The sequence below is a fragment of the Cynocephalus volans genome, chromosome 2 (assembly GCF_027409185.1).
Source record: "Cynocephalus volans isolate mCynVol1 chromosome 2, mCynVol1.pri, whole genome shotgun sequence".
Classification (NCBI taxonomy): Eukaryota; Metazoa; Chordata; class Mammalia; order Dermoptera; family Cynocephalidae; genus Cynocephalus; species Cynocephalus volans.
The window spans coordinates 206,325,101-206,469,279 of NC_084461.1; the positions used below are offsets into that span (position 1 = coordinate 206,325,101).

A 144,179-nucleotide genomic window follows, 5' to 3' on the forward strand; every position below is an offset into this window, starting at 1 on the left:
ATTAGGTCAGGAAACACCGTGAATAAGACAAGAAGGGCCCCTTCGCTCAGGGAGCCGGTAATATCAGAGGGAATTTAGGTACAGAAGGAAAGTACCTCAACACAATGAAAGCCATAGAAGACAAACCCACAAACAGTATTGTCCTAAAAAGCTGATAGCTTTTGCCTTAAGAACAGGAAGAAGACAAGGATGCCCACTTTCCCCACTGCTATTTAACACATTGTTGGAAGTACTAGCCAGAACAGTCAGTCAAGAGAAAGCAATTAAGGGCACCCAGATTGGAAAAGACAAATACAAACTGTCCCTGTTTGCAGATGACGTGGTCATATACAAAGAAAAATCTAAAGATTCTAACAAAAAACAAACAAACAAAAAAACCTCTCTGAGTTGGTAAATGATTTCAGATAAGTTGCAGGATACAAAATCAACACTCAGAAATCAGTAGCATTTTTAAACTCCAGTAATGAACTAGCAGAAAAAGAAATCAAGAAAGCAAGCCTATTTACAATAGTCACCAAAATAAATAAATACATAAAATACCTAGGAATAAATTTAACCAAGGATGTGAAAGATTTCTACTGGTAGAGGTGTCTGTGAGAACCCCAAATCACTGCTGAAAGAAATTAAAGAGGGCACCACATGATGGAAAGTCATTCCATGCTCTTGGACTGGAAGAATTAACTTTGTGAAATTGTCCATCCTACCCAAACCAATAGACAGGTTAGTGTAATCCCCATCAAAATACCAATGGCATTCTTCACGGAAATAGAAAAACTAAACCTAATACACATGGAACAACAAAAGACCACATAACCAAAGCTATCCTGAACAATAAGCAAGCAAGCAAGCAAACAAACAAACAATTAAATAGAGAGGTCTGCATAATACTACTTGACTTCAAATTACACAAAGCTACAGTACCCCAAACAGCACGGCAGTGACATAGAAACAGACAGTCATACAGATTGCACAGAATAGAGAACCCAGAAATCCACCCACGTGCTCACAGCCAACTGACCTGGGACAAAGGCAACAAGAACATACAATGGGGAAAAGAATTCTTCTTTAATAAACGGAGCAGGGAAAACTGGACATCCATATTTAAAAGAATAAAACTAGACCCATACCTCTCACTATACACCAAAATCAACTCCAAATAAATTAAAGATTTAAATAAGAACTGTAACTAAAAAACTCCTAAAAGAAAACATAGGGTAAACATTTCAGGATGTAGGACTGGGCAAAGACTTTAGACTATGACCCCAAAAGCACAGGCACCAAAATAAACAAATGGGATGATATCAAACTAAAAACCTTTTGCACAGCAAAAGAAACAATTAACAGAGCGAAAAGACAAGCTACCGAGTGGGAGAAACATTCACAGACTATGCATCTAGCAAGGGACTAATATACAAAATATACAAGGAACTCAAACAACTCAACAGTAAAAAACAAGTATCCTGATTCCTAAGAATGGGCAAAGGAGCTCAATAGGCATTTCTCAAAGGAGAAATATACAAATGGCCAACATGCGAAAAGATTGTTCACCATCAATAAGCAGCAGGAAAATGCAAATCAAAACGACGGTGACATATCATCTCACCCCAGTTAAACTGGCCATTCTTGAAAGGACAGAGAATAACAAATGCTGGTGAGTTTGCAGAGAAATAGGAACACTCCTATGCTGTTGGTAGGACTGTCAATTCGTGAGGCCGTTATAGGATACAGAATGTAGGTTCCTCAAATGACTTCAGATGGAACTGCCATATGTCCCAACCATCCTGCTGTTGGGTATGTACCCAGACAAATGGAAATCATCATGTCAAAGCGATACCTGCACTACCGTGACCTTTGCAGCTCCATTTACAATAGCCAGGATCCAATGTAAATGTCCATGAAGGGATGACTGGGTACGGAGAATGTGGTATATATACTCGAAGGAATACTGCTCTGCCATAAAAAAGAATGAAACTCAGCCATTTCTAGTGACATGGATGAACTTAGAGAAAATGATATCAAGCAAAATAAGCCAGGCACAGAAAGAGAAATACCGCATGTCCTCACTCGTAAGTGAGAGCTAAAGGAAATAAAGAAATAAATTGAAAAAGGAAGAAAGAAAGAGATACAACAATCACAATAACTCGCTGAACTTGCAAAAGGAGAGAACAGAACTGAGGTCACCAGAGCTGGAAAAGAGGGAGCGGGAGGCAGTGGGCGAGAAATTGGGAAAAGCCAGGAAAGAATGGTCACATTTTGTAATGTTGAATATGCTAATTATCCTAATTTGAACATTACATATTTAACAAAGATATTGATAGTCAGTGTCACACATCAAAGATACATACAATCAATTACATTTCAATAAATGAAGAAGGAGAAAATTCTGGAGAGGTCTGTGTTCTCTCTAATATGCATATTTTATGCGATATAAGTTATTAAGTTTACTCCCAAAATGACTTTCCTGAAATTTAGTTAGTCCCTCATTTATTAGCTAGAGAGGAGTAAAAGTGAAGGAGGAGCCGGCGCTGAGGCAGGCACAGAGGTCACCGTCGTGTGGGAGAGCGCTTTGGCCTGCAGCAGCTTGCAGCCCGGTGCTTCAGTGCTTCGCAGTCTTCGCTTTAGAACATTGTCTTCCGGGAAGGAGGACCAAGGGTGTGCTGGGTGTGGTTCTGCCTGCAACCCTGAATGGCCAAGTTCAGCTGAGCTGTTTGGCCTATGCTATCTGGAAGCTCAGCGACCACCTTTCAGAAGAAATTACAGTAGGCAGCACCGCTGTAATTCTCTGTGATTCTTTGTCTTCGTTCTGCGTCATCTGTGCCGGATACAGGATAATTTCCCTCCTCAGTCCTAAGCATCACATCCAGACAACGAAGCCCCCAGAACGAGTGAGACATCTCCGCCTTGCTCCACTCGTAAGGAATCCTGGCCTTCAGGACGACTGGACCCGATCACTCACACCACCTGCCCTGACACCATCATGGGGAAGTGGCGGGGGTTGGGGGGTTGGATTGCCTGTTTGGTTTGGGCAAAAGAGGACCTCTCCTCGGAGGTGAAAATTAGGTAAATCTCACACTAACCACCTGCTTGGGAGATTTGGGGTTCAGAAAGGAGAGGAAAAGAACAGGTTTGCCTAACTGGGCCCACCACGTGCATCACTCTGCCTCCCACTCTCAGTGATAGCTCATGTTGGGTCGTGTCCTGAAGATGTTGGGAGCTGAGCAGAGGACACAGGCTAGGTGGCTCTTGTCCACAAAACTACAACTGCAACTCTCTGACCTTTATAATGTCTATGCAATCAGTCAATGTCCTGTGAAGTGAAACCACTAAAACCTGTGCCTCCTCGGGTGAGGACACACCCAGGGGCTCGGCACCAGTCCCTCTCCCCCTGGTCACACCACCCATGTGGAGCCACCTTCTGCTCCCATCTCAGTACAGCTGGTCCCCAGGTCGCCTCCAGTCACTACTGAGAGTCTCCCCCTTGGGGTCCTGCTCACATAGGTGGTACCTCACTGGTGGTACCTTAGTCATCCTCCTCTTCTGTGTCCTTGGAGCTGGGATCAGAGATACCGTGATACTGAGTCAGCTGTGACTCTGCCCCTTAAGGACCCAAACCCAACTACTGACAGCTCTGATTGGGCCACTTCATATTTCAAATAATACCTTCTTGTTAGTTTCCTATTCCCTTTCCCAGCTCACTTATCACCTATGGCTGATGACCTCAAATATTCCTCTAGTATACATTGTCATATAGAAGACGTGAACCATTGGGGGGAAAAAAACAGAGTTAGCAAAATAAAAGTTGCGATCCCTCTTGGGAACCACTCCAGGATCTGAGAAAAGAAATCCCTGAGCTTCAACAGACTTTTATCTTCATACACAACACTTTAAAATCGAGATGTTAGGTTAATCTCCTTGGGCATTTCAGTGAGCAAATTACACAAGAGTCACAGGATAATTATTTAGAAGTTTAACAATGACACTCATACACGATGGATGGGACGTGTGTCAAATCTTTTATTCAACTGATAAGTTAATGAAGCCTGATAAGAGTGAAACCTGGTCAAAAAGCACTTTACACACATGGTATCTACACTCCAAGAGGAAAGGAGCTTTGAAGCAAATTTCCTGTGTTGGAGATAAGCTGGCTTATATCCTGCAGGGAAATAAAGCCAGAAACTTTATATTTATCTTACCTCTGACAGAAATCTACAAACGGAAAAGCTTTCATTTATGAGAAATTTCTAACAACTGACATGCAGATTTTGGAAGTTCTCCATCTGATACTTCCTACCCACTCTTTCCTAAAGGGGGATCTATTTTCCCTCTTTCAGGTGTCTCATGCTCTCCTCATGTCATACTCTTTCACCGAGAGCTTCAGCCCACCTTCCCTGCCAGCCCCAGCAACCTCTGCAGATCATAATCCACCAGCCAGAGGCTCCTCGACTGACAAAGTTCATCTTTTTAGATGCCTAAGACACTGGTCCTACCAAACTACTTCTCATTTCTGAATCTCATCCTTCAGTTCCAGGGAGCCCCTTGACCTGGATCAGGGTGTCCATCTCTGTTCGTCCTTCTACATCTGCTGTGTGAACTTCTCTTATCCTCACCTTGACTTATTCCCTCAGCTCCACACTGTGCGGATCTTCTCCTCCTGTACGGTCTCTGGACCTTTGTTCCTTCCCAGTCCTCAGCTTGCAGCATTGGACTCTCTTGTCTCCCTGCCTCCAGTGGTGAAGGTGAGGAAGGAAGCCACCTTTGTACCCTAATCTATTAGGTTTGCTCATCAAGTTAGCTCCTCAACCGAGGATGAGACACTCCAGATCAGCTGGTCAAACCCACTGGCAATCAATGCACCCAACAGAAGACAGATGCTCAGTAAGTATTTGCACATGCAGACCTGCTTCTCACTGGGCACGTGTACTGGCCTCAGGATGGGGCTGAACTGGGAGAGGGTCTCCTGTGGGCCTGCTCCTCTCTGTGCCCTCAGCCTGAGAGCTGACAGGTGCACCCGCAATGGAGAGCACCCGTGGGCAGGGAGGGGACCACGGACAGCTTTATCCTGTGTGTGAGGGACGGCTCAGCCTGGGCCAATCCAGTCCTTTAAGTTCATAGGGAAGGGAGCAAAGTTTCTACTAAGAACCACTGCATCAGCAAAGAGGAAGTGATCCTGAGTAAGCACAGGTTATAAGCACATTTGTTAAAGTTAGTTTCTACTTTATAATGAATAAAAACACATAAAATGTCTGCTGTATGCTTAGATCACACAAAAAAATCTGAAAACTGACTACTAAAAGCATACATGATGTAAAAACACATTGTGATTTCAAAATCAAAATGGACCATAAATTTTCTTTCAGATGAACTTATAATCCGAATGTATTTAGGTGACTACTTTATATATACACTAATTTATTACAAAATCTGGCATTCAAATTCTCACAGTCATGGGACGACATTGTAACGTATTCATTAACGGAGATTTCAAACTGACAAGTGGCTCTTCCTGTCTAAGTCCATGTGACTCCACACACACAATAATCAACAGTCTGGTATACACACTTTCAGAAATGTTCTAGTTATACAGAAGTCTTGGTTTCTTTTTGTGGTTTTGGTAAATAGGATCATCTTTTCATAAAGCTTAATTTTTCGGACAGAAAAATATGCATTGCATGTCCTTTCAGGACAAGGAATCTTTATTTTTTGGTTTGTCTGTTTATATTAAACAGAAAAAAAGCACTCACTCTTCAGTATAAAACTTTTGTTTTCCTTAAACCACCATTCGGAGTGGTTGATCCTGACAGGTCAGGATGATGTGGGATCTGGGCAATGGATAGAAGAGTGGGGAGGCAGGGCAGCCCCAGAGGATGTCTGGTCACCAGGTCACAGGATGGTGTGTCTGAGCCTGGACACCAGGGGGTGTGCGGTAGCCATTCCTGAGGAGTCTGGAGGTGATCAGAGTTGAAACCAGCCTCCTGGCCCTGCCTGGTGCCATCTGCTCAGGGTTCACTGCTGTGACCTCCCCACCTCCTGGGCCCACATGGCCCTATCCATGCCCAAGCCCCAACATCCTCAGACACAGGGGCCTGACTCAGGGCTCAGTGTGGTGTCAAAGAGCTGGGGGGAGGGAGGGTCTCATTTGCATGAACGGACCCTCCCCCTGTCAGAGTATGAAGAGGGGAAGCGACAGATGTGGGGAAGCTCTGCTTCAGCTGCGGGGCCACAGAGACAGGACTCGGGGACAATCTCCACCATGGCCTGGTCCCCTCTCCTTTTCACCCTCCTTGCTCACTGCACAGGTGACTATCTACTGGGCCAGGGAAAGGACCTTGGGAAGACCATGGGGCCCTGCTGTCTCCTCTTGTCTCTAGACCAGAATCACCATGTCTGTGTCTCTCCCACTTCCAGGGTCCTGGGCCCAGTCTGTGCTGACTCAGCCACCCTCAGCGTCTGGGGACCTGGGCCAGAGGGTCACCATCTCCTGCACCGGCAGCAGCTGCAACATTGGTATCTTTGGTGTGCACTGGTACCAGCAGCTCTCAGGAAAGGCCCCCAAACCCCTCATCTATGAAGACAGCACACGGTCCTCGGGGATCCCTGATCGCTTCTCTGACTCCCGGTCTGGCAGTTCGGCCTCCCTGACCATCACTGGGCTCCAGCCTGACGACGAGGCTTATTATTACTGTCAGTCCTATGACAGCAGCCTTGGTGCTCACACAGTGCTCCAGGCCAGCGGGGAAGTGAGACAAGAACCTGCCATCTGCCCAGAGATGGGGCTTCCCGGTGTGGCCGCCGCCAACGGCTAAGCCAGCTGCTTCCTTACTTTGTTTCTTTTGCCTAAAACTGGGGTGTGAGGCCTACTTAAGATAACTCTGTCTAGAGACAGTGTTCTCCTCTTGAATTCTGCCCCCCTAACCTGCCTTTGGTAGCAACATATGGTCTGATTTCTGAAACCGAGAAGAAATCTCTGCACACCCGGCACAGTCTGCCCTGGAAACAGAGTCCATGCGAGATGCATTACTTTGCTTTGGCTTCTATAGCAAAAGACTGGGGACTTCACCACTCATGACCAGCAATTTATTTTCTTACAGTTCTGGGGGCTGGAAGTCCCAGGTCAAGGTGCCTGCAGATTTATTTTCTCCTGAGGCCTCTCTCCTTAGTCTGCAGATGGCCACCTCCTCTTAGTTCTTTCATGGCCTTTTCTCTGTGTGGGCACAGCTTAGTTTTTCTCACCCTTTTTATAGGGACGCCAGTCCTATTGCACTAGGGCCCCACCCTAATGATGTCATTACTCTTGATTAGTGTCTTCTAGGTCCTCTCTCCACATATAATCACACAGGGATCAGGGGTTTGACATATGAAATTGCAGGGGGCACAATTCAGTCTATGACAAGGGAGAAGAGTGTGGCTGTGTCTGACCCAGGAAAGTCAACATCACACAGGTCATCTGTCCACACCATTTACTGAACATCTACTATATGCCAGGTTTGAGATGGGGTCATTAGGTCAGGAAACAGTGTAAACAACATGGGAAGGGTCCAAGCCCCTAGGGAGCTGGTTAAGTCAGGGCAAAGTGTGAGGACCAAAAAGTAAAGATATGAGTTGGAACAAGAATTGTGTGAGGAAAATAAAGAAAGTTGAGATTAGCAAGGTGTGGGAGGAGCCTTAGAGATGCTGGCAAGGAAGATATAGAGTCTGAAGAAGTTTATGAAATCCAGCTGCTACATAGTCCTGCATGAGGAACAGAGCATGAGGTGTAGAATAGTCCTGTTCTGCATGTTTCAGAGTAGCCAGTACTGAGGAATGGGGTGTGGTGAAGAGAGAAACTGAGGCTGGGCTCTTAGACACTGTATTGGTGTGAGTGAGCTGCAGCCAACATAGAGACCATGATCAACTACACCCTGCTGATGCAGAATTATTTGTAACACACATTTTCAAGAAATAAGATGAGCTCCTGACAAATGATATTGTTTGTCAGGAGTTCTAGAAATACACACCTCTGAATTACTCTCAACAAATTCGATGAAAATTTCACCTGTGCCTCTGAAAAATTCCAAATATTGTTAGAAGAATAAAACTTAAGGAATGAATTCAGTCCCCTCACACTCAATGGTGTCCACATGTTAGAAAACTGTGTCTTTGGGGGATCCATTCAAGATGGTGGAATAGATGGTCTGCAGTGTCACTCTGTCCCACAAATCAACCAAATTTACAACTATAAAAATGTAACATCAGCCAAGCTGGGGCTGCTGGAGCTCAGGGGAAGAGGAGGAGAGACCTACAGAGTTCATGAAGGTGGGAGAAGCTACGATGAGAGAAAGAAAAAGCTGCTCTGAGCATTTCGGGCCACGGCTTCTTTAAGGCTGGAGCTGCTGAGCACATGGAGCATGAGCCAGCAGAAGCTGCAGCTGTGCCCTTCAGATAGAGTAAATTGGAGGCAGTGGGAGAGAAGAAGGCCTTGGTGGCCCCCAGGACAGCAAGACCACTAACAGGATTCCGTGGACCCACGCAGGAGCGAGGAGCCAGAACAACTGAAAAAAGTGAGCTGTTTAGATGCTGTAGAGTCATTGCAAGGGACCAGTGCAGGATCCATCCCATGGGAAGTGTTTGGAGCATGGCGGTGGGGGAGTCGTGCCCACCAGGGGAACACTGGGAAACAGCAAAGACCGCAGATCTGACCCCCAATCAGTGCAGGACCACTCAGAGGAGACTGGTCGGGAATGCAGAATTGCATGGGGTGCAGTTTGATGAAAAACCTCAGGCCCAGATCAGAGATTCTACAGAACACAGATCCACCAGGTCTCTGGAGAGCTGGAAGTACCTATAAGGTCAACTGTTAAACCCTGAGCAGCACAAAAAGCCTTCCCTAGGGAAACAGCAGCAAAGTAGCAATTTAAACAACCACACAGCTCAAGTACTGGTTCCCACAGGAAGTTCCCCCATGTTAGAATGAAAGGATAAAAAATTAGTTCCAGCCCAGGCACACCACCAGCACCTCAGAGCCCACCCAGGGACCTGGGGCAAGGAGAAGGGGAACAGACCTCTCTCCCACAACCAGGCACAAAATGCCAGCACCCCGGGGCCCACCTGGGGTCCCAAGGCATGGAGAGGGGACTGGACCTCTCTCCCACAACCAGGGACACCATGCCAGCAACTTGTGGCCCGCCCAGGGACCCAGGACATGGAGAAAGGGACCGGACTACCCTCCCACAACCAGGGCACACTGAACAAGTGCCTCGGGGCCCACCCAGGGACCCGGGGTATGGAGTTGTGAACCGGACCACCTTCCTACAACCAGGCACAACATGCCAGCACCTTGGAGTCCCCCAGGGACCCAGGGCATGGAGAAGGGGAATGGACCTCTCTCCTGCAACCAGGTACAACATGCCAGCACCTCAAAGTCCACCCAGAGACCCAGGGCATGGAGAAGGGGAATGGACCCCTCTCCCACAACCAGGCACACTGCACCAGTACCTCAGGGCCTGCCTGGGGTCCTGAGGCATGGAGAAGGGGACTGGACCTCTCTCCCATAACCAGACACACCAAGCCAGTGTGTCAGGGCCTGCCCACGGACCCAGGGCATGGAGAGGGGGACTAGACCAGCCTCCCACAATCAGACACACCACACCAGCACCTTGGGGCCCGCCTAGGGACGTGAGACATGGAGAAGGGGACCAGATCTCTCTCCCATAACCAGGCACGACATATCAGTGCCTCAGGCCCTACCCATGGACCCAGGGCATGGATAGGGGGACCGGACCAGCCTCCCACAACCAGGCACACCACGCCAGTGCCTCAGAGCCCACCCAGTACCCAGGGTATGGAGAAGGAAACCAGACTTCTCTCCTACAATCAGGCACACCACGCCAGTGCCTCAGGTCCTGCCAGGGGACCTGAGGCATGGAGAAGGGGTCTGGACCTCCAGGCAAACCAAGCCAGCGCCTTGGGTCTCACCCAGTGACCCAAGGCATGGAGCCAGGAACTGGACCCTCCTCCCACAACAAGGCACACCATGCCAGCAACTCAGGGCTCACCCGGGGACCCGAGGCAAGGGGAAGGGGACTGGACCTCTCTTCCACAACCAGGCACACCAAGCCAGTGCCTCTGGTCCTGCCCAGTGACCTGAGGTATGGAGCCAGGGACTGGACCATCCTCCCACACCATGCACAAAATGCCAGCACCTCGGGGCCCACCTGGGTACCTGAGGCATTGAGAAGGGGATTGGACCCTCCTCCCACAACCAGGCACATGGTGCCAGCACCTCGGGGCCCACCCAGAGACCTGGGGCATGGAGAAAGTGACCTGACCCGTCTCTCACAACCAGGCACATGGCTCCAGCACCGTGCGGCCTGCCCAGGTACCAGAGGCATGTAGAAGGGGACCAAACAACCCACAACCGGGCATGCCGCCAGTGCCAAGGAGCATACCAGAAACAGCACCTCCATGAGGGTGGCCCACCACAGCCACCACAATAACCATGGCTGCTGCGAAAGTGGCTAGATGCCACAGCCACCACGCAGATGGTCGGCCAACCGCTGCAGTGCATTCACACAAGAAGAGATACCAGCAGAGACAAAGAAAAGAAAAGGATGTCTCTTTCCACAAAACCCATTTCAGACTGACAGAAGAAGCATCTGCTCTGTGATAATACTGGGGGACCTGATCACACCCCTCAGCATTGGACAGATCATCTAGGCAACAAGTTAACAGAGTAACCACTATTCTTTCAGAAAGAGAGAAGAAATCTAGGGCAATAGGTGGTGGGGGGGGGAGGGAATGGGAGAATGGGAGAGGTGGGACAAGGGGCATAAAAAATAATTACGATTTGTAACAATATATATGCTTGTAATATTGACTTAATCAACATATCTCAATGTTCAACCCCCAATATGTGTATAATGGATTTTGATTCAATAAATAAATTTTTAAAAATTAATTTGATAAAATAATAATGACAGTATCCTACCAAATAACAAAAGACATTAAATGCAAAATTATTCTGTGAATTTATACAAGGTGCTCTTGTAGTGGACATATCCTGGCAAAACTTAAAGAAAATTATCTTTATCATTAAGACCTAGGTCATTTTCAAGCCAAGGGGGGTTATCACTGTAATAAATAGAATCTCAATAAAAGGATCCCCATGTTAAAAAAAAAAAAAAAGAAAACATTGTCTTCGGAAAAGCACAGTATCCCATCGTTTCCACCAGATCAATTAATACAATCCACAGGGAGTAGGATTCTGGCACTGGGTTGTGTTTCAATGTTTGCAGAAGTTTAGTTTATGGAACAAAACATTATAACACCTACTTTGCAATATCTTCCATTTTCCATTTGAGAAAAAGGAGCCAACAGCACTGGACAGGCCAAGGAGACTGAGACTTGGCTTCAGACTGGACCAAGGCCTTAGAGCAGGGGGTCTGTGGTCCTGCTGGGCAGAGTCAAGGCTGCTAGGTCAACTCATCCCTCTTTCAGTTGTCCCTGTGGGTAATGTGAAGATTGTGTGGGGAATCAGGTGTTAGAAAGTGCTTGTTATGCCACAGGACAGAGTACAGTAGAAGAAAAAAAACAGTTATTAGAAATCAAAATGTGATGGAATGCACCTAAAGAAGAATAAATGCCATACTGCAGGGATTGGGAGGAAGGAAGGACTCACTGCATTGGTTTACATTATTGCTGGAAAAGCCACGAGAAGCTCCTTCCCAACAGACGGCAAGAACGCATGGGACTTCATGAGCCAAGAGTAGGGTGCTGCAGATACCATTGCCATATGGTGGTCCAACACAGCCACCACCACAGCCACTGCCACTGCAAGGGTGGCTAACAGCCACAGTAGCAGCCAATGCCACTGCAGCATCCATCACCACTGTGCAGGTGGCCCATCAACCACTTGGCTGCGTTAGCAGGGGGAAAGTCATCATCGGAGTCTGGGGAAAGAGGGGAGTGACTGCAAACCTGCAACTCAGTGGCCAAACCCACAGGGGGAATTGTGCTGCTACACACAGTAGGACACCTGGGGGAGGAGGTATGTGCACAACCCACACAACTGCTTTGATCCAGGGCGAGACACATACATGGAACCCACCAAGAGTGTAGAAATCCACAATACCCAAATAGAGTAAGGAAGAAAATTCCCATCCCCCAACTGGGGGAAGCAAGTACCCAAGAGATATCTCTGCCTGTAGGAAAGCGGAAATAAAATCTACCCAGAGTCACCCATTCAACCTGATGAGCTCAAGTGTACCCCAGTGCACCCATCAGGGAAATGGGATACTAGCTGGTGTGCCAAAAAGCCCACCCAGGGATACACACCTAAGCCAAAGAGTCGCAGGGCATCCAGGTGCTTCTCCCAAGAATTTGAGAGCTTGCCTGCATACTCAACCAACCAACACAGTGTCAGTAACCTCACCAAAGAATCACCAAGTGCCCCAGTGCCACATCCATGGAGGCAGTAACATGCGACTCCAGCAGTGAAGATGAGCAAAGCACCTACACAGAGACCACACTACAGCATCGACCTGGAATCGATTGAAAACACCACACTCAATGGTCAATATGAAACACATCTACAGGAGGCAGTCTGTCTCCTCAAAGCCCACTGTAAACTAATAGAAGGAGCAACTGCTCTACCAAATAACCAGACATCAATATGCAAATATTAGAAATAAGAAAAAAACGAAAAATGACACCACCAAAGTAATACAATAATTCTCAAGAACCAGAGTGCATATAGCAGGAAACCCTTGAAAGGAATGAAAAGGAATATTGAGCAACGATCTTAAGGAGACTCAATGAGATACAAAAAGACTCAGACAACAAAACAAAATGAGAAGTATACAGGATATTGAGGAGTAAGTTTACATGAGATTGGTAGCATAAAAAATAATGTAGCAGAACTCCTGGGACTGAAGGATTCATTGAACAAAACAAAATAGAGCTTAAGCAGCAAGTTGGAGCATGCCCTGGTACGTAGGCAGGAGCCAAGGGCAAGATTCCCCCACCTGATAGAAGGCCAGAGGATGTGCAGGGAACAAGGCAGGAGCTATGGGCAGCCTCCCCTCCTCCACTGAAGGTAGGAGCATGCCACAAACACCACTTCTGTGTGGGTGAATCACTACAGCCACTGCTTCAGCCACTGCCACTACAAGAGTGGCTCACCACCACAGTACAAGACACAGCCACCATGCAGGCAGCCTGCTGCCCACTTGACTGCATTGACACCAGCAGAGCCATCAGCACAGCCAAGAAAAAAAGAGGAAGTCTTTCTCCTAAACTCCCAGAGCAGAATAATAGAAAAGGCAACTGCTCTACCAGATAATCATACATCGACACAGAGATACTAGAGATATGAGAAAAGAAGACACAGATTTTCTAACATTTTCATTCCAGAAAGATCCTCTCTGAGATACATTATAGTCACACCAGCTAGGCTGAAATACAAAGAGAGAATCCTAAAAGCAGCTAAAGAAAAATGTCAAGTCACTTATAAGGGAGCCCCCATCAGACTCACAGCAGAGTTCTCCAGAGAAATCCTACAGGCAAGATGAAAATGGGTTGATGTATTTAAAACACTTACAGAGAAAACTGCCAGGCAAAAATACTATGCTCAGAAAGACTATCCTTCAGAAATGAGGGAGAAATACTGTATTTTGCAGACAGAGAAAAACTATGGGAGTTCACGACCACAGGACCATCCCTACAAGAAATCCTACAGGGAGTCCAGCATCTGGATTCTGAAAAATGATAATCAATATCATTAACACACAAGAAAGAGCAAAAGTCACTAGTAGAACAAAAGTGCAAACCACAAAGAGAAAGAAACTCCATCTTACCACCTCCAAAATCCAACAAACACTAAATACAAACAATAAATGGGTAAGAAAGGAACAAAAGATATTTAAAGCATCTGAACAAAAATTGATAAAATGCCAGGGTAAGAAAATAATTTTCACAACAACCCTAAATGTGAAAGGATTAGATTCTCCACTCAAAAGACGCAGACTGACTGTTTAGATTAAAAAGCTAGATGTGACTGTATGCTGTCTTTAAGAGACTCATCTCCACTGTAAAGACACACACAGACTAACACAAAATTGATGGAAAAAGATATACCACAGAAATGGACAGCAAAAGCGGGTAGGAATAGCTATTCTGATTTTGGATAAAATGGACTATAGTTTGAAAACCATAAACATAGACCAAGAATGCCATTATATAATGATAAAGGGATTTATCCAGCAAAAGACATAACAAACATAAATATATATGCATCCAACGCCAGAGCACCCCGATATATAGAGCAAATACTATTAGACATAAAGAAAGAGATAGACCCCAATATGATAATACTGAAGGAACTAACACCCTTCTCTGAGCACTGGGCAGATCGTCCATGCAACAAATCTACAGACAAACACAGCATTTACATTACACTTCAGACCAATTGGACCTGGCAGATATTTACAGAGCATTTTATTCAATAACTGTAGAATATACATTCTTCTCATCAGCACATGATACATTCTCCAGTATAGATCATATGTTGGATCTCAAATCAAGTCTCAACAAATTTAAAATTATGGAAATCATTTAAAGTATATTTTCTGACCACAATGGATTAAAATGACAAATTAATAACAAGTGACACTCTGGAAATTATACAAACATGTCGAAATTAAACAATATGCTCCTAAATGACCTATGGGTCTAAGAAGAAATTAAATTGGACATCAAGAAATTTCTTGAACCTATCAAAAATAAAAGCACATCATACCAAAATCTCTGGGATATTGCAAAAGCAGTACCAAGAGGGTAGTTTATTAAGATAAATGTGTCTGTTTTTAAGCCAGTACCGTGCTGTTTTGGTTACAATAGATCTGTAATATAACTGAAGTCAGGTATTGTTATGCCTCCAACTTTATTTTTCTTTGCTCAGGATTGCCTTGGCTCTTCGGGGTCTTTTGTTATTCCACATGAGTGTTGGGGATGCTTTTTCTGTTTCTGTGAAGAATGTCATTGGTATTTTGATGGGAATTGCACTGAATCTGTAGATTTCTTTGGATAGAATGGATATTTTCATGATGTGAATTCTTCCCGTCCAACAGCATGGTACGTCATCCCATCTTTTCATGTCCTCTTTAATTTCTTTCGATTGTGTTCTGTAGTTTCTCATTGTGGAAGATCTTTCACCTCTTCGATTAAATTGATTCCTGGGTATGTTATTTTTTTGATGACTAATGTATATGGGCTTCCTTTCTTGATTTCTTTCCCGCTAGTTTGTTACTGGAGTCTAAACATGCTATTGATTAGTGGGTGTTGATTTTGTACCCTGCAACATTATTGAAAGTGTTAATCAGCTCTGAGAGTTTTCTGGTAGCGTCTTTAGGTTTTTCTCTGTACAAGATCATGTCATCTGCAAACACGGGCAGTTTGACTTCATCTTTTCCAATCTGGATGCCCTTTATTTCTTTCTCTTGACTGGTTCCAATATTATGGTAAATAGAAGTGGTGAGAGTGGGCATCCTTGTCTTGTTCCTGTTCCTAAGGATGATATTGGTGATTGGTTTGTTGAAAATGGCTTTTATTGTGTTAAGATATTTTCCTTCTATACGTAATTTGCTGAGAGTCTTTATCATGAAATGATGTAGAATTTTGTCAAATGCTTTTTCTGCATCTATTGAGATAATCATCTGGTTTTGTCCTCAGTTTCACTGATTTGGCATATCACACTTACTGACTTGCATATGTTGAACCAACTTTACATCCCTGGGATGAATTCCACTTGATCATGGTGTCTAGTTTTTTTGATGTGTTGTTATAGCCTGGTTGCTAATATCTTATTGAGGATTTTTGCATCTATGTTCATCAAGGATATTGGTCTGTAATTTTCTTTTTTTGCTGTTTCTATTTCTGATTTTAGTAATAGGATGATGCTGGCCTCATAGAATGAGTTTGGGAGAATGGCTTCTGTTTGAATTTTTTGCAGAAGTTTGAAGAGAAGTCGTATTAATTCTTCGTTAAAGGTTTGATAGAATTCAGCTGTAAAGTCATCCAGTCCAACCAGTTCCATCTGTGCAGTATTGCTCAAACTGAGAAATGAGGCTTCAGGCAACCAGCAGAATTTTAAAAAACAGAGGAAGATATTATTTCTAATGGTGAAATACTAGAATCATTTTTATTTTGTTCTGGTACTACACATGATGGCTGCTGACGTAGTTATAGGGAAAGATTTTAACCATGGAATTTCTATCAAATTAATAATAGAGTAATAAAATATAAAAAAATATTTTAAAAATGAAAATTTATATTTTAGCGGTATTGGTTAGAGTCACCATTATTACCTAGAAGACAACAGAGTGTACGAAACATTTTTTGAATTATTAAGAAAACCATCGAGTTCAAAATAAGTGAAATAAAATATATTGCTTCTTTGTTTTATGCCAAATTTCATTGCCACTTTACTTATATTACTCAAAACTGGAAATCAACCAAATATCCATGAGGAGGTGAGTGGATAAAAAATTCTGGTATATCTGTACAATACTCTGAGCCGTATAAGGAAATGAACAACATATTGAGAAATATAAAGAAGTAAAATAACTATACACATGAAGTGGATGAATGTAAAAATCATAATGCTCTGTGGGGGGAAAAAAGAGTGCATGCTTTATAATTACAATTTATATGAAATTCTAAAAATTTCAATCAATAAAATCCGAAGTCTTACCCTATACTTTATAACAAAAGACTAAATATTTCCTTCATAATATCTTGAAAAAATACCCTTTCCCACCACTTCCATTCCACATTATCCCGAAGGTCCTAGGCATTCCAATAAGGGAAGAAAAAGCAGGAAAAGCATAATACTTGGAATAGAAGAAATAAACCTTTTTTTCCCTACAGACAATTTGATTGTTTACATAAATATACTAATGAATATATAAAATCTATGAATGACAACAAATATGTTATATATAAGTTAATGTATATAAATTAATGATTTTAGTATATATACACATATCAATTAAAATAAAGTGCTTGGAAATTTAAATTTTATTTTAGTTTTTATTTTAAAGATGACGGGTAAGGGGATCTTAACCCTTGACTTGGTGGTGTCAGCACCACACCCTCCCAAGTGAGCCATGGGCTGCTCTTGGAAATTTAAATTTAATGACCAGAATTTAATCTATGATACTACAGAAAACCAAATACCGGAGAATAAATTGAACAAAAATTTGCAAGGTGTACTGACACTAGAGTTGCCAAATGGAGATGGATTGGTAAGCTTTTTCAATAATGGAGCAATATATTTACATGGACACACATGAAATTCAGCCTCTACTTCCCATCATATAAAAAAATCAATAAACGGAAATGAAGTAATATCTTAAAGCATTTAAAACAACAACAGCAACAGAAAAGTATATATTTATGGCTCTAAGGTTTTTTCCCCTATTACATACACGTGGGGAACAATGTTGGTTTTCAGTGATTGTGTAAATGCGCGATGGTTAGATCAGGATAGTCAGCTTATTCCTCATTACAATGCGCAATCGTACTTTGTGTCCTTGACCAATACCTCATTAGCCCCCCGCCCTCTAACCCTCTGCTCCCCTTTTCCACCTCTAGTAACCATGTTTCTTTTCTCTCTTTCTAAGAGTTCAATGTGTTACTGTGATTGTTGTTTCTTTCTTTCTCTCTGTCTCTCTTTGTTTATTTGTTTGTTTACAGATTAAGCTCCTGGTTATGAGTGAGAACATGTGGTATTTCTCTCTCTGGACTTGGGCTGTTTCACTTAGGATAGTCTTCTCCAGGCTCATCCATGTTGCTGCAGATGGTAGAATTTCATTCTTATTCATGGCTGAGTAGTATTTCATTGCGTATAAGGACCACATTTCCTGATCCAGTCATCCGTCAATGGACATTTAGGTTGGCTCCATCACTGGCTATTGTAAATAGAGCTGCAATAAACATGGAGTCCAGGTACCCCTTTGACATGATGATTTCCAGTCCTCTGGATATAACCCCAGTGGTGGGATTGCTGAATCATGTGGTAGTTCTGTCTGTAGTTGTTTGAGGAGCATCCATACTGTTCTCTGTAATGGTTGTACTAATTTACAGTCTCACCAACAGTGCAGAAGGCTTCCTCTTTCTCTGCATCCTCAACAAAATTTGTTATTCTGTCTTTTTTTCTAACAGGCAGTCTCACTGGGGTGAGGTGATATCTCAAAGTGGTTTTGATTTGCCTTTCCCTGATGATTTGTGATGTTGAGCATTTTTTTACATACCTGTTGGCCATTTGTATGTCTTCCTTTGGTAAGTGTCTATTCAGCTCCTTTGCCCATTTTTTGATTGGATTATTTCTTTTCAGGCATATAAACGGACATGTGGACCAATGGAACAGAAACAGAGAACCCAGAAATCAATCCACATATTTACAAACAACTGATCTTCGACAAGGGCACCAAGAACGTACACTGGGGAGAAGACTGCTTCTTCAATACATGGTGCTGGCAAAACTGGATATCCACACATAGAAGAATGATACTTGATCCGTACCTCTCACCATACACTAAAATCAACTCAAAATGGATTAAAGACAAATAAGACCTGAAACTTTAAAACTCCTAGAAGAAAACATTGGGGAAACACTGCAGGATTTAGGACTCTGTGAAGACTTTATGAATAACCCCCCTCAAGCACAGACAACAAAAGAAAAAATAATCAAATGGGATTACATCAAACTAAAAGTTTTTGCACAGCAAAGGAAACACAGCATGAAAAGACAACCTACAGAATCGGAGAAAATATTTTCAAACTACGCATCTGACAAGAGATTAATATCCAGAATATACAAAGAGCTCAAACAACTTTACAGCAAAAAACTACAAATGTATTGTTTCTTACATAATTTAAAAAATAGTTCAGAATGTTTATTATATTGTCTCATTTAAAATTATAAACTTCAAATGTAGGAAAATGATTACACAATTTAACAAGTAATATGAAAGAAAATTTCACCAAATGAAATCCTTTCTTTCATGAAGACAGTAAGTAAAATTTTCAGCAATGAGTAGATAGGGTATATAAGCAGGTTTTATTATTCTTATTATTTTTTATTTATATGTGTTTTCCCTTGAGAAGGTGCATGTGGGGTGGGGGGAGGTGTAAGCACAGGAGGCGGCGCAGACCCCTTAGATGTCAGCAGGAGGAATTGGTAAATGGCATATGCCAGTCACTCATCATCATGCAGGGTGACTGTGCCTTCCCTGTGTCAGGCTCTGGACCAGCAGTGATGAGCCCCGTGGGCTCCTTCTAGGGTTTTGCATGAAGTCTGTGCTCATGCAGCCATTGCCAGTATCTGGGAATGAAGGTCACTTCCTCCTGCATGGGAAAGAGCATCAGAGTTGGGTGGACAATGTGGCCAGAAACCATCAACTCCCAAGAGAAGCCCCAAATGGTGACGTCTGATGGTCCCCATCCCTCAGGTTGCCAACCGGTTTTCTTGCTCCAGTTCTGGTCTCTTAGGCTCCGGTAAAACTCTGGGCTTTTTATCTGGGGATGAGGGTGATAATTACCATTTAGGGTGTGAGAGGAACCTGGTGCTGACCCAGGGCACCTCCACCACAGGGAAATGAGGCACAAGCCTCCTGTCTGATACCCCAGCCTGGCCTGTAAACCCACTGTCACCTTGTCTGATCAACACCAGACTTGAGGGAAATTCTTGGAGTCAATTCTGCCTTCAGGACCAAGGCTCTGAAGACTCCCTGGATCTGTGACCTTTCATCCAGTTTAATCTTTGTACTAAGCTATTTGGATAAAACATCCCCAGTCCAGTTGTTGCCGACAGGCAGGCAGCTCAGGAGAAAAATGCTCTAGTTCATCTCAGACTTATGGGCATATGGCCTTGATGTGTGTTTGTGTCCATATCTCAGGGCAGGTTTGGGGTTAGGAGTGAGAGCAGTCACCATATGGTCCAGGAAAAAGGTGCTGAGGTTGGTGAAGCCAAAGTGGGAACTCATGAACATCCCTGCTCTTGTCTCTACCTAAGACACCACTTGAGTGTGAAGATTTCTGTGACTGTCCACAGATGGAGAAGAAATATTTCCTAGAAAGGATGATTGGGATTCTTCAAATGCACCAGGCAGAAAGAAGGTGAAGATTTTAGAAGTTAGTGCACAAGAGCTAACTTCCTCAGATATTGTAGCTTTGTTTCTGACCATTTTTGCTGTTGTTGTTTGTGGGAGTTTTATCCTTTTCTTTTCTTTTCTTTTCTTTTTTCTTCAATGTGACATAGGCTGAAAAAAGAAAATCCACTTGTTCATATCAAAGGATGCTGAAATAGCATCGATTGAAACTTGATGTCTTTTAAAATTAGAGGAAGAGGATGAAAATTATTGACAGTAGGTCCTTGTGAGTACAGATGCGGAATCCAACCCACATGACACAGAAATCTGGGAGATAATTTGAACATCTGAAAGGCTAAGATGAAGGTAATTTCTGCACTTTCTTGGTGCTGAAAAAGTAGAGTCCTGTCAGACACTCAACTAAAACTCCTGCAGGTGTCACAGCACAGGGAGAGGAAAAATGTGTTAGATACATATATATATAATGATTTGATGTCTATCAGACATCACAAACACCAACACTGTAATGGACTGAATGTTTGTGTCCTCTTAAAATTCACAACAGTGCGGCTGTATTTGCAGATGGGACCTTTAAGGAGTTAATAATGTTTACATGAGATGATAGGGGTGGGACCCAAATCCAGTAGGATTAACCTCCCCATAAGAGACACACAGGGCTTTCTCTCTCTCTCTCTCTCCCCTTCCCCCCTCTCCCCCACACTGTCTCTCTCTTCCCAACCCCAAACCACACATGTCAGGACACAGGGAGAGGGCAGCCCTCTGCAAGGTAGGAAGAGAGCCCTCACTAGAAACCAAACCATGCCAGAGTCTTGATCCTGTCCTTCCTAGCACCCAGAACGTTGAGAAAAATGTTTTTGCTCTTTAAGCCACCCAGCCTATGGCATTTTGTTAGGACATCCCCAACAGAGTAAGACAAACACTAATAATGTTTTGGGGGGAGTTGATATCTTTGTAAGAATAGAACATCTGAGGATCACAAGTATTAAGGAGGGCAGAATTGTGTAAACTTTTGTAAGGTTATTGAATTATGGAAAAATTAAAATATTAATTTAATGTAGGCAATAAGAAGTCAAGGTAGCAATGCTGCAATTCTAGAGTTGCTACTAAAATATTAGAATGTAAAAGTATTTAGCTACAAACTATGAAATGGAAATGGAAATATTTGATCCATGAAAAAAAGGGCAACAAAGGAGAAATAGAGGGGAAAAAAGCCAAGATGATATAAAGATTAAGGTAGATATAAATTCAATATCAGTAATTACATTAACTGCAAATGAACTTAAGACTCCAGTTAAAGACATGGGTGGATATGTAGATAAAAAGAGACAAATTTAAAGATATGGATATGCTAAATTTAAAAAAAAAATACATATATATATATATATATATACTGTGCATACATTTAACAGCAGAAAGCTGTTGTGGCTATATTTATATTAAGATAAAATACATTGAGGAAGTACATTTAAAGAAGTTTTACTAGAAGAAAAGTGGGGGACATGTCATACTGATAAAATAATCTACTAAACAAAAACACATTTAAAAAACTAAAGGTAAAAACATAGCTTTAAAGTATATGAAGCTTTTATTAGGAGTGGCCAAAGGACAAAAAATCAATCCACAATTATATTTGCAGATGTTAACATGACACTTGTAGCAAATCAGTAGATAAGCAGGAAAAAAAATACTACACAGAGAACAGCAAGATTGAACAAGGTGATTAACCAAATAAAACTTATGTGGAGCCCCAATTAGAAGAGTAGTTGATTAATGAATATGTATCCCTAAATGATTAAACACATGAACAAATGAGTGATCTCTTTATTTTTTTCAACTTGTTTTTTATGATTACTTTTCTTCATTCTGCAGCAGAGGCCAATCCCTGTGTCTGTTCTCAGTCCTGTCCTCACACTGTCCACACTTTCCTTCAGGACTGATGTGCATCACGCAGGGACACTGCTATCACCTTGGCGCTAATGCCTGACATGACGGGCCCTGACATCCCATGTTACTGTATTCATCTGATCCCATAAATTTCACAATAACAAATAGAACACCAAGCCCCATTAATACCCCTCCCCCCACCATATCTTCCATGATAGTAAATAATGATAAAACCCACCTGGTCCACTCGACTACAACCCTCGGCCTCATTGCCATCCCCCCTCGCCCTCCGTCCAGGGACACAGTCACCCTGTGTTCTCTTCCTCCTGAGCATCTCTCATCCGTTCCTCCTCCAGATCCCTGTAGGATCAGCCCTCAACAGCTCGGCTGCCTTTAGACACCTTGTTGGTCCTGACACCAGTGGTGTCTTTCTAAAATGTGTGTCATCAGTCATGTCTCCTGTTTACATCTCTAGCAACTCCAGATGATGCAATCAAGCTCCTCAGTATGACACACAGGGAGCTCTACAGTCCAGATTCACATTTCCTTACCTACTTTGCAAATTCCATTTTTGACACCTCGTAAACATGCCATGCAATTTAATAAGTTTGATTATTTCCCAAAATTCTGTTTGTCTTCCAGGACTATGGTAAGATTTATTTGTCCTGATTCAGGACCCCCCTCTCCACTGAGACCCAGAACACAGTCGTCTCCTCCCTGGACCCTGTGGAATGTGCTGCTCAGGCCTTTGCTCCCAGAGACCTCTGCATTCTCACCTCACTACAACCTCTTTTTCTTTCATGGTGGTCATATTTCCCACATCTGCTTTTCCTAGTTATCCTCTTCCCAGAAAAGGCTATTTTTTAATATCAGTAACTCGGGACAGAGCAGGGGCATGGGCCTGGGTGTCTGTGGCCTGACAGTGATCCGGCTCTCAGGTGACTCCACGGACTTGATTTCCACTGAGACACTAAAGTCTGTCCGGTGGGCAGCAGGGAGCTCTGTGGTCTGTCTCAGGGTTTGCACAGTGGATGCCCACAGCTGTGCCATCCCCCACATTTCCGAGAGGTAGGGTAGTGGAGCCTGTGCTCATTGATGCACACACAGCAGCTGTGTCCTCTCTGGGTGTGGTTCCAGCATCTTCCTCCTCCCAGGCCCTGCCTCCACTAAAACCCCTGGACTCCCCCAGTATATAGCATTTTCAGACATACCTTCCAAAATAAAAGGTACATTATTATATCTCACAATTCTCACTCCCCAGATGGAATCACAACACTTGGGTTGGCCTATTCTGCTTTTGGAAGCACTTGTTCCACAGTTGGGAAAACCGTTCTGACACAATTTCAGGTGATAACAGCAAGATAGTAGACAGAAGGGTCACAGGGCAGGGAAGTGTCCAGCATGCTCTGCATGAGGTAATCGTTCCTGCCACTGGAGCCATCTGACCGTGGGTTAGGAGAACTACCTGCCATGAAAGAAAAATACTAATAAAAACACCATGTGGAGTGTTTGGCAAGCACTAACGAAATAAGCATGATGTAGATACAGGGTGAGCAGTAGGGAACTAAACACTATTCAAAAGTCAATTTTGAAATGCTACTGGGCCGCAAAAGAAACCCAAAATTTTAAGAAGCGACAGTGAAAAGACCACGTGGCTAGATATACACAATATTCACTGGGTTTCTTGGGAGCCTAAGTTAAGACACCAGGAGGGTCCAAGATCCCAGCTCTTCTACTCAGCAGATGGCCGCTGAGTGTGAATTGGATCAAGAAGAAAGGGAGGCAGTGATGCACTCAAGCCTCTCCATCCCAGATTCCTTCACCAGCTTCCAGTGTGGTGTCTCCCAGGTGCTAAATGTGACCTTCTGAAAGATTCACGAACTCCAGACATGAGAAGAGGTGGGAGGAGAAAGACCTGCAGGAGGGCATCCTTCCAACAGTGATTTCCCTCCAGGACACTAGAGGGCGCTGTAGGCAGAGCCCTGGGGAAGCAAGGACAGCTGTGAAAAAGACCCCCAGGCCCTGGGTTCCGTGAACATGTGGTTACTGAAGTGTAAGAACTCTTTAGCTGTGACCTGGCCAAGGTGCTGAGTCCTTGGAGAGGAGCTTATTTGCATGAAAGCCTCATGCCCACAGGGTGTCAGGAGTTATAATGAGAGCTGTTGGGGAGACTCTGGGGTGAGCAGTCTTGTAAGCACAGCCCTGGGCTGTCTGCACCATGGCCTGGGCTCTTCTGCTCACACTTCTGGCTCACTGCGCAGGTCAGGGGGACTTTCTGGGCTGGTTTGTGGGAGGAGAGTCAACACTGAACTTTCATGTCCCCTGTCTTCCCTCCTGACCATTTGGTGTCTCACCTGCTCTCAGGAGCCACATCCCAGGCTGTGGTGACTCAGGAAACTTCACTGTCCACAACTCCTGGACACATTCACCTGTGGCTCCAGTGCTGGTGCTGTCACCACCAGTAACTATGCAAACCGGGTCCAGCAGAAGCCCAACCAGGTACTCCGGGGTCTAATAGGTAACACCAGCAAACGGCTGCCAGGGGTCCCTGCCCGATTCTCAGGCTCCCTCATTGGAGGCAAGGCTGCCCTCACCATCACAGGGGCCCAGCCCGAGGACGAAGCCAAGTATTACTGTGCTCTGTGGTTCAGCGACCACTTCCACAGTGACAGATGCAGATGGGGAAGTGAGACACAAACAACCCAGCTCAGCCTCACCCCTTGCTCCTAATATCTCCCATCTTCTTACACAGAGGCTGCTTCGAGCCGGTGTGGAGTGAAGAAGCTCATTCTCCATGGCCCCAGAGGGGAGGTCAAGTCCATTGTTCTAAGCTCAGGTTTTTTAAAATTTATCTTTTATATTAAAAATGTAGTGTTTCAGGAAGTAGGATTTGGCATAGACTTTATGAATATGACCCCAAAAGCACAGGCAAACAAAAGGAAAAACAAATGGGATTATATCAAACTAAAAAGCTTCTGCACACCAAAAGAAAGAATTAACAGAGTGAAAAGACAACCAACAGAGTGGGAGAAAATATTTGCGAAGTATATACCTGGCAAAGGATTAATATCCAGAATATGCAAGGAATTCAAACAACTTAACAGCAAAATCAAGTAACCCAAATAAAAAATGGGCAAAGGAGCTGAACAGGCATTTCTCAAAGGAAGATATACGAATGGCCAACAGACACAGGAAAAAATGTTCAACATCACTCAGCATCAGAGAAATGCAAATCGAAACCACTCTGAGATATCATCTCACTCCGGATCAGATGGCTAATATCCAAAAGACTGAGAATAATAAATGCTGACGAGGATGTGGAGAAAAGGGAATCCTCCTACACCGTTGGTGGGACTGCAAAATGGTGCAGCCTTTATAGAAAATGGTGTGAGGGTTCCTCAAACAATTACAGATAGATCTGCCATATGATCCAGCTATCCTATTGCTGGGAATATACCCAAAAGAATGGAAATCATCAAGTCGAAAGGATACCTGCACTCCCATGTTTATTGCAGTGCTATTTACAATAGCCAAGACTTGGAACCAGCCTAAATGCCCATCATCGGATGAGTGGGTGTGGAAACTGTGGAATATCTACACAATCTAATTCTTTTCTTGTAGAAAAGAATGAAATACTACCATTTGCAGCAATGTGGATGGACTTAGAGAAAATTATATTAAGTGAAATAAAGTTTTGTGCCCACCAGGCACAAAAAGAGAAATACCGCATGTTCACATTTATATGCGGGAGATAATAAAAATAAATAAATAAATATACAAACAAGTAATGGGGAGGGGGAGGGAGGAGAGAAGACACAACAATCACAATAATTCCTTGAACTTGTTAAGGTAGTGGACAAATATGCTGTTGATGGGGAGGGAGACAGGGGAGAGGGAGGTGGGAAGAGGAGGAATGGGTATAGTGACACGAAAATCAACTACATTGTATATTGGCAAATTAAAATAATAAATAAACGCTTGCCAGTTTAATAAATAAATAAATAAATAAATAAAAATGTGATTTTAAAGCCAGTGCAATGATATATCAGGTGCTGCACAGGTAATGAACAGAAGTGACAACAGAACACAGACACACACACACACACTTGCACACACACTCACTTCTGAATTTAGGTCAGCCAGCATTTATTTACTATACAAAAGTTTGATATGATAGTGATGCAATACACCTATGATTTTATCTGTAAATATAAACATAGCAGCAAAATAAATAAATTACATATTACAAATTACATATCTCTCTCATGGACCTTTCAGAGGAGTCTAGAGCAAAATTAAACACAAAAACAATCCAAAAGAACAGGATTGACTCCAGAAATATAGATGCTAAATGTAAATTTCTATGTACATGTAGGATTATTTATACTAATGGAAATGTAGAAAATATTCAAAAAAATTTTGAGAGGTACTGAAATAAGCACTTAAAACTGTGAAATAAGACAACAAACAGTATTAGAAAAAAGAATAACTGTAAAATGGAGATAGAAAAACACTTTAAACAATTGAAAAAGGTAAACAGTGCCTCTTCATTTCTTCTTGACTTAGCAGAGTGGACATTCTGAAATCCTGTCACCTGCCACGGAGGACGGTCGTGAGTGGTGAGCCAGTTCTCACTGACAGCACCCCATAAGAGCAGGGTGTAAATGATTAAAACATGGGCCCTTGTCAAAGTTTTAATAAGCACTAACTAGGGCCTCAGATTCCTGCCTCAGCCAGTATATTCTAGTGATTATGCCTCAAGAACCCTTTGTGGGGCACACAGTTATGTGCTACCAAGATCTCCCTTAAAAGGAGCACTTTTTTATGCCTGCATTTGGAGCACTCAGTAGAAAACGCCAAGCAGTCAGCAGCATGAGGGTTGGACTCAGCCACAAAGAGTGGCCTCCAATATGATGTGACCATCCCAGAGCAGCCCACATGCAATGGTAGAGGCGAGGGTAGAGCAGTCAGAGCAGCTGAAAGTACAGCAAAGGCACCAGCCCCAAGGTGACACTCTGCAGGGTGAGTATCCTGTGTGAGAATGTGTATATACTATAACCCATGACTAGCATCCTGAATTGAAAATTTATATGGATCTTGATACTACAGAGTACAAGTAGGAGAAACCCTTGTTTCCATCATCCCTAGTTTTCCTCATGGGGAATGTGTATGTTCATTCTCTACAACTCTGGGCTTTGTGAATTTGAAGGGCCTGAATCATTTACGTGAATATGTCCAAGAGAAGACACAACAAAACACCCAAGGAACCCCAAGTTCAGATCCACTGAGTCACTTAAACACCGTCATTTCAAGAGACCAGCATGTGAAGAAAGACGTCATCAAATTTGCAGGAACAGTCGACACTAATCACCAGGATGAAGTGGGTCTGCTCTTACACAATGAGGACGGGACATGTCACGGTACACATGAATGAGATCTGCTGACATGTCCCCCTCACCCATCCTGATGAGTGGTTGCTGCAGCAGCACAGCCCTGAGAATGATTTGGTGACTCAGCTCAGAAACCTGAGGGATGAGGTTCTGATAAATCCCAGCAGGTTAAGCCACCTGGGCTGGACCAGGTACTCATCAAAAGTGAGAGTTCCTTAGTCCATCCAGGACGCTATAACAAAATACCAAAAACTGGTTGGCTTGTGAACAACTGAAATGTATTTCTCACATTTATGAAGGTTGGGAAGTCCAATATCAAAGTCTAATGAGGACCCAATTCTTCATCCATAGCCAGCTGTCTTCTTGCTGTTTCCTCACAGAGTGGAAGAGGGGAGAGAGCTTTCTGGAATCTCTTTTATAAGGGCACTGATTCGACTTATGAAGGCTCTGCCCTCATGTCCCAGTCACCACCCCAATACCCTACCTTCTAATATCATCACACTGGGACTTCAACACATGAATTCTTACTGGTCCATGAAATTTCTGTCTATAGAAAGGGGAATCCAGAATAGATGGTGGAGGAGGACGATTAGCATCAGTCACAGCTTGAGATCAGCTATAGCAGCAGGGCCTCTGGTTCATTTCACTGGTGACTTCTCTAAATTCCCCCTCCAGGAAAAGAGGCCTAAAAGATTCCTGGAGAAACCGCTCCTGGGGAGTATTCCATGAAGCACGTGAATCTAAACAGTACAAATCGCAGACTTTAGAGAATGTGATCGTGTCCAGCCATGATGTCCCTCTTTAGAACTGAACATATCTTCCCAAATGGCTGGATGTCCTCAGAGATCCTTTATGGATCTTTCCCTTGGGTAAGGGATCACTCAAGATTACTAACTCTTCCAGGGACAGCCTGCATTCAGTGACTGAGCTGTGCACTGCTGTGAAGCTTTGGCCTCTAAGTGGCCACCAGCCCTAGAGCTCACCATAGAAGTAGCTGAGTTTATTACAGTTGCATTACCCTTAGGTAGAGTTTTTAAGTTTCCAACCATGGGAATATTGTTAGACAAGGAGTAAACAGCAAGACCAGAAATAATGAACTTTCTGATATCAGACCTGAAAGTGCAGAAGTGGGAGGGTCTCGACCACCACCCAACACACACTAGAAGAACTTTGTCTCCAGGTTCAGTGTCTGTGAGAGAGTTATGCCTACCAGATTCCTGTATTGTAGGTCAACATCAAAACCCTACCCAGTAACACTTGTGCTCAGCTCTCAAGAGTTAATAACCACAGAAAATTAAAAGCTTTGATCTTTTGTGTGGCAGAGGCAGAAAAAAGTGGATCTTGCAGGAAAAAATAGTCTTTGAATAGCAAATCAAGAGAAGATGATTAAAAATACTTCATTCAGGTCTAAGGCATACCTGCACTCCCGTGTTTTTGCAGCTCTATTTACAATAGCTGGGCGATGGAACCAACCTAAATGTCTATCAGTGAATGACTGGATAAGGAAATTGTGGTATATATACGCAATGAAATACTACTCAGCCATAAAAAAGAATGAAATTCTACCATTTGCAACAACGTGGATGACCCTGGAGAAAATTATCCTAAATGAAACAGCCCAGGTACAGAAAGAGAAATACCACATGTTCTCTCTCATAACTGGGAGCTGAATCCATAAATAAACAAATTAATAAAGACAGACAGAGAGAAAGAAAGAAACAACAATCACAGTAATACATTGAACTTTTATAAAACTAGAGGTGGAAAAGGGGAGGGGAGGGGGAAAGAGAGGGGGCTAATGAGGAATCGGTCAATGGACACAAAGAATGATTGTGTATTGGAATGATGAATAAGCTAACTACCCTGATCTCACCACCACACATTCTACACAATTATTGAAAATAAACATCGTACCCCACATGTATGTATAATAAAAAAAAGTATATATATATTGCATTCAAAGCCCATAGATATAACAGCTCTTTTAATTATGCCATGAAAATATGAAAAGAACACATTTCTTTACTATTTCTGATTTCATACACCCCATCTTCAGTCCCCAAAGCAGCAGGTATAACTAGACTTCTCATGGGAATGCTCTTCTGTTGTATCCTCTATCCAAGGGTTTTTATCTCCATGGAGAGTCTCTCGTCACCACTCCTGGAGTCACATCTCCTATGGCAAATCCAATCTTTAGTGATGCAAACATCAGCAAGAACATCATTAAAGAGAGGGCTCACACAGGCCTCCCTGGTGCAGTTGAGGCCACACTGGCTCACATAGCAACACCTGCTCTCTTAACTGGCTTCTCAGAACTCCCCTGGGCCATGTCCTTCAACAAGGCATTGCTCACATCTGCAAAACTTGAAATCAGAGAGAGGACCCTCTTTCAATTCCTCACTTCCCCATATCCACTGGATCATTACAGCTGTCGCTGCAACTGCATCAACCTGAAATTCCAGCTGTAATGGGCACATCGAGTTAAATGAATTCAATGAGCAGATCCCATGCCAGGCTCAGAGCTGCTGCCCAGACACTGTTCTGTGAGGATGGGAGTGTTTTCTCTGCGTTGTAAACACAGGGCTGTTGGACACTTAAAATGTGTCTAGGGTGATGAGCGACTGAATTTTTAATTTTATTTCAGTTAACTTAAATACAAAGAGACACATGTGGCTAAAGACCACCACACTGGAGAATGCAGCTCTGGAGATATAAAGATGGGGAAGATGGAACTTCCCTCACCGGTTTTTCCTTGGAGAGTAGTTTACTGGTCTGCTGTTATCTTTAATCACATAGTATTTCCTGAGAACATGCACAAGCACCAGGTGCTTTGTGAGGCCCCAGAGATCCTAAAACAATAGGGCCAACATCCATGTCCATGGGATTCCCAGCAGGGCCACTTGTAAACAGGAGAACCTAGAATTGGGGAGGCTGTCCAGACTAAAGTCAGCAAGACAGCTCCATTTTTCTTATCACCTATTTTTTCTCACCAACTAAGTGACTGAAGAATACATGCAAATTTTTCTTACTCTTGAGATGACCTGCAATTTCAGAAATGAAAACACTGACAATCAAGTGATTCTGTGTATTGTTCTCACAAGTCTTTTGTTTCTTGGTTACTTTAGAAAAACAGATGGGAAATTGTAGCAAAGTTGAAGCCACCAAAGCAAGTGCAGAGGACACCTGGGAAAACTGCATGAACTTTTCTGGAGGATGTGCCTGTCAAGTCGATGTTGGTTGACAATTACAAAATTCCTAATGCCGAAGGAATATTGGTGCTGAGGACTGGCCCCTCCCATACAGATTACAAGTTGAGGCTGTCACTGTAAAAGCCCTCCTGAGTCAGGTGTCCGTTGGTAAGAGACTCACAATTGACACTCCCATCCCCACCATGATGCACTGTGTCGTCTATACAGAACATTGTCAGATTTTCACTCACGAATTAATTTGAAAATAAAATACAAGGGTACTTGAAGAGTTTGGGAAAAAATAGAATTGAAAGATAATATAAATCTTTTCAAGAAATTTTCAAAGTACCCTCGTAAACCAAAAAAGCTTCAGGTCTATCTCAGACAAAGACAGGCAGCGTTACGTTGGCATTGGAAGGTCCTCTTCCTCCAACAGACCCTCAAGGAGCCAGGAGGACACAGAGTCACTGTCAGTGCACTGGTGGAGTTGCTCATGAATTACTCAGGGAATTTGCTCGATGTGGATGCAGGTCTAGAGTAGATGGATGTGGCTGGTTCACCAGCTTGGACTGAGCTGCTGCTGGGCCATCCTGCTGGGTGGAGGAAGCCCGGAAAAGGAGAGGAGGAGGAAAGGAGTGAGACACAGAGCACTCAAGTGTGGAGCTAAATGCCACCTAAACCAATATGAAATGCTGGTTTAGGTGGCATTTACAAATACACTAAACTCTACGCTACTATTAAGTGACAGACCCCATCTCTCCTCCTGCCCGTATTGAGCTCCAGCTAAATTGCCACTATCTTCTTGCCATCACCGAAGACCATTTCAGCCTCCACGCGCCCACACATGCTGCTGGTACGTTTCTCCTCTGTTGTATTAGGTTTGCAATTGATTAAAAGCAAAGTTACATTGGGGGACTGGATTTAATTCCAGGAAAAATATACTATTTTGTTTACTCACTAATCCTTTGTCAGAAAAATAATGAATGATAGACAGAAGTGGAAGAAGTTATTTTACATGGTGCCTTGATCTTCTCAGAATCAGTGGCTGAGCAGAGGGACATTGGTTTTCTAAGTGCTTCTCACACCGGTATCTGTGCCAACATCTAGAATAATACACACTGAAGAAGACCTGGGCTGTGTGACCACAGAGGCTACTTTATAATGACAGACAGTGGTTGGGACTTCTGTGTGCTCAGGAACTTGCAGGTACACACGTGAATGCTGAAACACCTTTGCACTGTGACTAACGACCCACTGCTGAGTGATGAATGCCGCAAAGTAGTTCAGAGCTTCCACATGGGCCGCACCCCTGCATTCACACTTAGGCTCTCTCAAGAGCTTAGGTCATTCATGTCCTTTCTGAGTAGTGGGGATAGAAGACAAACCCCTAGGTATGGCTGTGCCAAGTGGTGAATGAGTCAGTGTGTGTTAAGCACACAGTGGTGATGGGGTTTTCTTTTAGACAGTTGACACTAGCAGTTCTGTGTAAGTGGGAACACTCTCACCCCTGCACACTCCCACACACACTCACAATCACACCAAACAATGCCCCCGTGGACACCTCTAAAGTCCCACGCACACAAACCCACACCGCCTATAGGGAACACAGCTGCACTGGGGCTACAGGGTATGGCCATAGTTCTTTCCCTGGAAAAATAATCCCTTACACCACACCCCAATCCTAATTGCCAGCAGGAAGCTGGAATCAGGGGGATCTCCAGAGTAAAGCCAGCAGGAGAATTCCATCTTTCTTTTCATCTAGGTCTTTCCTCAGCAGGCAACTGTTCCAGAACACAAATTATTTCTCCTTGTTGTTGAGGACACCCACAATTATAAAAAAGAAATCACCATTAAGATCATAATATACCGTGTAGTTCTTCTCAAGCCTTTTGTTCTCTTGGTGAACTTAGAATACCAGATGGAAAACAGTGGTCAATTCAAAAGCCCCCAAAACAAGCATCTAGAACACCTGTGGGGAAGGCATAAGGTTTTACTGGAGGATCCACCTTTCAAGTTCACCTTGGTGGGTATTACAACATTTTTTATCTAAGGTGAAATTGATGCTGAGGAAAACTTCCCTTCCGTGCAGCTCAGAACTTCATGTCACCTCATGAATTATGTATCTTAGTCAGTTCAGGCTGCTATAACAAAATACCATAGATGGGGTGATTTAAATTGCAGATTTTTATTTTTCACGGTTCTGGAGGCTGGGACATTCATGATCCAGGTGCTACAACAATGAAAATAAATGAAATAAACTCTAATGTATATTGCTAAGTAAAATAGTTCAGTAGGAAGAAGCTACATACTCTATGATTAAAACAACATGACATTCTGGAAAAAGGTAAACTTAGAGACAGTAGAAAGATCAGTAGTTTTCAGGAATTCCAGAGAAAGTGGAAAAGGATTAATAGGTGAAGCAAAAGAGATTATTAACAGTGAAACTATTCTGTATGTGATTTTAAAGTTGAATATTAAACAGCACACATTTGTCAAAGAAATAAACCAGAAAAGTACAACAACAAAAAACACAAAATGTAAATTAGGGGATTTAACTAATAATTTATAAATATTAGATAATTAATTGTAACAAATGCACCACATTAATGTAAGACAGTAATAATGGGGGATCTGTGATGAGGGAAAAGGGCACATGATAAATTTATTATCTGTCAATTTAATTTAAACCTTACCTAACAGAAAGACAAATACATGGTCTCACTCACGTAAAATATTTTTTTAAGAAAAACTGGTTCTCCTAGAAGTAGAGAGTAGAATAATGGTTACCAGAGGCCAGGAAGAGAAGGGGGCATGGGTGAGAAGAAGAGTGGCTTAACGGGTACAAAGTTAGAGGTAGACAGCAAGAATACGCTCTGCTGTTCTAGGCTGACTAGGGTTAATAATATTATATTGTATGTTTCCAAGTAGCTAGAAAAGAAGATCCTGACCATAATCACCACAAAGAAGAGTTCAATGTTTATGTGATGGATTGATTACTGACTGACTCCGTCAGTTAAATGTTCTCACATGAATAAAGCATAACATGGCTCAGCATGTCCAGAGATTTCTCTTACATATGAAACATTGAAAAACTACAATCATTATTCTCGAATCACTTTAAGCATTGAATTGCCACCTACTTCCAACTGAGACATTTGCAGGTGCACCCCGAGGGCTTTCAGGATGCCCTTTCTTCTGACTCACTGCTGAGTTTGGCCTGTATATATCCTTGAAGAAGGAAAAACTCTTTTCTTTGAATTATTCAAGTAAGAAGACCCTGGAAAACCCACTCACATGAAAGCTGTTGGCATCTTGCTGGCAGGAGACCAGAGGAAGATTGGTAAGAAAGCATTCTGGGTTTAAACCTCTGATCCGTTGTTTACAGGCTTCCAGGCAGAGCCACCTGAGTCAGAGCTGGGCTTGAGGAAGGTCATGGAGGTCAGTGAGCACTTAATACACCTGTCAGACAGATTGTGTGGGCAGTGACTTTATACGGATGGGTGATATAAAGGCAGCAGAGGAGAAAGACTGAGAACATGGGGACTGGTGCTGAGGGCCTGGGTTCAAATCCCACTTAGAGCCGTGTGACTTTGGGAAGGTCATGCAATCCCTCTGTCCCCAATTCTCTGTACTTTGTTCAAATCTTAATGGAGAGAACTTATTAGTATTATGCTATGAGACTAAAAATAATTGAATATAGTTAATGCTATAAGAAAAATAACTAGCTTATTAGAAATGATCATTAGCTTTCAATTATTAAATGTCTCGAAGATTAACACACTTGCTAGTAGTTGACTATAGGAAGGGGACTTGGCTCTGCCAAGAATTAACTTCCCTTCAACTGACCAAGTCTGGGTGACCAGTAAATGCTGATTAACTGATAAGTGACCAACTGGGCAGGTGTTTTGGTGGCTTAATGAATTAGGTTCATAAACCCCACTCTCTCACTTAATTTGAATGTGAGCCACTGTCCGTGCAGCCTGGACCATGTCCTGATATAAATGGACACTGGCTGCAGTAGCTGAGTGTGCACCTTCCCTGCTCATTCCTTCCTCATAAAAGTTGTGTCTACAAACTCCTCATCCCTCCCTAGACCCTGCAGTGGCAGGAGGCCAAGTCCCATCTCCTCTTAGAAGGTCCCCTCAATAGCTGCAGCCTGTGGCCCCCAATCACAGGATTCTCCTTGAGGATCACCCAAGCCCTGATTCCCTCTGTCACCAAATGTCCATCCTACTACCATGACAGCATGGTCCCTTCTCACTGCTCTCCCAGGCTGCACTCCAATAGCAGCGATCCTGTCCTCATCAACCCTATGGAATTCCCACCATAACACCCCTGTTTTCCATTTTTAAAAATCTCTGAATCAACATTGCTAATGTATCATATTGTATTTTGTCAACAATATTCAGAAGAGTTTGGCTTTTAATTCCCCTTTCCTGTAATGTCTCTTGCTGGATTTGGTATCGCGATTATTTTTATCAAACGAAAGCCAAGTGGGTATGTTCCCTCTGTATCTATTCTTTGGAAATATACATACAAGATAGGCATTATGTCTGTTTAAAATATTTGATGGAATCAGAGGGAAATAATAGCTATGGAAGTTTGTATTATGAAAAAGGATTACTTGTATTTCTTATATTTAGGTGATGGTTGTATTACATATTGCATTGTGCATATATATTAAATGTGAAGCTTGTTTTCATCTTATAAATATAAGCACCTGTGTTGCCATCATCCAGATGCAGAATTCTGAAACACCCTGGAAGGCTCTCTTTGGCCATTTCCTTGTCAGTAGCCACCAAGAGGTACCCGTTACTCTGACCATGATCAATGTATTTTAGATTAAGCTATTTTTCAACATCACATAAATGGAAACATACAGCGTAAATGGAAACATACAGCAGATACTCTTTTGTGTCTGGCTGAAAAACATGCGCTTATTATGTGAATTTTACCTATTTTGCTCTGTGAAGAAGAGTTTGTTATTTTCACTGCTGTGTCAGTGTGTGACATTGTAAGAACATGGCACAGTAAGTTTACACCCTGTACATTTCACGTTCACTCTGTTGTTTCCCATGATGGCTGCTCAGAATGACACTGCTGCGAATGATGCTGTGCAGGCCTCCAGGTGAACATAGCATTTCTGTTTCAATTATGTATCTTGCATATAGGTGGCAGGAGTGGAGTTGTTGGGTCATAGGTATAGGTAACTGGGACACACACTGTCAAACCATTTACCAAGTGGCTGAAACAACGTACATTCCCATAGAAACGTGACTGGTCTCCACGTTCTCACCAGCCCATGGTACTGTTAACCCTGATATTGCATCCATTCTGGGGCGAAGAAGGGACATGTTATAGATTTCTTACACATTTCTCTATCCCTCCTGATGATGAGCATATTTCATAGGCTTGATCGTACTGAGCATGTTGAGGTGTCCATGAGTTTGGTATACAAAAGTGGGAGCAACATGGGTTATTTCGGTCTTTCAGAAAGTCCACACCCTCTGAGTTCTCACAAGACTATTTAAAGAGTTTTGTTCAAAGGAGAATACAATAGGTAAAATAACAGAAGCGTATGGCACAGTGCAGAGGTATGTGCAAGGACAATCTGCCTAGAATACAGAAAAAGAGAAAAAGACAAATAGAATATATACTCAAAAATGGACAAAGAACACAAGAGAAGCAATTGCTACAAAATGTAAGATGCGAGGAGGTGAAAGTTATCTGCATGTTCCAGCCCACCCGAGGTGGGGAGAAGGGAGTGGAATTGCCCAGGAGACTCCATGGTGGGAGCCCTGCGTGTCTGTGTGGAAGGAGCTGCCCAGGCAGAGCCAACAGCAAGGAAAAGGGCTCGGGGTGGCTGCGAGATGAGAGGCACCAAGGAGCAGCAAGAAGCCCCTTTGCTGGAACAGGAGAGGGTGTTGAGAGGATCAGAGAGCTGGCAGGGGCGGGGAGCATGGAGAAGATGTGGGTTCTTGTGGGCCCCGTGAGCACTGCAGGCTCACTTCTGAGAGAAGCATGAAGCCATTGAGGGTTGAGCAGAAAACTGATTTTGCAAATTTAAAAAAAGGGAAATAAAGTGTCAGTGAGGATGTGGAGAATCACACACTCTCACGGACAGCTGAGTGTATGAGCAAGTTCAGCCATTGTGAGAAAGTCCCTCAGCATGCAGAAAAATGAAGCGAGTGTGCACCCTACGTGCAGGAAATCCACTCTTGAACAGGGAACATGAGAATGTGTGAGAATGAGCTCACTGGGAGCAAAGTCTCGGCAGCAAGCTAGGTGCCTCACACAAGGGGAATTTATAGCTGAGGTGTAGTAGACCGAATGCTGAGCAGTTGTTAGTAATAAAAAGATTTCACATACAAACATGAATACAACTGAAAGTATATTATGAGTTTAAAAAGTGAAAAAGAAAAAAAGAGAAAGAAACCAGAATGAGAACTAAAGGAAGAAAAGGTAGTTATTTAATTTAAAAACACAAAAACACCCAATGAATTCTTTAAAGGTATACAGGGAGTATTCAGAAGGTAAACTGGAACCACATTATTTACACTTCAGTTAGTGCCTCAGGGATAGACGAAAACATTATTGGAAATGTTCATAAATGGGAAAAAATAAGAAACAAGAGCAGAGATGCTTTTCTGATGAGTGGCTGATGATGCATGTTAAGAAAATAAGTGTGATTAAACTATGTGCATTTGGATCTCATAAAAAACCGAAAAAGCATTTTTCATCTGGGGAGTTGTAATAGTTGATCTAATAAAACCTTATGAAACATGCTGTTCTGGTGAAGATGAAAAGTGAGCTGCTGTGGCCTCTTTGTAGTGAGAGGGACATCTCTTAACCCAGCACCCGTACTGTCTAGAATCCCCAGCTGCCCTGGGTCCCTCTCTGACATAACAAGCAACTTCAGAAAAAAGGATCAAGACAACCAGTGGCCTCGAGCTGAAATGGCCCGGCATGTCAGAGAGGCAGCTAGGGTTTGGGGTCTGAGGACAGTGTGAGACAATCCTGAGATGGTTCCTCCCAGCTGGGAAACCCTCAGGGCCTCCAGGAGATTCAACCATCAGTGTGTCTGGACCATGTTTGTGCAGCCATGTCAACCTGTCAGGACCCAAGGGTCATCGGGAGCCAGGCCACCTCCACCCCCAGGTCAGCTCACTTCTTCTTTCTTCTTTTAACCTGTGAGTGCCCAGGACAGGTAGGCCCAGGAAAGGCAGATAGCAAGGTCTTGTTTGAATGCAGCGATTCTGCCCCCATGAAGGTTTGGGAGATATAAGGAGACAGGGGATCTCAGTTTCTAAATCAGAGCTTTAGGAAGCAGAGTCTGAGTCTGCACCATGACCTGGGCTCCTCTCCTCCTCACCCTTCCTGCTCACTACACAGGTGAGGCTGGAACTTACCTGGGGTTGGGGGAGATCCACACCCAGCTCTGCTCCACGCTCCCCACACTCTTGCTCAGTGTGCTCTGGTCCAGCTCTCACATCCTCTCCACCCTCTTCACAGTGTCTGTGGCCCAAGCAGGGCTGACTCAGCTGCCCTCAATGTCCAAGACCTTGGGACAGATGGTCACACTGACCTGCACTGGGAACAGCACCAGTGTTGGCAACCAAGGCTGACATTATACAGTCTTCATATATATGTATATATATCCTTGTATGTATACACTGTAAGTATTTTCTGTCTTTCTGTGGTTAATCTGCACATAACTTTCTTAAAGGGGACTTTTGCATTCAGACATTTTCATTATTTATGTATACCAAGTTATCATTTTTAAATCTTTTTTTTCCTTTCATGAATCTTTTTAATGTACCTGCTTGCTAAGAAAGACATGAAATCCATCATTCAATCATTAAAATAATCATCTAATTGACTCTAGACATGTAGACTGAATCACAAACAATAAATACCACATAACAATACAAGAATATGCTTTGATAAATTTTGACTCAAGTCACTTCATCAAAAGTATATTTTTATGACACTCCCCACTAGTCTGGTTTGGTTTTATTCTTCTTGAGATCAGTTCCTGTTTCTTTCTGCGTATAGGGCTGCCTTTGAAAGTAAGGGTTCCCCCCCTCAGCTAAGCTGCACAATAGTTAAGTGATCCTCTTTATCCTGTCCATTTCAAGTGTTTGTGGATTTTAACACTTACTTTTCATAAAGTTTGCTAGTTCAAATTATTGCCAAAGTACAGTGATTGTTTGTCCTGCCACACGGTTTTCCTAAGTCATACCTTTTGTAATCAACGTAATTTTTCAATATTTTCCCTAAATATTAAAAGACACTAGCCCTATTTATTTTCATCCTAAAGAACTTACTGGAAAACACCAGCACTAACGCCCTCCACTTTGTATGTAGTGTGCACTTGGGGATGTAAATTACTTATCCCAAAGTATTTTAATTAAAACTCTTAAACCAAACTTGCAAAAAAAAAAAAAAAGACACTAGCCTTTGGGGGCGAGGTACCATTACTTAAAGTTGAGTTTTAGGAAATTTATAGAAACCTTAACTCTATTAGAAAGTAGAAAATATGTTTGCACAATAATAAAACAATGTCTACACACTTAAAGGAAACTCTTATGATTCACCAGCAGTTATTTTTTCACCATGAATCATTTCTTTTTTTAAAAAAATTGAAATGTTTATTGAAATAATTTTAGAGTCATATGAGTTTTTAAAAAAATAATACAGAGAGATCCAATGTATAAAAACACACAAAAAATTAGTATAAGTAAAACATTAAATCTGAATAAGATTGGCGGATTGTATTAAGGTCAATATCTGGGTTGTGATGTTGTACAATAGTTTTACAGCATTAGTTTTAAATCACCGAATTGATTGAAAATTAAATCCTCGAGAAGAATAACAGTCTTTAGCATATTTTAAGAAATATAATTTATGCTTTCTTTTAGCGAGGTCACTATTAGGCTTCCTGGCTGGCTTTAAAGCAGCACAGCCACGTTAACCAACTTTTCACACTCTTCCCCCTCCCCTTTCCCTTTTCTGCTCTGGGAACTGGTCAGTGACATTCCTCTCCTGGGAAGAAGACATGACCATTATCATCAAAGGAACGTCTTATGGGCTGTGGGAGCAGGCTTGGGCTGAAACAGTTTGCACTGATACAGGGCGACACTAATTAGAAGCCTATGCCCTAACCGACCAGGTGTTAGTGGACCACAACGGCTGTGTCACCTTGCATGCCACTGATTTCGAGCCCATTACTCTGCCAGGACCCTCAAAAGCTTAGAAGCCTCCTGCTTTCCTTTGTTCAGGGGAGCTGATCTAACCTGGTCTCCCCTCCACGCTGTGTGGAATAAAGCTTTTTGGCTGAAACGGCGCCTTGCTCGGGTCTCTCTCTCTCCCTTTGCTCCATCTCACAGAACCTAAGAGTAACCCAAGTAGGGAGGCATATGGGTGAAATTATTACTCAACTTACGTAAGTAATAGTTTGTCCTGAAATAACTGTTAGCAAGACTAACTGGGGTATGTAATGACAGGAGATACGATTTATGCGTATACTCATACATATATATTATGAAATACCTATTTATTTATATTATATATATTTATTATTGAGAGTCTGGGAAGAACTTAGTTTTTAACTGGAACTTTTCATTACTGGAGATTTAGCTTTTTTTCGAACTGGCTGTCATGAAAAACCTAATTTATGCTTTCGTGCACTTTCTGTTAACGACTATTCAGTCACGACAGGAATCAGGACATTTGTTTTCTCCAGTAAACTGCTCTTAAGCCTACCTGGCTCTTCTGTCACAACTTCAACAGAGGAGATGGAAGACGTTATTATGGGGACGTTTTAAAACTTTAGACGTTTCGAAACCTGGATAATTACTCATTAGATGCACCATATGTTTTAATTTTTATTTTTTTTAATTTTAATTTTTAATTTTATTTTCTTTTGTCAATATACACTGTGGTTGATTATTGTGGCCCATAACCGAAACCTCCCTCCCTCCTCCATCTCCCCCCTCCCTCGCAACAACGTCATATCTGTTTGCTTGTCCTATCAACTTCAAGGAATTGTAAGTGTTGTGTCTCCCCCCACCCTCAGTTTGTGTATTTATTTATTTATTTTTAGTTAAAATAAGTGAACATGGTATTTCTCTTTCTGTGCCTGACTCGTTTCACTTAACATAATTCTCTCTAGGTCCATCCATGTCATTGCAAATGGCAGTATTTCATTCTTTTTTACAGCAGAGTAGTATTCCATTGTGCAGATGTACCACATTTTCCATATCCACTCATCTGATGATGGACATTTGGGCTCGTTCCAACTCTTAGCTTGTAAAGAGTGCTGCAATGAACATTCGGGAACAGGTATACCTTCGACTTGATGATTTCCATTTCTCTGGGTATATTTCCAGCAGTGGGATAGCTGGGTCATATGGCAGATCTATCTGCAATTGTTTGAAGAACCTCCATACCATTTTCCATAGAGGCTGCACCATTTTGCAGTCCCACCAACAATGTATGAGAGTTCCTTTTTCTCCACAACCTCTCCAGCATTTATCATTCACAGTCTTTTGGATATTAGCCATCCTAACTGGGGTGAGATGGTATCTCAGTGTGGTTTTGATTTGCATTTCCCAAATGCTGGGTGATGTTGAGCATTTTTTCATGTGTCTGTTGTCCATTTGTATATCTTCCTTTGAGAAATGCCTAACCTAACCCTAACTCTTGGAGTTAATAAGTGATTTCAGCAAAGTAGCAGGATACAAAATCAACACACAAAAATCAGTAGCATTTCTTTTCTCCAATAGTGAACATGCAGAACGAGAAATCAAGAAAGCCTGCCCATTTACAATAGCCACCAAAAACATAAAATACTTAGGAATTGAGTTAACCAAAGATGTGAAAAATCTCTATAATGAAAACTACAAACCACTGCTGAGAGAATTTAAAGAGGACACAAGAAGATGGAAAGATATCCCATGCTCTTGGATTGGAAGAATCAACATTGTGAAAATATCCATACTACCCAAAGTGATCTACAAATTCAATGCAATCCCCATCAAAATTCCAATGACATTCTTCTCAGAAATGGAAAACACTATCCAGACATTTCTATGGAATAACAGAAGACCATGCATAGCCATAGCAATTCTGAGCAAAAAATAAAAAATAAAATAAAATAAATAAAGCTGGAGGCATAACACTACCTGACTTTAAACTATACTACAAAGCTATAATAACCAAAACAGCATGGTACTGGCCTAAAAACAGACACACTGATCAATGGAATAGTATAGAGAATCCAAAAATCAACCCACACACCTACAGCCATCTGATCTTTGACAAAGGCACCAAGCCTATACACTGGGGAAGAGACTGCCTCTTCAGCAAATGTTGCTGGGAGAACTGGATATCCATATGCAGGAGAATGAAACTAGACCCATACCTCTCACCATATACTAAAATCAACTCAAAATAGATTAAATAATTAAATATACACCCTGAAACAATAAAACTTCTTAAAGAAAACATAGGAGAAGCACTTCAGGAAGTAGGACTGGGCACAGACTTCATGAATATGACCCCAAAAGCACGGGCAACCAAGGGAAAAATAAACAAAGAGGATTATATAAAACTAAAAAGCTTTTGCACAGCAAAAGAAACAATTAACAGAGTTAAAAGACAACCAACAGAGTGGGAGAACATATTTGCAAAATATACATCTGACAAAGGATTAATATCCAGAATATACAAGGAACTGAAACAACTTTACAACAGAAAAACAAGTAACCCAATTAAAAAATGGGCAAAAGAGCTAGATTTACCTTTTGAAGGGTGTTTCGGAGACTTTTTTTTTTTTTTTATGGAGGCCAGCCCTGCAGGGATCAAGTGCTGGACCTTGGTGGTTCTAACCATGAGATTTAACCTGGCCAGCCCCCCTTTTCCCATGATTGCTTCCCATTGTGGAAGGCCTCAGGCTCCATTGTAAACAGGCGTACAACACTTACTGATCATGACTCATGTGCACACACAGCATTACACTAAGCAGAGGAGCAGAGGGCTCTGCCTCCTTTTATCCGTGCATAAACAGGGCAGTCATGATTTGTCCTCCCAACTTTGCAGAAACGTGAGACGCATCCACAGGGCTGAATCCACGGCATTCCTTGGTCCTTGCTGGAGCAATTTACAGGTTCTCTGGATTACATAGCCCTGCTGAGGCATCTCTTGGCCCCTTCACCCTCCATCCCACACAAGACAATTTGGGGCGCCAGCCCTGCCTTCTGCCGGTGGCTGGATGACCTGAGCCCCAGGAACCTTCTCAGAAGCACCAGCTGGAAGTGGGTACATGTGATCAAGGTCTTCTGCAGATTAGGGGGACTGTGAAGAGGTCCCAAGGAACTGGGCGTGAAAGGAAACCCACCGCCCCACCGGGCGCCCCTCCGCCGCACCCCTGCCCTGGCGCCCCACCCACCTGCCACCCGCCCCGCGGCCCAACCCCCAGCCGCGTGGTGCCTCCTCCTGCAGCCCTGCCTAGGCGCACCCCACTTTCCACCCCTCAGCAGCCCCCAGCCCAGCTGCCCTAGCGCCTCTGACGCTCCTGCACCAGCCAGGCTGACCGACCCGCGCCCGGCCGCCCCGGCCAGCCTGGGTCTTCTCGCCTGGGCAGGACCCATGCCGGGCACCCTGCACGCCCCAGGGCCATTTGCCAATGAGGTCGTCCTGGATGCGCTGGACATGGCCGGCCAGGATGGGAAGAGGAGTCCGCAACACCCGATTAGCAGGTATCAGATGAGGGGGCGGCGGTGTGACTTGTTCTGGGGCAGCGTGGAGACCTGCCTCGGTTGCTCTGTGAGAGCCTGGCGGGCGGAGGGAGGAAGGGGGCGGAGTGGGGTGACGAGAGGTGGGGGGATGGGAGGGGGCGGAGCGGGGTGAGGAGAGGTGGGGGGGTGGGAGGGGGCGGAGCGGGGTGAGGAGAGGTGGGGGGAGGGAGGGGGCGGAGCGGGGTGAGGAGAGGTGGGGGGAGGGAGGGGGCGGAGCGGGGTGAGGAGAGGTGTGGGGGAGGGAGGGGGCGGAGCGGGGTGAGGAGAGGGGGGAGGGAGGGGGCGGAGCGGGGTGAGGAGAGGTGGGGGGTGGGAGGGGGCGGAGCGGGGTGAGGAGAGGTGGGGGGAGGGAGGGGGCGGAGCGGGGGGGAGGAGAGGTGGGGGAGGGAGGGGGCGGAGCGGGGGGAGGAGAGGTGGGGGGAGGGGAGGGTGAGACAGATGGAGAGGAGGGGCCACCCGGAAACAGAGGCAAGGAGGTGGTGGTGGCATCTGGAGCGGTAGGGAAGGGTTTTGGGTGTTTTATTCATTCACTTAAGATTAGTATGTTTGTGTTTTCATGACGCAATATATTAAGACCTTCTTAATATATAAGAAGATCTTTTATGTTTTTTCTAGAACCTTATGTGTTTAGATTTTATATAGAGTATGATTTAAATTATTTTTTGCATATGGAATAACTTTTATTATTTCCATACTGTAGTTCTGTGGTACATTTTTTGGGGGGAGGGGAAGACTCTATTAAAATTCAACATTTTTAATTTTAAAACAACCTCTTATTAGGGTAATTCCTAAACCTAATAAGACTCATTAAAAAAAAAAAAAAAAATTACCCTAACGGTTCTATATGAGTGCTGCACTTAAATCAGGGACAAAACAAACGGCATTTCTCAAAGGAAGCAATCTCCTGGAACAGCTTGTGGGCTCATCTTCCATGGGTCCTGGAAGGGGACGTGCTGATGACAAGAGCTGTGGCACATGCAGGGAAACACGAGTCTGTCCGTTCCAACTGTCATTTTATTTACTGTAACAGTCCTCCCATCCAGAAGAAATTAGAAAATCAAAGGTGTCTTTATCTTACTTATTCCTTGGACACCATTTTTTTGTTGTTGTTATTGTTATGTTTTGTTTCGTTTTTGCTTATTTTTTCATGTCTTGCAATATTTTGACTACACATTTTAAATATTACTTGCACTTTGTGTATACAGAAGTTCAATTATTATTAAATATATATATATATTTTTTTAACTTTCCTTTTTGGTTTAAGAGTGTTTCCAACCATAAACTGCCAAATGAGGGATGGGGGAGGGGAGACCATAAAGTCTATAAATAGGCAACTTATTGAAGTCAAACTAATTAAAGCTCCTATGAGATTTTTTTCACGAATCATATCAACATCTAAAAAAACAGGAACAAAAACTTGTAGTGCTATTGAGCCTACAGAAAAAGAGGCCTACTTATGTTGTTGAGAATGCGAATTGATCAACTTTTTAGAAAGTAATCGGTTACTTTTATTAAAATTATAATTAAATGTGTCTATGACTCAGTTATACCACTTTAGGAATTCTATGCTATAGAAAATAAAAACAATAAAATTTAAAAATCAGTAAGCTCTATGTATAAGAATGATTGTAACAATATTAGTAGTTGTGAGAATCGTTTTAAACAACGCAAATATTCATCTAATAGGGAATAGTTAAAAAAAAATCAGAATATAGCTATGAGTTGCTACAAAGAAATTAAAACGAATACATTGATTTATTTTAGTTAGACTCAGTGTTGCCTACCAAAAACTGTATATAGGGAAAGTATATTCCTATGTAACGTAGGATTTGAACACAGTCTTTTAAAAAAACAAAACCACAAAATCTCGAAGGACAAACTATTGAAAGCAAGTCACAAAATCCAGAAACAATAAGGAAAATACTGAACAATCTGTCTATGTAAAAATCAAAACTTCACTACAGCAAAGAAAATAAAAACAAAAAAGTCAAGGTACAGACCTTAAGAAAAACAATTTTGACACTTAAATGCAAATAATCAAATCACAAAATGACCTAGAAGCTAGTAAACACATCATTAAGAAAACCAAAGAAAAATACAAACGGCCAATAAGCATATGTAAATATGTACTATTATAATGTATCAAATAATATGATATTTAATCTAGCACTATAATCATATACAATACCCATGTAAATATACCATAAATGATGTTAATGCCTAAAATTTAATTGTGGTAATTATTGCACAACTCTGTTATGGAATTGAACACTGTATGTGTGTGAATTTTATGGCATGTGAATTCTATCTCAATAGCACTGTTACAAAATGAATGGATTGATATTCTAGTGTTAAATAAGTGATGGCTTTATTTAATACATAAACTAATAATTTCCATGAGATTCCTTAACAAAAATGCAACAGAGATTTCTACATCTCACCCACACTCACCCATTAATTTTTTTTTTCTATTTTCCAAAGGTGGGAGTAAAAAAAGTCACTGCTTTATAAATGAAGAGGTTTCTAGGCAAGACAGAATTGGGAGAGACCTTCCTCTCAGATGGAGTCTCTGGAAAATGCAGAAAGCAAGTTTAAGGTAAGGCAATTTCCCTGGAGAGCTATCAGAAAAAGACCCAATGCTCTTTGTTTATGTACACATACAGGGACATTTCTCTGGATTTTAAAATATCACCTCTTTCTTTATTAACAAAAAGGAATAATACAAAGGAAAAGTTCTGGTCTATAGTCATCCATTAGATAAAATCATCAACAAACAACTTTTGAAACAACAAAATGCCATAAACGTAAAACACAATAAAATTATTTTTTTGATTAGTAAATACTCTCAGTGACTCAGTTAAGAGTTCAGCAAAATAGCCTTGGATGAAGACCCCCATAGCCAGGAGGATGGAGTTGATGTTCCCTTCAGTCCACCAGGAGGGCTTCTCAGAACTGTTCTTCAGCTTCTACCTCAGGCCTGCGTCCCCTTCTGTCATCAGCTTGGACCTTTTTATTGCAATGAGCCAAATAAGCAGTAAGCCTTCCTGAGACATCCCTGACACTCTTCAGGATTATCTGAAACAAACAAATGTAAACAAAGTGTAATAAAACAAGGAAAATAGAAGTCTTATTCAACTGTCACTGTCTGTTCCTTGTGAATGTAGTACTGATTACCATAGCGTGATCACAACCACTTCTAAGAGTTAGAAGAACCCCTGAGAACATAAACATAAATATTATTATATAAAGACCAGACAGCTGTTGTATGACATTAAGTTCAATAAACAAAGTCAAAAAGGATAAATGATAAGTAGGAAACATTTGCATACTATATCACAAAGGTTTAATATACTCAATATACAAGTCTCTGAGATAGGAAAGCAAAGACTGCCCACAATCCCATGTAAGCATGCTGGAGATATGAATAAACAGTTCAAAGGAAAAAAAAAAAAAAACGGCAAGAGGATCTTCACCTCACCAAAAAAAAGTTCACATTAAAAATATTCTGAGATGCCAGTTCTTATCTATGAGTGGCAGCAACACTCTGTTTAGGTGTGCCCGTCTACACACAAATCTACTGTTCACTCCTCCAAGGAATCTGCAAATAAAAATTACTTCACAAGTTGATTTATAAGTGCAAAAAACCACCCACATATAACAATATATGTTGTAATAAATTCAAATACTGTTAGTATGTAAACAGTATTTAAATTTTTAAAAAATGATTAGTATTTGCTGGTGTGCTATAATTCCTCCCTCAGAGATACCTCTTGTTAGAAGTTCCAGGTGTATATGTTTTATGATTCTTTTCTATGATTAGCCAGCACACAAACACACATACACACATATTCATGTATTTTATTTTCCAAAGGTGACATTATACCATACTATATTATTCTGCAAGTGTTTTTTTCCATTTAAACATATCTTGAGCATTTTTCACACCCCGGAATAGAATTTGCTTGTGTTTTTCAACAGCTGCGTGATACTCATTGAACTTACTATAGTTTAAAACACTATGCCTATAGTGATGGAAATTTGTGTCATCTATTATTTTAATTGAAGCCATTTGAAGAGAAAACTGTCATACATATACAATGGTCCAACTTTTACTAATATTTTTACATAACAGGCACCTAGAAGTGAAATTTTTTACTTATTGTCCATGACACCTTTAATATGCTCACCTAAAGCTTTGGAGAGCGGTCATTTTCCCCACACCCTTATCAAGATGGGACATTATTCATACCAAACACTTTTTTTTTTTTTTTTTGCCAATCTAAAAAGTATATAAGCATATCTAAATGTTTTATTTTTATATTTTCTTTTCCCTAATACTGTGTGTGTGTTTCCATTTCTGTGCCAGTGTTCAGGCTGTAAATAAAATCCTACTAACGACCAACTAGACACAACCCTGATAAATAGCTCTGCTGTAAAGTTTTTCCCAGTCTCTTTAAACACCGCTAATCACGCTTTTCTTGGTATTCTATAACAGTGGTATAGATTTACCTCTAAAATACATTGTGAAGTTTTTTTGAGTATGAAGCTGATTTCCTAATTCCTTGCTTCTTAATGACTTGTGTTTCAAACATACTAGATGCAAATTCTTGTTTGAGTGACAATGCTAATATTATAGGTTTCTTCTAGCTCGACTGGTGCAAAGAATATATTGCCTGGGACTTAGACACTAGCAGCAGCTTTAGAATACAAAAAATCCTTATTTTAAAATAAACATAAATGAATTACTCATTACTCACATGTACAACAGGAGTGGGTTTAGTTCACAGGAAAATTCCCAGGACAGTCAGAGTGGTCACAAAAAGACAATATCATTATTTGACAAAGTACAGATAGTGCTCTGCACATGTTATTGTCTTTTTATGACCATCCTGACCGTCCTGGGAACTTGGGAGGTAGAAAGAATTAGTTAATATGTCCGTAAGTGGTGAAAACCTGTTAGATACTCTTGGAGTCCAGAAAGCATGATTTATTCACCTTTCTAAGTACCAGTTTACTGTGTGAATAAGCAAGGTCATATGGTTTAGTGGTCTATCTATAAAAGATTATTATTTCAATGCGCTCACCTGAAACAGCAATGTGATAGTTGGGAAAATTAGGGGACAGGTACTTAGGCAAGAAATTGAACGAATGTCTCATTTAAACTTTACAAAACTTTTACAACCTTTAAATAACTAATTGTGATAAACAATAGACATTATCAGCACAATGCCTAGAATAAGGATTCTATAAAAAACAACTACTCTCTTTACTGTTATCATCATCAAAAATCCTGCAACGCTGAGGCTCCTGGCTCTCTTCAGTTTTTTTTCTACCACATGTAGAATAAAATCTAATGTCTTGTTATGGCTTAGATGGCCCTGCATATTCCCGCTTCTAGCCACCTTCCAGACCTTGTTTCTTGTCACTCTCCCACTTGCTCCTCATGCACCAACCTCACTCTGGTTGTGAGATTCGTCCATGCTGTTGTGTGTAACTGTAGTTCATTCAATATCTTGCTCTACCGTATTCCACTGCTAATATATTGCAATTGATCCAATGTACTGTTCATGGATATCTGGGTATTTTTGCTCTCAGGGCTCTCTGGTTTGATATAACTCTAACTAGCCTCTTGGAATTAGTCTCATCTGACCCTGTTATTTTCTATCATGTACAAATCCTTAATGAACACACGTGATAAATGTAGTAATATGCAGATTGCTTAATCTGATACCTCAATGCATTATCCCATAAGAGTCGGTGGGAATTTTATATTCTATGGAGACACTGACAGACTTTCATGAAGATGTTTAGGTGGAGAGTATGAGGACAGAAAGAAGTAAGAGACATCAGGGGCATTAGTAATCATGAAGAAAAAACTGCTCTTTAAAGGTATGAAGAGAATTTTTGTGTCTTGAAAAAGATAAAGTTGACAAACCTCCCCACTGTCTTTCTCCTACCTTAGATCTCTATGGTTAATTTCATTGAAATTGAACTGACGGTGCTCGAGTTCACATCCATGTTTGCACTTTTGCACAGAAATTTTTGAAAGAAGCCAAGATTGTCTTACCATCCAGTTTTAAGGAGCTTTCTCTCCCTCTCTCCTTCTCTAATGACTTCTCCTGGGAATTGATGTAGATACACTTGGTGAAGAGGATGCTGGAACTATTACAGCTGGTCAGGAAAAAAAAATCATAAAGGTAGTCAGGGAGCTAATACAAAGAGCAAAATGATGGAGGAATGATGGCTAGTTTATATTATCATGATACCCTTGCCAAACTTGAGTGTCCTCCAAAGATAAAAGTGTCATCTGAAAAACTAACTAACTTATGGCCTATTAACACACATTGCCTTATGGAGTTTCTTGCATATTTCTTGCTTATCTGAGAATAATCCAGTCTAGAAATTGAGTTCTAAACATAAACTTAGAGATTATCTACTGTAAACTAATTTTGGAAGAGAGAAAATAGCACAGAACCATTTTCCTTTTGGGAAGGAATTCTTGAATTTCTGAAAAATTAGAGAACTGGGAAAGAAGAAGGCTTGTCCCAGAGTTTGTGAATTGGGTGAGGAGTGAAGCCTGGAAATGTTCTGAAGGTTATGCTTCTTGCTTCTCTTTTTCTTTTCAGAAAACTGGAGGTTTTGCAGTGAGCCTAGAGTAAATAGTCTTTTTTTCATCCACCCCGGGGAGTGCCCTTTAAAACAGGACTGAAAAGTGAGGAACGAACACTAAGGTGCTGCAACAATTCCTAAAAGTTTAGATAGAGAGATGATCTATTTCTCCTATGCCCCAGGGCACACACTAGGAGAACTTCGTCCACAGGAAGTATGTGCCTGTGAGAGACTCCTGTCCTGCAGGATTCCCTTCAGCACAGGTCAACACAAAAACCCAACCCAAAATCTCTTGTGCACAATTCCCAAGGAGTGCTAACTAATCAGAACCAAAGGCTTTGATGTTTGGCAATAGCAGAGACAAAAAACAGCAGATGTTGTGGGAATGGTCATTTTTAAATAACAATGTAAAAATAGATAGTCACAAACATAGCACACTCAAAGCCTATAAACACAGTACTTCCTACAATTATGCCATTTAGCTATGAAAAGAGCAAAACAAGCCTCAGCACATATTTTCTCTTTCTAATTCTCTACTCCCCTCCGTCAGCCCCCCAAGCAACATGTATAACCTGAAGACACCTAGGAATTCTCTCTCATGGTATCTCTTACCTGGAATGTTGTTACCTACCTGGAATGTCTTCCTCGTCGTCAGTAACATTCTCCAGAATCCACTCTTTAGAAACACAAACATCGGCAAGAAAGTTGGTAGAGAGAGCAGCTCACCCACTCCTCCTCCACCAGCTGAGGCCAGACTGGCCCACGCAAGATCATCTTGCTTTTTCCTCTGGTTTACACACTTTCCCAGAGCCTGGCTGGCCATAGTTCTATACTTGTAAAAATCACTTTGTCTCTCCCCACCCCCAATCCTCCTTCTCAACAGGAACCCAGAACCAGGGTTTTATAGACTAAAGCAAGCAAGGTTTTTCTTCAGCAAGTGAATTGCTTCAGGATACATACCATTATCATTTTTAGTTGATGGCATCTGCAATTATTTAAGAGAAAATACTATGAGGATCAGATATGCTGTGATTTTTAGTTATGTCTATTGTTCTCTTGATGACTTTAGAAAATCAGATGGGGACCAGTGATTCAAAGGTCAACTACCCCAGAAACTAGTGCAGAGGACACTTTTGGAAAAGGCAAGAGCTTTTCTTGCATGACGTACCTTTAAAGTCTACTTAGACTGGAAATTACACAATCCTTAATCCAAGGAGGAAAATGAGCTGAATTGAAAAGTCTCTTACCACACAGTTTATAATGAATGTTGTCAATTAAAAATGTCCTAGTGTGTCAGGTATCAGCTGATAACAGTCCCCTATTCAATGCCATTTCCACCAAGGAAATTGTATATGTCTCACACAATATAAATTGTCAAATTATTATATCTAAATTTGATTGGAAATGAAAGAAATCAGGAAAGCAACATTTCTATATAAGAAAAAGAAAATTAGCCTTACATTCAAAGTGTCTGGGTCCTCTTCATGTACATCTTCAATGTGTAATGGATCTTCAAGTACACAGCGTGGGGTAGCTAGGAGGACACAGAGTAACCTTCAGCACATTGGTGGCTGGTGGCTATGAATTATCTGAAGAGCACTGCTTGGTGTAGAGAAGGGCTAGAATGTGTGGATGTGGTGGGTTAAGCAGCAGGGATTGATCTGCTGCTGGGCTGTCCTCCCAGGTGGAAGAAGGATGGCAAAGGAGAGGAGCAGGAAAGAAATGAGACACAGAGGCCCTGTTCTTGTACTAAAGTACCAGATACCCTCCCACAACCAGGCACATCACGCCAGTGAGGGCCTGCCTGGGGACCCGAAGTACGGATCCAGGGACCAGGCACTCCCCACAACCAGGCACACCACCAGCACAAAGAAGCATGCCAAAAACACCACATCCATGTGGGTGGCCTGCCACAGCCATCACAATAACCATGGCCACCACGAAAGCAGCTAGATGCCACTAGTACCACGCAGATTGTTCACCAGTCACTGGAGTCCATTGACACAAGGAGAGTCACCAACAGAGATAAAGAAAAGAAGAGGATGTCTCTCTCCACAAAGCCCATTTCAGAGTGACAGAAGAAACATCTGCTCTATAATGATATTGGGGGACCTGATCACACCTCTCAGCACTGGACAGATCATCTAGGCAACAAATCAACAGAGTAACCGTTATTCTTTCAGAGGGAGAGAAGAAATCTAGGGTAATTAGGGGGAGGGATGGAGAGGGGGATGGGGAGAGATTCAACAAGGGGCTTAAAGAATAATTATGATTTGTAACTATATATATGCTAGTAATATTGATTTGATCAACATATATCAATGTTGAATCCAAGAAATATGTATAATCAATGTTGATTCAATAAAGATTAAAATAAATAAATAAATAAAGGTATCATAAAGCAACATTGATGGAGGTTGGATGTGTTGTCCCCTCCAAAACTCATGTGGAAATTTGATCCCCAATGTGGCAGTGTTGGAAACTGATTGAGTCATGGGGGCGGATCCCTCATGAATGGATTAATGCTCTCCCTGGGGGAGGAGGGGTAGTGAGTGAGTTTTCCTCTTTTAGTTCCCACGAGACCTGATTGTTTAAAGAACCCTGGCACCTTCTCTCTCTCTCTTGCTTCCTCTCTTGCTTCCTCTCGCCATGTGATCTGCTTGTACCCACCGGCTGCCTGCTGCTTTTCCACCATGAGTTGAAGCAGCCTGAGGCCCACGCCAGATGCAGCTGTCCCAGAATTGTAAGCCAAATAAACCTCATTCCTTTATAAATTACCCAGTCTCAGGTATTTCTGTTATAGCAGTACAAAACGGACTAAAACAAACATGAAATTGTCAATCTAAAATGGTACTAACATTCACACTAATTTTCAATGGCAGAGTCTCATCATTCTTCCCACTTGTTTTGAAACTCATCTAGAAAGTTGGCCCACATACTTACAGCCAACTGATCTTCAATAGAGGGGCAAAGAACATACACTGGGGAAAGAACAGCCTTGCTATTGAAATAGAGCTCCCTATACCCTCATAACATACACTATCTGCTTCTGTAGAATTGCTTGCTTAACCTAAGTAACTCCATTTTGCCCCGTCTGACTTGCAGACTACCCCCCCCTTCTGCATGAGAAACCGCTGACCTTCCCATAGAAACAAAAAACAATTGCACAGAAACAGGAGCCATACACAGTGAATTATTACATGGGAACAGGAACCATACACAATGAAAACTTGTATGCTTGATTGTTCAAATGGCTCATTCTCAGCCTCTGTGACCTAACTCCCTAGCTTGTTTTGTGCACCTATACAAACCCATGTGCCAATAGGATGTAGTTTTTGTCTTTAAAAATCCCACAAGACCAAAGCCTGAGGCTGTTCTTCCTTGGTCGCTCCTTGGGAGATGGTCGCTGGCCAGCTGGAGTGAATAAATTGCCCTTTTCTGCACAAGTGGCATGTAAGTGCATTTCTTGTGGGAGGGTGCCGCACAACACTATGTACTGGCAAGGAACTTGGCTTCCTTGTTTCCATGCCCTAGGACTTTGTGGAAGTTGGAACTTAGGAGTTGTGAACCAGAGTATTTGGTGGAATAAATTTCTAAGCAGTAAAGCATTAAGGAAGCTGCATGGCTGCTTGCAACAGCCTACGCTGAATTATGGCAGCAAAGGCATGACAAAAAACCAGAATTTAAAAGGAAAGCAGAGCATAAAGATGTGGAAAATTTGTAGCCTGGTCATATGGCAGAGAAGCAGAGAGCATTTTCACTAGAAAAAATGCAATGGTACTAAGAAGATTAGTACAAAAGGAAGGTATTATCAAGAGAAAGGGGATAAAGGCCCTGAAGGCATTGCAGAAGCCTCTGGGGCTAGCCCTTCCATTTCAGGCTCAAAAGTCCAGGGAGATAAAATGGTCTTGCAGAACAGGCCTGAGGTGCCCTCCATGGGCCCGCTGCCCAGGGCCATCTCGTGATGCTGCTTACTGCATCCATGCTGCTCCAGCTTTGGCTAAATTGGCCCCAGGTGCGGCTGGACCCACAGCTTTGGAAGATACAAGACAGAAGCCTTGGCAGCATCCATGTGCTGTTATGTCTGCAGACTCACAGAATGCCAGAGCTGTGAAGGCTTGGGAGCCTCCACCCCAATTTCAAAGGATGTATGGAAAAGCCTGGGGACCCAGGAAGAAATCTGTCATAAGGGTGGAGTCACCACACAGAGTCTTCACTAGAGCAATGTTGAGTGGAAATGCTGGGTCTGAGTTGCAGCAGAGAAACCTCATTAGCATCATGCTTAGTGGAGCCATGAGAGCAGGACCTCCATGGAGACCCCAGACTTGTGGAGCTACCAGAGTGGAAAACCAGCCTGGGAGAGCTGAAGTGTGGCCTGAGGCCCGGAAAGCCATAGAAGCACAGCTTCCCAAGTACTTGGGGATCCAGTCCCCACACCAGTATGCAGAGGAGGTTGAACATGGAGTCAAGGTATCTGATTCACCAACTTTGAGACTGAATACCTTCTCTGCTGGGTTTCAGACTTGTTTGGGACCTGTTATTTCCACCCCCCCCCCGCCGCCCCTTTTTGGCCTATTTCTCCTTTTCTGAATGGCAATATGTACCTTATGCTTGTCCCACCATTGTATCTTGGAAGTAAATAACTTGTTTTTAATTCACAGATGGAACTTTGAACTTTGGACTTTTGAGTTGAAATAAGTTAAGTCTTTGGGAATGAAATGAATGAATTTGTATGTGAAAAGGACATGAGCTTTGGGGGCCAGGTGTAGTGGATTGAATTATATCCCCCCAAAACTCATTGAAGCTTAAATTGAAGCTTAATACCAAGTTTATGTATTAGAAACTTAGCTCCCACTGTGACTGTTAAGAGGGTGGGAAATCCTATTATGGTAATTGAAAGGTGGAGCCTTGAAGAGGTGATTGGATTGTAGGACCGTTGAGTAGTAAATGGATTAAAAGTGCTGGTCAGGGGTGTGGTTCTGAGGGCTTTAAAAGAAGTGAGAACAGAGTCTGTCCTTCTCCCTCTCTCTCTCTGCTCTCTCTGCTTCCACCATCCTGCAATGTGAGACCCCTGGGTCATGGTCGCCACCACCAGATGGACTTTGGACTTGCCAGCCTCAGAAAACTGTAAGCAAAAAATTTCGGTTTTCTTATAAATCCCCCAGTTCTGTGTATTTTGTTATAAGCAACAGAAACGGACTAATACAAGCTATCTTTTTTTCCTTATTGGCTATGAATATTCATGAGATACAAAGCTGATTGTCACCCCTTGTGCCCAAGATGTGAAGGCCAGATTCATATTGGCAGCATACCCATTAGCACTCATTGCATTTGTACCCCATGTCAACCACCCAATTATCCCCAACCTCCCACCCTCTCCACCTTTCCCCCCCCTCCACTTTGTAGCCCAAGGTATGCTCTCTCCCTCTGCAAGTCCAATGCACTACTGTGGGCTTTCTTTCCTTCCTTCCTTCTCAACTCCCACTTGTGACTGAGCAAATGCAGTATTTATCCCTCCGTGCTTTGCTTATTTCACTGAACCTAAGTTTCTCCAGGCTCATCATGTTGTTGCAAATTGGAGAATTTTGTTCTTTTTTATGGCAGAGTAGTATTCTATGGTGTACATATACTACATTTTCCTTATCCAATCATCCATCAATGGATATGTAGGTTGATTCCATGTCTTGGCTATTGTAAACAGCTGCAATGAACATGGGAGGGCAGGTATCCCTTCAACATGATGATTTCCATTCCTCTAGGTATATACCCAGAAGTGGGATTGCTGGATTGTATGGAAGATCTATCTGTAATTGTCTGAGAAACTTACATACCGTTTTCCACAGTGGTTGCACTAATTTAGTCCCACTAACAGTGCAGGAGCATTCCTTTCTCTCCACACCATTGCCAGCATTTGTTATTCACTGGTTTTTTGTTGTTTTTTTTTATTATAGCCAGACTAACTGGGGTGAGGTGGTATCTCAATTTAGTTTTAATTTACATTTCCCTGATGACTAGTGATGTTGAGCATTTTTTCATGTACCTGTTGGCCATTTGTATGTCTCCTTTGAAAAATGACTATTCAGCTCCTTTGCCCGTTTCTTAATTGGGTTATTTGGTCTTTTTTTTTTTTTTTTAACCGTGTAATTGCTCAAGTTCCTTCTATATTCTGGATATTAATACCTTTTCAGAGGCATAGTTAGCAAAAATTTTCTCCTATTCTCTAGGTTGTTGCTTCACTCTGTTGATTGTTTCCTTTGCTGTGCAGAAGCTTTTTAGTCTGATATAGTCCATTTGTTTATTTTTTCTTTTGCTGTTTGTGCTTTTGGGCTCATGTTCATAAATTCTGTGCCCAGACCTTGTTCCTGAAGTGTTTCACCTATATTTTCCCTTAGTAATTTTGCAGTTTCAGATCTTATAAAGTCTTTAACCCATTTTGAGTTGATTTTAGTAAATGGTGAGAGGTGCATATCTAGTTTCATTCTTCTGCATGTTGGTATCCAATTTTCCTAGCACCAATGTGTTGAAGAGGCAGTCTCTTCCCCAATGTAGATTTTTGTTACCTTTGTCCAATATCAGATGACTATAAGCCTGAGGGGTGATTTCTGCATTCTCAATTCTGCTCCACTGGTCTGAGTGCCTTTTTTTAAAATCCCACTACCATGCTGTTTTGGCTACCTTAGCTTTGTAGTATAATTTGAAGTCAGGTAGTGTTATTCCTCTGGCTTTTTTTTTTTTTTTTTGCACAGGATTGCTTTGGCTATTTGGGGTCTTTTGTTGTTCCATATGAAGGGTAAGATTTTTTTTTTCCATTTCTGTGAAGAATGTCATTGGTATTTTAATGGGGATTTAATTGAATCTTTACATCACTTTGGGTAGTATAGACATTTTCACAATGTTAATTCTTCCAATCCAAGAACATGGAATGTCTTTCCATCTTTTTGCGTCTTCTTTAATTTCTTTCAGAAGTGGTTTGTAGTTCTCTTTGTAGAGATCTTTCACCTCCTTGGTTAGATCAATCCCTAGGTATTTTATCTTTTTCGTGAGAATTGTAAATGGGCTTACTTTATTTCTCTTTCTGTTAGTTCATTATTTGAGGATATAAATGCAACTGATTTAGGGGCATTTATTTGTTATCCTGTAATGGTACCGAAGTTTTTGACCTGCTCTAGGAGTTTTTGGTAGAATCTTTAGGTTTTTCTATATGTAGTATCATGTCATCTGCCAATAGAGACAGTTTGACATCATCTTTTCTAATCTGGATTCCCTTTATTTCTTTCTCTTCCCTGATTGCTCTGGCTAGTACCTCCAATACCATATTAAATAGAAGTGGTGAGATTGGGCATCCTTTTCTTGTTCCTGTTCTTAAGGGAAAGGCCCTCAGTTTTTCCCCATTCAGAGTGATACTGGCAGTGGGCTTGTCATAAATGGCTTTTATTGTGTTGATATACTCTCCTTCTATACCGAATTTGTTGAGAGTCTTTATTATGAAGGGATGTTGAATTTTGTCAAATGCTTTTTCAGCATCTGTTGAGATAATCATGTGGTCTTTTCCTTGAGTTTGTTGATGTGATGTATCATATTTGTTGACTTTCGTATGTTGAACCATCTTTATCCTTGCATTCCTGGGATGAATCCCACTTGATCATGATGTATAATTTTTTAATGTGTTGCTGTATTCTGATTGCTAATATTTTGTTGAGGATTTTTGCATCTATGTTCATCAAGGATATTGGCCTGTAATTTTCTCTTTTTGTTGTGTCTGTATCTGGTTTTGGTATTAGAGTTATGTTGGCCTCATAGAATGAGTTTGGGAGAGTGGCTTCTGTTTCAAATTTTTAGAATAGTTTGAGGAGAATTGGTATTAATTCCTCTATGAAAGTCTGATAGAATTCAGGTGTAAAGCCACCTGGACCTGGGTATTTCTTTGTTGGAAGATTGCTGATTACTGAATCAATCTCATTGCTTATTACTGGTCTGTTCAGGTTTTCTATCTCTTCTTGGTTCAGTCTGTGTAGTTTGTATGTGTCCAGAAATTTCCATGTCCTCTATGTATTCATATTTGTTGTCATACAGTTCTTTATAATAATCTCTAATGATTCTTCATATTTCTGTGGTATCAGTTGTAACATCTACCTGTTCATTTTTGATTTTTTTATTTGTGTCTTCTCTCCAATTTTTTTTTTTTTTTGTTAACCTAGCTAATGATTTGTCTATTTTATTTATCTTCTTGAAAAACCAACTTTTTGTTTCATTGATCTTTTCTATTGATTTTTAGGTCTCTATTTCATTTAGTTCTGCTCTGATATTAATAATTTCTTTCTGTCTACTGCCTTTAGGTTTGGATTGTTGTCCTTTTTCAAGTTCTTTGAGGCATAGTGTTAGGTCATTTATTTGAAGTCTTTCTGTTGTTTCCATGTAAGCATTTATTGCAATAAGTTTCCCTCTTAGTACTTCTTTTGCTGTATCCCACAGATTTTGGTATGATGTATCTTTATTTTCATTAGTTTCAAGAAATTTTTTGATTTCCTGTTTAATTTCTTCTTGGACCCATAGGTCATTCAGGAGCCTATTGTTTAGTTTCTGTGTATTTTTATAGTTTCCAGAGTTTTGCTTATTGTTTATTTCCAATTTTAGTCCACTTTGGTCTGAAAAGATACTTGGAATGATTTCAATTTTTAAAAATTTGCTGAGACTAGATTTTTGACCTAATATGTGGCCTATCCTGAGAATGTTCTATGAGCTGATGAGAAGGAAGTATATTCTTTAGTCGTTGGGTGAAATGTTCTGCATATATCTGCCAGATCCAGTTGGTTTAAGATTTAGATTAAATCCTGTGTCTCTTTATTGACTTGTTGCCTGGAACATCTGTCCCGTACTGAGAGAGGGGTGTTCAGATCACCCAGTATTATCATATTAGGGCCTATTTCTTTCTTTAGGTCTAAGAGTGATTGCTTTATATATCTGGGTGCTCTAGCATTGGGTGAATACATATTTATGATTGTTATCTCTTCTAGCTGGACAGATCCTTTTATCATTATATAGTGGCCTTCTTTGTCTCTTTTTATGTTTTTTGGTTTAGTCTATTTTGTCTGATATAAGAATAGTACTCCTGCTCGTTTTTGATTTCCATTTGCATGGTATATCTTTTTCCATCCCTTCAACTTTTAGTCTGTGTGTGTCTCTATAGGTGATGCGGATCTCTTGAAGACAGCATCTACATAGGTATAGCTTTTTAATCCAATCAATCAGTCTGTGTCTTTTCAATGGGGAGTTTAATCCATTCACATTTAGGTAGTTATTGACAGGTATTGTTTAATTCCTGTCATTTAACTGCTTCTTGTTTAGATGTTTTAAATATCTTTTTTTTTTTTTTTTTTTTGTCTTTTTCGTGACCGGCACTCAGCCAGTGAGTGCACCGGCCAGTCCTATATAGGATCTGAACCCGCGGCGGGAGCGTCACTGCGCTCCCAGCGCCACACTCTCCCGAGTGCGCCAGGGGCTCGGCCCTTAAATATCTTTTGATCATTATTTTCCCTTTCATTTCTCTTCTTCATTCTTAGTTGGAAATTTAAAGTGGGATGATTTAGCTTCTTCCTCTTTCTTGCTGGCGTTTTTGTTTTAACAGTGGGTTTTGCTCTTTCTTGTGTATTTATGATAGATATCATTATTATTCAGATTCCAGATGAATGATTCTCTTAAGAATTTCTTGCAGGGCTGGTCATGTGGTGGTGAACTCCCACAACTTGTGTTTGTCTGGGAAATAGACTGTTTCTCCCTCATTTCTGAAGGAGAGCCTTGCTGGGTAAAGAATTCTTGGCTGGCAAATTTTAAAATATATATATTTTGAATATATCATTCCACTTTCTCCTGGCTGTAGGGTTTTGGTTGAGAGGTCTGCTGTTAGTTTGATGGGGGCTCCCCTGTAATTGCCTTTATGCTTTTCTCTTGCTGCTTTTAGAATTCTCTCATTGTCTTTGAGCTTTGCAAATTTAACTATAATGTGTCTTAGGGAGGATCTTTTTTTGGATTGAATCTGTTTTGAGACCTTTGAGCTTCCTGGATCTGAAGGTCTATATCTCTCCATACACCTAGAAAGTTTTCTGTTACTATTTCCTTGAATAGGTTTTCCATACTTTTTCCTTTCTCCTCCCCTTCTGGAATACCCACAATTTGGATGTTAGAGCAGTTGAGGTTGTCTGCTATCGCTCTTAGGTTTTCCTCATTATTTTTAATTCTTTTTTCCTTTTTTTTGTCTGCCTGAGTTATTTTGAAAAGACCATCTTCAAGATCTGAAGTTCTTTCTTCTGCTTGTTCTACTCTGCTGCTCAAGCTCTCTGTTGTGTTTTTATTCATTGAGTGAATCTTTCACTTCCAGGAGTTCTGCTACACTCCATTTTAAGGTATTAATCTCTTTGTAAATTTTCTCCTTCATATTCTGGATATTTTTTCTTGTTTCATTGTGTTTGCTGAGTCTTCTTTTATTTCTTCAAGTTTTCTTAAGATGATTGCTCAGAATTATTTTTCAGACATTTCAAGGATTCCCTTTTCTGAAATTTGAGCATTACTGTATTCCTTCAGTGGTGTCATATCTTCTTGTTTATTTGTAGTTCTAGTATTTTTTGTTGGCGTTTGGTGATTTGGTAGAGGGTTTTCTTCTTCTGTTACACTGAGGTTGGCTATGAGGATAAAGATTTCTTCCTCTATTTGCAGGCTTTACTAGTGACTCTTCTTATATCAGTGTAGTTGAGTGAGCAGTAGGTTACCTGTGGAGAGGCCCTGGCTGCTACTGTGGTGGTGAATTGTCTTTGCTTGACAGTAGGTGTGGTGGTGGCTATATTACACCACTTTGGGTCTTATTCCGCTTTCTGTGGCTATAGAATGAGCCTCCAGCACTGCACAGAACTCCTTGGCTCACCTCAGCAGGGAAGGCCATGGGCGCTTGCATTTCCCTCCGGGTCCAAGGAGGGAGGAGGGGTCACCCACACCACACGGGTCTCCTCAGCTCACCTCAGCCCAAGCTATCTTTTAAGGTGTGTCCATGAGGGTGCTTCCAGCAGAGATTAATAAGAGAGCCTGAGTAGACTGGTTGGGAAAGACCTGCCTTCAATGTGGGTGGGAGCCATCCAATCCACTGGGGGCCAGGAGACAGACAACAAAAGACAGAGAAAAAAGGTGAAGCTCTCTCTATCTGCTGGAGCTGGGATACACTCTTCTAAGTATATTCTGTAAGTGGACATCAGAGCTCAAGACTCTTTAGCTTTGGGTTCCAGGACTTACACCAAGGACACCATTGGCTTCCCTGGCCTTGAGTCCTTTGGACTTGGACTGAGCCACACTATTGGCATCCAGTTTGCAGATGGCCTACTGTAGGACTTTTCTTCACAATTGCATGAGTCAAGTACCCTGATAAACCCCCTCTCATACATTTACAACATATCTTATGGACTCTGGAGAACCCTGACTAATACAGATTTTGGTAGCAGGAGTGGGGTATCCATGTGTAAAAGAATGAAACTAGATCTTTTTGCCTCACCATATTCCAAAATCAATTCAAAATAAATTAAAGATTTAAATATAAGATCTGAAAAAATAAAACTGCCAGAGAAAACACAAGGGAAACACTTCAGGATGTAGGACTGGGCAAAGATTCTATCAATAAGACCCCAAAAGGACAGGCAGCAAATGAAAATAGTAAGCAAATAGGATTATATCAAACTAAAAATCTTCTTCAAAGCAAAGGAAACAATCAACAGAGTGAAAAGACAACCGAGAATGGGAGAAAATGTTTGCAAACTATGCCTTAAGCAAGGGATTAATATCCAGAACATACAAGGAACTCAAATAACTTAATAATAAAAAAAATAATAATCTGAATAAAAAATGAGCAAAGGAACTGAACAGACATTTCTCAAAAGAAGACATACTACTGGCTGAGAGGTACATGAGAAAATGTTCAACATAACCAATCATTAGGAAAATGCAAGTCAAAACTATATTGATATATCATCTAACCCCAGTTAGACTGGCTGTTATTAAAAAGTCAGAGAATAACAAATGCTGGCAAGGATGTGGAGAAAGGGGACCCCTCCTACACTGTTGACGGAACTATACATAAGTAAAATGGTTTCTCTGATTTTTATCTCTTGGGCACAATTCCCAAGGAGTGCTAACTAATCAGAACCAAAGGCTTTGATGTTTGGCAGTACCAGAGACAGAAAAGGACAGAAGGGGGAAAGGTCATTTTTAAATAACAATGCAAAAATAGATGGTCACAAACATAGCACACTCAAAGCCTATAAACACAGTACTTCCTACAATTATGCCATTTAGCTATGAACAGAGCAAAACAAGCCTCAGCACATATTTTCTCTTTCTAATTCTCTACTCCCCTCCCTCAGCCCCCCAAGCAACACGTATAACCTGAAGATACCTAGAAATTCTCTCTCATAGTATCTCTTACCTGGAATGTTGTTACCTACCTGGAATGTCTTCCTCGTCGTCAGTAACATTCTCCAGAATCCACTCTTTAGAAACACAAACATCGGCAAGAAAGTTGGTAGAGAGAGCAGCTCACCCACTCCTCCTCCACCAGCTGAGGCCAGACTGGCCCACGCAAGATCATCTTGCTTTTTCCTCTGGTTTACACACTTTCCCAGAGCCTGGCTGGCCATAGTTTTATACTTGTAAAAATCACTTTGTCTCTCCCCACCCCCAATCCTCCTCCTCAACAGGAACCCAGAACCAGGGTTCTATAGACTAAAGCAAGCAAGGTTTTTCTTCAGCAAGTGAATTGTTTCAGGATACATACCATTATCATTTTTAGTTGATGGCATCTGCAATTATTTAAGAGAAAATACTATGAGGATCAGATATGCTGTGATTTTTAGTTATGTCTATTGTTCTCTTGATGACTTTAGAAAATCAGATGGGGACCAGTGATTTAAAGGTCAACTACCCCAGAAACTAGTGCAGAGGACACTTTTGGAAAAGGCAAGAGCTTTTCTTGCATGACGTACCTTTAAAGTCTACTTAGACTGGAAATTACACAATCCTTAATCCAAGGAGGAAAATGAGCTGAATTGAAAAGTCTCTTACCACACAGTTTATAATGAATGTTGTCAATTAAAAATGTCCTAGTGTGTCAGGTATCAGCTGATAACAGTCCCCTATTCAATGCCATTTCCACCAAGGAAATTGTATATGCCTCACACAATATAAATTGTCAAATTATTATATCTAAATTTGATTGGAAATGAAAGAAATCAGGAAAGCAACATTTCTATATAAGAAAAAGAAAATTAGCCTTACATTCAAAGTATCTGGGTCCTCTTCGTGTACATCTTCAATGTGTAATGGATCTTCAAGTACACAGCGTGGGGTAGCTAGGAGGACACAGAGTAACCTTCAGCACATTGGTGGCTGGTGGCTATGAATTATCTGAAGAGCATTGCTTGGTGTAGAGAAGGGCTAGAATGTGTGGATGTGGTGGGTTAAGCAGCAGGGATTGATCTGCTGCTGGGCTGTCCTCCCAGGTGGAAGAAGGATGGCAAAGGAGAGGAGCAGGAAAGAAATGAGACACAGAGGCCCTGCTCTTGTACTAAAGGTATCATAAAGCAACATGAAATTGTCAATCTAAAATGGTACTAATGTTCACACTGATTTTCAATGGCAGAGTCTCATCATTCTCCCCACTCATTTTGAAACTCATCTAGAAAGTCAGCCCACATACTTACAAGTGATCTTCAACAGAGGTTCCAAGAATGTACACTGGGGAAAGAAGAGCCTCTTCAATAAATGGTTCTGGGAAAATGGGACACACCCATGTAGAAGAATGAAACTAGACCTTTACTCTCTTCATATACCAAAATCAACTCAAAATAAATTAAAAACTTAAATATTAAATCTGAAATTATAAAATTCCTAGAGGAAAACACAGGGGAAACACTCCAGGAAGCAGGACTGGGCAAAGACTATGAATACGACTGCAAAAGCACAAGGAGCAAAAGAAACAATAAACAAATGGGATTATATCAAATTCAAAAATTCTGCACAGGAAAGGAAACAATCGACAGAGTGAAAAGAGAACCCAGAATGGGAGAAAGTATTTGCAAACTGTGCCTCCATCAAATGATTAATATCCAGAATATGCAAGGAAATCAGACTTAATAGTAAAAAAAAATTAATCTGAATAAAATATAAGCAAAGGAACTGCATAGACATTTCTCAAAAAAAGACATACAAATGGCCAACAGGTACAGGAAAAAATGCTCCACATAACTAATCATTAGCGAAATGCAAATCAAAACTATATTAAGATTATCATCTAACCCCAATTAGACTGGCTATTATCAAAAAGTCAGAGAATAACAAATGCTGGCAAGGATGTGGAGAAAGGGGACCCCTCCTACACTGTTGACGGGACTGTAAATTTACATTTAGTAAATCAGTGAGTGTTTGTGGGACTGTAAATAAATAAGTTGCCTTATATGGCTTTGGTTTCAAGGCTTTCCCAGCCACTTTAATTGTGCAGTGTAGGATACTCTAATATATAGAAAACTATGTATTAATTTACAATTATGTCTTTGTTGAATATTTGTTAGAATTTACCTCTAAGGTATTATATGATTTATGATCCTTAGGGAATTGTTTTAATTATTCGTTTATGTCTTCAGTGACTATTGAATTAGTCATACTTTTCTGCTTGAATTTAGACAAGAAACTTAACCCCTTGGCAGGTGAGCTGCATGTAGATGTGATATTCCTGTTTTATGATTAGAGAGTATGTGGATAAATGCAGGTAACTGCTTGAGGCCTGTGTAGAAACTTAAAGGGTGGAATCTTCAGAAGAAGAAATTTGAAGTTTGAGAGCTAAGTTAACCTGGGAAAAATGGCAGTGCACTGCAGATCTGCTATTCATGTTACCTGTCCTAGATTCCAGTAGAGATGCCCAGCTATATTCAGCTGTGATTTAAGGAAAAAGTGTGGCACCTAAAACACAGCAGAGAATGACCATGAGGAAGGCACTGATTGTGACAATGGCAAAGGCAGCTGTAATGAGGCTGTTCACAGGAAGAGCTGAGAGCTACATAGACATCCACACCTTCTGAGCAGTCACAGTTTTCATAGAGGACGTAGCCCAGCCAGGCCACCTTCAGGCCACAAACACACAGTGAATGAACAGTATTATGAGAGACACTTTCCAGAGACCTTACTTGAATACACTGTGATACTCACATGTTTCCAGTGAGGATGGTACTACACCATCTTCTGTTCTAGAGATGAGGACACTAACTCCAGGAGAAGTGGATCCTCCCCGTGACCACAGAGGCGGACCTTGAGCAGTCCATATGGAATCAGGTCATATGCCATCCTTACTCTACACAGTGTTGTCCTCCGGGGCTCTGACTACTGAGTCCCTCTGTCCTGTCTGCTGACCACATGTTAGAGGTGTGGGGTGCACTGGTGAGTAGCAACTTCACATTCTCAGCTTCCAATTCAGTTTCCAGTTCTTGGGAGATTCCCATAAAAAAGCCACGTGGAACAAGTTGCAACTATCATGAGAGCCATGACAACAGATAACCTGAGCATAACCCTATTAGAAAGATCATAGTGACTTCTGGAGAACGTGCTGAATGAACTCCTATCTAAAGAAGGCATGGAGGACAAGGAGGATGGGGTTTGGGAGGTGCCCTTTTGGGAGAGAAAGATATCCTGCATAGGGAGCTACATTTTACTGGAATCAAGAGGTGGCAAAGAATGTTGAGGAGGAGGTGGAGGGAGACAACTGTGAATGGAGCTTTTTCACAATGACCATCTTTTAAGAATCAAAGTAAACTTCTACTTTTCCTGCAACTTAGACAAAACTTTATTGCATAAAGTCAATCTAAATGCAGGATAATGCATTTGTGAAGCTCATACTTCCAGCCCCCAAATGAGGTATTAAAGGAATATGTATCCCCATCCTACAAATTTGTGTTATGTATGTTTGATATGATCTTATAGAAATCAGAACGATGAGGGGATTTTCAAGATGGCGGTGGCTGCGGCAGTTGGCGCGGAGTAGCTGAGGTGGAAAAGGCGGCCACTGGACCTCAGGCAGCCGGGAAACTTGTGGACCTTCCTCTTGCCATCTCTTAAGGGAGGACCGCTGCTGGTGGCCAGTCGTGGGGGCTGACCGCCACTTTGCCCTCGGCAGGAGAGGCTGCCTCATTTACAGGCAACAGCTTTGAAGTATGGAGCAGGAAAAGAACTGTTTCTTAGCTGCAAAAGCGAGTCTCTAAACAGGGAACACGGCGCCAGGGCTGCTGTGGACACAGACAGGATCCCGGAGGCCGGGGCCGTGCTGAAGGCGGCCAGCTGCCGTATTCAGGATTTGAGGTTTCAGGCCGGCATAAAAGAAGATTCCTGGGAAGTGCCCAAGCCGCACCACGGGACTGAGCAAGCAGCCCGAGGCGGCGGGAAACGAGAACGGGGAAGGCGACAAACCAGAGGCAGAGAGTAAGTGCCTGACCTGACACAGCCCTGTGAGTGACCCCTGGCCTGGCCCTGCTCGGCGGGGCTGACGCCCACCCGGCTTCCGCCTGCATCACCGGGCCACTCACCACCCCGGGGCTGCCTCCATTTTCCCAGGTGGTGGTAGCTCCACCCGGCTCGGCTCCTCACTGAGCCTTCCCACTTGCTTGCCCCAGCGCGGGGCTTCCCGGGGCCTGCGGGCTGGCCTCCCCTCCCACTCCCTCCACGGTTCTCTGGTGGGGCTGGTGGCGTGGAGTGTCCCCAGCCAGTGTTGGGAGGACAAGGAAGTACGGGCGGGGCTGACTGTCACTCCACCACACCCTGGACTCCAGCCACCAGTAAACTTCCTGTTACTGGGAGGCAGATACCATCTCTGTGGCCACCAGTTCGGAAAACGCCTAACCAATTTCTGGTTGGGAATAGTGTGGTAGGAGAGCTCCCAAGTCCGCTTGAACCTGCCGGAGAGCTGATTGCAGGTGGGCACTAGACTCGGTCCATGCCGGGGGGATACAAAGGTGAACAAGTCCCGAGAAAGATCTACAGTGCTACAAAGGCACCCAGAGCAACCGGTCGTCTGTGCCTAGCAGAAATCTGGTAGACTTCCTGGGCGAGGAGGTGCCGAGAAGGGTCTTGAAAGCCCAGCTGATAGATGAGGGTTGCAGAAGACACGTCCCAGCCCAGCCCAGTGCGCACAGAGTGGGGAGATGTGCGGCCAGGGAGGCGGAGACTCGACAGAAACCACACATCCAACAGCCTGGGCCAGAGCACACGGAACAGGGAGAAGTCCCGCACAGGAAGTGAAAGCTCAACAGAGATCACACACCCTGTGGTACGTGATCCACCAGCCCAGCAGAGTCCAAGCTGACCAGAAAGGTGGCTCCCCGGAGAGGCCCAAGACCCGAGGCAACCGTACACACAAGGCACTACAGGCCAACTGAGCAGTCACGGAGGTAGCCATACCAAATTGGCAAACACAGCAACATCTTAGTTAGTCAATAGTCTCAAACCGGTGGACTGTGAAACCCCCTGCCACAATGAATAAACATAAAAAAAAGATACCAGAAATACAAAAAATCAAGAAAGTACACCACCAAAAGTTAATAAATCTCAAACTCTAGATCCTATAGAACAAGAAGCCCTTGAAATGACTGACAAGGAATTTTGAGTGATAATTCTAAGGAAACTGAATGAGATACAAGAAAACTCAGCTAGACATCATAATGAAATGAGGAAAAGTATACAGGATCTGAAAGAGGAAATGTACAAGGAAATCAATGTCCTGAAAAAAAATGTAGCAGAACTTGCTGAACTGAAGCAGTTATTCAGCGAAATAAAAAACACAACGGAGAGTTTAACCAGCAGGCTTGTCGAAGTTGAAGAGAGAACCTCTGAACTTGAAGATGGGCTGTTTGAAATAACACAAGCAGACAAAAAGAAAGAAAAAAGAATCAAAGACATTGAAGAAAATCTGAGAGAGATATCAGACAACCTTAACCGCTCAAATATCCGAGTCATGGGTATTCCAGAAGGGGAGGAAAATGGAGATTCCATTGAAAACATATTCAACAAAATAGTGGCAGAAAACTTCCCAGGTATAGGAAAAATCACAGATCTTCAGATCCAGGAAGCTCAACGATCTCGAAACGTATTCAACCCAAAAAGGCCTTCTCTAAGACATGTTATAGTTAAATTGGCAAAACTCAGAGACAAAGAGAGAATCTTAAAAGCTGCAAGAGAGAAGCGTCAAATCACCTATAAGGGAGCCCAAATCAGGCTAACATCAGACTTTTCATCACAAACCCAAAAAGCTAGAAAGGAATGGGATGATATTTTCAAAATACTAAAAGACAAAGATTGCCAGCCAAGAATACTCTACCCTGCAAGGCTATCCCTCTGAAATGAAGGGCAAATAGTATATTTCTCAGACAAACAAAGACTGCGGGAGTTCACTACCACACGACCACCCTCACAAGAAATCCTCAAGGGAGTACTGGGTTTGGTTCCTGAAAAATAACTACCACTGCCATAAAAACCCAAGAAAAATCAAAACCCACTAGTATAATAAAAATGGCATTCATGAAGAGAAACAAACAAACAAAAAGGCTATCTACAACCTAAGGAACCAACAAACACAGAAAACAGTAAATCAGAAAGGAAGGAACAAAAGACACCTAAGACAACCAAACAACCAATAAAATGCTAGGAATAAATCAACACCTTTCAATGACAACTCTTAATGTAAAAGGCTTAAATTCCCCAATCAAAAGACAAAACTGGCTGACTGGATCAAAAAGGAGGACCCAACTATATGCTGCCTACAAGAGACCCACATCACCCATAAAGATTCACATAGACTAAGAGTGAAAGGATGGAAAAAGATTTACCATGCAAACAGAAAAGAAAAACGAGCTGGAGTAGCTATTCCTATATCTGACAAAATAGACTTTAAACTAAAAACCATAAAAAGAGACAATGAGGGACACTACTTAATGATAAAATGACTGATCCATCAAGAAAACATAACAATCATAAATATGTATGTACCCAATGTTGGAGCAGCCAGATTTATAAAACAAACTCTGTTAGACCTAAAGAAGAAAATAGACACTAATACCATAATAGCAGGGGACCTGAGCACCCCACTGTCAATATTGGACAGATCATCTAGGCAAAGGATCAGTAGAGAAACACAAGATCTAAACAATACTCTAGACCAATTGGAATTGGCAGATATCTACAGAACATTCCATCCAACAACCTCAGAATATTCATTCTTCTCATCAGCACATGGATCATTCTCCAGGATAGATCACATATTAGGTCACAAATCAAGTCTCAGTAAATTCAAAAAAATTGGAATTATCCCATGTATTTTCTCAGACCAAAATGGATTAAAACTAGAAATTAATAACAAACGAAACTCTGGAAACTATACAAACACATGGAAATTAAACAGCATTCTACTTAATGACATATGGGTCCAAGAAGAAATCAAGCAAGAAATCAAAAAATTTATTGAAACTAATGAAAACAATGATACATCATACCAAAACCTGTGGGATACTGCAAAAGCAGTATTAAGGGGGAAATTTATCGCATTAAATGCTCACTTCAGAAGAATGGAAAGATGGCAAGTGAACAACCTAACACTTCACCTTAAGGAACTAGAAAAACAAGAACAATCCAAACCTAAAGTTAGGAGACAGAAAGAAATCATTAAGATCAGAGCAGAACTGAATGAAATTGAAACCCAAAAAACAATACAAAAGATCAATGAATCAAAAACTTGGTTTTTTGAAAAGATAAATAAAATTGACAAACCATTAGCATGGCTAACAAAAAAAAGAAGAGAGAAGACTCAAATAACAAAAATTAGAAATGAAAAAGGCGATATCACAACTGATTCATCTGAAATACAAGGAATCATTCGAGACTACTATAAACAACTATACGCCAACAAATTTGAAGATCTGGAGGAAATGGATAAATTTCTGGACACACACAAGCTCCCAAAACTGAACCATGAAGACATAGAAAATTTGAACAGACCAATAACAATAAAGGAGATTGAAGCTCTTATCAGAAGGCTCCCAACAAAGAAAAGCCCAGGACCAGATGGATTCACAGCAGAATTTTACCAAACATTCAAAGAGGAATTGACACCGATTCTTTACAAACTATTCCAAAAGATTGAGACAGACGCAAATCTCCCAAACTCATTCTATGAAGCAAACATCATCCTGATACCAAAACCAGGTAAAGATATAACCAAAAAAGAAAACTACAGGCTGATATCCTTGATGAATATAGATGCAAAAATCCTCACTAAAATACTAGCAAACAGAATACAGCAACACATACGTAAAATTATTCACCACGATTAAGTGGGATTCATCCCAGGGATGCAAGGTTGATTCAACATATGTAAATCAATAAATGTGATACACCATATTAATAAAGTCAAACACAAGGACCATATGATCATCTCTATAGATGCTGAAAAAGCATTTGATAAAGTTCAGCACTCATTCATGACAAAGACCCTCTATAAGTTAGGTATAGAGGGAAAGTATCTCAACATAATTAAAGCCATATATGCCAAACCCACTGCCAATATCATCCTGAATGGGGAAAAGCTGAAATCTTTTCCTTTAAGAACAGGAACTAGACAAGGATGCCCACTCTCACCACTCCTATTCAACATAGTGTTGGAGGTACTAGCTAGAGCAATCAGAGAAGAGAAGGAAATAAAGGGCATCCAGATTGGAAAAGATGAAGTCAAACTGTCCCTGTTTGTAGATGACATGATCCTATATATCGAACAGCCTAAAACCTCTACAAAAAAACTCTTGGAATTGATAATTTCAGCACAGTAGCAGGATACAAAATCAACACACAAAAGTCAGTAGCATTTCTTTTCTTCAATAGTGAACATGCAGAACGAGAAATCAAGAAAGCCTGCCCATTTACAATAGCCACCAAAAAAATAAAATACTTAGGAATTGAGTTAACCAAGGAGGTGAAAAATCTCTATAATAAGAACTACAAACCACTGCTGAGAGAAATTAGAGAGGATACAAGAAGATGGAAAGATATCCCATGCTCTTGGATTGGAAGAATCAACATAGTGAAAATGTCCATACTACCCAAAGTGATATACAAATTCAATGCAATCCCCATCAAAATCCCAAAGACATTTTTCTCATAAATGGAAAGAACTATCCAGACATTTATATGGAATAATAAAAGACCACGCATAGCCAAAGCAATGCTGAGCAAAAAAAATAAAGCTGGAGGCATAACATTACCTGACTTTAAGCTATAATAACCAAAACAGTATGGTACTGGCATAAAAACAGACACACTGACCAATGGAATAGAATAGAGAATCCAGAAATCAACCCACACACTTACTGCCATCTGATCTTTGACAAAGGCATCAAGCCTATTCACTGGGGAAGGGACTGCCTCTTCAGCAAATGGTGCTGGGATAACTGGATATCCATATGCAGGAGAATGAAACTAGATCCATACCTCTCACCATATACTAAAATCAACTCAAAATGGATTAAGGATTTAAATATACACCCTGAAACAATAAAACTTCTTATAGAAAACAGGAGAAAACCTTCAGGAAATAGGACTGGACACAGACTTCATGAATATGACCCCAAAAGCATGGGCAACAAAAGGAAAAATAAACAAATGGGATTATATCAAACTTAAAAGCTTCTGCACAGCAAAAAAACCAATTAACAGAGTTAAAAGACAACCAACAGAGTGGGAGAAATTATTTGCAAAATATACATCTGACAAAGGATTAATATCCAGGATATATAAAGAACTCAAACAACTTGATGAGAAAAAAACAAGCAACCCAATTAAAAAATGGGCAAAAGAGCTAAGAAGGCATTTCTCTACGGAAGACATACAAATGGCCAACAGACATATGAAAAAATGCTCAACATCACTCAGCATCCGGGAAATGCAAATCAAAACCTCACTGAGATACCATCTAACCCCAGTTAGGATGGCTAAAATCCAAAAGACTCTGAACGATAAATGCTGGCAAGGTTGCGGAGAAAAAGGAACTCTCATACATTGTTGGTGGGACTGCAAAATGGTGCAGCCTCTATGGAAAATGGTATGGAGGTTCCTCAAACAATTGCAGATAGATCTACCATACGACCCAGCTATCCCACTGTTGGGAATATACCCAGAGGAATGGAAATCATCAAGTTGAAGGTATACCTGTTCCCCAATGTTCATCGCAGCACTCTTTACAACAGCCAAGAGTTGGAACCAGCCCAAATGTCCATCATCAGATGAGTGGATACGGAAAATGTGGTACATCTACACAATGGAATACTACTCAGCTATAAAAACGAATGAAATACTGCCATTTGCAACAACATTGGATGGACCTCGAGAGAATTATATTAAGTGAAACAAGTCAGGCACAGAAAGAGAAATACCACATGTTCTCACTTATTGGTGGGAGCTAAAAATTAATATATAAATTCACACACACACACACACGCACACGCACACGCACACGCACACGCACACACACATAAAAAAAACCGGGGGGGGGGAAGAAGCTATAACAACCACAATTACTTGATGTTGATACAACAAGCAAACAGAAAGGACATTGTTGGGGGGGAGGGGGGAGGGAGGAGGGAGGAGGGAGAGAGGTTTTGGTGATGGGGAGCAATAATCAGCCACAATGTATATCGACAAAATAAAATTAAAAAAAAAAAAAAGAAAGAAATCAGAACGATGAAAATCAACCACATCATTTTGACTGCTCTGAGCAACCTTTGGATAATTGTGGGAAATCAATGCATATGTGTACTTTAAGACAAAATGTGATCTTACCATGGCTGAAAACTTTGCATAGTATTGTGGAAACACTAAGTAAATTCATACTGATGCTCACATAAAGTAAAAACTTGATAAAGGACATTTTTTGACAAAGTGAGCAAGACCTGAATAAATATTTGAATTCATTTGAAAATGTCTTTCTATAAATGAGAAAATAGATAATTTAGATGGGCAAGAAATCATATATAAATAAATATTCTTTGTCATTATAAAATTTTACATGTGGAATTATGTTATTTTTTTTTTGAAGTTTCATAGAGAATATAACACAACAAAATTTTGCCTCAAAAACCTAAAATTATTACTGCAGGATATTGCCAATATTAATCAGAAGTCATATTATTTAGTATAATAATTTAAGGATATTCCTCTTAAAAGGAGAACACATTTTTTTAAGTTAGTCATATTCATATATATATATATATATATTTGACCTGATAATGTGCTGAGCACTGAAAAAAAGCTTTTATGTGAGCTACATCTTTCATTAAATGGTACCTACCACAAACCGTCAAGGATAATCAGTCATACATTATGGTCCAAGAGTATTCCAAAGAATGTGGTTTACAGAGTGACATCAGTGAATATGGCAGGAAAAAAGACCTCAAACAATAATCTTTCCTATAAAATCTATTAGGCAACTGAAAAAATATTTTGGCATTTTATTTTTTCAGAATTCTGGAAATTACCAAAGATTTTTAGTCATTCAGAAAGCACTTATTCAATAAAAAGGGCTGAATGTCAACAAGAAGAGTAAGCTATGTGGCATTGTAACTTGCCCGAGCTCCATTCTCATCTGTTCAGTTCTGTGGACGGCCTGAAAAGGAACAGCTCCATTTATGGTGAAAACCCAAAACCCTGGAACCACTGCAATAAGAGAAGAATTGAAATCCAGTCCTCGAAGGCCTCTTTCCAGGAGAATTTTTATTATTATTTGATCTATCTGGCGGTTCTCTGTCTATATTTGCCTGCATTTTAAATGAAGCAGAACATATCCAGTGAAAAAAAAGTATTGGGGTGGGGGGGAGGGCCCTTTGTCAGAAATGATTACAACCAGTGATTTTTCTTGTGCATGTGGCAGGAAAGATCTTAGGTGGCCCCACGTTTTCATCTTCAGTTGATACTGAGGCTCTGCTTAAGAAGGAAGTGAAGGTTGAGGCAGAGTTCTAAACACTCAGGCTGAGCGTTGAGATGTTCCCTAACACCCGAACATGGCAACGACCAGGACACTTATGGGTCTAGGCAGTTAAGGAAAACTCAGTCCAATTGTTAGCTGACTACTAAAAGTGACTTCAGTGGTCACAAATGACAAGGAATGTTGACATTATAGAGTTACGTAAGAAAAGTTACTAAACAAGCAAATAAAGAGAACTAAGATTTGTAGCAACAACAAATCTTCAGGTAGATAGAGACTCTCATATCCAAGGCTGCCAAATTATATTATTTAAAGTATTCAGTTAAAAAAAAAAAAAAAAAAAAAAAAAACAAGACATGCATAGAAAAAAATGTATAGCCTTATGCAGAAAAATTTTAATAAACAAGTTTTAGACTGCTATCTTTAAGAAGATCTACTTACAAACTGGTCCAAGTCTGACATATAAACATTGGAATACGGGAAGATTCCCATCATTGCCAGAATTGAGAAAACTGGCACACTGTGCCTAAACAATTTGTGCAAACCACATGGTTTATGCTGAAAATCTGCTTTTTGGAAATCTGGGACTTTGGTATATGCTACATAGAGGGTACCTACATGACAAATGTCCAGTAAAAACCATGGACACAAGTCTCCAGTGAGCCTTCTGGTAGACAACATATTCCACGCTGTCACACTCATTCCTGGAGAAATTAAGTGGCTGCTGTATGACTCATCTGGAAGAGACCCTTGGTATCTTTTACTAGGTTTTCTGGGTGGCACCCCATGCGTGGTTTCTCTTTACTAATTTTGTTTTGTATCCTTAGACACGTTATATTATAGACATGTTAATATATCGTAGACATGTTAATGACTCTAAGCCAAGTCCTGTGAATCCTCCTAGAGATCACCAACCTGGGACTGGTGTCAGGAACACTCAGCAGAGTCCCACACTCAGGAAACTAAAAAATCAATAGAAATTGTCCCTGGAGAAGATTAGACATCTGACTTAGGAGACAAAAACTCCAAATCAACTATTTTATACATATTTAAATAACTTAGGAAATCATTTCTATAGAACTAAAAGCAGTATGAGATTATTCTCCCAAATAGGGCATATCAAAGAAGTGATTAAAAATTGTAATAAGAAAGAACTGATTAGAAATACCAAATTGTAAACTGCAATAATGACTTGATAGATATAACTGGAAGAATCAGTATTGATATAGTTGAACTAAGTACCACCAATAACTAACAAGAACTAACATTTACTGAAGACTAAATCTAAAACAGCAAAATACACATGCTTCTCAAGCTCACATGGAACATTCAAAAAGAGGCCATATTCTGGGGCATAAAATACATCTTAACTAATTTTAAAGGAATATACATCCTATAAAGTATGATCTCAAACCACTGTGGAACTAAACTAAAAATCAGCAACAGTAAGATAGTCAGAAAATGTTAAAATATTTGCAGATTGAACAACACATGGGTTAAAGAAGTCTCCATAGAAATTTAAAAGTACTTGAACTCAATAAAATGAAAATTCGACTTAACAAAACTTGTAGAATGCGACAAAAGCAGAGCTTAGAGAGAAATTTATAGCACTGGATGCAATATATTTGAAAACAAAGTCTAAAATCGATAATTCAGGACTCTCACAAAACTGTAGGAAATAGAGCAATGCAATGAAAAGCAAACAGAAGTAATTAATAATATTGAAGAATTCAGTAGTTTTTAGGATATTAGAAAGTCAATGAAACTCAAAGCTACTTCTCTGAGAAGATCAGTAAAATTGATAAACCTTTATCCAGGCTAACCAAGAAAAAAAAAACACAGGTTACTAATATAAACGAAAGAGAGGCCAGCACTACTGGTCCCATGAATATTGAAAGAATCATAAAAGCATACTGTGAACAATTCTATGCCCATAGTTTGATAACATAGATACATACATCAACTCCTTGAAAGAAATAATCTTCCAAAGCTCACACAAGAATAAATAATTCGAATAAGGCTGTATCTCTTAAATAAACTGAATCATTATTAAAAACATTCCCAAAAAGAAAACACCAGGCCCAGATGGTTTCACTGATAAAATTTACCAAATTCTTACAAATTAAAACATATTTTAACCATATAAAGCACAATTGTGCTCCCAGGTATTTTCCCAGTTGAGATGAAAAGTTATGTTCACATAAAATTTTGCACAGGAATGTTTTCAACATCTTTATCCATAATTGCCCAAGTTGGAAGCAACCAATATGTCTTTCAATATGTGAATGGATAGGCCCCTTTGACTCCTCCTTACAATGAAATATTACAGTGTATTTAAAAGAATGAGTTATCGAGCAAAGAAAATACACAAAGGAACCTTAAATATATACTTATTAGTGAACTGTTAGTCTGAAAAAGCTGCATACTCTATGATTTCAATTATATGGCATTCTGGAAAAAGCAAAACTATGGATACATCAAAAGTATCAAAAGTTGTCATGGTTTCTGGACAAAAGGGTACAGAGATAACTTACTGAAGTGTGGAAGATTTTTAGGGTAGTGAAATATTCTGTATGAGACTGTAATGTTGAACAGGGTATTGTGACTATTTCAAAACCCAAAGACATACACAACACAAAGAGTGAACCTTCGTGTAAAAACCATTGACTGTAGATAACAACATCGTATCAATATGTGTTCACTGATTTTAGCAAATGTATCAAAGTAATGTAAGATGTTAATAATGGGTGGTACTGTGTGATGTTGGTGTAGAGAAGAGGATCTATGGGAAGTTTGTATATTATCTTCTCAATTTTTATATCAATTCAAATCTTTTGTAGATAAAAACTCTATTATTAGAAAAGTAATTATCTAGCATCACAATTTTTAAAAGTATGTCTATTTCTGCTAATGTTCAGCACTCAGGCAGTGTCTACACATTAGCTTAAAATGTTGTCTTCCATTAAATGTGAACCAAACTTATCTTTTAATGCATCTTTAATTCTGTGGTTGTAACAGTACTGATTGACAAGGTAAATTAAAATTTTCACACGTTGAATAAATATGGCTTAAAATCTTAAGTTTTATCCTGCATATGGAACACTGAGTAACCTAAGATTATTATTATTATTAAATCAATTATCGAATCATCACAGTACCTTCATTTAAATGATACAGGAGATGCATCTGGCAGTGAGTGTGGATGTTCAATGGTTTTATCGACTTCTGGGATCTGGAGACACATTTCATCATAACCCCCATCAAAGAAGTTCCTAGGGAATTCATTCACAATAGAGACAGCTGTTGTCATCTGGCTGGCAGAATACCAGAGGGAGATTAATAATAAAGTATTCTGAGTTTAAGCGCTTGATTTCACTGTTTTCTGGCTTCCAGGCAGAGCCAGCTGAATCAGAATTGGGCTTCAGGAAGATCATGGAGTTCAGTGAGCACCTAATGGACCTATCAGACAGATTGGGTGAGTGGTGACTTTAACAGGATAAATGGCCACTTGGGCTGGTGGTTCAATGAATTAAGTCTGCAGCCCCCACTGTCTTGGTGACTATCAATCTGAGCTACTGTCTGTGCAGCCTGCCTGTGCATGGGCAGTGGCTGCAACAGCACTGAGTGTGCACCGTCCCTGCTCATTCCTTCTCATCAAAGTTCAGTTTCTGCTCTACAAATTCCACATCAATCCATAAACACTGCTGTGACAGGGGTCAGAGTCCCATGTCCTCATAGAGAGACCCCTCTGTAGCCACAGCCTGGAGACTTCTTTTCCAGGTCTCTCTCTGAGGATCACCCAGGCCTTCTCTCCCTCTGTCACCAAATGTTTACTCTACTAACCCAATGACTCTTCCAGTAGTGATCCCCAACAGCCCAGTGATCCTCTCTGCATGAATCTTATGGAAATCTAATCATATAATCCCACCTTACTTTTTTCTAAAACATTTCTGATTCTATATTGCTAATATTTGAAATCTGATTTTGACTTCTAAATTCACAAGGTGTTTGTTATTTTGTTTGTTTTGTCATTTCCTTTTCCTGTAACATCTACTGCTGGGTAGAATATCAAGATGCTCGTGATCTGATAACAGGAGTCTGGGTGTGTTTACTCTACAAATACTCTGGAATGGCATGCACAAGATTGGCATTATTTCTATTTAATACCTGATAGAAATCTGAGGAAGTCACTGCATCCTATTTACATTGTAGGACAATTTATTTTTTGTATTTCTTATGTTTTACTTGTTTTTGTCAATGGTCACTTTATGTATTTTAAAATGCACATCATATGGCTTCTTTTAAATATGAGCATGTGTTTCCAACATACAGAGCAATACAAAAAATGTCTGAAGTGCCGTGGCAGCCTCTCCTTTACTTCCCAGTCAATAGCCCCCAGTAAGTACCCACTGCTCTAACTGTGACCACCATATTTTAGATGTATTTGTTTCTCAGTGTTAAATAAATAATAACATACAATATAAAATCCATTGTGTCCATCAGAATATTGTCTGTTTACTATGTGAAATTCAGCCCTGTTGCTTTGTGTTGTAAAAGTTTGTTATTTTGAATTGCTGTGTCAGTATGGGACATTGTAAACGTATAGCACCAAAATTTACTCTTTCCACATTTCAAATACACTGTCATTTTCCACAGTGGTTGCTCAGAATGAGGCTGCAATGAATGGTTCTGTGTAAGTCTCAAGGTTGACATAAGCATTTCTGTCTCTTTCACATATCTTGGATACAGGTGGCAGGAGTGAGGTGGCTAAGTCATGGGTACAGATAAGTACAATACAAGCTGGAAAACCATTTACCAAAGTGGCTGAAACAATGTACATTCCCACGGGAACATGTGACAATTCCAGTTCCTTCACATTCTCACCAACCCTTGGTAATGTTAACCCCGATACTGTGTCCATTCTTGTGGGTGCATGAATACGATGTGGTGATTTTAATAGCTTTTTACTAATCAATAGTAGTGTTGATTGCATTTTTATATACTTGAAATACTGACCTAGCTTGGGATTTTATAATTTATACTATACAGTAGTGAGGGCATGGTGAATTATCTATTTCTCTCAGCAACTCTGGATCCTTCTGAGAACTCCAGCTTGCTCTCATAAAGAGATGCAGATCTCCCAGTGGAGACCCACATCCTTGTTTGTAGCGACCTTTTTTTCCTGTCTCAGAGCCTCCCATGTTACTTAGAGACAACCATGACACTGCTTTAAGGGTGACCCCATATTCCTCAGAGAAGAGTTACATCTCTAGTCTTAGAACACCCAACAGCCTTCAAAGGACCCCACACATTCTTGCTTAACTGGGCTATCAGGTATAAACAAAAGCCCTTATTATGTTATAAAATTTAACCTATCAAAACCTTACATGATTAAATTTGTTATCACAAGGTTTTGCCATCTTTTAGCAAAGACTATAGCATCATTGACCAAGTAGCAACAGAAGACAGCACATAAAGGACAAACTAGGTAAAATTTGAATTAAAAATGAGCAGTCTGATTCACTAATCTCACCACAGTCTTTTGGATTCAGCTGACCCATGCAACCCTTTGTTGCCTTTACTCCATCAACCCCCTGTATAATTGTATTCCACAAAGCATATAACATAAACATTGTATAGGGGACCCAAATGATGTGTTTTAGCTCTTTACCTAATTGTCTTTATAGCTCATCCATAGGTTCAGATTGTATGCCTTTTCAAATGATTTTTTTAACCACTGCTACACTATCATCTGCTGTACAGGATTTTGCATCTGATTTTTAAAAACTCTTTATATTAAAAGACTATAATTAATATGAGGTACAATATTCTCCTTAAATATAAGATTATTTCATCATTACTATTATGTTGTAAAGATAATCAATTATTGAAAATTTGTGAATAATAAAACCCACGCTCACTTTTCAATGTTACGTGTGTAAATCCATTGAGGCTATAGGCTCCCTGTGCTTGCACCTAGCTGCTGGCATCGGGTCAGTCCATTAAGCAGGGAGGCTCTGTGTGAGCACTGAGGTTCTCCCACCCAGCTTTACAAGAAGGTTGCAACAAGGATGATGGACACCAGGCTAATAATCAAGTGGTAATTTGTGTTCTAATGGTCACTATCCTTGAAGGTATAGCTACTAGGGCTCATGGTAAAAAAACATTGTCCACCACTCTAAAGCATCTCCCCAATTCTTACTGGAATTTGGGCCAAGAAGTGTACGTGTTGAGAAGAGAACCAGCTGCGTGACATATTTCCGCCAGGTTGTATATTACATGGTGCCTTCTGTCTGTCAGCATTTGTGATCTGACCAGGAGCATGTAGGAAATGTCTTTTCATACTAACGACTATGTGACAATCTGCAGCAAGATGCATAGGTAGCTATCCTGGGTTATGTGACCACTGAGGCTATCTTTCTTACATAATGGATGAGTTTTGGAATTGCTGTAGGATCGGGTTATTCCAGGCATATACTGGAAAGCTGGATCTCACTTGCGTGGTGACTAATGATCCCTTGGCTGGGTGATGATGGGAGGTTGTAGTTCTGCGCATCAACACCAGGACCGCATGCCTGGGTACACTTGGCTCTTCTATCTAGAAGGTAGTGAGTTTTGGCACATTGATCTTTGTGGCTTAGTATCTCCATCTGTGAAGTTGGTATAGTAAACTAGCCCACCATACATGACTGTGACAAGATTTGAATAGTTAATTTAGGTAAAGTATATAGTCTATTTTTTTAAATTGAGGAAGTTGCCACTGAGATTTCTGCTGGGTAACCAGGATATTTTTCTAGGGAAACACACATAGAAACACATTTACAATCACACCAAACAGGCTTATACATAAACACACTGATGCACAAACCCATACCACCTAAAGGAGACACTGGAGTTTCCAGAGACTGTAGACACATGGCCAGAGTTTGCTACCTTGAAAACCAGTTTTTTAAACTACAGCCCAATCCTCATTCCCACCAGGTGGCTGGGATCCCGATACCTCTGCAGACAAAAGCCAGCAAGTCAGCTCAACATATTTTGTACATTTCTCTTTTTTTAGCCAGTGGGTGATTCAAGATACATACCCTTTCTTTTTTGGCTTGAGGCCACCTGCAATTAGAAAAAAGAAAACACTGTGAAGACTAGATAATGTGTGCTATTTGCTCAGGCCTTTGTGCTTTTGGTGACTCTGAGTAATCAAGGTGGGAGAGAATTCTTAAGTCAAAGGCCCCAAAAGGCATACTAGGTGTCACCTATGGAAAACACAGGAGCTTTCCTTGGAGGTATATTAGTCAAGTCAATTTTTAAGCAGCAATTACAAAATTGTTCATCTAGAATGGAAAACTTGTTACTAGGAAAAGGCCCCCTAACGTGCCATGTGTAACCTGACACTGCCAATGCTGCGTGCTTTCTTGAATGAGGTATCAGTTGGTAAGATTCTCCTCCACCACCCACCATGTAAACATTATCTAGCACCTACAATACACATGATCAGTTTTTTTCAAATCTGATATCAATTCAGAAGTAAAGCAACATTTCTACTTTAAACAAAGAATCGTGATTCTTACCGCAGGGATGGAGAGTTTGTCCTCATTTGCCTTCTCTGGAGATATCTTTTTAACATGAACTCCTGGGGAAGGGAGAAGGACACAGAATAACTGTCAGTTTATTGGTGGTGCTGCTCACTGATTACTCAGGGAACTTTGCTTGATGTGCACCAAGGACTGGAACTTATGGGTGTGGTAGGAAGCAGGAGTTAAGCAGCTGCAGGACCATCCTGCTTAATGGAACAAGGAAGGCAAAGAGATGAGTGGGAAACAACTGAGGAATACAGTGCTGGCTTTCTGGGTGATGGCAAATTAACAGAGTCCTGTCACTCCTTCAGCCCATGTTGAAGCCCAGTAGAATTGCCACTGCTCTCCTGACCTCTACCAAGTCTACTTCAACCTGCACAGGTGCACATCTGCTGCTACTGCACTTATTGTCTCGTGGATAGGATTTTGCCTTTGATCTGTGCAAAATTTAATCAGGGAACTGGCTTTAACACTGGGCACAAGAGAGAATTGTATTTATTCACTGGTCCTTTGTTATAAAGTGATCAGTTACTAAATGGTAGAAAATGCTGAAATTCTAACTTTTAAAAATAACCACTATAAGTCATAATTTCCTTCCAGCCTTCCGATTCTGTGTCATGCATTTGTATTTGTTGTGTGAGCTGGCTGTCCATTTTCAGACTGGCCAACCCTCAGTGAGAGGGGCATAGCAGGGAGCAGGCCCCTGCTGAGCACTGAGGCTCTTTAACCCAGCTGTACGTGAGAGCTGCATGCAGGTGACACACCAGGCTAATAACAGAGTGTTCTCTGAGTCTTTACTTGTCGCTGTCTCCAGGTGTGTATCTCACAGGATTTCAGCCTAAGGATCATATTTATAATGCCATCAAATATCACTAAATGATCTCCCTATTATCAGCTTTAGGACAGGCGCTAACAAGTGACTCAGCACTGATAAGAGACTGACCAGTTCCCCCAAGTAGTGCCTCCTAACTCTCAGAATCTGCGAACTGTCCAAAAACATTGGGGCTTTCTATGTGCTTTCCATATAATGACTATGACAAAATATGTGACATTAATGTACTAATACATGTCTTGGGCTTTGTGACCACTGACACTACCATATAATATGGATTGCGTGAAGGATTTCCATATGCTCGGATAATTCAGGCATATATACAGATGATGAACATTCCTTGCATGGTGACCAGTGATCCCACAACTGAGAGATGAGTGCAGGTCAGTAGTTCAGAGCCTCAGCATCGGGGTCACATGCCTGCATTCCATGTTAGTTCTTCTACTTAGGAGCACATGAGCTTGGACACATTCATCTCTATGTCTTTTCCTTCACCCAGAAAACGGGGATAGTAAATAAACCAGGACATATGTCTGTGGCAAGTGTTGAATGATTCAATGTACGTTAAGTGTAAAATATAAATATTCATAAGGCTGGATTATTGGTGAAAGGTCCTGCCTTAGATCTCACAGCTTACCAAGACTCAGAGACTCATGCAAGCCCAGGATTCCAAATTCCCAGACCATTGTTCTTATTATGACATATAGCTGCTTGGCCTAAAATCAACCAGTTTATCCTAACACAGACCGAGTTTTGAAGGAGTCAGATAAAGATGTCAAAAACACTGTCTGTGTCTGCCTGAGGGCCCACTCAGTGGCCATTCTACAGAAAAGGGCGGCACTGTTCACCAGAATGATCCAGTTGCCTGAGCCATGGTCAACAGATACCTGCTCAAATGAGATGAACACTAGTTTACTGGGGGGAGCAGCATGATCTATTTAAAAGTCTGAATTCTAAAATCTGTGAAAAAAATAGCATGTTGGATTATTTTTCAAAAATATAAATGCCTTTAAACTTAGTTGCTACATCATGGAAATGATCGTGGCTGAGGTTTCGGAGAGTTGTGGATGAAGGGTCAGGAGAACTGAGTCACACAATACATGAACACAGCATTAACAGCACATTTTTTAAAGCTACAACTCTACATGCAAATTTATACAATTGTCACTGTATACAATTTTTATCTGGCTTTATATGTACATATGTTATCTACTTGTTTCTCAGATTAAATAAATCTCTGTTCTTGATTATTAGTCTCTACAAATTCATCCTATTTATCTTTCTGTGTTGAAATAGTGGCTATTTACTGGGTAACTGAGAAAAAAAAATCATTGCATTTGATTATGTTTACCTCTGGAAAGATTGACTAATCACCTATAATTGATGGCTTTGTAATTTTGAATAAACCCCAAACTGTGTTTTGGTTCATATACTGAAACTTAGACAGTACACATTCTCATGATCTATTTTTTTAAAACGAGTTATATGAATGAGAATGACATACCGAAAATTTCCTAAACTAAATACTCATTTTAGGAAATGGGGAGAGGAAAGGCATGTTAATAACAAAGATACATACACTTTATTGTGTAAAATACCTCAAAACCATCTCCCCCATTTTGGATTCTATTCAAATTTCTGAAATTCATAAATGTACTAGATCTTTACTTATGTCAAACTGCATTAAAAAGTAATTTGTACTAATTTCCCCAAGGGAATACCTAATGATGGGGAGCTTTAGGGGTGCAGAATGTAATAGAAAATGATATATTTCTTATATGTAAATAAAGTTTAAAGGCAAACTGCTTGATAACTACTACGTATATAAATTGAAAAATAAAACTGAACTACAGAACACATTTATAACTGTATATGACAAAATACAGAGAAAAATATTTTAAATATTTTTAGACATATTAACTAGTCCATGTGAAAGGACAGCATTTGTGAGGCTAATATCTAACATACCTCTAATGCAGGAACACAGGTTCCCCATGATGAAGACAAAAAGCAAGAAATGTTCTACCTGCTATGAGCTTTGAGCAACTCAACACAGACAGTGGCAATCAGTTCCGAGGGCTACACCTACATAATCACATCACCACGGCGACAGGGCATCACAGAACTTTCAGAGTGAGAGCACAGTCTGCTCTGTGAGGCCAACTGCTTCTATACAGACAATGGTTTTCACATGTACAATCATGTCATTTAAGAATAAATGTTTTATTTGAAAAAGTGATTCCAAAACCCACACATTGTTACTCCCTGTTTTTGAAAACAAATTATATTAGAGGAAATGTCATACCAACAAATAAAGTCAGTAGTGAATATCAAATTCAAAGGAACAAAGCTGACATGTTTAGGACAAAGATTCCATCACTGATTTAAAAACAATATCCCTGAGCTGGCTGGTTTGCTCAGTTGGTTAGAGAGCATGGTGGTAATAACACCAAGGTTCAGGTTCAATCCCTGTGCTGGCCAGCAAAATAAATAAATAAATACATAAATACATAAAATAACATAAAATAATAACATCCCCACCCATTTCTACCATTCCTGAATCACCAAATATCTCTAGAACCAATAATTAAACTTTGCCCTAGATTAGATAAAAGGCAGCATTAACAGATATTCAGTTATTAAAGTCCTATTTTTCTAAAGATATAACTATTAAACTATATTTTTATCATATAAATGTATATTACTCTCTACTTAGTTGCCTCTCAATCTCTAAATTCACTGAGAAATTTCCCTGTTATTGTGCATGTATATGAGTAAATACTATAATCACTATATTTTAATTAGTTCATTCTTGTGCGGGGGTGGTGGTGAAAATTTTGGGAAAAAACATATAATTAATATTTTTCTGTAGAATTTCAAAGCATCTTCATAATGTTAAATTTAATGGGTATTCTGGCTCATAAATCAACACCCAATCCAATATATTCATATGATCTGCTCATGAAAACAAGCTACTGGAAGGAAAGTAGTGACTAGCCCCCAAATAAGTGGAATGAATAAAAATTTAGGATGAAGATGAGAGATCTGCCATGTTTAAAGAGAATAGGTACCTTTAATGGTATGAAATACCACATTATAGATGCTGATCTCTGCTGATCCTTCAAAACTTCTACCACAAATAAATCAGATAGATCATGAATGATTCATAAAAACTGTACTAATATCAATGGTCCCATATTTTCTCCAGTTATTATCCACCTGAGGGAGTGACTGGGTAGGTGCAGAAAGGATAGGTGATTCTATACTGTTGTAAACAGAGAGTGTTAACGGACTCCAGCTTGAACAAATATATATAAATATATATGGATATATGCATATATAAAAATACATACAAGACCATAAATATACATTTGAATTGTAGTATTTTATACACTAATATGTATCTATTCTAAATGTATCAAAAATGCAACAAATGAGAAAACAGATTCACATATCTGAATGCCAAATTGAAACAGAAAATCAAGTAGGAAGTAGGAAATATGTTAAGAGAAATGTATCCATCAGATTAGAGGAGCAGCACTCAAAAGACAATAATGAAGAGCTGTTCAGACTTCTCATTTTGGAAACAGTGGGAATGAAGCAGAAAAAAATATTTTCTGCTACCACTTCACATACCACAGTATACAAAGAATAAATGATAAAATACAGGTATAACCCTCGGGGGAAAAAAAAATGACTGTTCCACTGTCAGTGCTGCGTAAGTGTACACTTAAAACTTTGTAGGACACAGCTACAGCAGTGCTGAGATTGACATAAAGGTACACATTAACAAAGAAGAACTTTTCAAATCAACAGTCTCAGTAAGGAAGTGGAAACTAGAAAATGAAGCACAAAGTAAACAAAAGGGAAACGTAAGGATGGACTATTGCATACACTTGCATAAATCAATAAAATTGAAAATAGGAAAAGAATAGAAAAAATCCATGAAACAAATAATTGGTTTTCTGAAAAGATTAGTAAAAGTGCCAAACTGCTAACAAGACTGACAAGGAAGGAACAAATGACCAATATCAGGAATGAAAGAGCTGATGTTATTACAGACCTTATAGACCTATAAAGGATGATAAAGGAAGACCATGGAAAACTTCACACCCATGGATTTAACAACCTAGACAAAATAGACCAATCCTTAAAATAACATAATCTATCACAACTCACCCTACCTGAAATATTGTGTATTGAATGGAATTTGGTGGGACTTCATTTAATTTTTAGACCAATTTGTGGAGCATCAACATATCGTGGAGTATTGTGAAGGAATAACAATATTAAATTTATTATCTTGGAACATTGAATGTCTTTCTATTTATTTAGTTCTTCTTTAATTTCTTTAAACAATGTTTTTGAAAAATTATTTTTCAGCATACAAGACTTGCACTTGGCTTGTTAAATTTACTTCCCAATATTTTTTTATATTGTTATTTATGGAATTGTTTTCTTAATTTAATTTTAAGATTGTTCAGTGCTAGTATATAAAAGTACAATTAAATTTTGTGTATCGATCTTATATCTTGTGACCTTGCTGAACTCATTTATTAACGTTAGTGGGTTTCAGTGAATTTCTTAAAAACTATTATATTCAAGTTTATGTCATCTGCGATAAAATACAATTCCACGTCTTCTTTCCAATATGGAGGATTTTATTTAATTTTCTTGTGTAATTTCTCTGGAAGATACCTTCAGTTTCATGGTGAATAGAGTGGTAGAGTAGATATTCTTGCCTTGTTCCCAAATGTCTAGATAAAACACCCAGTATTTTACCATTATGTGTTAGCTATAGGTTTTTCTTTGATTCCCTTTAGAAGATCTAGGAAGTTTCCTTGTATTCCCAGTTTCCAGAGAGCTTAGTCGTGAATTAGTGTTAAATTTGTCACATGTTCTTCTGTATCTATTGAAAGGATCTTCTCTTTTCTTTATTTTATTATTTTGTGTATTGCACCGATTAATTTTTGGACGTTAAGTCGGTGTTGCATTTATGAAATAATCCCATTTGGCCGTGGTGTACAATCATTTTTATATGTTACTGGATTCAGTTTGCTAATTTTTTGTAGGATTTTGTGCGTGTATTTACCAGGGATATTCATGCATAATCTTCTTTTCTTGTATTGGTTTTGTCTGGCTTTAGGATCAGGGTAATACTGCTGTTATACAATGAATTAGAAAGTGTTCCCAGTAGTGTTCTTCTGTTTTCCAGAAAGGCTTGTGAAGAATTGGTATTAATTGTTCCTTAAAGTTAGTAGAATTTACCAGTTAAGGTATGTGCTCTAGGCTTCTCTTTGTGGAAAGATTTTTAATTAAATGAATCATTTTACTTGCTATATGTGTATTCACAGATTCTATTTTTTCTTGGGTATACTTTGATAATTTGTGCCTATCTTGTTATTTATTTGGAATTTGTGGTATTCCATGTTTTTAGATTTTCTAGGCAGTTAACATTGACGATTCAGGAAGTTTAATGTAGAAGAATGAGGTTTGGTGTCCTCAATGAATGAGCAAAAGTTTCTTCTGTTGTAGGATGGAGAATATAACTATAAATTCTTTGCTTTACACTCATATTCATTGAGAGAGTCACGTGAGTTATTCAATCTAATGGAAATTAGTGAAGCATGCCATTTGAGTTTGTATTTTATCCAGATAGTATACTGAGAATACCTCCTCTTTTTCATCAATATTTAGATAGAACAGAAGAACAAATGGGAATTTGATGAATCAGAGAGGTAAGTACTTATTTAGTCCATGCAATGTAGTAGTCACTGTTATAATTCATTTACACATATAGATTAAATAGCTAATAGTTTAAAGAGTATGACACACCAATTCACAGACAATGACACGTTGACACATAATCATATTAGGTGATATTAAAACCATTACAGAAATAAAATGTTTTGGTCTACGACACGTAAATGAACATAAAGAATGTTAAGTAACATTATTAGAAAGTTTGACTAATTAGGCATAATGACAGATGGACAACATTATTCACCAATAAACATGAGATACACATTATTTTGTAATACAAGAGAAAATTATTTAAAATGGTAAGATTTTAGACCTAAAAGTCTCACTAACTTCATGAAAGCCAAAACCAAAGAGGTTGTATTTTCTAGGCACTGTGAAATTTTAGAAACTGAATTAATGTGTAAGCAAACAGTAATATCTAGCCTCATGCTGATTTCATTTAAAACCCTTTTAATTAACTTCTTGATTAAATGGAAAAGGCAAACAGATTATTTTTACAGAGTTAGGTACATGCTAAGGAGGTGGCATGGTGATTGAAGCCAAGAGACCTGAGCTCAGGTAAATAATTCTACCCTATTAGCTTACGCTCTATAAACACAGCAATTCTGGCCATACGCCGGTACTGTTCACTGCAGTGGAGTATATCGTTTCAGAAATTTGCATAACATGGAATAAATTGTTATGCATTAAAAATAATCATTCTCTACAATTTATTGTTAACATATGGTATATTGGGGGGGAGGAATGTTCTAAATAAAGAAATTTGCAATATATTGTGAGATGCTGTTGTCTCCCGGAAAATACATATGTCAGATATTTTACACATGTGGATATTTGTGCTTATGGGAAAAATGTATTTCAAAAGTTTTTAATACAAATAAGTAAAAACCCACGAGAAATCCACATGTTGTATAAGCCATATATTTAAAATAGTAGAATAATTATATAAAATAAGATAGATAAAAATTTTAATATTTTCTGTTTTCACCTCATAGGACAGGGGCTTACCCCTTCTAATCTATGTCCCTCATTTTGTAAGTGACTACCACATACTATAAAGGAATCGATCTTTCGGGTCATCAAATGATAACTTTATGTTTCCCGTGGACTAGTGTAGACAGCAAAAGTATATATTTCTATATAATTGCAAAAAGTGCAATCTGGTCTTTAACAGAAGACAGATCCGAGAAATTGGGAGGGGATAACAAGGGTGGGAATGATGTAAAAGGGGCATGTATAAACTTGTGAGTTTATACATGTATATACATGATGGATGGATTCATTTTCTTGATTGTGATCACAGATTTATTTTACTATCAAAAAATATTAAATTGTGCATGTTAAATATGTGCAGCTGATTGATGTCAATTACACCTTACTAAGTCCATGATAAATATATTTGAATTTCTGTATTATGACCAAAAAGATTCTTTGCCATCTGGATCCAAATATACTTACTTCTCCAGGCACTCCAATGCCATTAGATTACTGGAGATGGTCACCTGGTAAGTTTGGCCATCCCTTCAACACTATGTGCTATGTACTGATCCTGAGTATTTGCACACTGTGCTACCTCTTACAAGAACTGTGCTTCTCCTCTAGAAATGCCTGGTCCTTCATTTGTCCTACAGCAGGACCCCACTCTCCATTGCGACCCACATCACAGTCGCCTCTTTCCCTGGCCACAGTGGAAGATGCTGCTCAGGTCTTTGCTCCCACAGCCCTCTGCAATTTCAGTCTCAATGTGCACTGGTCATAATTTCCACAACTCTTCCAATTAGTACATCAGGAATCCCTTATTGGAAAAGACTGGTTACTAATATTACACGGAGGCACTAGGGTGTGTGGGCTATAGATGTTTGTGGACTAATGGTGACCAGACATCAGGCCTGTTCCTTTCAAATGTTTTCCACCCAAGGAATGAAGTTTGATTAGTGAGCAGCAGGTGGCACTGTGGTTCTTTCCCAGCATCTGCACAGTGGATGTCACTGCCCTGTAATCCCCCAACCTCTCCAGGGCTGGGGTGTTGGCACCTGCGTTTGTTGGTGGAGACTCAGCAGCTGTGTCTCTCTGGGCTGGGCAGAGTCTCCTGTTCACAGGTCTGTGGTGAAGTGGATCCCAAAATGTAAATGTTTTACCCCCACATTTGTTTTAATTTTGCAGCTGGAATGTGCTTGTTTGAAAAGGACCCCTAAGGGTTGCTTAAACAGTAGTCTGCTTCTTGGGTTTCTGTGGCTCTGCTGCTTGATTGAGCCACCTAAATTCGCAGAAACTGCTTTTCAAAGATATGTTTAGAGATTGAAAGGAACAGCACCTATTTAACCACACATTTCCTGGCTCTGTAACCTGGCCTAGTGAAGCCCCTGAACTGTTTTATGAAGCGCCCCTGCTTGTGTAACTTTGCTTAGATACAGAAAGGGCCAATAAAAGGTTTGCTTGCCTGCTCGAGAAAAGTATATAACCACAGCTCTCCCTGCAGCCAGGGTCCCAGGATCTCAGGACATGAGTCCACCTGGGTCCCGCTAGTGTTCCTGTCCCACTAGCGTAATTCATAGAGACAGAAACTAGAATAGTGGTTACCAGGAGCTGGAGAAGGGGGGCAATTGGGAGCTGAATTGTTTAATGGAATATGGAGTTTCTGTTTGGGATGATAAAAAAGTTCTAGAAATAGATGGTAGTGATTGATGATTGCACACATCATGAAAGTACTTAATGCCACTGAACTGTATACTTAAAAATATTTTAAGAGGTAAATTTAATGTTGTATGTATTTTGCCACAATTTTTTTTTAAATGGCTGCTCCTTCTAAGCTGCAGATGACGGCTGTGGAAGATGTTTCCTACTATCATTCAGTAAAAACTAAATCCATGTTTCTTCTCTCTTGGCCCTACCATGGAAATTGACAAAGATTCTTTGCTTGACTAAACTCTAGTCAGTCTCCTGAACCTTCTCCTAGGCCCATCTGTGCACTTCCTTATAAAATTCAGTTTTAACAAAGAACCCTACTAAGTCAGTTTAGCAACAATGTCCCACCCTCAATATCGGATCACCCTCCATATCTGATCAAGCTCCTCATTTTCCACCATCTCCCAGGTGATGTCTGATCACCCTGGCCTGTCTTCAGCAAGAATCCTGTTATAAAGTCTTGAATAAAGTTTTCCTTTCAATGCTCTAACAAGTATTAATGAATAATTTTTTATTTAACAAAATACAGATGAATAAGATTTAAGTGGTTAAGAGATCAAACACACAGATGTGGCAGCCAGATCTTTACCCTGTGTGGTTACTCCACACTGATACTCCTACCTCTCCAAGCCAAAATGGAGAATGATGCACCAGTGACAGTAAAGTATTCCCAGTCTCTGCTGAAAGGAAGCACAGTTACTCTGCAGCAAGCTTTATTCTGACAAACCTGAGAGGAAACCCTGACTGGCCATCAAGGATAGAAGCACCAATTATTTTAAATGGAAGAGTTAAATTTCACAAGTTGTTAACTTCCCTTAGTTCTCCATGATGCCAACTCTAAGTGAACCAGCTAAGTGGTCAGTGGAAAGAGCACTAAACTTTTGTGGGTTGAACTGTACCCCCCCACCCCCTGCCCACCACCCACCTTAATAAGATATGTTGAAGTCCCAACCCCTGGTACCTGCGAATGTGATGTTATTTGGAAACAGGATCTTTGCAGATGTAATTAGTTAAAGTCATACTGGATTAGTGTGTGCCCTAAAGCCAATGACTGATGTCCTTATAAGGAGAACAAAATTTGGAGACACACACAGACACAGACACACACACACACACATACACACGGAGAATGCCATGTGATAATGGAGACAGAGACTGGAGTGATTCATCTACAAGCCAAGAACACTAATGGTTGCTGGAAGCCACCAGAAGCTAGGAGAGAGGCAAGGAGAGATTCTTCCCCAGAGTCTTCAGAGGGAGCACAGCCCTGCCAACACCTCAATTTCAGATTTCTAGCCTCCAGAATTATGAGAGAATAAAATTCTGCTTTTTTTTTAGCCACCCAGTTTGTGGTACTTTGTTCAGCAGCTCTAGGAAACTAATACAGACTTAAAATCAGAAAACCCTCAGCAAAGCCAACTTGCTAAAAACTGACCCCAGATATTTCACAAGCCCTCAAAAGAACCTGTAGCTTCTACAAAGTAGGGGGGGGGGGCATTCCTTAATATGACCTACTAGGTAAAGGTCTTTTTTTTTTTTCCCCCCATGGCCCAACCCACTAAAGGTCTTTAATTTTAAAAAAGGAAAAAAGAAAGCAAAGCACTTAGGAAACCATGAAACACTAAATAGAAAAGGTATCACTTAAATCAAACTCTAAGGACAGAAGATGCACCAATCCACCAATGGAGGAAGAAAGCCAAGTTCAAAAGAAAGTTATCAACAGCATATTCAAGAAGACATGCTTAGGGCCGAGCCAGTGGCGCACTCGGGAGAGTGTGGTGCTGGGAGCGCGGCGACGCTCCCGCCACGGGTTCGGATCCTATATAGGAATGGCCGGTGCACTCACTGGCTGAGTGCCGGTCATGAAAAGGACAAAAAAAAGAAGACATGCTTAAATAAAATGGGTTGAGAAGACTGAGCAGTGGAGAATCTGACATTTTAAACAATCATGGGTTTTTTCTAGGGAATTAGTGGTTCAAGAACATAAGCAACAAATGTAATTATCATATGTAAAAATCAGAAAATTTGTGTCAAATTCTTACAAAGTAAAACAAGCAATTGTCTATTGAGTCCTCCCTGCCCACAAATCCCACAAAAATAAAAATATTAGCTCCTTCTAATTTCCCCATTTCCTTGTTCCCCAGTACCCTACTCTTTTGCTGCAAATTCTTAACCCAAGATTATGTCTCTCCTCCTTTGCCTACTCAAATAAACCAAACCCCACTTCTTTTTTCAGTGTGGTCTTTAGCTACAAGCTGCCCTGGCCATTCCCCAGAAGGGCTGCCTCCACTCTAGTCAATGCAGATTCCTCATTCTTCCTCACATGTACATTAGTAGTCTCCACACCTCTCACTGTGATGTGCCCCAGTCCAGGGCAATTTTCTCCTCACTACTAATCCAAAATCCATGCTCCCTTCACATCCAGTTGAAGACTTGTAACCTCACTAGTTTTCCTTCAGTAAGTGCCTTTAAACACTCACATATATTTGTTTATTGGAAATGTAAAGAGACTTTGTAGATATTTATTTAGTCTTTTAAAGAAGCAACCCTTCTAAATCAAAATTCTGCCCTAAATACTCTGACAAATTTCAAGATGCTCGAATCCTCACTTTTCTAGAGCAACATTCAATAAAACAAAACATGAGGCAGGAACAGAATTTGGAGAATTCCTTAGATCTTACAGTAACTGAATCCAACTAAGACCACTTGACATTAAAATGCAAATAATATCCATAAGGAGTCACCATATATACCTCATCCTGTGACTACACCAAGCTAACTTCTCAGAGTATATCACTAAAACTGAATGCATATCTGAAATAGAGATATATATCATACAGTGTATTGATAGATACACTGTACAAGTACATATCAGTATAATCAGGGACAGTATAATTACTAAAACCTAAAACATCTGGAGTTTAGTCTGAGCTAGCTGTGTGACCTTAAACAAATCACAACCTTTGTGAGCATCAAAAGTAAAATAAGGAGGATCAGCCTAAATGAACTTCAAGGCCTCCTTCAACTCCAACATTCTACGATTCCATTTTTCCTGAGCATCAGTAAAAAGGATGGTAAGGCATGAGGTCGATCCTACTAATGTAAGTGAAGTCTGGGTGTATCAAGAATTCATGTAAGTATATTTTTTCTCCATTGGGAGTAAACTGCCAAAAAAGGCTACTGGGCAATATTTATAATGACACCTTCACAAGAAAAATCATTTACTAGGAGTATTAGTGTTCATTTAACAATCACCTGGTTGCCTGCCAGTCTGAATGAATCACTATCAGCATCAGCTGAGAGTGACTAAGAACTAAGCAATCAAATATTGTTCTTAGAACACCAGCCAGAGCCTAATTAGGAAATAACTGGATACATTTAAATATAGTATTTTTTAATACTCCTGAGTTATATCTCAGTTAACAAAAGGAAACTAGTTTATTAGTTGATCAGATAACTAAAGAAAACTGAGCTTTCCCCAGATTGGAAAATTATAGACCAAAGTGAAATCAGATGGCCTATTAAAACAAAAAAGATTTACAGCCAGTTTTGACTGGTGATATTTATTGCAAATAACCTCCATTAACATTGGTTAGCACCAGTTCCCCACACTTCAAATACCAAAATACCATATACAGTACTAAGAGAAGCAGACACTGGGAGGCAATGTGGTGTCATGGAAAGGACCATGACACACTATTAGTCTCAAACATGCTACATACTAAAACAGCCAAATGATCATCTGCAGAATCTAGGGAGATGAGATTTATTGCATCTCTACAATCATAGGTTGCCAAATAGTTTCTAATTAGGAATATGAAGCGAAGACAAGACACTGAATGTTAGAGACAGAAGAGACCTAGACAGTGGATCTCATCCTCCTGTCCACTCCAACACCAGAATTACAGCACTCATTTCCGTCATGTCAGCAGTCCTCAGCATAGCCACTCTAGGCACTCAGTCATCACATGGCTACAGCCCCCTCTGCTCACAGCCTCTCTGCCTTCTTGCTCTCCTGCCCACCTCCCTGCCCCATTTAATCCTGTTTACACCCTTCCTGAAAACCTTAAATTGATCGGCCCTTCCTATTTATAAAGGTCCTCCTCTCCATTTCTTTTTGAGAAAGTACTCCTTGCCAGCCATTTTACTAATGTCCTTACCACACAGCCTTTGGCTATAGCAATTCCCAACCCCAGGGCACTCGCTGACACTCATTTTCTCTGCTCCAGGACTACACAGTAATTACTAACAGTCACAAATAACCTGGCTGCTGCTAATTCATTTATCTTCCTATGACACCATTTGCTTACTCAAAAGTCCCAAAGGTCCTCCTCCCACTACTCACAAGGCAATAAATAATGTGTTTGTGAATAAAAATAGATCCACTGCTAAAAATAGCATAGGGACCATTTAGGAAAATTTAAAGTTCTTAATCTAGAAGTCATGCAACATCAAAGGTAATACTGAGCAAACAAAAATGCTACCCCTGAGCTGCCAGGCCATATAGTCAGTTAGAGGTAATGTTATTTCTGAACGGCTCTTCCATCCTTCATACCTACACAGACACTATTGTCTCATCTATTACAGTTACCCACATCCACATGCCATCAACAAGCTTCCTTCTTTATGAGTTTATAACAGAAGAAAACAATTCTCACCAACAATAACATAACCACATCATAAAATCTTTAAACTTCTTTGGCAGAACCCTGCATGTTTTAAAAAAAAAAAAGCTATACGAATGAAAGCTTTTTTGGCTCTTTCCCAAGTTAATGCCCTGGAAGTGAGACTCCTCTACTTAGACCCAAGCTGGCAGAGAAGCAAGGAGCATCCCCAGCCGGGACCAGGCTGAACTCCCCACCAGGGTGAGGCCACAGTTCTATAAGGCCACAAGACAGGCTAAATTTCAAGTTAGAACAGACAAGTTCAGGTAATTAATATCCAATCTAAGCTTAATATTAGCCAAATAAAATAGCTACCTTTGTATTGTTAAGAGACTGCCTTTGCCTTCCTTTTGACATAACTAACAATTTTCATACAGATCGACAGGAATTAAATACAACCCCATCTGAATAGCATTAATGCATGCTACTCTCTCTGGAGACACCAGGATTGAAGGCTTCAGAAGCTGTGCCAGGTTCTGATCACAGGAAGGGCCAACACCCACCGCCGCAGAAGGGAATGCCACTGCAGTAAGGAGTGGGAAGAGGACCAAAATGCTGGGCATAAAACAGGCTGCCTCCACTTGGACACTAGGAGGAATTTTACCAGCAACCTAGAGACTGAAATTTTGGGGACTATAGGCTTATAGAATATACTAAAGGCAATATGGACAAACAATTGGTGCCAAGAACATAAAACAATTCCTTAAAATACCACAAGTAAAAGACAGTACTGCATTTCTTAATGCAGAGCAGGAAATCAAATTCAATTAATGCTTTGCCTGTTAAGCTAAAAAAACTCCTGGCCTTCAGGAGAACAAGCAAAACCCAGATCTGTTTCCCTCTTATGCTTCTCTGCTATAGCTAAGACCCATAAGTGATAGATTCTATTTTTAATCAAACTTGGCAAGAATGACTTACATCCAACAGATAAAACTATCCGTTAAGTAAGTCTACATAAGTAAAGTGCTTGGAATTTAGCCAATGATGACAATGGTTAATATGCCAGAATGTATACTAGAAATATTATCCCTTAGCCTCGTGGGGCATTATCATACAGTGGTTACAGAGAGAGCTCTAAATTCAAGAGTTCAAATCTTGGCTTCACAACTTACTAGCTGTTTGACCATGAGAAAATCAACCTCTTAGTCTCATTTGTAAAATGGAGTTAATAACAGTACCTATGCAGAGTTGTTATAAAGATTAAATGAGAATGTACTCATGGAATAACAACTACCATTTACTGAGCACCTAATAAGTAAAATGATAAATTCCATTAACTTGCCACATGTAACATGAAAAACTATAAAAAATAAAATTAAATAAATAAATGATAACTTAAAAAGTAAATAAAAGAAAAAAACACATTTGGGGTACACACTTCCAAACCATATTTCTGGAAAAGTGTAGTGGTAGACACTATGCCACTAATTAAAAAAGTCCCAAAGATAAGAAAACACATTTTTTGTTTCTTTAAAAGAGTAGTGGGGTCCTTGACTGTGGAAGATTTTCTGGGGATAATTCAGGCACCTAAACCCAAATGGGGGCCACAACTCCCACTTTACTGCGGCAAAGCTATGTGAGCTGTTTGCCACCTGATGTACCTTTTAATTCAGACTATTACAAGAATAATCTAGAGCCTTCTTCCTTCCTCAACCAATATATGACGGAGATAATTACATTCCAAATGACCAGTTAGTGGGAAACAGGACTCACTCATTTTTATATATTTTAAACTGTTGTACCAATGTGACTTCAAGATTTCATACCAACCAAAATTCTGGTACACCTCAAAATCGTCCTTGTTGATATCTGCAACACAGATTGTCTCCTGGACCACTCAGTTGTGCTCTCCTTTTACACACCACCTGCTCGTTTGCCCACTTCCCATAATCTCTCAGCTGTTGGAATAAGGGCCTCTTGCCACTGGTTGAGCCAAGTGCCTCTTCCTCTCCAATTCCTGTTTCCTTAAACTGCAGTTTTGTTTCCTACCATTAAGATATCTACAGATATTCTTCAAGTCCTTCAAACATATTTCTCCCCATCCTGTCTACATTGCAGTCAACTGCATGTCAGTGTTATAACATGCTATCCCAGAAAATTTTTGTTTTATAACCTCACGATCAACATCTATATGTTTTTAATATAAAATAGATGACTCAGAATAAGAGACATGATTGAATTATGCCTACCCATGAGTATTTACCGGAACTCTATCTGGTTATTTTCCTTCTTCCCTTAAATCAGTCTTACACACTAACATTTTAATCCCAAATTTATAGGTTTAGTTCATAGTTCTTATAAAATGGTATTATACCCATTTTACAGAGATTATGAATTGTGAAAGGTCAGTCAAAGCCTGACCTAAGAACTTGGGTTCTAGAATCTTTCAAAATGGTTCTTCCCACTATTACACTCTATGTAAGCTAACAAGTATGAGGTAAGGAGAGCCTGAAGATACTCCTGTATACCTCACTTCAGAAACACTTCTTGCCTCTTCAAATTATAGGGTGAGGCAGGGAATCACAGTTCTCGACTGATTTGCGGCAACGCCGCTGGTTCCAATACGCATGATTTTTCTCAAAGCTTACCAACACTGTCCTCCACGTGACGCTGGTAGAATAAGAAATATCAATCATTACAAGCAGGCAATATTATTAGGCGACCATTTAAATTATAAAGGAAACAGGAAACAGGTTAGAAGATTGAAGGCAAAAACTGACTTGTTAGTAACACCAACATTACTAGTTTTATACTTCAGAGGATCTGAAACCAAGATGTAAATTTCAAGGTCACATAGTGGTGGCATCAGAACACACCCTCACTCAGGTGCTCTGCGCCATCCTCTCCAGAGCAGTCTACTTACCTGCCTTTCTGCCGCCCTGAAGAAAGCCCACATAAACCCAGGGTTACTAGATTCAGACTGTTTGCAAAAGCTCTAGTTAAGGTTTATGATATTAACAAAAGGGGGACTGAGTCATCCCAATAACATTCATTAAAAATTTAATCTACAAACACCAATTTAACAGCTAAAACACAAAAAACTGTCTTCCGCTGACCTCTGCCAAGTCCCTTCCAATTCCATTAATTTAGATGGTGAAAAAAAATCAAAGAAATGGGAATACTGACCCCAAAAATGTTTTTTCTTTTTTTTAAAGTTCTTATTTTTTTAATAGGAGTTACCTTAAGGGGATGGTTTATCACAATTCTGCGATAATAGCTCTAGAATGTACTTTCTAGTCATTTTTCCTTAACCTCAATTCATCTTCCTTCTTTCTTTTCAACATCTTTATTCACCAAAGGGCTCCTAACATTGCAGCCTTCAAGTCCCACTCACAGGTTGAGAAAGGGCCTCACAAAAATGTCCAGAGGCCTCAGACTGTGAAATACCAGGACTGCTCAGTTAAGTGTGACTTGTGTGGACAGAGGGAGCTTTATCCCAAAGAAAATTAAGCTTTAGGACCCACTCCAAAAAAAACGCATACAGTCAGTCCTGTTTCTTCACAATTTGCAAAACTGTATATTTCATTTTCTGAAAGAGGGCCCTCAGAATTACATAAAGTTCAGACCTCAAACCTATACCATCTCCTGGTATGGATGAAAACCTCCTATCTAAGCTCAACAGCATGCCATTAAGTGCTCAAATCAGGATCACCAATGAATCAACAAATGTGCCTTGGTGTTGCTGATTTCCAAACACACCTAATCAAATGGGTAACAAGGACATTACAGGGAAAATAACTCAAAGTATCCTTCTTACCTGGATAATCCTAAATATTGGCCTCAACTACAATTTCACCTGATATTAATATCAAATGCCTTAAAATGAGTTTTTCAAATTATTCTAAAAGTTTAGGGAGCCCCTGGCTTTGTAGTTTTTCTTTACGAAATCCTTTCAAAAGACCAGCGAAAGGACATGTGAGCAATAACCCAGGACAGTAATTCTCATCAAACCCGCTAAAAACTGCCTATGAAAGCTGGTTAAAATGCAGATTCCTAAGTCTCACCCCACAATTTCTGAATCTTTAGTAGGTCTAAAGTGGAGATCAAAGGGATCCTCCTGGGTCTCAGGAGGACAGAACATGAACACAGAAGGTTGGTGGTTGCAGTTGTAGCTCTACCCCTGTGACCTTGACGCAAAGAGAAGTAATGTTCATTTAGAAAAAACGTAAAATAACGTGAAGTGACAGGGACAGGGAGATGGTAACCGGAACTCAAAAGTCTCAGAAATGCAGGTGGTGTCTAATCCACGGTATTTGCTAGGGTGTGGCTGGGCATGACTCCTTCACCGGAAATCAAGCTGCAAAATCGAACTAAGAGGGTCTCGACTACAAGTCACGTCTCATTTTAATCTTCAGGCATACAGCGCAGCATCACCCTGGGGCTATACAGTGGGCCCAACACCCTCCGCCCTCACCCCATTCTCCTGCCTACGTCCACGCCTAGACTGAAGGAAGGGGGTCTTCACACACAAAGCCAGACCCGGGGTGTAGGAAGGTGGGACCAGAACAATTCGGGCAAGCACAGCGAAGAAGACCGGAATTACACGGTCTCCAGATCGTGGCGGAGAAAACCAGGAGAGAGAGGGCTCCACTCACTAGGTGATTCTTTATTACAAGTTGGGGAACAGAGGAAGGCAAGGGGGGGGTGAGCCCCAGGTCCGGTAGAACGGTCTAGAAGGAGGAATGCGGCTCCCTCACGTTTCCTTGAGCACCCTCTCCCCTCACCCAGGCTCCCAGCTAGAATGCGGCGACCCCCGCCCGGCCCCGCGGGGCTGCCTTCGCGTTCCGGAGCGGCTCCCCCCCAAGGAATCCCACCCCGAGCCCAGCCTCAGGAAATGGCGGGGCGCCCACCAGGCGCGGGAAGCGCAGTCTACGGACGGGCGGCCGCGCTCAGACGGGTCGCGGGGTCGCCCCGGGCCAGGAGAGAGACTCCACCCGGCCGCTCCATCCCTCCTCCTCGCCGAGGCCCCAGACCGGCAGCCCGGGCTACCGGCGCGCTCACCGCCTTCATGGCGGAGGCCATGTCGTCGTAGCGCTCCGCCTGCTCGGCCAGCCGCGCCCGCTGCAGCAGTTGCTCCCGGTCCCCCATGTCGCTCGCGGCTCGGCCTCGTCTCGCGTCCCACACCACTTGCTCGCCCGCCTGCTTCCCGGTTGCCGCGGAGGCAGCCGCCGCGCACGCCCTCTCGCTGGCTCGCCCGGCGCGCTGTGGCTCGCGCCGCCGACGCAGCCGAGGGAGGAGAAGCGACCGCGCGGGGGGATGGGAGGACGGGACGACGCCTGCGCAGTGGGAGCGGCCGGGCCGGGCGGCGGAAAGAGGCGAGAGTGGGAGGGGGGAAGGGCGGGCCGGCCCTAACGGTCTATTTCAAGGTGACGTCACCTACTATAAATAACTGCCGCCAGCGCCCCGCCCGAGAACCGCGCAGGCGCCCTGCGAGTACTGCATTTTACCGCCGCAGAGGTGGAGGTGGGAGAAGGGAGAAGAGGGGTGGAGACTGCGCAGCCCGAGGAGGGCGCGCAGTGATGGCTGCTGCACGGCGGCGCATTGTTACTGGCTCACCCTGAAAAGCGCCACTGAATCCACGTTAGAGATCTGGCTTGAGAAGGAGGGCCCAGAAAGCAAACCTACGGCGTAGAGAAGTCAAGGCCAAGTATCCGCCCCGTCGTCTCGCCTGCCCCAGCCAGCCAGGCCGATGGGCTCTGCAGGGCCACACCCTGCGCTTGGGTCTGCACTGACTGGGCAGCCCCGCCACACACCCATACCCGTTCACACTCTGAGACGGGCTCCAGAGCTGCGCCCCAACTCTGAGACGTGGCCTTGGGGAGACTGTGCCTTCCATGAGAAGAGGGACTGGGTGGCCCGGCTGGGACTAGTAACGTTCACCACACACCTACTAGGACCCGGCCCAGTACTTGGCCTTTACAGGCATTATCCTGTTGAATCCTCACAACCCACTCCGCAGGTGGGCATTGCTGGTCTCCCCATTTTTCAAATGTGGAACCTAAGGCAAAGCGAGGTTTGTGGCTTGCTCGAAGTCACACAGCCTGGTTAGTGGTGGGGATAGGATCTGAGTTGAAACCCAGCTAGACTTCCTTCTTTGGTAGAGAGGGGTGTGGACCGACTGGCTGATCACTAAGTCCCTCCCAGTCCTGGCATCGATGCTGAGGGTCACTCGTGCCAGTCCCTGGGCTGGGCTGCCCAACAAGTTAGGAAAAATCCCAATGGCTAAAACACAGCCCCTGCTTAAATGCAACATGCCGAGGGAAGGGGCCTTGGGCTGTCTGAGAATTTTATTGAGCACCTACTGATGCTCAGCACTGGGGGCGTGAAGGGTAGCTTCACAATAAGTTAAGGTACAGCTCCTTCCTCTATGAGGCTGCAGGCAAACTGGACTTCGGAGATGAGAGTCGGGGAAAAGGCATTAGGGTGTGGGATATTACATGGGGAAAGGCTTGGCAGGAAGGTTAGAAACGATGGTGAGAAGAGAGGCCTGACAGTAGGCAATAAGGTTAGGAAAAACAAGATGACAGACTGTTTTAAATGCCAGGCTGCAGATGACTACAGAACCTAGAAAAGCTATTGCTGCTATTGATGCATAATGTAGTGCTATTATTGGTCTTTTTATGTATATATATATAAACAAATATATGTAATTTGAATTTTTGGAAACTTTTGCTGTGCTGTCAACTTTGGAAAAAGTTATCCCAGCTGACCTTGTTGAGTTGACATTGTATAGAAATTAACAGCCATATTGGTTTAGAAACATTAACTTTTTTCCATTTGTACAGGGATAAAATGCCGTTTTAAATATGTAAGTTCTTATCTACATGGGTTTGATTACAGAAACTAATAAAATATGCTCTAAATAAAAAAACAAAAATAAGTTACAGGCTGAAGATTTGAGGCTTTATCCTGAGGAAATTGGGACTCAGTAGAGGTGGCGGAAGCCATATTTCAGGCTAGGAATCTTGCTCTGGAAAGTAAGATACATTAGAAGAGAGAAGAGAGCGTCGGGAGAGGAGACTGGGCCTTTTTGGACCTCAGTTGTGCCATATGGAAAATTGGACTGGAGGAACTGTTAAAAGGACTGGAGAATAGAAATCCACATCCTGGAATGTCAGAGCTGGCAGGACACTTAAAGTCACCACTGTCCAACCCCTTATCCTATGTAAGAAGAAACTGAGGTCCATGAAGAAGGAGGGGCTGGCCCCAGTTTGTGTGGAGACTGAGCAGAGCTGGGGCCTTCATACCAAGTCTTCTGTCTCCCAGGCTTTCTTCTTCCCACTGTAATGCTAAAATGAGGACCTGGGTACTATCATACAGGATTTGAGTGTGAGCCTGGGAGGAGGCCCCACCACAGGCTTTATCATGCCTTGAAGAGTCACCTTTGCTAATGAAATCGAGGTTAACGAACCAGGCTGATCTCTCCCCTAGTGGATATCGTTAAAGAGTGTGATAGTAATTAATCTTCCATTCTACCCTCCATGAGGAAGGAGTTCTAGTGAGAGGTACAAGGGTCAGCACTGGATGGGGGGACCTCTTTGGTTCCTTCCAGCTCTTAAAGCGCTTAGAGCCCTCCTAGCTTTACTGATCATGTTGGATAGAGATTGATTTGAAAACAGTGAAAATTATGTAGAGCTGGAGCATTCTAAATAATTGATTTTGATATGCCTAGACGATACTTTGGTTCTCCCGTGAAGCTTTTTTCCTTCTCACCAAACTTCCCGACCACCACTACCCACCACCTCCCACCTGCTCCTCAACCCAGTATGCTCTGGCTCTGACCCCACTCCTCCACCTAGATGGCCTTCATCACAGCCACCAGAGTCCTCCTTGAGGTCACATCCAAGGACACTTGAATAGTCCTCACCTACCTGGCCCTCTTGGCTACCCTGGGCACAGCTGCTCACCCCTTCTTGACCAGCTCTCCTCTTCGCATTTATGACCTGCACTCTCCTGGTTTTCCCTCTGCTGCTCCAGCAGCTTCTCTTCTATCTCCTGAGTAGACTTGTCTTTTAGCCTACCCTGAAGTACTGGGGTTCCTCAGGCCTCTATCCCAGGCCCTCTGCTCACTCTTCCCTATCCTGGGCAACTCCATCCATGCCCACTCTTGAGGAACAATCTACCATGTTCCCAGCACCAGGCAAGGTGCTTTGCAGAGATGGGCATATTTTTTTCCTTAAGTTATGCCTGGTTGGTTAGAGCATGGTGTTGATAACACCAAAGTCCAGGATATGATCCCTGTACTGGCCAGCTGCCAAAATAAACAAACAAAAATATTCCTGGAAGGTAGGTACAATTTCCATATCCATTTTACAGGTGAGGAAACTGGCTCAGAGATGTTCCATGTTCATTCAGGTTGTAGAAAGCACATACAAACATCCCACCTTGTACCCTGCATGCTCTTACAGTACACAACTTCTTTGCTCTTGGGAGATAGCTGCCAATTCCCCAAAGCCTCATAAATAAAGACCAGGACAACTGCCTGGGACAGGTCACTTACTCCCAGGGCCCTAAGTCCTATCAATAAACATGGCCTTTAAGCAACTCCACAGACAGCCCCTGAGCGAGGCGAAGGCGACCAGTGATTAACATCAGACACACCATGTTGCCCCAGGGCTCAGAGCAGTTCCCCAGCACAGGGGCCAGGTCTTTGTCTTTACCTAGTACAGGGTCTCACTCAGGGAACAGAGCAAAACCCACCGTGGCTCCCTGATGACGAGTGTGTGTGGCATGATGGGGAAAAGAAAATGGTTCTGGACTTAGGTTTGAATCCTGCTCTGCCAGTTACCGGCTGATTATCCTTTGGCAAGCCACTTGTAAAACGGAACTAACCACAACTGTGTTTTAGGGTTGTTGTGGGGCTGGATCAGCAAGTGTGTGCGTGTGTGTGTACCCTGCCTGCACAGTTCTGGCACATGGAAATCACCCGCCACCATGACTATATGATAATTCCTTGCTGCATCCCACCCTGAACCAGTGGTCAACACTGCTCCGCACAAGGAACTAGATTTCCAAAGCATCGGCAGAACCCTCCACTGGAGCCCAGTGAATAGGTGACCCAGAAAAGATACGCCCTGTTTTTTTTCTCAGATACTCTGGAACACTCTGAGCTGCCTGAGAAGTCTGGACACCAAGGGACATATTACAAAGTAAACCTGGTATTGTTCTGGAGAGATGGCATTCACACTGTTGGCATGGTTACTATCTTGAGCTGGAGGAGCCACCTGCCCACAGACTAGTGTCACCCATATAGGATTTTAAATTTTTTTCCCTAATGCAGGCCACCTGCTGCCAAGATGACCTTACTGATCCCCAGCCAATGGTAATACCACCACCAGCAATAGCATCAACAGTGGCTCTTCTTTATGAATTACTGACTCTCTGCCTGGCTTAAGGATAAACATTTTATCCTCCTATACCAGTATTATCTCCAAATCCTTACTTGGAGGAAGGTTGTTATCCCCATTATATGGATGAGGAAACTGAGACCTGAAAGGGTCAGATGCTTGCAGTCATTCGAAGGCTCCCCTGCTTACACCAATTTTCTGCCATTCGCTTTGACTCCAGTGTGCTTTTGCTGATACCACATCCTGCCCAAGGCCGTTTAACCAACATCGGCCTGAGCACACAGATTTCAGGATCATCCAGAGCCTTCCGCCACTCTTTCAAAGCCCACCTTGGAAGCAGGCCAGCACCCAAGGCAGATTTTGGCATTAAGAAGTGCGAAAGTGTCCTGGTAGCTGCAGTCTGTGAGCTGGTTCTGTGAGCTGGTGGAGTTCAGAGCTCCGTTCACAGCACCCGCCCCCCTCAAGCTTGTTCAGAGGAGCTCAGCCCTGGGGAGAAGGCAAAGCTGTCACCTATGGAATTGCAGTAAAAATGAGGGCAAAAAAGGCTTTTGCTTCAGTTCTGCGGATGATCGGGGAGCTTGTGTTTCTTAGCAAGAATTTTCTAGATCCTTTGGCTTGAAACATCTGGATAATTGCCTCAAAGTTCTGCATGGTTCCCACTGGGTGGGCCCAGGTGGGAGGGGCTGTTGTGATCTAGGAAAGCTGGAGGACTGGGCCAGGAATGCCTTTACTTCACCTCTGAGTCTTGAATTTTTTATCTGTATAATGGGTGGTTGCACTGGTGGATGGCAAAGTACTTCCTTTTTCCAGTTCTGAAGGTCTAGGGTATTTTATCACTGGAAGATCATCAAACAATGGCATGACAACTCAAGGGGATAAAACTGGGATGTTTCAAAAGACAGGTGTTTGGACGGTGTCAAGACATGGAGGGAAGAAGGTAATACAATTCTACCACACAGCAGGCCACGGGGCAGCAGTCTGCCACTACACTCCCACTCAGTAAGGAGGAGTCCACACTACTGTTCCAATTTTACAGATGAGGAAACTGAGACACAGCAAGGTTAAGTGTCTTGCCCAACTGCAGCACGAAGAGCAGGGGACAGGAACCAGGATCCAGAACCACTCCATCTTCACTATTTTTCCCACTGCTGCCCCTGATCTTCTAAGAGCCTGAGAACATTCTTTTAGTTGTTGAGCTGTGAGCATAACTGTCTCAACTGCTGCTTAAAGTGTACCCTGGGATGTAAGGGAGAGGGTTGCTGAGTTTTCACCAACATTCCCTGCCAGGCAACTGTGAGAAAAAGCATCTTTTCCTCCCCGGTATGTTCATAGGAGGAAAGTAGATTGTTACAGCCTTCTGTCTTCTACCAGAGATGATGGTGGCAGGCTGGCCCCAACTGAGGAAACAAAGGGATCTGGGAGGACCAAAGCCACATAAGAAGGCTGACTCCAGTGCAGACTCAGCACCGAGCTACCCCTGGGGTTATGGGTAAAGACCTCTTCCTCCTCAAAATATACATGCTCCTTCACTTGGCCCTTCATCTGATCCTTGCCCATCTTTCTGAGGTCATCACCTTCTCCCTGGACATTGTTGGCCCATCAGGTTCCCAGAGTCTGCCCACAAGTTTATAGAATGTCCTTTCCCATCCTTCCACCTCATTCTCTGCTTTTTTTTTTTTTTTTTTAAAGATGACTGGTAAGGGGATCTTAACCCTTGACTTGGTGTTGTCAGCACCACGCTCACCCAGTGAGCCAACCGGCCATCCCCATGTAGGGATCCGAATCCGTGGCCTTTGTGTTATCAGCACCACACTCTCCCAAGTGAGCCACGGGCCGGCCCTCATTCTCTGCTTTTTAAGTCCTTTAACACTCAGCTGAAATGTTACCTCCTCTACAGAGCCTTCCCAGTTTCTCCAATAGGAAGAACCCTCACCTTCCACCTACTCCCATTGTGACTGTGGTATCTGCCATCTGCATAGAGTAACAGCAGTAGTGTATTTGTCCATTTCTTTCTTTCTTTTTTTTTTCCCTAAAAGATGACTGGTAAGGGGATCTTAACATTTGACTTGGTGTTGTCAGCACCATGCTCACCCAGTGAGCTAACCGGCCATCCCTATATGGGATCCGAACCCGTGGCCTTGGTGTTAGCAGCCCCACACTCTGCCAAGTGAGCCATGGGCTGGCCCTATTTGTCCATTTCTGTTGCTTATAACAAAGTACACGGAACTGGGTACTTTGTAAGAAAACAAAATTTATTGCTTACAGTTTCCGAGGCTGGGAAGTCCTAAGTCCAGGGAACACATCTGGTGAGGGTCTTCTTGGTGGTAGCTTTACAGCAATGCAGGGGTCTCACGTGGCAGAAAATGGCAGAGCAAAGAGAGAGAGATAGCTCCTCATGCACTCTCCTCATTAAGCTCTCAGAACCACACCCATGACCATCATTTTTAATCCATTCACTAGGCATGGTCCTCAGAAACTAATCACCTCTTCAAGGCCTCACCTTTCGATTACCGTAATAGGATTTCCCTCTTAACAGTCACAGTGGGGATCAAGCTACCAATACATAAAATTTGAGGACACAGTCCATATCAGGTAGGATTGATGTTTATTGGCCAGCTACTAGGGGTCGAGCACTATGTTATGTCATTTAATATAATATATGATCTCACTTAATCCTCACAACAACTATTCCTCTTATACCCATTAAACAGATGGAGAAACTGAAGCTCGGAGAGCATCCTCTTACCCAAGGTCCTAGTAGAGGAAGAGTTAGGATTTGAATGTAGGTCTTCCTGACTATAAAGTTCATGCTCTGTGTCACTTACACCACCTGCTTCCCACTTCCTTAGGAAGCTACTATTTCCCTTGCAGAACGTAAGCACCAAAGGATAGGGCCTGTGTATTTCATTCATTGTCTGAGCCCCTGGGATGCCTGGCTGAGTGTCCTGCACCTCTCCATGAATAATGAATTGAGTCCGATTACACCTTCTGCATATTACAGAAATCCCACCATTAGAGCCCTCTTTGTGAGTGCCAAGGTCTGTCCGTCTTTCTTCTTTTTCTTTTCCTTTTTTTTTTTTTCCCAGGAAGGGGAACACCTTAAGTCAGCTGACAGCTAACTGATTGACATTTGAGTGAAAGATTTTAAAAACGGAGGGAGTAAGGCGGAGGAAGGCAAGATTGCGAGAGCTGGGAGGGAGCTGAAAGGAGAAGGGAGTCCCAGGTCAAATTTGGCCAACTTGCAGTTACTCTGAGCACAAGATTGGGAGTTACCAGACCCAGCCTAAAATCCCAGCCCTTCCACAGTAGCTGAAGGAAACCTGGGCAACATGCTGCACCTTTCTGAGCTTCAGTTTCCTCTTCCATAAAAATGGACATTTTGCAATAGTCCCATCCTTGATAGACCCTCTGGGCTGTTGCCAGGAGGAATAAGGGAGGAAATGGGTACTGCTTGCCAGGCACTCATGACAGTGCTGTTACCTCCTTTAAATGGAGATAGTTGGAGAATCAGCCCAACCTGAAATGCCCTCCCCATAACATCACTGGACTCTGAAAGCCTGGGAGCAGCAGGAAACTCACAGAATCTCAGACTCATAGTAAAAATCTTGGAGACAATTCAGTTTGACTTTCTTACTCCAAGAGGCAGCACAAGGAAGTGGACTGATGGACGGCTCTACCAGCCTGGCTCCAAATCCTGCCTCCACTTGCTAACTGTGTAGCCTTATGCCTGGCACTTTGCCCCTTTCAGACTGGCTCCTCATCTTTAATATGGAATTAAAAGCAGTTTCTCTGCCTCAGCATTGTTGGGAGGATCAGAGACCCAGACGTTGACAATGGTCATTCAGCTGGCCCTTTGGGGAACTGAGGCTCAGAGACAAAATTAATTTACCCACAGTCACACTGCAGGTTAGCAGCAGAACCAAGACCGCTCTAATCTCCCAAAGCCCAGGTCTGGGCTTATCCTCAGACAGCAGTGACCTTATCTCAAAGAAGGCTGAGACTGCCCTTGGAAATGCAGCCAAGGAATTCATGCTGGGATCACTGGTGGGATTCTGTCTCATGGAGCTGAAATAACTGCTTGGGTTGCCTGTGGCTGGAGTGTGGCAGAAAGCCCAAGTCAGAGCCTGGGGTCGTGTGTCCAACCTGGGATCTAACCTACAGTATAACCCTGGACATGTCACATCACCTCTCTGAGCCTCAGTTTCTCTGCTCACTAAATAGGGGAAAGAATTTCTGGCAGAGTGAAGGAAAACATTGAGCTATTTTTGGAAGAGCTACCTTGAGCTTTGACTGTGAATCTCACTATGCATCCAGCCCTGTACTATTGTAGCAGTGGCTTCATTTAGTCCTCATTGCAACCCTGTGAGGTGGAACCCAATTTGCAGAGAAATGGCTAGGAAGGGGTAGAACCAGTATCTGAGCTCCCATCCCATTCCCTCTGCCTGAAACCTCTGCCCCTTCTCTTTCCCTCCCTAACTCGGGCTCCTTCTTCAGGTTCCAGCATAACTGTGACTTCTTTTGGAAGGATCCCTTGGCCTCAAGCTGGGGTAGGCACCTGCCCTGGCCAACAGTGCTGAGTTCCTTCCTCTCCTCTACCAGATGGGGAGCTCCATGAGGCAAAGCCCTTGTCACGCTCACAGCTGTATCCCCAGAGCCTAGCACTGTGCTTGGCATACAGCAGTTGCCCAACAAATTCTTGCCAAATGACTAAATGCACTGTCCCAGCATCAGAATGCCACCCAGGACTAGGGAGAGCCAGGGAGCTCAGAGGAAATCTTTTGGACTCCTGCTACCCCTTACATTAGCAGCATCTTCTCCAAGTCCTGACAGCAACCCTCCTGGGACACCATCTGAGCCAGCTGAATTCCAGTCACTGCTTCACCTTGGAAAGGCAGCCACAGCCCTCACCAAGCAGCCCAGTAATTGACAGCCCAGCTGTGCCAAAAGCTGCCCTGTTAATATTTAATGTGGCCTTCACTGCAGCAGAGCTGCAGGCCAGAAGAGCTGGAGAGGCCCTGCAGAGTCTCCAAGGGGTCGTGGGAAGGGCACAGATGGGAAAGGGCTTTGTACACAGTAAAACCCTCAGCAGATGAGCGTGATGCCGACCCATTTTAGTCCCTGGCTTAACTCGGAAAGAGCCAGGACAGCATGTGCCTACAGTGGGACAAGAAGACTGCTGACTGAGCCCAAGCACTAAATACATGGAGGATTAGGGGCTCCCCAGGGACATTTCCTGGAGACAGTAGGAGGACAGAGCACTGGCGCCAGCCAGACCTGGACTCCACTCCAGGTTGGTCTTGAGCAGCTGTGTGACTGGAGCAGCAACTGTATTGCTGAGCCCCAGTTCTCTTATCGGTGAAATGGGGATAATACCTTCCTCGTGGGGCTGCTGTGAGGATTAAATGAGACAAGTGATGTAGAGGACCTAGCTTAGCACATAGTAGGCCCTCAACAAATGCTGAGTCCCTTCTCCCAAACCAGGTGTGGAACCTTAGGTTGGAGAGAGAAGACATGGGGTCTTTTCATGCATTGATTGGCCACAGTAATGGCAGAAGGGAAGAAGGAGGGAGGAGACACAGGAAGGATGACGTTGGAGCCAAACATCTTGGGTTTGGATTTGTCACCATGGTGGGCCCACACCTGGAGAGATGTCAGAGAGAGGATGGGCAGAGAGACCCAAGATGACAGAAGCAGAAGGGCCCTTATGGACAATCTCTCTGATCATCTGACCCCACTTGACAGATGATAACATTGATGGTCTGGGAGGGAGGAGACTAGTCCAGAGGCTCATATGGCAGAGCTGGGGTCTGACCTGGTCTGCAGTCCCCTGGGGCTTCATCAGCTAAGGGGTTTATGCAGATGTGTTGGCAGACATGATGAGATGCCCCCATTCACTGTGGCAACCTCCATTTCTATGGCCTGGACAATAGCAGGAACCTCATCCCCCAACCCTTCCTGCTCTCCCTCTAGTCTATTTTCCTACAAATCCTGGGAGCTCCCCAAAATAAAAATCTGACCATGTCACCTCCCTGCGTAAAACCCTTCCATGAGCCCACACTTAAGGGCACCAGAGAAAATATTGGAGGCCCAGTTAAAACTGAATTTCAAATAAATAATGTTGAGTAATGTTTTAGTATAAGAATGTCCCAGATATTACATGCACATATTTATACTAAAAAAATTACTTATTTATCTGAAATTCAAATTTAACAGGACAACCTGTATTTTTATTTGCTAAGTCTGGCAGTCCTATGTACATTGCCCTCAGAAAAAATGTCGGAGCCTTTAGTTGGCCCAGGAGGCCCATTTTGGCCCCAAGTTCATCCCTCCCTCTCTTCCACGTGGACTCTGCTTCAGACACAACTTTTTGCCTTGACTTGAGAATCCCAGGCTCTCCCTCCCCTCTCTGGCCTTTGCAGATGTTGTTCCTCCCACTGGGACCCTCTCGGTACCTTCCACTCCTTCCACTGCCCCACTATGCTTGACCTGATGCATCCTTTAGGTCTCTGAAGCATCTTTGCTTCTTCCTGGAAGCCTGCCTGGTTTTCCAGGCCTACATAGTGCTTCCTCTGGGTCCCCTCAGTGCCTTTGGCAATCTGTCTGTCCTGTTTACGTGGCATAGAGTAGGGGTTCAGCAAACATTTGTTGCATTGAATTGCTAAATTCCACAGCCCCTCCCACTTCCCCTAGCAACAGTTTCCACTCCTTAAGCCAAATCCGTGCCCCACAAGGCTTTGTTGGAATCCCATCTCCTCCAGGCCTTCCCTGGGCCCCACAATCCTCCCAGCTCTTTTCTTCTGAGATGCACCTGGTATGTCTCAGTCACCATCTGGGGCAGTGAACAATCTTTGCATCCCATAAGCTCAGCAAGATCAGCAGCTTACACTCTCCTCCTGTACCTGCGGTGCTGAGCACTGTGCCTTCCTGCCAGATAGTGCTCAGCAAACCCTGGGGAGCTTGGAGGATGAAAACCAAGCTCCTGTGTTTGATTCTCCTCCCACCCAGTGGCTGATAACCAAAATCCTAAGCCTGCCCTGAAGCAAAGCCTCTTACAGCTTTTATGCCTATAAAGGTGGCAGGGAGGTATCCTTAGTTCCCACTTCATACAAGTAAACTGAGGAAGTGGAGGAACCCATTGTTCAAGGCTCAGGTCTCTGGACTTAATCCTACCTCAGGGCCTTTGCACCTGCTATTTTTCTGCCTGGAACACTCTTCCCGAAGATCTTTACCTGGATGATGTGGCAGATTAAAGAAGGCCACGGATACTTTGCTGCTTCCCCCATTGATGGAATTCGGATGTGTTGTCCCCGCCAAAACTCATGTGGAAATTTCATCTCCAATGTGGCAATGTTGGAAACTGATTGAGTCATGGGGGTGGATCTCTCATGAATGGATTAATGCTCTCCCTGGGGGAGGGGGGATTAATGAGTGAGTTCTCGCTCTGTTAGTTCTTGTGAGAACTTGTTGCTTAAAAAGACCCTGGCACCTTCTCTCTCTCTCTCTTGCTTCCTCTCGCCATGTGATCTGCTTGTACCCGCTGGCTGCCTGCCACTTTCCACAAAGAGTAGAAGCAGCCTGAGGCCCGTGCCAGATGCAGCTGTCCCAGAATCATAAGCCAAATAAACCTCTCTTCTTTATAAATTACCCAGTCTCAGGTATTTCTATTATAGCAACACAAAATGGACTAAAACACCCATCAAGAGGTGGCATCTCTTTCTCCACCCCTTGAGTACACGCTGAACTTGTGACTTGCTTTGGCAGGAGAATGTGGCAGAAATGACCCCCTATAAAATCGAGATTCTAGGCCTCAAGAAGTCTTGCAAGCTTCTGCCTTCACCTTCTTGGAATGCTGCTCCTAGACCACCAAGTAAGGCAGCCAGTCCAGCTAACTGGAGAATGAGAGGCCATGTGACAGGGAGCAAGTTACCGCAGCCAACAGCCAGCACCAACTACAAGCTGTGTGAGTGAGGCCTTCTTGGACCTTCTAGCCTAGCTGTGCTGCCAGCTGAATGCAGCCTCATGTGTCACCAGTAGAAATCAGCAGAGGAACACCCAGGCCACCACAGAAATAATGAATAGTCATTTTTAGCCACAGAGTTTGGGAGGTTGTCACACAGCCACAGATAACATACAATCGAATCCTCCTCATTCAGGCCTTTCCTGATCATTGTGGCTAAAATAGCAACCCCCGACCCCAAGCCCATACCCTACAGGCCACGCTGGTCTCTGTCTATCCCATTATCCTGTTTCATCCTGTACAAGGCATGTATCACCATCTGATATCACAACATATTCACTTATGGACTTATTGCCCATCTCCTCCACTAGGCTGCAGGTCCCATGAAGGCAAGGACCATAGTGGTTTGTTCCCTGCCATCTCCCTAGTGCCTATGTAGTGTCTGGCACAGGCAAGATGCCGCAAATTGTTGTTGGTAGAGAAATTGTGTGCCTGCCCCTTGCTGGTGTGGCATTTGCTGGATGGGGGCAAAGCGGCAGGTGTGACCTCCTGCCTGGTCATGTCCTCCAAAACTGGTGCCCTTGGGAGGGCAGGAGGGCAGGCCAGGTGGCTGGGCTCTATTTCAGGGGCAAGAGCTTCAGGGAGCCCAAGTTGAACAGGAAGAAAAGAAACTGCCAAGATGTTCATTCTCAGCAGGGGCTCAGATTCACACCAAGGAAGTCACCGGGGTTTCTATCCTCCAAGTCATCTGATTACCAACAGCCCAGCCATGCCCTTCTGCAAGATCATAAAGCCAAGAAACTGGGCAATGGGAGACAGCATTGGGGATACTGAGTCACTTCCTGGGGGCCAACTATTTCCAGGTTCCTCATACAAAGCTAGTCCTCAGAGTCTGCTTTTTCAAGTGCCAAGAAGTTGATGCAGCTACAGCCTCAATTGAGGAAAAAATGTGTACCCAAGAGCAAAAGACTCAGCTCTGGGATGCCTCTTTGAGCTACCATTCTGCATTCTGAGGAAGCAAAGAGAGCATCACTGTGATTTGAGCCAGGCTACTTTCAAGTCAGGCAGCCTCATGCTGGAATTCTGGCCCCACTACTGTGTGACCTTGGGCATGCTGCTTAACTTTCCTGAGCAGCAGTTTCTGCATCTATAAACAGTGGACAATGAAGACCTAAGGTTGTGATGAGAATTCCATGAGATCGTGTATGCTCAGCACAGATTCAAGCACACAGAAACAGTTCAACTGATTGTAGTTCAGCTTATGAGTATTTCTTCACCAGTATATGGGGGAGTGGGGAAGAGCAAGGTTTGCAGTTAAACATGGACCCTGTCTGGGGACCAGAGCCACACTTAGGAGTTGCCTGGCAGGGACTAGGGTTATGGTGTGAAACCCTTGGTCCACATCGGAGTGTCTGATTGTAATTAACTTCTCTAACAGATGAGAGGACCCCTCAGAGCAGCCCTCCAACCCTCCTGGAGGGCCCCTGGTATGGATAAGTCAATAGTTAGGAGGTAGAGCCCTGACAAGGATTCAGGAGTCCTGGGTTGAAGGCCCATCTCTGGCACTAATATGCTGTGTGACAAGGAACAAATTACTTGCCTTCTCTGGGCTTTGGTGTCCTCATCTATAAAACAGGTCATTCATCCCTGATTTACCAAACTCATAAGGTTGTTGAGATGATCAGGGAACTTAGATGGGAGAGTGCTTTGAAAAGATTAGCTGTTTGACAAATAAAAGGGGAATAGCTATTAAAACCCAAAGGACCCCTCGATTCTCTAGCAAGGGCCTTCTAAAGGCTCTAAGTTGGGCAATAGAATATGGGCTAAAATCCTGACTTGCAAGTGGGCATGACTTTAGGCAAACGAGTTAACCTCTGGCACTGCCAGAGGCTTGGTTTTTCTTCTATAGGAGACAGGAGCCCTGGGGCAAGAGAAGGGCTCAGAAGATGCTGCAAGATACAGGACAGACAAGATGAGGAGGAGAAACCCACCAACCTCCCAAATCCCTGGGCAACCAGGGAGGAGTGTTCTCCACCTCACTGTGAGCTTAGGTGGTGGCTGTCTGTTTCTTTTCCATTCCCTATAAGCAGCCCTGTGGATCTCAGCCCATCCCAGGTAGATGGTGACTCAAGTCATTCTGCAGAGACTGGTCCCTCTGCCTCTGTTGCTATGGCACTGCAGCACATCCTAGCCAATCAGGAAGGAGATGGGTATCTGAGCCTCTGTTGCTAAAGCTGGAGCAGAACACCTAGCCAATGGGAAGAGCAGCAGCAGAGTGGAGCCACCAAGGAAACCTCAGCAGTGAGGTTCAAACTATGTTTTTGTCTCCATGTCTCATTTGCAGGGGGTAGGCTGGGTTTTCTGCATTCCTTTTTTTTTTTTCTTTTGCAAAGAGCATCTTGCAGCCCCCAGAGGACATTCAGGAGTCACAGCAGGGGTCCATGACAAGGGTCAGGAAGGACTCCACCTTAGCAGGGCATGGTGTCAGAAGATCCCTTCATCATTCTCCCTCTAGATGCTCAGCATCACCTGTGTCTGTGATCTTAGCCCATCCCCACAGGTCTACCTGGCCCCGTCTGTCCTAGGAAATGGCTGTGCCTTACAGAAAAATCCCTACTCCTAAAGTAAGAAAAGAAACATGGGGCTCACCCCCAAAGGGTGCTCTTCTGCCCTACAGCTTTGTGGCTTTGGACAAACTGTTTAACCTCTCCTCCTAAGTGCAGGGTAGCGCAGAAGGATTGAGATAAGGGTCAGACACAGGAGTGGTCTTGCCTCATAAAATTAGAAGATTGGGCAAATGCGCTCTGTGATCTTTCAGATCTCACATTCCAGACTTAATGCTTTTTCAGCTTTAGGCTCTGGGTTTAACACATATGGCTTTAATTATGTTGAAATTCTTTCCATCTATACTTAAATTGTAGAGAGTCTTTATCCACTCAGCCTGTGTGTGTCTTTTGATTGGGGAATTTAATCATTTTACATTAAGAGTTGTTATTGCAAAGTGTTGATTTAATCCTAGCATTTTATTGATTTTTGTTCGGATGTCTTAAGTGTCTTTTGTTCCTTTCTGATTTACTGGTTGTTTTCTGTATTTTTTGGTTCCTTGGGTTGTAGATAAACTTTTTTTTCTCATCATTGTTGCTATTTTTATTTTACTAGTGGGTTTTGATTTTTCTTGGGTTTTTATGGCAGTAGTAATTATTTTTCAGGTACCAACCCAGTACTACCTTTAGAATTTCTTGTAAGGGTGGTCATGTGGTAGCGAACTACAGCAGTTTTTGTTTGTCTGAGAAATATACCATTTGCCCTTCATTTCGGAAGGATAGACTTGTGAAGTAGAATATTCTTGGCTGCAAATCTCTGTCTTTTAGTATTTTTTTTTTCTGACTGGTAAGGGGATCGCAACCCTTGGCAAGGTGTGGTCAGCACCACGCTCAGCCAGTGAGTGCACTGGCCATCCCTATATCGGATCCAAACCTGTGGCCTCAGCGCTACCAGCACTGCACTCTCCCGAGTGAGCCACGGGCCTGGCCCTGTCTTTTAGTATTTTGAATATATCATCCCATTCCTTTCCGGCTTTTAGGGTTTGTGATAAAAAATCTGATGTTAGTCTGATTGGGGCTCCCTTATAGGTGATTTGATGCTTCTCTCTCACAGCTTTTAAGATTCTCTCTTTGTCTTTGAGTTTGCCAATTTGACTATAACATGTCTTGAAGAAGACCTTTTTGAGTTGAATACAGTTGGGGATCTTTGAGCTTCCTGAATCTGAAGATCTATGTCTTTTCCTATACCTGGGAAGTTTCCTGCCACTATTTTGTTGAATATGTTTTCAATGCAATCTCCCTTTTCCTCCCCTTCTGGAATACCCATGGCTTGGATATTTGAGCATTTAAGGTTGTCTGATAACTTTCTTAGATTTTCTTCAATGTTTTTAATTCTTTTTTTTTTTTTTGTCTGCCTGTGTTATTTCAAACAGCCCATCTTCAAGGTCAGAAGTTCTCTCTTCTGCTTCTGCAAGCCCGCTGGTTAAACTCTCTGTTGTGTTTTTTTATTTCATTGAATGAATTCTTCAGCTCGGCCATCTCTGCTACATTCTTTTTGAGGGCATTGACTTCCTTGTACATTTCTTCTTTCAGGTCATTTCTTTTCCTCATTTCATTGTGTTGTCCAGCTAAGTATTCTTGTATCTCATTTAGTTTCCTTAGAATTGTCACTCGAAATTCCTTGTCAGAACTTTCAAGGGCTTCTTGTTGTATAGAATCTATGAGACTGACGCGCTACCTACTGCGCTAACGAGGCACCTGTTGTATAGAATCTAGAGCTTGAGAGTTATTACCCTTTGGTAGTGTACTTTCTTGATTTTTAATATTTCTGGTATTTTTCTTTGACGTTTAGTTATTATTGCCAGTGATTTTGTGGTTCACTGGTTTGACACTATTGTCTGTCTAGGATGCTGCTGGGGCTGCCAATTTGGCACGGCTGCCTCAGTGTCTGCTCAGTCACCCACTGGCAACTCGGTGCGTGGTTGCCTCAGGTCTTGGGCCTCTCCAGGGAGGCACCTCTCTGGTCAGTGCACACTCGGCAGGGCTGGGGATGGAGTCCAGCGGCAGTGAGGCCTACCTGCTCAGTCATGCGTTGGCACTGCAGGATGTGTGGTCTTTGTGGATCTCAGGCCTCTCTGGTGGGTGTGTCTCTTATCAGTGCACACTCAGCTGGGCTGGGGATGGATTGGGGTGGCAGAGAAGCCTACCTGCTCGGTCGTGCACTGGCACCACGGGGTGTGTGGTCTCCACAGATCTTGGGCCTCTCCAGCGGGGCACCTCTCTGGTCGGCATGCACTCAGCTGGGCTCTTCATTTGGATATTTTAAATCTTTTTTTTCTCCCCTTTTATTGGTCATCTTTGGTGTTTTTTGGTTTTTTGAGGTGGAAAGATATAGTCTCTTTCTCTCTCTCATTTGCACTTTCCTTCTACCAGTGGGTTTTGTTCTTTCATGTGTATTTATTTGTGGTAGTGATTATTGTTTCTCATATTCCAGGTGGAGGACTCTCTTGAGGATTTCCTGTAGGGCTGGTCATTTGGTCGTGAACTCCTGTGGTTTTTTTTTTGTGTGTGTGTGTGTGTGTGTGTGGGAAATTCACAGTTTTCCCCTCATTTCTGAAGGGTAGCCTTCCTGGGTATAGTATTCTTGTCTTGCAGTTTTTTCTTTTAGTATTTTGAATATGTCATCCCATTTTCTTCTAGTCTGTAGTTTCTGTTGAGAAGTCTGCTGTTAGTCTGATAAGGGGCTCCCTTATAGGTGATTTGACACTTTTCTCTTGTTTCTTTTAGGTTCTCTCTTTGTCTTTGAGCTTTGCCAGTTTGCCTATAATGTGTCTCAGAGAGGATCTTTTTCAGTTGAATCTGTTTGGGGATCTTTGAGCCCCCTGGATCTGAAGGTCCGTGTCTCTCTCTATACCTGGGAAGATTTCTGTTATTATTTCATTGAATAGGTTTTCCATGCCTTTTCATTTCTCCTTCTCTTCTGGAACACCCATGATTCGAATGTTTGTGCACTTACGGTTTTTAGCTCTCAGATTTTTTTTAATTTTTAAAAAATTCTTTTTTCCATTTTTTTTTGTCCACCTGGGTTATTTCAAAGAGATTATCTTCAAGATCAGAAATTCTTTCTTCTGCTTGTTCTAGCCTACTGCTTAAGCTATTGGTTGTGGTTTTTTATTTCATTGAGTGAATCTTTCAGTACCATGAACTCTGCTACATTCTTTTTTAAGGTATTAATCTCTTTGTAAATTTCCTCCTTTATAGCCTGTATTTTTTTTCTCATTTTATCATGTTGTCTAACTGAGTCTTCTTGTATCTCAATGAGTACCCTTAAGATTATTGCTCACAATTCCTTTTCAGTCATTTCAAGGTTTTCCTGCTTTATAGGCTCTGGTATTTGAGAATTACTGTATTCTTTTGGTGTTGTCATATTTTCTTGGGTTTTCATATTTCTAGTATCCCTATATTGCTGTCTGGTCATCTGGTAGAGCAGTTGCTTCTTCTATTACTCTGGAATGGGCTTTGAGGAGAGAGACATTCTCTTCTTTTTCTGATCTCTTTGGTGGCTCTCCTTGTATCAATGCAGTCGAGTCTCTGGTGGGTCTCCTGTATGGTGGCTGTGGCTACAGCTGTAGTGTCAAGCTGCTTTTGTGACAGTTGTGGTTGTGGCTATGGCTTTGGTAGACCACCCACATGGAAGTGGTATTTTTTCCATCCTCTCTTGCCTGCTTCTAGGTGGGAGGGTGCCACCCTTGGCTCCTGCCTAGGACCCTGGGTGCCACTTTCTTGCCTGCTTCCAGGCAGAGGGGGCAGGCTGCCCTCAGCTCCTGTCTAGGACCATGGGTGCTGTTGTCTTGCCTGCTTTTGGGCAGAAGCTTTGATTTTTGCATGTTGGTTTTGTATCCTGCAGACTTACTGTATTTGTTTATCAGTTCTATCAGTTTTTTGGTGGAGTCTCTATGGTTTTCTACATACAGGATTATGTCATCTGCAAACAGATAATTTTATTTCTTCCTTTCTGTTTTTTTTTTTTTTAAAGATGACCAGTAAGGGGATCTTAACCCTTGACTTGGTGTTGTCAGTACCATGCTCTCCCAGTCTCCCAGTGAGCTAACCAGCCATCCCTATATGGGATCCGAACTTGCAGCCTTGGTGTTACCAGCACCACATTCTCCCGAGTGAGCCACGGGCTGGCCCTATTTCTTCCTTTCTGATTTGGATGGTTTTACTTTCTTTTTCTCACCAAGTGAGAAAAGCCAAGTTACTTCTCACCTAATTGCTCTGGCTAGGGCTTCCAGTAGTGTTTTTAATAAAGGTGGAGAGAGTAGGCATCCTTGCCTTGTTCTAGATCTTAGAGGAATAGCTTTCATTTCTTTCCGTTGCTTATGATGTTCGCTGTGGGCTTGTCATATATGGCCTTTATGGTGTTGAGTTAATTTCCTTCTATTACCTGTTGTGTTCAGGGTTTTTGTCATGAAAAGGTGTCGACTTTTGTCAAATGCTTTTTCTGCATCTTTTGAGATGATCATGCAATTTAAATCCTTTATTTTATTAATGTATTTTATCACATTTATTTATTTGCACATGTTGAAATATCCTCTCATTCCAGAGGTAAATCTCACTTGGTCATGGTGCATGATTCTTTTAATGTGCTGTTGAATTTGGTTTGTTTGATATTTTTGCTTGATATTATTTTATTTGATAAATATTTTGTTTGATGAATATTTTGTTTGCTAATATTTGGTTTATTTGATAATATGTTTCATAATATTTTGTTGGGGATTTTTGCATCTATGTTCATCAGGCATATATAGTTTTCTTGTCTTGTGATGTCTTCATCTGGTTTTGGTATTAACATGATTCTGGCATCATAAAATGAGTTTGAAAGTGTTACCTTTTCTTCTATTTTTGGAAGAATTTAAGAAGGATTAGTATTTGTTTTTTAAATTTTTGGCAGGATTCACTTGTAAGTAAACTGGTTCTGGACTTTTTTAGGGGAGCAGGGGGAGGTGTTTAATTACTAATTAATCTTGTTATTTGTTATTGGTGTTACTGGTGTGATTGGTCTTTTCAGACTGCCTATTCTTGATTCAGTCTATGTGGGTGCATGTTTCTAGGGATTTATTTTTTTATTTTAGGCTGTTCAATTTGTTGGTGTGTAACTATTTATTATAGTTTTTTAATAATCTCTTTTATTTCTGTGTCATTGATTGCAATGTCTTCTTTTTCACTTCTAATTTTGTTTATTTGAGTCTCCCACCTTTTTTTCTTAGTCTAGATAAGGATTTGTCAATTTTGTTTGTATTTTCAAAAAGCCAAATCTTAGTTTCATCAATTTTTCTATTCTTTTTCTATTTTTATTCTCCTGATTTCTGCTCTTTAAAAAAAATTTTAGTGCTTCCTTTCTTCTGCTAACTTTGGGCTTTGTTCTTCTGCATTTGGTCCTCGATGTGTAAAGTTAGGTTGTTTATTTGAGGTCATTCTTCTTTTTTTTTTTTTTTAAACAAAATTCACATTTTATTTAGATTGAAATAAACTATACAAAATTGATTTTCCTCACCAAAAATAACAGCAATATTTTCTGTATTATTTCTAGATAAACCACAAAACACTTTAGGCTTTTCAGGTTTTGCTTACAAATCAAGATGAGGCAGTAGATATAGTCATGGAAAAAGACAGAAGAAAACAGACAAGTCAGTTATCAGTATCCATGGCCTCTGATTCTGTCTTGACCATGAAGCACAAGTGTTCAACATATACCTGCTAAAAAGCATATGGAGATGTAGGCTCAACAAAGGAATGTAAACAGTAACCACCAGATGAGGAACAATGGCAGGCTCTTCCATTTGAACTTCAACTGTAACTTGTTCCTCTAAGTTTATTTGGTAAAGACAAAATCTACACTGAAATCCTTATTTGGCGAATTCACAAGTTTCTCTCTCTGTTAATTCCCTTAACTGTCCATTACAGATTTTCAACAACATACTTAAAACTCCCACTAGTCAAAGGTCAATTGTGGGTTTCAATGTAACATTTTATCAAATGTATTCCTTCCTCCCACACCTCCTTAAAATTTATTTCTTCAAAGAATTTATAACCCAATACCTGACAAATGGATCCATGGTGATAATAAATGTTATGTCTAAAAGGACTTATCTAAAACAATTCCAGAGTACCATTAGCAGAGATCACAGAGAAGTGAAACGTGGCACTTTCAATGCTATCTTCTGGAAGAACAGATAGGTTTTCAAAGCATGAGAGTTCAAACAGGGGCCATTTAAATAGGAAGATTATCAATGGCTAACGTACTCAATAGGAGGCCCACAGGCAAAGATATTCAGTGGTTAAGTGGCCTACATACACCTTACAGATATTCTTCCAAATATCAAACATAAGAGAAAGCTTATTTTTAAAGTCTCTTAGGTATTTTCAATGGTTTCTGAATTATCTGTAGGAAGCTCTGGCTTAGTTGTATAGAGTTTGATATATGTGTCCACCATTAAATCCAGATCATGTTTTATATCAAAATTTATGTTAAGCAAAGCCAAGTTACTTGAACTTTGGTCTGTCAAAGTGTTCCTCAAGTATGCTTTGAGATGCTTTCGTCCATTTTCATAGCGCTCATTCTCAACCTTCATCACAGGAAGACCACATAGGACCTTCAGCAATGCATACACATTAGGGAAAAACTTGATGTCAGGCAGATGGAGGGCTTCATAAATGGTGGATGGAAGTTCTATATCTTTCCCTCTGTGTTTCCATTTGATTCTCCAACAATGAAGCTCGGCTGAGAGTGTGTCAGGATTGGGTAAGTCACTTCTGTACATGTCAGCATGGTGTTCTTCTGATGTATTGAATTTCAGCTGTCTCATGACTGAGGGTACCAGAGATAAGCATTTAAGAGCTTTGAGGTGCTGTTCTGAGAATATATCTTTAAGTTCCTGAATAATATGCTCCACTGTTGGAACACTTAGGGTTTCTTTGTAGTAACTCTCAGAGGTTAGGTGAGATTCCAAGTTACCTTGCTGAGCTTGCGGAATTTCCCAGGGAGTTTCATTTGAATATCAAGTTTGGTTGCCAAATTTGTGGCTTCCTCAAACCAAAACTCATGATAAACTTCAATATTTTCCATCACTTCATTGAGTGAATGCAGTACTGCAGTTAAGCTACTGGCTGCAAAAAAGACATCAGAGGTTTGTCCCTGGAGATTTTTTCCCAAAGGCTCTTGAAAAAGAGAGGACATTTTTAAGAACAACAATGGTAACAACAAAATCAAAATCTGTTATTGCACTATAGAGTACAAATGCTCGGCCAGCTATACAATTATTCTATCTAATACTTGAGTCACTATTTATACCATCTAAACATAAAACAAGTGCTTGCAGGAGGTCCACTAAAATTTCAAAAGCATCATGCCTGCCTGTCTGCTGAGAATGGCAAATTTCCTTCAGTTCTCTACTCCTTTCTTCACTGTTCTGAAAAAGAACAGAAATCACATTGTCAAGTTCTAAAAGCAGTGGTGGTGATTGATGGAAAAAAGAACAAACTTCCTCAATTGTTCCCAGTGCAACAGATACTCCCATAACAGGGACTGATTTTGCCAACCACATATTTAAGGCACAGGAAGAGCAAAGTGTGTAGATAGCTTGGGGATATTTCTCTAAAAGTCTAGAAGCAACAACTTTCATTTTGGAAGAAAATCCACTGGACACAATGTAAGCTTGGCCACAACAATAATCCGTGTTTAGGCCCCACTTCTCAGTTACTGTAGTGTGAAATTTCACAGCCAAAATTTCTGCATCAGCTTCATAAGGCAGGAAGCCCACAAATTCCTCTCGCAGATTATGAGATTCATCAACAAACCTCACCAACACAGGTAGGTGCTCCTCTCCTGCTATGTCCACTACATCATCAGTGATAATAGAAAAGAAGTGTGAGTCTCTTACTTCCCTGAGAGTTTCTTCCCGAATACAGCTCTCACAGATCTCCAGCATCTGTTTCTGCTGTGTTTTCCAACAGAGCAACGTGTTAACTGCTCTTGTCTCAAAGCGCTTTCTCAGGACCTCTTCACCAGAGTTTATCCAGCACTCCAGCAGTGCTTGAAAGTTATCAGGAGTAAAGAGACCTTCTGGGATTTCATCAGCCTCATGTCCATCCAGAGGTATGTTTTGTTTTCCCATAATAATCAAAATTTCAAATAGAGATTTTAAGTATTCTTTGTTTTCCTTCTCTTCAAGGGTTAGAAGTAAGATATCTTCATCGTATTCTTCACCTCCTTCTGCACTGGGGTTCTGAGCATTACTGTTGTTGGTTTCTTTACGTTTTTGTTCCTGTTCAGAAGTTTCACCAATTTTTTTGTTTTAGTGTCCTGATTTCATCTTCACTCAATTCTTTTATTCGTTTTCTGTGTCTACTATGTGGATTGTTCAAATGACTGGTAAGATCAAATATTGTTGGTATTGCATTATCTCGAAGAACTGTCCTATAAGGACTAGTTCTACAGATCATAGAAGTCTCAAAGTATTTGGCACATAATCGATAATGTTTATTGAGTTGATCAGGTGTTTTATCTTCTAAGCCTGCTCTCCTCCAATTTTCCACCCACTTCTGGCATCTGGTCGGATCCCGCGGGAACCTGAAGAAGGCCAGGTCAGACTGCGTGCTCTTCTGCGTGCAGTTGGGGGCAGCGCAGAAGTTCGGCATCGACGCCCGCCCGCCGGCCGGCCCAGCCCTCCCTCCCCGCCTCCTCAGGGCAGCCCGCCCGCCCGTCGGGGCCGGAGAGGGGAGCCGGGCGGGTCGGCTGGCCCATCATTCTTCTTTTTTATGTAAGCATTTATAGCTATAAAATTCCCTCAGCACTGCTTCTGCTGCATCCTATAAGTTTTGATATGTTGTATTTTTATTTTCATTTGTCTCTAGATCTTTTAAAATTTCCCTTTTGATTTCTTGTTTGAGCCAATGGTTATTCAAGAGTGTGTTTAGTTTCCACGTACTTGTGAATTTTCTTGTTTTCTTACTGTTATTGACTTCTTGTTTTATTCCATTGTGGTTTGAAAAGATACTTAGAATAATTTTGATCTTCTTAAATTTATTAACACTTTTTTTGTGACCTAGCACATGCTGTATCCTGGGGAATGTTCCATAGCACTTGAGGAGAATGTGTATTCTACTGCTGTTGGGTGGAATGTCCTATTATATGAATTTGGTCTACAGTTTTGTTCAAGCCTGTTGTTTTCTTATTTATTTTCTGTCTGGATGATGTATCTATTATTGAAAGTGGGGTATTGAAGTCTCTTATTGTATTGTATTGCTGTATATTTCTCCCTTCAGGTCTCTTAATATTTGCTTTATATATTTAGGTGCTCTGATGTTGGGTGCTTATGTATTTATAATTGTTATATCTTCCTGTTGAATTGACTCCTTTGTTATATAATAACCAAATTTGTCTTTGTGAAAAATTTTGACTTAAAGTGTTTTTTGTCTGATACAAGTCCTGCAGCTGCTTTCTTCTGGTTACCATTTGCATAGAATATCTTTTAAAATTTTTTATCTCTTCACTTTCATTCTGTGTGTCCTTATAAAGTGAGTCTTTTGTAGACAGCACATAATTGGATCTTAGGTTTTTTTTTTTTTTTTTGGTTCATTCAGCCACTATATGTTTTGATTGGGAGATTTTATCCATTTACATTTAAAGTAATCATTGATACGTAAAGACTTACTGTTGCCATTTAGTTAATTGTTTTCCATTTTGTATACCCTTTGTTCTTTCTTCATGTCTTGCTTGCTGTCTTGTTTTGTGATTAATGATTTTTTAGTGACATGCTTTGATGCTTTTCTGTTTACATTTTGTGTGTCCACTATAGGATTTTTTCTTTGTGGTTACCATGAGACTTGCATAAAAAAGATTATAGTTATAAAAGTCTATTTGTTTTGTTTTGTTTCTGTTTTTGTTTTGGTGGTTGGGCAATACAGGGATTGAACCCTTTTTTTTTTTTTTTTGGTGGCTGGCTGAACAGGGATTGAACCCTAAATCTTCTTGTTATTAGCACCATACTTTCTAAGCATCTGAGCTCACTAAACAGCTCCTAACAGTCTATTTTAAAGTTGATAACAACTTAATTTTAGTCAAATACAAAAAATCTATACTTTTATCTTCCCCATCCCCACTTTATGTTATTGATGTCAGATTTTACTTGTTTTTATATTGTGTATCCTATAACAAGTTTTTGTGGTTATAATTATTCTTATTACTTTTGTCTTTTAACTTTTATACTAGGGTTGGAAATGATGCCACCATTACATTTTTATGTTATTCTGTATTTGTCTATATATTTACTTTAACCAGCAAGTTTTAAATTTTCATATGCTTTCATGTTGCTGTTTAGAATCTCTTTATTTCAACTCAAAGAACTCCCTCTACCACTTCTTGTAAGGTAGGTCTAGTGATGAACTCCCTCAGTTTTTGCTTGCCCTGGAAAATCATTGTCTTTCTTTTACTTTTATAGGACAGTTTGCTAGGTATGGTATTCTTGGTTGGCAACCTTTTTTTTTTTCTTTTAATACTTTGAATTTATCACTCCACTCTTTCCTAGTGTGCAAGTTTTCTGCTGAGAAAATCCACAGATAGCCTTATGGAAGTTCCTTTTTATGTGATGAGTCACTTTTTTTTGTTGTTGCTTTCAAAATTATGGCTTTGTCTTTGCATGTTGACAATTCAATTATAATGTGTCTTGGTTTAGACCTCTTTTCTTTTAACCTATTTGGGAATTTGGGCTTTATAAATCTAGATGTCCATCTCTCTCCCCAGATTTGGGAATTTTTCAGCCATTATTTCTTTAAATAAACTTTTGGCCTCTTTTTTATTTCTCTTCTCCTCCTGGAGGTACCATAATGGCATATTGGTTCCTTTGATGGTATCCCACAAGTCCTATAGGTTTTCTTCACTCTTTTTTATTCTTTATTATTTTTCTTCTTTGACTGGATAATTTCTAATGATTTGTCTTTGAATTTGTTGATTTTTTCTTTTGTTTGGTTGAGCCTGCTGTTGATACTTTCTATTGATTTTTTCAGTTCAGTCCATGTCATGTATTCCTTAGCTCCAGAATTCTTTTTTTTTTTTTTTTTAAGGTTTCTAGCTCTTTTAAAAATCTCTCTCTTTTTTTCATGTCCTCTTATCCTGATTTTGTCTGGCTGTCTGTTGGTGTTCTCTTGTAGCTCACTAAACTTCTTTAAGAGGATTATTTTGACTTCTTTGTAAGGAAGGTCTTAGTTTTTCACTTCTTTGGCATTGTTTACTGGAGCCTTATTTTGTTCTTTTGGTGATATTGTGTTTCCCTGATTCTTCCTGATCCTTATAGTAGCGTCCTTTGCAGAAGTGAGAGTGGAAAGCATGCCAGGTTCTGAGACTCCCCTTTACATGCATCTGCTTTAAATATACACTGGGGGTCATGGGAGAGTTTATTCAAATCACAAACCCACAACATAAGATGGTGGACAAGAGTTTCTCTTTCTACTTCTTTGAACAAGAAGAATAAGGCAAGGTGATCACTGAAGCAAGATGCTCAAACTGTTGGCTTTGAAGATGGAAAAAGGTGCCCCGAGCTGCAATGAATGTAAGCAATGCAGTTCTAAAAGCTGGAAGAGGCAAGAAAATAGATTTTCTCTGAGAGCATCTGGAGGGATCACAGCCCTACTGACATCTTGATTTTGGCCCAGTGAAACTGATTTTGGGCTTCTGACCATAGAGACTGAACTTTAAGGGAATAAATGTGTTTTTCTACTTTTTATTATTAAATAAAATTTAATAACAAGGAAAATATTTTTAAAAGGTGATAAGTAAAAAAAGCAAGCCACAGAACTATATGTACACAGTTCAGTCCCCAAATAATTATTTATGTTTGTGTATGTTTGTGTGTGCACATTGGAAGATGTTATATGTATGTACAATAACATACATAAAATCTGGAAGGAAAAGTGTTAGTAGTGCTTATCTTGGATGCTGAATGACTTAAAAATAATACACATTCCATTGCATATGGGAATACTTAGCTATAGTTTGAAAGAAGTCAACACAGAAGAAGCAGAGATGAGATACAAAGTTAGAACAAGAGAATCTTGACATTTGGGCTTCTGGATCCAGTCATACATGAACCCATTTTCCCATCATACTTTCTACAATTTTGTTGAATATACAAATATGTTATTCATACTTTTATTTGTTTTTTTTTTAATGTAGGCTTAAACTGAGTTTCTATCACTTGAATTAAATTTGTGTTTTGTTTTAAGCCATCAAGTTTATGGCAATTTGTTACTGCAGCATAGGAAATGAATACACCTTCCCTACCCCCACGTTCACCTCACTTTCTTCTTGGAGAATCTGAACGTTCAAGATACTGCTGCTGCATTTGTGGATCACAATCTGGACTGTGGTTGAGACCCGGTCTATTGCCTCCTCTCTAAGACTATACACAATACTTGTTTGAAACAATAAAAAATGGAAAGAATAAACCAGACCTTTTGGTTACATGATTTTGGGTTATGTGATGTAAATAATTCAGGTGGATTTTTTTTAATCCAATAAAATGAGTTTTTTTTTTTGTTTCAAATCAAGCAGTTAATATTACTTTTACAAAGTTGACTAGTTTTATACAATTCAGCCTCTTTCCCTTCAAAATGATTTTTTTCTAAATGGAATTTATTCATTTTTTTATCAGATGAATCAAATTTATACTTACTGAAAAAAGTATTTACGTTCACTGATGTTGCTTATTTTTGCCCTGATTTCAATAATTGCCTCTGTTCTACTCCAGGTATTCTCTGGATAGAATCTGAGGCCAGGTAGCTCCTTAGAGTCTCTGGATTCCTCATCCGTTGTGAAAAGGAAAATGAGTCTCTAGATTTCCCAGGAAAAGGGTGTGACAATGCTCGTAAGGTGATTAGTGTTTCTTGCTTCAGAGACAGGTGTGACCACAGAGGGTGGTGCTAGCCTCTGTAGGCCAAACTCCTCCTGAATTGAGCAAGTAAAAACATGCCCTTGTCTGACTGAGCTGGAGGAATGAAGGGGTACAATTCAAAGGCCCAGTGTTACATGCCATATCTCAGATCATGGAACTGGGGCTGACCTTATGGATCATGAGGACACTGAACCAAGGGCTGGAGTGAGGCTTATTCAGGGTCACATGCTGTTACTGTGACAGAGCCCGAGCTCTGCTCTTTATTCTAGGCTGCTTCTCCTTTGGCAAATGCTTATTGAGCACCAGCTGTTTGCAAGGTGCTGTGGTGCTCCATCTTGCCCCTGTGCTCCTTATCTTGTTCTATGCCTTCTGTCTTGCTCTTCCAGTTTACCCCTTCTCCCTGAATCGTTATAACTGGTCTTTCCAAATGCGACTCACATGACTCTTCTGGGGAGCTTTCTCTGATCTCCAGTCTCCCAGGGCATAGCTTCCACTCAGTGCCTTTTTTGGAAGCTCTGGAGCACCTTGTGGATATCTTTGTCATAGTACTTATCACCTTGTATGGGTATGGAGGTCAGCTATTTCCTTGTTGTTTTGTCTCCCCACTAGTCTCTGAGTCTTCAAAGGTGTGAGCCTAGTTTTATTTATCTCTGTATCGTAAGTATTCTTTGTAATTCTAGGCATGTAGTAGGGGCTATGTTTATTATTATTAGTAGTAGTAGTATTGCCTTATTAATTGAACACTATGTGCCAGGCATTGTGCTAAGCATATACCACATTATCTCGATTATCACTACAACAGATTTGTGGAATAAGTATTGTTATTCTCATTTTGCAGAGGAGAAAACTGAGGCTCAGAATGGTTAAGTAATTTGCTCAAGGTCATACTACTAGCAAATGATAGAGCTTGGATTCATACTTAGGTCTGTTGGACTTCAAAACTCTGCTTAGTAAATTATTAATGAAAGAAAGAATAAATCAATGAGCAAAAGGCACCATGCTGGACTGGTGGGATGCATACAGACAAGTTAATTATGTGTTCTGTATTTGAGAAGGCATGTAACCTGCTTGGATAGAAAACAGATACATTATACTAGGATAGAAAACAGGTACATAATACTAAAGCCTAGCTCTACCCATATTAGGGTCACAGAGAAAGTGCTTTGGGGGTCAAGAGGAGGGGGCGATTACTTCCATTCGGAGTGGAGTATAAGGAGGTTTCATGGGATGAGAGACCAAGCCTCATAAGACAATAGAATTCAGATAGGTGGAGGTGGCAGATGGAGCAGTGGGCAGGATAGTCTTGCAAACTTGGTGGAGGAAACAGCACTGACCAAATGCAAAAGCAGAAGGGACATACTGGGAACAGCAACTAGTCCAACTGTGTTAGACTTAGGATGTGTGAAGAGAGGAGGCAGAGGGGAAGGGAAGCAGAGAACAGGTTGGTACCAGATAGTGTAGGACCGTAAACATCAGGCTTTGGGATTTCTTTTGTACATGTGGGGAGCCCCTAACAGTTTTGGGTCAGATGGTGACATGGCACATTTCTCAGGATGGATTGGAGGAAGGGAAAACTTGAAGGATGGAGACCACAAGACTTTGTTGCAATAATCCAGGGAGAGATGATGTGGCCTAGTCTGGGACGCTGCCGGGGAAAGCAATGAGGAAAGTACTAGAAGAGGCGTTTTAAAGGAAGACTCCATAGGGTCCAGAAACTGGCTAAGGGATGAAATAAAGGCAAGAGTCAAAGGAGCACCGTAGGATTGGAAGGCCCGAATTCTGGGACCCTGGGCCTCAGTGTCCCATTTGTGAAAGGTAGGGGATGAGTAATGTCATCTCTGGTGGTTTTTCCAGGGTTCATGTTCAAGCTACTTTTTAATTTCCAGTTCTTCAAAAGAAGCCAGGTGAGTTGTAACTGGGGTGAGCAGATCAGGATACACAGACCCGTTGGCATCCTTGGGGTGGTGAGCTGACTTTGGTAACACTTCAGCTCTGGGTTCCTCGATGAGGTAGCCGAGGAGCTGTGATTACTGTTACACATGTATAATCAGGGAGCTGCGATAACAGTATCAGGTACTCTGCTGCCTTAGACATTTTTTGCAGTGGAGATATGTTGGCATGACTTAGGTTATCGCCTGAATTGTGTACCTTCAGAGAGGGGAGTGTGTGTTTTCTTGACCTCTCAAAGTACCAATTCATTATGTGATAAGGCTCAAGTTATGGGCCTTGCGAAAGGTTGCAGAGAAAGAGCCAAGGGACCTGAGCTGAGCAGAGCTCCCTGGAATCTCCTGACAGTCCCTCCACCCACAGGCCATTAGGACTTTGGGCTCCCGCCAGAACCTGAGTCTGGCGCAGCTGGAAATGTGGGAAGAGGGGCCAGTAGCATGAACTTGGAACCCCTGAAAGGATAAAGGAGGCCAATGGGCTGAGGAGTCAGGTGGATGCTGGTGGAGGTGGGTTGCTGTGAAGCACATAGTTTCAAAGAGGAGCAGTTGACCAAAAAGGAGAAAGGACTTGTCAGGGTGGCAGAGTGAATCTGGGGTGGGACAGGGACTGGAAGCCAGGGTTTTGAGTTCCTTTCCAGAGTTTTTTTTTTCTTTATCTTTTCTTTTTTTCTCTGGGCACATATTTTTATTTACTTATTTATTGGCAGCTGGCCTGTACAGGAGTCCAAACCCTTTACCTTGGTGTTATAACACTGTGCTCTAACCAACTGAGCTAACCGGCCAGGCCCTTGGGCACATATTTTTAATGTGCAGTTAAGGGCACAAATTCTAGTTCTGTCCTTCATTAGCTGTGTGACCTTGGGCACGTTACCTAACCTAGGTATCACTTTCCTCATCTATAAATGGGATAATAGCACCTATGTCACAGGCTGTTGTGAGGATTAAAGGAGATAAGAGTGGTAATGCACTTACTACCGTGATCCATAAGTGATAGCAAGCAACTGATTAATGATAGTTCTTTTATTAGTCTTCTAATAATGATCTCTTGAAAATTCATTTTCTTGGTCTAAGGGAGGGAAGGTTTATGCCACTTCTGAACATCACTCTCTTCTCTGGACCTCTTTGATGTCCTGTATACTTTCTTTCTTCCCCCACCACTTTGGACTTGTCCTGTCTGTGATCATCCTTTAACACACATACATACATGCATGCATGTGTATGTGCATGCACACGCACACACACACACACTCTGCTCTAGGCCCTAAAACACACTCCTACTAACAGTATATGAGAGTGCCCATTTTCTCTTACCCTTGTCAACACTGGATATCATTAATCTTCTAGACATCTGACAATCTTATAGGTGGAAAATATCTCATTTTAATTTTTTTCTTTGATTACTAAGATCTTATTCTTTCAGTGTTGGCAGATACCCTGGGGTGGAATAATGTTGGGAACTGTTTCATAAGAAACCACCCTGTGGACCAATTCATTAGAATCCCAGAGTCCTTGAGAATTAGCTGAGAGCAAGGCCTGAAGAGCCCAGAGTTTACATGGGGAAGGAGTGTAGAACTAGGATTTCTGGCTTTGCTCGTCAGAGGCCCTGTGGGCAGGGGGATTGCACTAGACCAGGAACCAGGGGTCCAAAGTCCCAGTCCCAATCCTGCCATTGATTCACTTGGGACTCACAAGTTCCTGGCCCTCTGAGCCACAGTGTGTTCGTCTGTCAAGTGACAGGTGGATTTCATGCCCTCCACGTCCTAAGACCACCTGTGCCAGGTGGCAGAGGTTGCTACCTCTTGGTCACAAGGCTGTTGTGAGGTGGTTGTGAGACGAGAGGTGAGAAAGTGCTTTGTTAACAGAAAAGAGCAAAGTGAATGTAAGAGCTTAGTTTTTTAAAAAAATTAACTTGATTAAGGTATAATTTGCATACAATAAGATACATAGATTTTAAGTGTACTGTTGGGGGAGTTTTGACACATTTACGCCCACAGAGCCACCACCCCAATCAAGATATAGAACATTGCCAACACCCTAGAAAGTTCTCTCATACCCCTTTGCAGCCAATAATTCTTCTGCCCCAGACAACTACTTTGTTTTCTGTCACCATAGACTAATTAGTTTTGCTTGTTATAGAGCTACATATGAATGGAATAATACAGTATGTACTCCTTTATATTCGTCCTCTTTCATCAATCTGGTGTCTGTGAGATTCATGCATGTTGTGTATATCATAGTTTGTTCCTTTTCTTTGATGAGTTGTCTTCCATTGAGTGAGTACACCACAATTTATTATCCATTTACCTGTTAATGGACATTTGGCTTGTATCTAGTTTCTGGCCACTATGAATAAAGCTGCTATGAACATTTGTATACAAGTCTTTTTGTGGATATATCTTTTCATTTCTCTTGAGTAAATACTTAAAAGTGGAATTGCTGGGTTGTAGAGAATATGTAGGTTAAGCTTTATAAGAAATTGTAAGAATTTGTTTTGAAAAATGTTTTTAGAAATAGCAGAGCATTGAATTAGGAGCTCAGAGACCAGGCCATGACCTTAGATACCACTCTTACTAAAATGAAGGGGTGAGTTGAATGCTTTTAACCTTTATCAGTGTGAAGAGTCTATTATTCTTAGAGGCTGTGGAAATCCAAAACCTGACCCATATCTAACTCAGGAATTAAAGGAACTGACTCTCAAGGCTACTCACTAGCAAGTCTCTGTGCTCAAGAAGGCACAAGCTGCCCTCCCATATCAGGGTGCTGGAATCAGGGAGGGTTATGTGGGGATAATCACAACATTAATAACAGTTGCAGTTTAAAGAGGCCTTTTCCCCAAAGAGCTCACAGCCCTTTTACATGGAAAAATGACTTTGGAGTATATTTTGCACTGAAGGAAGCTCTCCCAGCCCAGGTGCTTTCTCAAGGAGTGGAAGTGGGAAGCAAGCAGTGAGTGACTCATGATGAGTCAAATCAAGGGATTAAACTGGGACCTGGGGTGATGCTGGCTGGAGAGTGGGACAAATGGGCCCTGTGGAGTGGCCCTCCATTAAAAAGGAGGCACTGTGGTTGGATGCATGCCTAAGCCTATAAAAAAAACACCTCAGTTTGGCTTCTCTGTTCTTTTCAAGCACAACACTGAGCCATCTGCTCTCTCTCATCAGCAATTACTGTCTCATAGAGGATCAGTTATTTGTTTTGCCTACCCATCAGAGCCAAACTGAAGCTGGGAGATCAATCAGCGGACCCTCCCCCAATAACAGAATCACTCCAAAGACAAACAGGGATTTTAGGGTTTCCCATTTTGAATAATCATGGTGGTTCTTTCTGTAAGTGTAGCCAATTTAGAATTGATGGTTCTTCATCTCAGACTTTTATTCTGTGCTTTGGGGTCAATATTTGTGTATATGTCTATGTGGGTATATATTTGTGGGGATGTTTATATATGTGTTTGTGTGTATATAGTTCCATTTTTGTGTGTGTTATATAATATTTTAATCAAAGTTAATTTAAAAACATTAGGCTAAGCCCCAGGCTGTTGATTGTCGCACCTGTGTCATTCATAATAACGAGAATGACACTCACTCCTCTTTTCTTGCTTCCTGGTGGGATTTCCCAAACTTGGAAAACCCCGGTTGAAGAGTTTGCCTAAGACCCTTAGAAAATCCCAGGGATCAGAGACACTTGACAGTGGCTTAGGTTTTTTCCCTCTTGCTCAGACAGATAATTCTTTAACTGAATCTCTGCCTTATTGGTTTGTCTTACCATTTCTGGTATCTCAGCAGGGACAGATCATCATTTGGAAAGGTGTGTGTGTGAACTGCGTTTATTTATAATGACTCCTCAATAATAGTTTCTGTGGGTAGAGAATGAGGATAGTGTTAAATAGTAGTGAAGGGTCTTTCCATTGGCTGTCAGCATCTATGACTATTGGAAAGCACATGTGTTGAGAGGTAAGCCCTTTCTGGGAAGCCAGTTTTGTGGTTCAGTATGATCAAGTCCATTTCCTCCACCGTACTTTAAGCCCAGGGCAGGTAACAAAACTAAACAGGAGTCTGCAGACCTTATCTGCTCATTCTCTTATATAATTTTGATACATGTTTTCAAATTACAGTTGGAGGAGGCACCAATTTTTGCTCCCACCAGTGATGTGTGAGAGTCCATGTCTCCTCTCACAACACAATGTGTCATCAATTTGTTTATGATCTTTTCCAGTCTGATAGGTAAAGAATACTATCTCACCATAGTTTTACTTTGCATTTATCTTATTAGAGTGAGATTTGGTATCTTTAAAAACGTTTGTGTGCTATTCGTATTTCCTTTTATAGGAACTAACTTTATATTTTTTGTTCCTTTTCCAATTAGGATTGGTTGCCATGGATGCTGAGACTATGGATGAGCAAATCTTGTGGGCCAGTTCAGAGCAGAGATCAATCAATATCCCCTAAACTTCCTCTCTCTGCACTCATCATTTATACACACTCCTTTGGCATTTTAACCCATTCACTGCTGACATCCTTTGTGGCTCAAGTTCCTGAATTTCCATTGACCCTGTTTTTGCCGTTTCGACGGATGTTCAGGTTGTTCCATACTTGATACTGGATGTGGTTTTACCCAACCTGAATCACTCCCTTCCTTCCCAGGGTTACCACCCTGGGAAACCCCATTCTCCTTAGTCAGCAACACCTTAAGTACTAGTGCACAGTCTTTTCACTGATGCATGCCAACTCTGTCATGAAGTAGCACAGAATTACTCATCTTTATAAACATCTTTAAACTCCCTTTGACTCAATACTATTGCCATTGCTACAATGGGATCACTGTTACCTCACAATATCTCTGATGCCTGGTGTGTCATACAGGTGGAAAGTGTCACAGCTGGGACAGGAAACAGCTCTCCTAGTGCTTAGTTCAGAGTGCTTTCATTGATCTATCCATCCTTCTATTATCCATCTACCCATATACTCATCCACTCATTATCCATTTATCTAGTATCTGTCCCCCATCCATCCACCTGTCCATCCATCCATCCATCAACCATCCACCTATTCATCCATCCATCCACCCATTTATCATCTATCTGTGCATTCTTTCATCCACTAGCCCATTCTGTGATTATTCTTTACTTCAAAAAGTATTAAAAATACCTACGCATTCATGTTCATAGCAGTATTGTTTGTGATAGCCAAAAGGTGGAAACAACCCAAGTGTCCATCAATGAATGAATGGATAAACAAAAAGTGTGGTATATACATACAATGAAGATCATTCAGCTTTAAAAAGGAAGAAAATTCTGACACATACTCCAACGTGGATGAAGCTTGAGGACATCATGAAATAAGCCAGTCACAAAAGAACAAATACCATGGTATGCTTCCACTTATATGAGGTACCCAGAGTAGTCAAATTCAGAGACAGAAAGTAGAATGGTGGTTACCAGGGCAATTGGGGTTGGGGAGGGGTGGGAGGAGGAGGATGGAGAGTTATTGTTTTAATAGTTATCATTTAGGGCCGAGCCCGTGGCGCGCTCAGGAGAGTGCGGTGCTGGGAGCGCAGCGATGCTCCCGCCGCGGGTTCGGATCCTATATAGGAATGGCCGGTGCACTCACTGGCTGAGTGCCGGTCACGAAAAAGACAAAAAAAAAAAAAAAAAAAGTTATTATTTAATGGGTACAGAGTTTCAGTTTTGTGAGATGAAAGGAGTTCAGTGGATGAATGGTGGGGATGGTAGCTCAAGAATATGAACGTATTTAATGCCACTGAAGCACACACTTAAAAATGGTTAACAGTAAATTTCATGTTATGTGTGTTTTATTTTACCACAATGAAGAAAATACCTACAATAAGATTTATTTAGTCAACAAATATTTCTTGAGCTTGTTTACATTCCAGTCCATGTGTACTAGGCACTGGAGACAGAGCAGTGAATAAGAGAGACAAAGTCCCTGCCTTCACAGAGCTTCCCTTCTAGTGGAGAAGACAGAAATAAATAAACAAAGGCAAAAAAATAAACAAGATATTCATGTTTTGTTATGAGTACTATGAAAGTCACAAACTGGGATGGGGGCGGGATTGTTTTAGTTAGGGTGGTGGAGGAAGGCGGTGGTTCTTAACCTATTTTTGGGTCATTGATCTTTCTGAGAATCTGATGAAAGCCATGGACCCTCTGTCCAATCTGAGCACAACTGTGCATACAATTGTAGGGAGTTAATGGATATCTGAAACCTGCTGCTGAGTAGTCCATGAGTCTAAGGTTAGGAACCCCATTTTTTTTGGCTCCCCAGTGTTCTATGGGATGAAATTAGCATGGTTAGCGTGCTGCACAAGGTCCTCTGTGGTCCAATTCTTGCCCAGGTGTCTGGCCTTATCTCCTGTTGTTCTGCCCAGTCATGCAGACCACAAGCACTTCCAGTTCCCTGAATATGCATACCATGTGCTGACACATCTTCTTACCTTTCCCCAACTGAGTTGCCTCAGGAACTCCTACTTATCACTTAGGACAGTGCAAATATCCCTTCTTAGTGATGGTTTCTTTTGCTCCTCTCTCTACTTCTCTTAGTGAGACAAAGTTAGCCATGTTTTGATTCACCTTGCCTCACTATCAGAGCATCTATCACATTATAGTTTTTTTTGGGGGGGCGGGCAGCAGGCTGTTATGTGGAACTGAACCCTTGACCTTGGTGTTACAAGGCCGTGCTCTAACCAACTGAACTAACCAGCTAGCCACACTCTAATTGTGTATGTTCATTATTTTAATTCATTTATTCACCCAGCTAATATTTATTGAGCATCCACTATATGCCAGCCCCAGTCCTAGGCATAGTGATGGCCAAAAGACACTGGTGCATCCCTCATGAAGCTTACAGTTTAGTGGGGACTAGAGACATTAAATGTATTAATTAACACAATTAAATGCAAATTGAAAATTGAGACAAGTGTAGGAAGGATAAGAACAGGGCTCTCTGAGACAGCAATTAGGGTACAGGGGGTGCAGGTCAGGAAACGTCTCAGAAGAAATTTAAGTTGAGACTGAAGGATTGTGAGGGACAGCCTGGTGAAGAGTAGGGGGAAAGCATTCCTGCAGAGAGAACAGTATGTGCACATCGCATGTAAATATTCCTTGATGAAACAGGAGAACTCCAAGGCAGAGAGGGTGTCTTATGCAAGTTTGTAAACCCAGTGTCTAGTGTAGAGTGAATATTCTGAATGAATGAATGAATAAGTTTCTCAATATAGAATTATCAGAATCAGTCATTAGATGGATCTAATGGCTCTAAAGACAGAATATTCTTTTGGTTGTGAAATTAATTCACTTTTTCATTTTCTTCAAATGATGTGCTGAAGAAATGAATGAAACCCATGAAACTTTTAGGACCGGTCAATAGGTTGGGGAGAAATTATCTGGGTGGGGAATCTAATTTTTATTATCTCCAGGCCTGGTGTCTTGTACATGTTTTATCTATCTATCTATCTATAAAAATGAGGTGAAATTTACATAACATTAACCATTTTAAACAGTGAGCAATTCAGTGGCATTTAGCACATTCACAATGTTGTGCAACCACCATCTCTATCCAGTTCTGAAATATTTTCTTCACCCCAGAAGGAATCCCTCCCTAATGCCCATTAAGCACATGCATGGGTTTTAAGCTTCTGAAGGGCAGGGACTATGTTTGTCTTGTTGACTTTGACTTTGCACCCCTAAGGCTTAGACAAATACTCGACTGGTATTTGTTAAATATATGAATAACTTCCCAGCCCCACTGTTGCCTTCATGGGTTTTTCAGTTGCCCAGGTATTTATTTATTTTCTTAATCATGTTATTTATAACTTATTTACATAACATTTAAAAAATTTATTATTTCTCATGGTAAAATACACGTAACATAAAATTTACCATTTTACCATTTTGAAGTGTATATGTCAGTGGTATTAAATATATCATAATGTTGTGCCAACATCACCGCCATCTGTCTCCACAACTCTTTTTGTCTAGTACAACTGCAAGTCCATACCATTAAACAATAGTTCCTCCTTTTCCCTTCCCTCCTGGCCCCTGGCAACTACCCTTACACTTTCTGTCTCTATGATTTTGAATATTAGAACTATCTCATATAAGTGGAATCACCCAAGGATTTTCGAGCCTGATTTTTGTGTTCCTGGAATCCCAGCCTCAGTGGCAGGTTGACTGATGGGTGGTGAATTGGCAGGGTGGGAGGTAAGGTTCACAGGTGAGAGCTTTGCTGTGTTCCTCAACCAGGGCCTGCAGGCCTTGAGGCCACCTTCTGTCAGGAGCTGCTTCTCTGCCTCATCTCACAGAGGGAGTCGGGACACATGGGGTTACAGTCACCCAGAGGCAGGCTCTCAGAAAGACAATTTCTCCAGGACTTGAGTGACGGTTAACTCTCCTACTCCACCTGCTCTCATCCTGGGCTCTATATTTTCAGAAAACTAAGGCATTTGGCAGAAGATGGTGCCTGTAATACTGCTGACTTCTGCCTGCATTTATTATAATTATTGACTCATTGAAATGCCTCACACCTATGGCAGCTGGGGCCCAGTGCCAGTCTGGGGGTGAGGTGGGGGGAGGGAAACAGAGAGGCTGGTGCAAGAGTGGGCTCAGAATCAGGAGTAAGCTTTCACTTCCCTTTGCCTTTGTCCCCTCCCCTCTCTTCCCTCTGCACGAGTGGTTAAAATACTACAGGCTTTGGTACACAGGGTTGAACACCAGCTTGGCTATTTACCAGCTGAGGGACCTTGGGCAAGTTACTTAACCCCTTTGATTCTCAGTGCTCTCATCCGTAAAATGGGGATAACAATGGAGTCATTGTGAAGACTAAAGTTGTAACACTTGTCACAAATATACTTCATACATTCTTTTCTGTATCTGTCTCCTGTACTGTGAGGGCAGAATCCTGGCTCAGGATCTCTCATCTTTGAATTCAGATAAGGTGATGTTGATGAAGAAGATAGATGCTGTTTCACTGAGCACCGAATATGTGCTTGGCAGTGTGCTGAAATGTTTTCCATATGTTCTTTCATTTATTTGAGATATTATTATCACCATTTTACAAGTGAGGAAAATGAGACACCCAAGAGTTACATAAATTGTTCTGAGGCTATGTTGCTAACCAGAGGAGGAGCCACAATTCCAGCCAGGTGTGCCTGACTGCATCGCCACTGCCAAGCTTGCTGGGTGAAGAGCATCCAGGGAGGAGCTTGATGTTTAATGAGCAATGGTCATGTTTTCATTTCTGCTTTTAGAAATGGTGGTGAGCAATAGAAAATGTCATCTCTGGGGCAGCAGATGTAGTGGGGATCTAAGGATGAAATGAGGTTGACGTGCTCTGACATGCAACTGTCCAGGGCTTATTGTCCCCAATGAATAGATAAGAGATGGAGGCCCAGGGAGCTTCAGGAGCTTGGCTAGAGTCAGAATTGGCACCATGATCCTTCTTAAGAGACCGATTGGTCAAGTTCTGCTAATGTGACAGGCAGAAAAACAGCTCCAGAGAAGGAAGTGACTTGCCTAAGGCCACTTGGCAGAGGAAGCAGCACCTGCACCCAGGCCTCCTGACTCCTAGCCATGCACTCTTCCTGATGCCCCAGGTTGAGGACAGGGTTGAGGCAGGGCCCTGTGAAGAGCTCTGGGGAGGGGAGGCTGGGCATTTTGCAGCTTCTCGCCCCATGGCTTCTCTCTGAAGCCTGTCTGGGATTTGGGATTTAGAGGATAGAACTATAACCCACTGCCAAGTCACCTAGGTTCTGGCCCCAGCCCGAAGCTGACATGCATAGTAGGCACTCAGCAAACCCCTGTTAGGTCAGATTGGATCTCCACTGCAGAGGTGATACTCAGAGAATGGAGAGGACTTGCCCAAGGTCACCTAGCATGTCAGGGGCTGAATTAAGGCTCAGATCCTTGGATGGAGCCCACCAGGGGCCAATTTTCTGTTGACTTCAGCTTTAGAGGGAGGGTCAGGAGCACTTTGTCCTTCTTAGATTTTCATCTTCCTCTCTTCATTCCCCTAAGCCCAGACTCCAGCTCCCAGGAGTAGCCTGAGGTCAGCTCATTCGTTCCCTTTTCTGGCCCTTCTAACTCATCCTCACCTCCTATTTGCCCGGCGACCTTTTGGCTTTTATTCCTGGGCCTGGAGTCACTCTCTCCAGCAGTGCCTTCACCCCAACCTACCCTCACAAAGCATCTCCAGTCCTGCTTTCTCCAGCAACTTCTTCCACATTCAGACTCCTTCATCGTCACTGATTCTAGCAGCCAGGATAATGGCCACTCAAAGATATTAGGTCCTAATCCTTGGAACCTGTAAATGCTACCTTATTTGGAAAAAAGGTCTTTGCAGCTGTGATTTTAAAAAATTTATTATTTGCATATTCATTCTTACAAATCACGATATTTCTTTATGCTCTTTGCCTGACCTATCACTTCCCAAACCCCCTCCCTCCCTCCACCCATCTCTAGTATCCTTAGGTTTGTTCTCTCCTTCTGAAAGTTCAATGTATTGTTGTGGTCTTTTCTTTCTTTCTTTCCTTCAATCCTTCCTTCTTCCCTCCCTCCCTCCTTTCCTTCCTTACTACCAGTCAGTTATCAGTGAGAACATGAAATATTTCTGTTTCTATGTCTGGCTTATTAACATAATTTTCTCCAGATTCATCCATGTTGCTGCAAATGGCAGAATTTCATTTTTTTTTTTTATGGCTGCATAGTATTCCATTGTGTATTATACCACATTTTCTTTATCCAGTCATCTGTCGATGGACACTTAGGTTGGTTTCTTATTTTGGCTATTGTAAATAAAGCTGCAATGAACGTGGGAGTTGAGGTATCCCTTTGACATGATGATTTCCATTCCTTTGGGTATATACCCAGCAGTGGGATTGCTGAGTCATATGGCAGTTCTATCTGTAGTTGTTGGAGAAACCTCCATACTGTTTTCCATAATGGCTGTGCTAATTTACAGTCCCTGCAGGTGTGATTAAATTAAGAATCTTGAGATGATGATAGATCATCCTGGATTATCAAGGTGGGTCCTAAATGTCACCACAATTGGCCTTATAAAGGAGAGGCAGAGGGAGACAGACACAGAGAAGAAGGTGATGTGAAAACAGAGGCAGACTGTGTGATTCTGCTCATATGAGGTACCTGGAGCAGTCAATTCATAGAGACAGGGTAGAATAGTAGTTACCAGGGGCTTGGAGGAGGGGGAATGGGAAGGTACTGTTTGATGGATATACATGTGTATAGAGTTTCAGTTTGGATGATGAAAGAGTTCTGGAAATGGATGGTGGTACAACCTTGTGAGTGTACTTAATGCCACTGAACCGCACACTTAAAGATGATTGTGATGGCAGTTTTCATGTTATGTATATCTTACCACACTTGTACGCACAGAAAGACAGAGGCAGAGACTGGAGTGATGTGGAACAAGCCAAGGAATGCTGGCAACCATTAGAAACTGGAAGAGGCAAGGAAGAATTTCCCCCTAGAACCTCAGTAGCGTGGCCCTGCTGGCACCTTGATTTCAGCCTAGTGAGACTGATTTCACATTTTTGGCTTCCAGAACTATGAGAGAATAAACTTATGTTGTTTTAAGCCATTGAGTTTGTGGTAATGTGTTACAGCACCCACAGGAAACAAATACATTGATCAGTAGTCTGCCTCCTGGGCTTTCCACACCTGAACTCACAATGAGGAAAAGGGAAGGGAGAGAAAAATCATAGCAGCCCTCTCGGTCCCTCAGCTTAGCTGCTGTGTCACTGTCAATGAGGCCTCTTCACACCTGTCATTTGAGAAAATCATTGCTGTCTCTGCCTTATTAAGGATGTTCAAAGGGAGGGTTACAGATGTCAAATGAGCTGTCCATGGTCTGCTGCTTGGTGGCTAAGCTAAGATTCAAACTAGCCATGTAGGTCCCCTGTTAAGCTCCCACTTCCCCAAACTCATGGCCTCTGCACCTAGGCTGTTGATTTCACTGTGTGACAGGAATTTAGGAGCTGGCCATTCCACCATGTGGTCCCTTGCCAAGAAGCACAGTTTAGCCAGTGAGAGGTGGATGCTGTACATTTTGGGCCTCAGGGGAGGAGCTCCTGGGCTAGCAGGAGAGGTAGAACTTTTATGGGACCAGGACAGATGAGGAGTATGGAGGGAGGCAGAGAAGAGGAGACAGGATGATTTCCACTTAGTGATGAGTCATTACCCTCCAAAATGCCAAATCCTCCTTGTCATCTATAGACATCAGCTTAGCGACCTCAGGGTCATTTGAATATTTGTTCTTCTTCCAATAGTCAGATAGGGCTGTACCTCTGTGGGCATCTGGCTTTTTAAATTTAGGACCCTAATCTGACCACTGATTCTAAACCTGTGTGTACTCAGGGATGGGGGGTGTCTGCTTTGTGGTCTCAGGCCCATCTTTCCTCATCAGCCTCATCTTCCCCATGACCAGGGTGTCTGGCCAGTTTTTTTCTTTCTATGGGGTTCTGATAACAAGGTCCCTTTTAGTAACCAGACCCTGGTTTTGGTTGTCACCAGTGAAGGCAAGAGAGAGAGACCAATAGGATCCTATCAATGAGCAGTGACCCTCCGACTCTGGCCAGCTGTATGGGAACAGGTGGTGCATCACCTGTGTTTTGAAAGCATCTGTTTAGAGGAAATTGGGCTTAAAGTGTCCCTTTAGAAGAGACCCTTTAGAATGAGGAAGAGAGATTACAAAAGGGCCTCTGGCAAACTCTGGTGGGATGTTACTTACTGATGACATGTTTTTCATTTATTTTTATTTGTAGCCCCAGCTGGTCCCTCCCTAAATATTATAAACCCCCCCTCACCCCCTACCCCCCATGCTTTCCCTCTCCTGGGAAGTCCCTCACTCCCACCTTACCTGGCTCACTCTTCCTTTTCTTTCTGCATTCTGCTCAAAACAGAGCTTTCCCAGGCCTTCCTCCAACTTCACCTCATCTCCAGGTCAAATTCCTTGGTAGACACTTGGAGCATTAGTACTTGTTCTTCAAAGCACGTATTACAATGGTCATTGTATAGGTAGTTGTCTCATCTTTGATGATAGTCTGTCTTCCCTGTGAGGGCAAGAGGTGTGTGAGTCTGTTCACAGCTGAATCCCCAGGGTGGTCATGCATGACTTGGCACATAGAAGCTGCTCCTTTTTGCAAGAATGAATGAATGAATGAATGAATGAATGAATGAATGCATTGTCTGGCTTCTCTGCCCATCTATTCTGCTGTCCTAGAAAGATAGAAGAATAGCTCTGTCTCTCCTTTGAAGTGCTTTGGTCTTCTCTCCTGCTCACTTTTTGAATTTGCTCATTTTCACAGACTTCACTTTCTATGCTTTGTAGTTTTCGAACTTCTCGTGGGCTGCCTGCCTGTAGCCACAGGTTCAGGGCTGGCCTTTTTCTGTGGGTAGGTTCACTTCCAGACCAGACCAGAATTTCCCTGAGGGCAGGGTCTCTGCCAGGCACAAAGCCATGTGAAAAAGCTTTGCTGAATGCAGGAATAAATGAACGAGTGAACATGCATGAAAGGCGAGTTGCTCCAAGCTGCAGGTGATGGCTGAGCTCTGAGTCTTGGGAGGCATCCGCAGGGAAGAGCCCCTGCTTTGAGGTTCCTCAGAAGAGGAATTCCTGTTTCCTCTGGGCAGACATTATGCTGAGCCTGGACATAGCTTTATACAGTTTACAGTCCTGGGGGTTGGTTGGGGAAATGGGGAAGACCTATACACAGATGCTGTGCAAATAATGATTCCCAGACTGCATCTTCAGTGGGAACAGTAAGCGCTCATGAGGGAGGTGGGGAAGCAGACCTCTGAGGCAGCGAGGTGCAAAGGAACAGGATACTCATATTAGGGCAGTT

General features: G+C 41.7%; 1 protein-coding gene, 1 pseudogene and 1 gene segment (V, D, J or C); 2 read left to right on the forward strand and 1 right to left on the reverse strand.

Annotated features, from left to right (window-relative positions):
• The first annotated feature begins 6,244 nt into the window (after positions 1-6,244).
• On the forward strand, positions 6,245-6,803 carry LOC134370773 (immunoglobulin lambda variable 1-40-like). The segment is given in 2 exon segments: positions 6,245-6,296; positions 6,406-6,803. Coding segments are annotated over 2 exon segments (444 nt in total).
• Positions 6,804-24,246: 17,443 nt separating this feature from the next.
• On the forward strand, positions 24,247-43,169 carry LOC134370774 (Ig lambda-2 chain V region-like; annotated as a pseudogene).
• A 2,915-nt stretch (positions 43,170-46,084) lies between these two features.
• LOC134370775 (uncharacterized) lies at positions 46,085-101,109 on the reverse strand. The gene is made up of 13 exons (XM_063087750.1): positions 101,015-101,109; positions 100,569-100,915; positions 81,618-81,679; positions 81,135-81,159; positions 77,208-77,321; positions 63,324-63,397; positions 62,824-62,848; positions 62,495-62,539; positions 51,476-51,549; positions 50,976-51,000; positions 50,647-50,691; positions 49,474-49,577; positions 46,085-46,481 (listed from the first exon to the last, which is right to left on the reverse strand). The coding sequence occupies exons 1-12, from the start codon at positions 101,107-101,109 to the stop codon at positions 49,513-49,515; spliced, it is 996 nt and encodes a 331-aa protein (XP_062943820.1). The 3' UTR covers positions 46,085-46,481; positions 49,474-49,512.
• Positions 101,110-144,179: the final 43,070 nt, after the last annotated feature.

Excerpts from the sequence above, each read along its gene's own strand:
- LOC134370775 (XM_063087750.1), bottom strand. The coding sequence starts at position 101,109 with ATGCGCCGCCGTGCAGCAGCCATCACTGCGCGCCCTCCTCGGGCTGCG. Across the intron at positions 100,916-101,014 it reads CCACCTCCACCTCTGCGGCG|GGCCGGCCCGCCCTTCCCCC; the intron begins GTAAAATGCAGT and ends ATAGACCGTTAG. Across the intron at positions 77,322-81,134 it reads CTCAAGCCAAAAAAGAAAGG|GAACTTCTTTGATGGGGGTT; the intron begins GTATGTATCTTG and ends TGAATTCCCTAG.